This window comes from Scomber scombrus, chromosome 8 (genome assembly GCF_963691925.1).
Source record: "Scomber scombrus chromosome 8, fScoSco1.1, whole genome shotgun sequence".
NCBI classification, from domain to species: domain Eukaryota; kingdom Metazoa; phylum Chordata; class Actinopteri; order Scombriformes; family Scombridae; genus Scomber; species Scomber scombrus.
In genome coordinates this window covers 16,341,314-16,485,492 of record NC_084977.1, presented here as the reverse complement: position 1 = coordinate 16,485,492, position 144,179 = coordinate 16,341,314, and the positions used below count along the sequence as shown (strand labels likewise).

The window sequence follows — 144,179 nt, the reverse complement described above, 5'->3', positions numbered from 1 at the left end:
TACAGGTTGTCCAGAATGCAGCTGCCCGCCTGCTGACTGGAAAGAAACGGCGTGATCATATCAGTCCCGTCCTTGCATCATTGCACTGGTTGCCTGTTCATTTTAGGATCCAGTTCAAGGTTTTATTAATTGTTTTTAAGTGTTTAAATGGTCTGGCACCATCTTATTTAGCAGAGCTTGTGCAGCCTCACAGTACGTCCAGAGCACTTAGGTCGGCAAACCAGCTGCTCCTGGCAGTACCTCGGTCCAGACTTTGTACCCGTGGGGACAGAGCCTTCTCAGTGGCGGCCCCAAAGCTGTGGAACAGCCTACCTATCCAGGTCAGAGCTGCACAGTCTGTTGAGCACTTTAAAACACTGCTGAAAACCCATCTTTTCTCCTTGGCGTTCAGCCACAGCTAGGCGAGAATCCTTGGCTCTTATTTTATTTTATTGTATTTTTATCTTTACTTTTACTCTTTTTTAAATTGAGCTCTTATTATTCCTTTACTGTTTTATTTATTATTATATTTGTGTCTGATTATATTGTATTTTAATAACTGTACAGCACTTTGGTTCAACTGAGGTTGTTTTTAAATGTGCTTTATAAATAAAGTTTGACTTGACTTGACTTGACTTGACTGTATAAAATACAATAATCACCCAATTCAATGAAAGTGATGATTATACTTGCAAAGAATGTAGTATGGAACCATCCATGTAATTATCAGGCAATTATACAAAATAAATACATAATTCTGATATTTAATAACTTTTTGTTTTTATTTAAAAGTTTGATCGAAAGGAAAACGGGAGGGTTGAGATTTTGGTTTTTGGTCAAATCACTTCCCCTTTAAGATTTTGACCAGTCTTTAGTTTTGGATATCAATAATTTAATTTGATCTATTAACTTGTTGGACAGCCAATATATAAGATGAGGCATCTCTAAACGGACTGAATCAAATATTAATTAGACCAAACAATATCTCTTAAAGGAAGGGATTTTGTTTATTTGAAAATCTGCATTCAGGGCACTGCTGTTCCCCAAACTCACTTTTTTAGTAGCGCTATTACCTTTATTTTTGAACGTAAACACCGGATGTAGACCTCTCCCCGCCTGCTTTAAAAGCTCCTCATCAAATCCGCCTGGCTCAGAGTCAGACTATTCCGCCGCCATTTTCGTCTGCTCCTGGTACAGCCAACAAGTCAGCAGTAATTTGTTGGTTAAAGGTATATTTTGCGGACGTTCGACTGTTTATTGTCTTTAATTGTTGGCAAGATAACTACCGCGTTTAGAAGATGTCCAACGAGCAGGTCGAAAACACCACTGAAAAAGCAGGCACACAGCCGCCGCCGCCGCAACAGCAGCAGCAGCAGCAGCAACAACAGCAGCAGCAGCAGTAAGTCCATTCATCCTCCTTCCTTTGTTAGCTTACCTGCTAGCGTTAGTTAGCTTGTTATCCGTGATGACCCTGTTTCATGGGGCTGCCGCACCAGATGGAATTCGTCTACTTAAACTATACATATAACGCATTTATTAATGGCCGCAATATGTTACAGATTGCATTGTGAACGCGGGAATATGCGTTACTGGACTGTTATGTGGCGTGTGATTTGGGGTCCGACTACTTACTGGATAGACCCAGGTTAATCCCAGTCACTTTACGTAACAAAGCAATTTAACGTTATAGGTTCAAGTAGCTGCGTGTTAATGGTAAATAATAAACTGGCCCATGTTTTTTGTTCGTTTGCAAACTTATTTTTGCCAGTAAACTAAATTTAATCAAACAATAAATGACGCTTTACCGCGAGGCCCACTATGTTCAGGAGAGCGGCCTAACCATGCGGCTTTAGTGCAATCGTCTCGCCTTCGCACTGGTGCAGGCTGGGAGTTCATCATTAAATTTCCACCACTTTAACCGTGTTTGAAGTAATATCGTTATGGTCTTAGTAACAATGCTAACTTATGGTTCTCACTGTAAAATACAACAGGTTTCTAGCATGATCACGCTTCCATCAGTACTAAGTTGCAGCAGTGGCCTCATTCAGGCCTTTCTTAAATAGGTAGACACGGTTGATTCAAGACGGCGCAGCCTTTTATGTTTTAATTAAGTTATGTGTAGTAGCAATTATAGCAAATTCAAATCTTTCAATCAGTACCGGCATTTTAGAACACACTTTAAGGAATTAATCATTTAATCAGCCCATGTGAAAAGCTGCTTGAATCAAGGGACGACCCCCCCCCCCCCCGGAAAAACAAATTGTGAATTGTCAATTCATCTCTTTTACACAGGGAGGTGAATGGGAAAGCCAAGCATGAGTCCGCCTCCAGCAGAAAGGAGAGGCCCCAGAAGAGAGGTGGAGGGGGGCGCTATGAACCTTATGGCAACGTGAACAAAAGATACCGTGTCTTTGTCAGCAACATCCCATATGATGTGAAATGGCAAGCCCTCAAAGACTTGATGAAAGAAAAAGGTAAGGTGTCTAGATAAGAGATTGGCACAGTCAGCTTTGGACATGACAAAAAGATGCAGCATTCACAGTCATTTTGTTTGACCCTTGCAACTTTCAAGGGCTTTTGGGAAATTGTTCAGGGACTTATTGTGCACAATGTCGCTTGAGATCTTGTATGGGAGATACATGGAAGTAAAGGTTTAGAAGATGGCCCTCTTATTCGTCTGGTCAACTAACGAGTTGCTGCAGGTTTGCACAAGTCCTGTGAACCTGGATGTTAGACTATATATGAGATTACCAAAATCTTTTGTGGTTTTTGTGAAGTGGATGTTCGCAAATGTGAAAAATCCAATGGCTTGGCATCATGAGCGGCAAAATGAGGTGTTTTCCACCCCAAGAAAGGCATGAAAGAATATACAGTACGCTGCTGTAGTGACATGATATTGCCCAAAAACAAGGAACATCTTGCTCTGCTGCAAAATATACAAGTAAAGGTAAACATCAGCCTTAATGATTTTCATTATCAAAACAAGTTGACAAGAAGTGAAAAGTAATTTGATGCAGCAACTTTGATTTTCAGCAGGGGTTAGCCTTAAGTTCACTCTCCCATGTACAATATGGACTTTAATGCTGCTACTGTGAAAATTGTTGTTTAGTCATGGGGTTTTGAAAAGCTTTAGGTGTATCAGAATCAAAGCATAAAATTGGTATTTGCTTTAAGGTAAAGCATGTGTTAAGGGCACAATCTTCTTTTCAGAAGGAATGCCTGGTACTCGTTTTATGACAACTGACTGTGGAGTTAAATTGCATTTTCTTTTTTAGGTGTGACCTTGACAAGCAAAAGTTTTCTCAGCAGATCTCCACTTTGTGCCAAACAGAGATATGCGTTGGGATTTCTTTGGGGTACAGGTCTACAAAATGAAGCAACTTCTTATGCACTGTCCTTGTCTCTAGAGGTTTTGTCACTGATGTCCATTCGTTGAACAGACACGTGATCCGGAAAGAATGCGTGGCAGTGGTCGACGCTGAATCAAAATTGACATTGTACGTCTCAAATGGGTGCACTCTAAGAACGTTTTTGTAGATAGAGAAGTTTGTCCCCTAACAACTTAACCGTAATTAAGGCTATGGCTAGTTTCCTCTTAGGCTCAGCTGATGGGCGAATGGATTGATGTATTATCCTGAGGTTTAACATGGCAAAGTATGTACAGGTTTGCAATGAAACGGGCTGAGGCATTGAACGGGCTTTGCCGACTTGAAATCATTTGGTCAAATATCTTCAAGTAGAAGGTGGTTTTTAGTGCATTATTTCCAAATGGAAAGGCAGATGGCCATTTAAACAGTTGTTGTCCTCAGTCTATTGTTTTTGGTGCTTCGGGAGAATCCCAACAAGGACAGGGTAAGAAGTCGTTATTTTTTTAAAAAGAGACAAGCTTGCTTTTTGTAGACCTGTACCATATTGTTCTGCTGCTGAGGTGCTGGGGGAAGGCTCAGGACTGGCAGTCTGAGCTCACTGTCACCGGCTGCCCTACTTGTTTCTGCTCTAAACCCCCATTGTTCTCTCGGCTTCTCTCCCCTTGGTGTGTGTCGTCTCTGGAATCTGATTTGTAGTGGGTGAGGTAACGTACGTGGAACACTTAATGGACGCAGAAGGCAAATCGAGGGTAAGTGCAAATACATACAAATAAAACATGAATAATCCTAGACAAACCTGTGTTTGTCAGCTTTGGTTTCTTTTTTTGATTGTTGGGAATTGTTCAGATTCACAAACCTGATGGTGTGTGAGATGGTGACATGCTGGAGGCGTGATCTATTTGGTGTCGCCTGTGGCACTGACTTCAAGTCATTCAGGGGTTGATGCTCTCATAACAGGATTTCAGCTTTCTGTGTAGCCAATCCTGTGGGATTGCAGTAGTTGACAATGTCCCTTTTGGTTGCTGGATTTGCTCCTGAACTAAAGGGATGTAGCCTGCAAGAGGTTGTTACAGGACTGTTAGATGGTTGTTAAATATAACACTGCGCAGGATGTCTTTACTGGAATAGTTACCTCCTATTATCTAATCCTATTTCACTGTGGATTTTGTGCACTTTGGATTTTTGGAAAATATTAAAATTCAGCACATTGCTTTGTGTTAGTGATGTGAGATGTTTATATTGTAATTTTATCGGGAAGCAGAGAGTTGTGGCCAAGGCTTGTAGGCTTGTGATGAACTTTGACTGTGCATGAAATCCTAATTTGTGTTTATTTTTTTCACTAATAAAATCTGACTGTACCCATGGCTTTTACTAATTTAAATTATTTTTCACTCCTATTGGTCTGGCCTGTTCTGTTGTCTTCAATCAACAAAGGGTTGTGCGTAAGTAAAATTAAATGATATATAGCATTATAAAAAAAATCATTTATCTGTCCAAAAGTTTACCAGTGCTTGCCAAAATGTGTTATCAAAAATCTGGGTGTAGTTTTCACTGGTTATGTTCTGTCAGTGTTGTTGAGTTTAGGACTGAAGAGCTAATGAAGAAAGCAGTGGAGAAGGTCAACAAGCACAATCTCAATGGACGACCCCTGAAAGTTAAAGAGGTAAGCTCTAACAAAAATGACAAACTAATTTTGCCCAACACACCAAAATGTTAGTTGTGCCTTATTGAAGTTTCCCTCCTTTTTTTTTTTATTAGGACCCTGATGGTGTCATTGCTCAGAGGGAAATCAACAAGGGGCAAGGGGGCGGAGGCCCTCCCGGGGGCCATGGAGGAATGGGAGGTATGGGTGGAATGGATCGTATGAACATGGATAGGATGGGCCCTGGACCAAATGGCCCTGTTGTCAATATCCCTCCCAGTCTGATGAGCAACCCCAACATCCCCAATGAGATCATCCATGGTCTGCAGGCTGGCAGGATTGGCAGCACTGTCTTTGTTGCTAATGTGAGACTTATATATTTTTTTTCCCCCTATTGTTTTTGTTTTATAAAAGGATCTGGATCGAGGGCTGCAAATGCACAAGAAACTGTAACCAGATGATCACTGGCATTTCCGTTTGATGATCCAGTTATTGCATAAAAATAAGTGAATTTGTATTTGTAAATCAACAAGTTAAATTGATATCTTGTCTTTTGTGGTGTTGCTTGTGCATTAAGTAACTGTTGTTGTTCTCTTGTCTGCAGCTTGACTACAAAGTTGGCTGGAAGAAGCTGAAAGAAGTGTTCGGCATGGCAGGCATGGTGGTTAGGTCTGACATTCTTGAGGACAAGGATGGAAAGAGCAGAGGCATGGGAACAGTAACATTCGATATGCCCCTTGAAGCTGTCCAAGCTGTCTGTATCCTTCTGGGAAAAAAATGTTGGTTTGGAATACTTTCATGCATAGAAAGTTGATTCAGTATAATTGCATCTTTCCAAGATACTTGGTATACTTTCCTTAACAGTTTCACAGCCATGTTCAATGGGCAGCTGTTGTTCAACAGGGTCATGCACGTCAAACTGGTACGTTGCTTAAAACTCGATATACGTCCCCTCAGAGAATAACATTTTATGGTTTTGGGCAGAGTCTGAATACTTCTGTGCCCTTTTTCAGGATGAGAAGTCCTTGCCCAAGGATTTTGGACCACCGGACAGAGCAGCTGCTCTTCCCCGTAAGTGTAAACTTTCATCCATATAAAAACACAAATACACTAAAATAGCACTAATATGTAAGTTCAGGAAAAATTGTTCTGTGTTCACAGCCATATAGTGGTGCTTGCAAGTTTGTGAAGGGTTCACATACTCTTGCCGCACACAGCTATGTAAAATTGGATATTTTCCTCAATAACTAAGTGAATAAGTTTTAGGGTTGTCTCATTTGAGTTCCCCCTTATTTAGTTTTAGGATTAGTTGTGAAAATCTGATCATGATTAAGTCATATTTATACAGAAAGGATTCACAAATTTTCAAGCACCACTGTGCCAGACACCTCTACAAACACATTATCCTATGCCTGTTGAACACCTTGTCCTGAGCTACAAGAGCCACTCTGATTTCTACATTGAACATATTTCTATGGACACAAGTCCTATGGACAACTTTTTAATATTTTACCCCTTTTCTCTGCCCAGGTGGCCTGAGTGGTATTGGTTTGGGGTTGGGGCCTGGTGGCCAGCCCATTGATGCTGCACAACTTAACAGGGGTGGAGCTACCGGTGGCGGAATGGGCAACATGGGCCCCGGAGGTAACTAGCTGCAGTACTTTTTTCTTTTTTTTCTTTTTCTTTTTTTATTAAATTATTATTTCTCCCCCCTCCCTTAACACAATATGCAAATGAAATCAGTGACTAACTTCTCTCATTCATAGGAATGGATGGAATGGGCTTCGGCAGCAACATGGGAGGCCGTATGGGAGGAGGAGGTATAACTTATTTATCAAGTGATTGTGGTTATACAGTATGTGTACTGTATGCCCCCAACACTGCACTCTCATACTTCTACTCAAAACAATTGTATGTTATTGAATTGTATTGTTTTCATTCTATTGTACACTGGTTCATGAGGCAAATGCATTTAAAAATCTTATTGGGAAACATTTGTAGGGACTTCTGTGACCAGCAGCCTAACATTGAGAATGTACAGAACAGTGAAATTTGTACATTGGTGTATTGTTGTGGTTTTGTTTTTTTTAAGCACTGGCATTTCCAAGCACCATTATGAGTTTGATCTTGATCAAATATGATCATGGTTATCATTTTTAAACAAAGTTAGATGATGGTGTATACGTTCCATTTGAGAAACATAGTTTAGGACTAAGATTTATTAAAAGAAACATCTTTTTTTTATTTTTTATTAAAGGATCAGATTTCCATGTGTTCTCAGACATCTCCTTTTTGTTGTAGGAATGGAGAACTTTGGAGGAATGAACAATATGGAACGTTATGGTTCTTCAGGGATGGGCAGAATGAATGGTAAGGAGACATTTTAAGACATGTTAAGCATTCCAAAGCAAGCGTGGAGCACTCACGTTTGGCTGGATGTTTCTAATGGTTTCATCTCTTGCATTGTCAGAGATGGACCGTGGGATTGGTGGTGCTTTTGACAGGGAGTTTGGTCGAAATGAAATGGGCATGTCTCGCAATAATTTTGGAGACTCGTTTGAAAGAGGAATGGGTTAGTATTCTCAGGATTTTGAGTTTTAATGAGTGTTACATCTCACCAAACTGTTGATGTGACACTTTTCTTTTTTTGCCTAATAGGAAACTCTCTGGGTATGGACCGCATGAGTTCCGGAATGGACCGTCTTGGAGCGAGTATGGATCGCATGGCAGGGATGGATCGGATGGGGATGGACCGAATGGACCGCGTGTCTGATCTGGACAGACTGGGTTCTGGGTTTGACCGAATGGGCTCAGGGATGGACCGGCTGGGACCCAGTATGGACAGGCTTGGACCCAGCCTGGAGCGTATGAGTTCCAGCATGGACCGCCTAGGCCCTGCTGGGTTTGACCGATTGGGCCAGTCTGGTTTGGACCGCATGGGTGCTGGTCTGGACTTTAGCTCCCCAATGGGTATGGATCGCATGGGCAACAGTGGGCTTGACAGAATGGCCAGCAGCTTTGACCGCATGGGCTCCGCCGGAGGACTTGAGCGCTTCCCTTCTGGTGGCATCGACCGCATGAGCTCTGGAATGGACCGGATGGGATCCGGAGGTGTTGGTCAGTTTGATCGTTCTGCAGACTTAGATCGTGGATTTGGTGGCAATTCCTTTGGAGGAGCTGGAGCTGGAGGGCCTGGAACTGGAGGAGGCAATGTCAGGAAGGGATGCCAAATTTTTGTCAGAAATGTAAGTGTTTCATATGCAATGTAGTTGGGCTTAATTTGTTTGATCAGTATCAAACAATGCATGATTTCAATACATTTTTAATGGATGGATTTTTGTCTTTCAGCTGCCCTTTGACTTCACCTGGAAGATGCTGAAGGATACCTTCAATACTTGCGGTAAGTGTAATCGGTAATGGTCTCTAAATATAAATTAGAAATGGGTGATGGCTGTTCACGTTTTTTTTAAAAGATGACTTTACTAATGTTTCTCTCTCATGATGATCCTTAGGCATGGTTCAGTATGCTGATATTAAGATGGAGAACGGCAAGTCCAAAGGCTGTGGTGTGGTTCGCTTCGACAACCCTGAAACCGCTGAGCGTGCCTGCCGGACCATGAATGGCTATCGGCTGAATGGAAGAGAGATTGATGTTAGGATTGATAGGAATGCATAAGTTATTTGTCTGTCGCATTTGATATTTCATTTTGTCCCTGATCTAAATTGCCCTACAACATATTCATATTCTCTTCACACGGTTTAGATATTGTTAGATATTTGTTATGGTGAAACTGTTTGTTATTTGTAACAGTGGAATTGTTTTTAGTTTTTACTTTAATTTTACTTTTTTTTTTTTTTTTTTTTTTTTTTTGGAGACAGAATTTTAAATTTGTTGTGCTTCAGCTGTCATGGCCTTTGTTCTATAAGGTTTTGATAAATAAACCTCTAACTGAAATCTTTTGCCTGGTTTTATGTTACTGCACTGCATATCAATATAGTGGACTAGACAGTGAGTGATGGCAATAAGTGTTAATTTAATTGATCATAAAATACACATAATGCTTCACCACAAGGCAGTTATCACATAAACTTGCAAACAATAAAATCCATAGGCTTATTGCTGTTGTAAGTCACTATTCTGGGTATTTTCTAACAATGTCCTCATTGTTTGCTCAAAATGTCTCTGCTTCAAGGAGTTTCAGCTATTTAAAGTGTATTCCATTTGATTTTAGCTGTGTATAGAAAGTTGTTTTTTTTTTTTTTTTCCCCATTTGACTCTTGAGTCTTAAAATAATTCAATCTGATGACCTGCCTCTTGTCACATGGTTTGCAATTAAAGTAAATAAATATATTATGTATTTGATTAAAGTAAGTAAGCCTTTTGATTTAAGCACTTAAAGCTAATCAGTGTAGGGAAATATCAATATTTCGAGGCACATTTTGAGCAAAATGAGATTTGATACATATGAGAAATGTGTAAACTATGCTGCTTTGTAATGATCACATCGGGCGCGCGGCACCCTGCCTCATGCACACGGAGGTCACCACCGGAAGAAGGTCACAGGCACTACATTCAAGATGGCTACCCCGTTGTGTCAGTGTTACCAGGTGAGTTCTCGGGACGTTTTGTATTAATGTCAACATTTAAACACCTGAATAGTAATTTGTGAATTTAAAAGGTGATTTCTGAACTGCCTGGTTAACAGTTTGAGGAATGTAGGACTTTGTAGGAATTTTGACCATGCTGCTTACGTTGCTTTGGCTAGCTAAGTTAAAGCTAGCTGTTTAAATAAGATATGGAGCCGGTGTTTGGACCATGAAGCGCAGGGCGAAATATTTTCCCAAGTAAAATGACACCTTCGGTAGCTACATGTTAGGCTTCTTTTTTTTCTTTTTTTTTAGCATGCGTTGCATTGAACAACTTGTGACTTTTGATCTTAATGAAATCACTTACTTGTAAATGGTCTTCCAACACCATGACATGTCATTCTTATTGCAACAATACGTCATCTTAAAGCAGCTATATTGCAGTGAAATGCCCAGCTGTGAACTGTTCAGTTGTTTCTAGCATACCACCTTTGTGTCTGTTGAATTTTGAGGCTGAGTTTATGTACCTATGTCCAGAAATGTGTAAGAAGAGGCTTGGTTGCGATGCCTTCCTCCTACATGCTGCTGCACAACAGACCAAATGTCTTCAGGATATGGGGGTTCTTCACAAGCTCTTCACAGGTATGAACATTTGACATAAGCTCTGTAACTGCTATGTCTCCCCCTCTCTGGATAATCCAAACCTGTACTTTAGAAGCTAGGTGTCAGTATCATTATCATCACAACTAAACTCACTTTCATTTAGCTCCTCAGCTAACAATTATGTTCATTACTGATTAATCTGTCAGTAATTGTCTCGATTAGTTGCTCAAAAATGTCAATCACCTTTTCCCAAAGGCCAAGCAGATGCACTCAAAGATAATCAGTCTGAAATCATAGATGACTAAAGAAACCACAAAATATCTGCATACTCCCTCGCTTTCTTTCCTTCTTTGTTTCTTGCCTAAATTGTTTGTCTTGCAAGATCTTAGTCCACTGCCAACATTTACTATATACACATACATTTTAAGTTTAATGGAACAGCCCTCAACATGCTTCATTGCTTTAAATCTACCTTACGTGGTGTTTGTGTTTCATACCAACAAGGTGCCTCAGACAGCCCTTCTACAGGTGAGGTATTTATCAGGGGAGAGAGGCAGTGGCAGAAAAGGTTTCTTGGGGGAGTTTCTGGACAACCTGAAGACGGAGCTAAACAAGAACAAGGAAATGAAAGACAACATCAAAAAGTTCCGGGAAGAGGCCAAAAAACTTGAGGAGTCAGAAGCATTGAAACAAGCTCGAAGGAAATATGTTAGTATTTGGCCACACACAAAGGATTTGTGTCTATCAGTGTTTAAAAAAAAAGATAATCAGTTGAGATGCGTTTTTAATACTATAAACCCTTTTGTCTCTTTCCAAGAAAACAATTGAGTCTGAAACAGTGAAGACCTCCGAAGTTCTCAAGAAGAAGTTAGGGAACATCTCAGAGACAGTCAAAGAGGTAATTGTGATTGGTCCCTCACTCAGGTGTAGCCTTTCTTTTGATTATCTTTTCATTGATATGCTGTTAAATTGATCCTTCTACTCTTAAGAGATGTATTTAAGGTGTGTGTGTGTGTGTGTGTGTGTGTGTGTGTGTGTGTGTGTGTGTGTGTGTGTGTGTGTGTGTGTGTGTGTGTGTGTGTGTGTGTGTGTGTGTGTGTGTGTGTGTGTGTGTGTGTGTGTGTGTGTGTGTGTGTGTGTGTGTGTGTGTGTGAGAAAACAGGGGCTAGAGGAGGTAAGTCGTACAGAATTTGGTAAGAAAATCAAGGAGGGAATGGAGGAGGCAGCCAGAACAGCTAAAACCTCAGCAGAGAGCGTCTCAAAGAGTGGAGAGAAGTTTGGGAAGACTGGTGCATTCAAAGCAATATCACAGGTATGGAGTCACTGCACTCACTATGTTTTGAAACACATTTCTGAATTCAAAAATAAAAACCTACAGTCTGTTGTTTCTTCTAAACAAAGTAATGGGTCCTGAAAGTGATACACCTGAATATTGGAATGTATTTGTTGATTTCTTGTCTCTTACCTGTCTGTTTTTAGGGCATGGAGAGTGTAAAGAAAGAGATAGATGACCTGGGCCACACTGGACCATACAGACCTCCGGCCAGACTCAGGAAGAGGAGTGAGTTCTCCTCCAAAGGGGGAGTGGATGACAACAGAGTCTTCGAAGCCAATGAGTACGTGAGTGCCTTTTGCTTTGCCCTGATACTGAGAGAGGCTCGCTTCTCAGGATCAGAGATAGTTAGCCCCTCTCATTTTGCCTCATGCAGTCTAATCAATACAATAAAAACATACAGTAAATAAAAATCTAAGCTGAAAAACTGTTAAAGCAGTGGTCAGGTAACTTGAGACAGACTCATTTCTGGCCCAGGAACCAGGAAATGTGTTGTTGTCTCCCACCCAACACATCACAGTTTGTAGAGATAAGCACAGTTTTGCTGACTGGTCATACTATGTTTGGGAATAGGAGAAACTATTTCTGTATAATACAGTCATGTCCTTTCTGGATTTATATGATTAAATATGATGGTCCGCTTGAGTTTCGCATGTCAACAGTGATACCCTGTTTCCTTCAACCTGCTGTATGAAGCTGTACTGTGTGTTCCTCAGGGAAGCTATGGGTGTGGTGCTCCACAAAGACTCAAAATGGTATCAGCAGTGGAAGGACTTCAAAGACAACAATGTGGTATTCAACAGTAAGGACCAATGGACCTCTTTGTCTTTCCATCTGTCTCTGCGTTCATGGCTATTATCATTTAAAGTTTCATTCATAGATACATGTTTATTTTGTCACTGCAGAAATCCATAAACTTAGATAACCAGCCGTTTTTCAGAGCCTATAAACAATGTAGTCCAAGTTAATTAGCTAAAAACAAAATCTTTAAATTAGTAATTTTGTGTTGAAAAGGGAAAAAGTCATAAATAGACAGGGGAAACCCCCAATTTATTTGCTGAGTGGGGATTAAGGTAAACTACATGGTGGACCTAATAAATGGGAGGAACCCATCTTATTTAGCATGTCCTGGGATGCTGGTATTGATGAAGGCTTTACACAGATGTGGGGAGATAAATAAAGCAATTTTGTCCATGTGACAGTACTGATCAGATGTATTTGTGGAGAACACTTTCAAGCTGGAGGCTCCGCAAGTGAGCATTGGTTAAAAAAATGTAGCTTCGTTATAGCAGTTTAAGCTGTTGAGATGAAGAGCCTGTAAAATCAAGCCCATAGAAATGTACATTTCTGTGCTGATATTGTTGATATTGTGCACATTATTTAGGGAAATTATGTTAATGATTAATAATGTTTGAACAGGTAAAAAAAAAACCCAGACTTCATTGTTACCACAATGTGCAAAGTCAGCTGTGCAGAGTTTGAGGATAATTATGGCAGAATCAGCACTTACTCAACACATAATATATGAATTACGCAAGAGGACCAATGTTTTTTATTAAACATTAGCTATTCTATTTGTATCACAGAAACTAGTTTGTATGTGCTAGTGTTTTTGTATGAGTGGAATTAAGAAATGTGATTTAACTTTTTTTTTTTTATCAGACCATGTATCTGAAATATACAGTATAATGTTTCATCTATCATCCAGCAGCAATGCACAGCAGCTTTTTTGCTGAGCCTCAGTTTTTAGGCGTTTCACATTGGTTAACCAGCAGGCTGTGTGGGAATTATTTCCTCTAATTCTTATGTTCATTGCAGGGTTCTTTGAAATGAAGATGAAGTATGATGAGAGTGACAATGCTATCATCAGAGCATCTCGCGCTGTCACTGACAAAATGACTGACCTCATAGGTGAGAGAGCCCAGGGTCTTATTGTCTGTATTAATCTTACTGAAAGGTGAAGCTACAACAGAGAAGAACCCTGTTGTTATTGTGAGCTTTTCTTTATATATGTGTTTCCTGTCCACATGTTTTTAGGCGGGCTGTTTTCTAAGACTGAGATGTCCGAGGTACTAACAGAGATTTTGAAGGTGGACCCATCCTTTGACAAAGACTCTTTCCTCAAGCAGTGTGAACGAGATATCATCCCCAATATACTGGAGGTATGTTTGAATGCAGACAACTCTGGTATCCATTTGAGAGAGAATTGCACAAACAGACCACGTTTAGACTGAAGGCAGAGTGTGTTCCTGTGTAGAAAAGTTTTAATTTTTTTGTGGTACTGATGAAATGAAAAACAAATGTCTTAAATGTACCCTTTTAAGTATAACTAAGACATTTTTCTGAGTTGGTGTTTGTTCTTTATTGATGCAGGCAATGATCAGAGGGGAGTTGGAAGTACTAAAGGACTGGTGTTATGAAGCGGTATGATCTTTTGAGACTGCTCAAATAGCACTGTAGTACCTTGATTGATGTCTGTCACGAAATGTTGGGTCATAATCGTATCTTCTTTTTCTCCATATCGGGTGTGTAGACATACAGCCAGCTGGCACACCCAATTCAGCAAGCCAAGGCCATGGGACTTCAGTTCCACTCTAAGATCCTGGATATTGACAATATTGATGTAAGTTACTTTGTACTACACTACATAAGATTCATATTTAAGCTTTCCATATTACCACTCTTGTTAAAAACTAGTTTACAGTTAAATACAGGTATGTGGGTAAGTTAGTTTTTAGCCTCATACCAATAGCTTATAATCTAAATTACACTAACTGGTTGCAATAATTTTCACAAACGATCAAATGATTCTGTTCAACCAAGGCATACTAATGTCAGCATTGTCAAATGTCACATCAAAACACAACAAGAAATGCGTGTCAGTGATGATGATCACACATTTTAAACTTTCTGTATTCCTTGTTATTCCTTGCAGTATTTTTTTCTCCAAAATTTAACAGGTTATGGTTAATAAATATACTCTTGAGCCATGATATGGTTATGTTATATTTGAATGCTATTTAAAAATCAAGGTTGTTGGGTCAGTGATGTGTAATATATCCTCTTCTCCAGCTGGCTATGGGGAAGATGATGGACCAGGGTCCCGTGCTGATTATTACCTTTCAGGCTCAGTTAGTCATGGTAATCCGAAACACCAAAGGAGAAGTGGTGGAGGGTGATCCTGTAAGTTACACACATGAACAGACACACATACACCACCAAGAGAACCGCTCTTTAATTTCTTATAACTTGTCAGATTATCAAAGAATCATGAAGCACAACAAATGTAAATGCTATGAAATTTATACTTTGCCATGTTATTCACTTTGGTGCTTGATTCATCACAGAAAATCTATGCAATTATTATTTTGGACATAAAGAATGTCTATGTGTGGCATATTGTCATAAACGCAAATATAGGAGAACAGAGCCACTGTTGAATCTTATTATTATACCCAGGGCCCTAAAAAAGCTTTATTAGTTGTAAATCAGCTGTATTGTCCACTCAGTGCAGGCCAGGGACATCTGTGATTGGTAAAGAGTCAATGTGTCCACTCAGAATTATGCAGTTGGCATCTACCCATGTGTTCAATGTGAAGAGTATTGTCAGTCGATCAATGGAAACTGTTCTTCACTGTTAGACTATAGACTAGCTTGTGTCTCCTATGCCTAGCTTTCTCTTTTACTTAATTTCCCCCTTTCAAGGCTTCTTGGCTTTAGTTTAGACATTAACTGGGCACAGCTAATGTGACCAGTCACTGTGTGGCTGATAAAAATCATTCTCACTCTCTCAGAAAGTCAGTTCTCAATTCAGCTTGCTTCATTGGCATGAAAGCTTCAAAAACAATGTTGCCAAAGCATCAAAATACAATTTGTCCAAATAATTGGACAGAACGAAACCCAATGTGGCTTAGATCAGGCTAACATAGCCACAAAATAGATGCTTGTGTTGGCTGTGCTTAGAATCCTATTTTAAGTGTTTATTTCTCCTCCATGTTTTATCTTGCTTAAGAATAGCAAGTTTTTTCATACAGTATATTTCGGGGCAATTCAATGTGCTCCACATAAATATAAGCAAAAAAGAGCATCCAAGTACATACAGTAAAATAGTAATTAAAAAGAGAGTAATATAATAAGTACATAAAATAGAATAGAAACATAGTGGAAGTAGCCTCGACTGCGTGTTTATTTCATACTCGTATAACATAAGGATCAAACAGTTATGAATAAGTGCACCCATCTCTGTTTTCCCTGCTAGGACAAAGTGCTCAGGATGATGTACGTGTGGGCTCTGTGTCGAGACCAGGAAGAGCTTAACCCATATGCTGCCTGGAGACTACTTGACATCTCTGCCTCTAGCACCGAACAGATCCTCTAAGACTCTTTGATACTCACAAAACACACTCACCCAGAGAGAGAACATACTGTACCCGTACAGGCCCTGGAGCTGGCCAGGAAGAAAGAGGGGGAGCGGAAGGCACACAGAGATGAGGGACAGACAAGTGGGGCATGAGCTCACTTCACTGCAGAAGCATTGAGTTTTTCTAAATGCTAGGTTCTTCACATTCTTTTATTTATTTTTTTTTACACTTGCTTTTGGTTTAGTCCCCATGGTCCTAAATTTTTTCTTATATTTGGTTTTCCTCTGGTTTGCACTAGGGGGCAGTAGACTACCAACAAAACTTATCTACAATACTTTCTGCAAAGCCTTCATGTTTGTCCATTTGTGAAATCTGTATGGTGCAGGACTAACGTAGGAACAGCTCTTTTATCAAAAGCAACAAGCAAATATGTGGAAAACGAGGGTGTAGTTTTGCATCGGTTTCTTCTGAATCACTGATTTTCTCTCTGAGGCACTATTATCTGGTGGTTGGTGGTGTTGTGGCCCATCAATGCTCTCCTTGATCCTTGTTTGTATGGTAATCATCAAATGTAATTGTAAAACTGTGAGAAAATCTATATTTATTATGAAAAATAAAGATGACCCCGTTTTTCACACTAGTAGACATTTTTGAAAATATATTTCTATCAAACTTTTTTTTTTTTTTTTTTTTACCTCTAACCTGCAAATGGTTAAGCTTGCCATCAGATCTTGCGGCTATTATGTGATTTCTTCTAGGGCAGATGCTAATTATTATATAAAATTTTTTAGATTAAATCCTCAACTAGGATTTAAGTGTCTGCTCTATTATTTCCCTAGGGAAAAATGCTATGTGAGTGATTTTCTTACAGTGAAATGTCCAGAGAAGAGTTGGGGTACTCATTTGCTGTGACTGAGTTTTAGCTGCCTATGCACAGCAAACCTGATTGTTGTGAGGTACACACCAAATTATTCGATCAACTTTGATCGCTCTTTTAATCTGGGGGATGCTCGGAAACATAAGAATGTGATTTTTGTGTTTGTGTTGTTTTTTTCATTTTCTGTCACCCAGACCTAATTTGGTTTAAATTAGATTTAACATCACCTTGGTGTGCCTTTAGTCTTTAGACTAGACATCAAAACTAACCCTAACTGCCATCAAGCTGTTCTGTACACTGTTTTCTGATGACATATGCTTTGACCTTCACCACTACATATGTTCAATGTGCATGTCGTTGCCCTACACACCTGAGTCATGCGGATGACAATCAACAACTCAAACCCCCTCCAAATGGTTACCATTCCACCAAATCTCATCAATATGTCCAGGATGATGGAGATAGGAGTTGCTTCTGCACACTCTCTACATGTCTTTAAAAAAAGGACCTCTCCAATGAATGTTTCCATTGGCAAATAATTTAAATACACAATGCAGGGATAATTACAGCTCATTGCTACCTTTCAAACAAGTTGATGTACAAGCCTAATTTTTTGTACAGGTTTTTTTCATGTTTATTGTGTGTTAGCAAACATGCACCTCTTATTTTTGCAAACAATAATTTATAAGTCAGAGAATTTAGATTACAAACAAAGCTGAGTGTTATTGAGCCATTTATTCTTGTCAACAGGGAATTCTTTAGCAACATTTCTTCTCTGTATTTTGCCATTTTCTGCTGTGTAAAATGGCGCCACCTTTATTAAAAAGTATACATTACAATCAACCCTGATAACTGTATTTTTGAACACTTGTTTTGGTCTGTTTTTTTAAATGTTGAAATTGTGAAAAATGGTACACAGGGCTTGATTCCCCTTAGAGAGTCTGCTTTTCATTCAGCCGTTGTGCTTCACTTACAATGTGACTGAAATGATATTGGGTAGGGGGAGCAGATGAAACAGTTCGGTCACACGACGGTAGTTCATTGTCTGTGGCAGCAGTAAGGCAGCTCAGTACAGATGGTGGTATGCAGAGCATCATGTGGCATTGCATGCATTTTGACTGGCCTGCTCGCATATAGCAGGATTGATTACAGTGGCCTTGGTTGAGAAGATGGGGGGTAACTTACAAACAAGCCTTCATGTTATGTCTGCCTGCATATGTACTGGATGTCTGTTGGTACATGTGGACCAGGTCTGTCCTGGATGATGGATCCTCACTGTTGCTGAGCTGTGCTGAGGTTGCAGCTCCCCAATGTAGTGCTCATCGCTCAGGTATCTATTTAGTCACCTTTTGTTTTGTTAAAGAGACAGTATATTGCCTGGGAGTGCAGTTTCTAGTCTCTGCAGGTTGTTTTTGTAACATGGTGTCTTGAACTGCAAATGTAAACTGGCCCCAGTGAAAGCCTGGCAGGTGGAAAATCTATAAAGTTATATGTTGGAAAATGGTTGGTAGTGATGTAAAGTTTATGATAATTGCATAAAAAGTCAAACAAACTATTATGGTCCTTTGAATTATCACCTCAAATAATAGCTAGATTTAACAGTTTTGTGATGTTAATTTAACAGACGTGTCTTTGCTCAGACTCAAACATACACATCACTTTCTAAGAGCAAAGAAGTTAGCAGCCAACCGGAAGGACACACACACACACACACACACACACACACACACACACACACACACACACACACACACACACACACACACACACACACACACACACACACACACACACACACACACACACACACCTATTGTGCTGGGTCAAGGCCAAGGAAATAGGGCAGAAGTGTCACATGGACTCACTTGACGGGTGAGTTCTGACATCCTGCCATGGCTTGGGATCCAGGTTGCCAGCTGCAGCAGGACTAACAAGCTGAGTGAAAACAGTTCAAGAATAAAAAAAAACTTGCTCAAAAAAGGAATCACGTGATAAAACATGATCAATTTGGAAGCAACTTGCAAGTATTAGCAAACATTACTGGAGAAAAAACTGTAAAAGAAATATTACAGCATTGGATCAGATGTCACTGACACTTAATATTCATCTTTATATTACAAATGGAAATTCTCCAACACATGTCAAGTGTTTCTTGCCTGTCAGTCGTCCTTTTATTTAACAACCGCCCCATTTCCTTTCATTCCTGTCATATGTCTGATGCCCCATTAACTATGCTGTCCTTGAGCTCCCCTGGCACCCTGTCTCCTTAAGGATGATTTAACCAGCATTGTCCTTTCTCTAGTCCTCTTTCCATCTAATTATCCGTTTTGATAGATTTGCTGTTAAGGTATAACTACATAGGTTTAACATACTGAATAATTTTCCTGCATCATATTATATCAAATAGTGGAGGCAATATAATACAAGCAAGAATACCTGTTTTCATGTTTCGTGGGGGAGAAGAAAAAAACAATTTTATGCATCAGATGGTTTTAGGTAGGCTTAATGCAACATGACACTGTTATTACTAGATCTGAAGTTGAGCATTGGCTACAACTACTCTCATTCTTGTAGAAAGAGCTTAGAAGAAGGTCACCAGTATTTCAGTGTGTTTGCAGATCTCTGCGTATGCATTTGTGGGTGTTCAATCTGACCCAGATTCACCGGTGCATAAGGGCACTGTGCTAATATGTCAATTCATAAGCACACACACTCACATTAATGCAGGCGGTCAGACAACAGTCACAACAGGAAAGGTCAAGCAGGGTGGCCCGGTGAGAGATGCATTATTGAGGACAGTCGTGACTAGTGTGTGTCTCTGACTGATAGACTGTGCTATAGAGTCTCAGAATGAAGGCCTGTGGGGTTTCATTACTGTAAAAACCTCACTCCTGTCTTCTTTGTGAGGCACATGTGTTTTATTCCATTGTTGTCTCCCTATGTATTTCTTTATTCAGCTCTGTGTGTCTGTCCCCAAAGCAGTAGCAATATTGTAGTGCCAAGGCAGTCTACTAACTACAAGAGGATCACAGAACAGTTGTGTCTGGTTGTGGGCTTCTAACACTTTCACAGTCACATTTTCCATCCCTCATAGTCCACACTCTCCTCTGTTAGAGCATTAAACATTGTGAATGGTTAGATGCATGTAAACTACTTTTACACTTATTACACTATTAAGTGTTGGTACACTTAAAAAGCAAGAAATAATGTTTTGTAATCTATGTAACTATACAAATAATTTTGGTTTTAAGTGCCAACCAAGATTTCACCTTCCACCCCAATATGATGGCGTGCAATGTAATTATCATTGTAAACAGTTTTCATTGCAACTACTGCCTGCTGAAGACATAGCCCCTATAAACTGTTAACAGGGAGGTTGGTGGGTTATCCTAAGTAACAAGGGCACTTATTGTGGAAGAGTGTTTCTGTAGAATTTAACAAAATGTTCTGCCACCCCTACACCCAAAATGCAGTCACCTCTATTTTGCTGGGGTGGAAGCAGATATTGGAGTGAAAAATACATTCGAAACCATCTGCATAGCTATACAAATACTGAGAAAATGTGTTTTTTTTCTCTAGTTTGGCTGAACCAACCCTAGTACCAGTTTAATTCTCTACAGCACGTAGTGATAAAACGTGTGATAAGAACAGTACCTTATTATTTTTTATGTTTCCCCCAAAATTGCAATTCCTTTGATTTTTCTGAACATAATAAGACAAAAAAGGTGGAGTAGCTTACATACCTTTGACCACCAACAGTTCCATAATAGATCTTATAGGCTTTTGTTTGGGGATATTGCCACACATTAAAAATACATTTTTCTTTCAAAGGTTATCCTCTTCATCTTTTCATAAAGCTTCTCTTGTTATTGCAACCTTAACCGTGTCCAGGATCTAATATTGAGGAGCTTTGTGTCTTCCTATGAAAGTCAGTGGTCAATATGTCCTTATCTCATTTTTATATATCGCTCCAGTCCCATAAGATCAGACAGCGATATCAAATACAGAGTGAGAGCCAACTTTGGACATGTGTCCTTCATGTGTGATGAAAAAATGACTGTACCTTTAATAAAAATGAGAGGGATGGAGATAGAGAACAGGAGTGGCAATGAGAAAGAGAGACAGAAAGGGAGATGGGATAAAAGACCTGACAGGCAGATAGACAGACAGTACTGGTTTGGCATTGTAAATGAGAATTCATGGAGTAATAAGCTGTGAGAGTGCTCTGACCAGCTCCCTGCTTCTCCCAATCATGCACGTCCAGAGACTAGCAGGACGTGATGGACGTGCTGGTACTTGCAGACCCAACATTATAGCAGAAACATGGGATGACGGCTCTTACTGTACGACTGTGTTAGACATAGGTCTATGTGTATGCATACATTGGCTGATAATACTAAGGCTGGATCACTCTCAGTGTAGGCACAGACGGATCACCCCAGGTCATGAAACAGACTCCTCATACTCACATCTTCTCTTGAATTCTCTGAATGCACATTTTCCTTTCTGTCATATTTTCTCTGTCACTTTCAGTTACATTTTTAAATTGAATCAAAAGCACAGCTTTACTGGGATGGCAAGTAAAACCACAGCATTTGAAAAACATTAACTGAACATAACCAGATGAATAAATCTATCAAATATCAAATCTATCAAATATAGCAAAAATAATAATATATTCTCAATTCAAGCCTCAGTTTGCTCTTTGACAAGGGACTGTAGAAAGCAAATGGAGCTTAGCCTCCGTTCAATAAGTAAAACTACTACTTGGCTCTTATCCCGTCATTTATTTTGCCAGTTCACTTATTTAAAATGCAAGTCTTACGAGCTAATCACTAAATTAGTGCTGCCTGCTGCTACTGAAGCTGATGCCAACACCATCGGAACTACATCCAGATAAAGAGTAATGATGGGAGGCTATATTTTGAACGATTAGGGGGTTTATCACTAGGCATTGACCTCAGATGAAAACCTAATAAAAAACCTAAGGCTATCTTGCTAAATCATCAAAAATATTGTATATCACTGTAAACATTCATTAAAGGTTCTGCTCAAATGGATTCAACTGTTCCATACTTTGAATGTCATCCCTGTATGCAATTTTTTCAAGTAAGGTCTTCTACTTTTCACAGTAGACAGGTTTCCCATCCAGTAAAACCCAAATCTTTTATTTTGATCATTTTTTATGCTTTTCAATCTTGTGCATTAGTGATTTTCCAACTATTTCAATTCCATTATCACCCCTCTCTGCCTCACCCTCTTTCTCTAAATCTAATCCCCTGTCCACCCGAGACACCATCGGCAAGCCCACTCTAATTGCAGTGAGCAAATTCTTTATAAGAATGGTGATTCTGCTGAGAGGAGGGAAAACAATGGGAGCAAATGCTGTTTCTATTGATCAGCCATTGTCTCTGTCCTCCCCCCAGCCGGCTGTGTTTACTGTTCCTGTTCAGAGGTCTGATATGTCATAAGATTTAGTCGTCCCGGGTGCCCATATGAGCCTCTGCGGGAAGAATTTCGGCAGACGAGCAAATGGAAGCATGGCTGTAAATACAGGCTGCTCTCCTAACCAGACGCACACAGCTTCATAAGTTTACTGGGAAATCGTCAAACAAGGCCATTAAAGTTAGGCCCACGCAGTGTAGACAACACAGAGGGCAGTCTGAACAAATGTATCACCGTCTACAAAAGCTGGAGAATGAGCAGCTTGCATATAAGAGGGCAATACCAGATTATGTCATAAGATTGTGGTGACATGTAGTGGCAAAGGACAGATCAACAAGTAGAGAGAAGAAGAAAAGAGAGGAGGTATGTTAGAGTTCATCGTAATAAAATGACTCATTTTCAATGAGTGAACTATGACTCATATGTGTTTCCCTTCGTGTCTTCCTCTTTTTCATGGCTTCTGTGGGTAGATGCTGTGACAGATCGCCTCACCTACAGTGACAGCTAATCTATAGGAATAAATCAAGATGAGGCTAAGATAGATAGATCTGTATTGTCATTGCAAGTATACAATGAAACTCTGTTTGAGCAGTCCAACTGCAGCATAAAAATAGGATATGAAATATATATACATAACACTAGTACACACACGCACAAGCCCAAACACATTTCACCCATACCCATACCCATGACCACATACACATTCATACCTATGCCCATAAAAACTTGACTAAGGCCAAAGGTCAGCTGGGGTGGGTTTCAGGTACTGCCCTGCTAGTCTGTTCACTGCTCTCCACAACCCATCGATAACTTTAATGATCACTGAGGCCCAGTTAGATTAACTTTCCACACTCTTACCATGATCTATCAGTCACAGGGCGAAACGAACATTAGTTTGTCAAATGTTTGCATTAGCATAAGAGAAATGAAAGGCTGCTTGTCATTAAAAAAAGAGGATCTGTCCCCAGAGAACTCAAAGGTCAGTCCAGGACACAGGGCCCTAATCCATAGGCGTGAGGTTAGGAGTAGTAGTAGACAACTGTGTAGCCCATATATGTATCTCGCCGTCTGTGTGTGTGTGTGTGTGTGTGTGTGTGTGTGTGTGTGTGTGTGTGTGTGTGCGTGCGTGCGTGTGTGTGATTGTGTGTGTGTGTGCATTACTGTGCGCACTCTGTGGTTGGATTACTCTTCTCTCTCCATCAGCGTGACAGGTAGATGAGGTTGCGAATAAAGAGTTCCATCCTCTCATCAATAGTTATCAAGGTCAGAGAGACAGACAGGTAAGGTGATTTATCACTGGAGGCAGAAGGTGGAGCATCAAAGAGGGAAAGTGGGGAAAAGTGAGGGCATTTTAGCAATGAGGTATAAACAGCCTGAAGAGGGACAGTAAAGATCAAACGGTGCAAAGTAACCTAAGGAAGACTTATACATCTCATGATGCACTGGGAGATGTTAGAGAAGACAAAACACTTTGGTTTATGGTAGATTTGTGCATAATGTTTTTGATGTTCATCATACAGAGAGAGAGAGGTTACATGTTTGGATGATTTCGAATCCCCTAATCAAGTATGTTCAATGTGTCCACCTTGCACAAATTATCAGCAATAATTAAAAAGCGCAAAGTGTCATTAAAGATGAGTGATATTAGATTATGTGAGGATTTGGGACTTGGATGACCTGTGATAAGTCATGGTTCAGCACTGCTAATTGCCCCAAAGGTTTTTTTTTTTCATATAGCTTTCTTTATTGCCTGACTGTTTGTAATTAACTTTAATTACACAATTAACTGATTGAAGATGTCCAGTCGGCCTGCAAAACCTCACAACATAAGTCACATAAATATACTGCAACTTGTATGTTCCTCCGCTCTCTGTGTTTCCTTGCTATCCCCTGCCAAATTACACAAGAGTCAGGCTGACACACTTCATCCACCACGCTGTTCTCATGAGAATCCTCCACAGGCTAATCATGCTTCAAAGAATAATTGCAGTCATTTAAAGCAATGCGTGGATGGTATTTGATAATATGAGTTCATTTTCCCAACAGACTCCTATCTCCCAGTGATCATCCACACCCTACTTTTTTGCCAGTGGCAAGGACTCTATGAGGTCTGCTGATTGATAGTTTATGTTCATACAACTGTCAGACAGAACTGTGTCTATTTGTAACACTTTTTGTCACACAGACCACTGCTGCTTTGAATATCTTTAAGCAACAGAATTTAACTTAGAGATATAAATATGCACATTTGAACTCACACATTACATTACATTGTTCAACAAGTCCTTGCTGGCTTCTGAAAATGCAGGACCAGTTTAATTTGTTGTATTTATCTTTTTCTTATTCCCTTTCTCATTTAAATTCTATGTCCTGCTTGTTCTCTTTTTCTCCCACTCTCTTTTAAACCTCAAATGCATAATTTTTTTCTCTTCATTCATCCATCTACCCACCCATCCATCCATCCAAAAGGCCAATCAGGAGACTAGAGAGATGTTTACTAAGGAGCAGCTCGTGGCTCCATAAAAGGCGGGACACAGAGTCGGGCCTGGAGTGACAGATTATACCAGGCCTGCCTGGTGGAATAAATAGAGGCATTAGCAGCTCTACAGCTGGCCTGTGCTACTGCTGAGGCTTACTGGCCTATGAAATGTGCAGCATGGCAGTGTCCTAGGCCTCGCCACAGTGTGATGAATGGCTTATATTCCTCTGTAAAGCATATTAAAGTCAGATCGCATGATGGATAGCAGGGAGAAGACAGCAGGAAAGGAGGAAAGGAAGTTAAAAGAAGGGGAGGTGGATTGAGGAAGTGGGGGAGAGGGCTTTGATAAAATATGTAAAGGGAGGAAATTAAACCCCAGACAAAAATATCAAAACTGCCCCCACCCCCACCCCACCCCCATCTCTCTCTCTCCTCTACCTTCCATTTGTAGTGACTGATGAAGAGAACGGAGGCAACTCTGAATTTTTAATGAGTCCCCTTTAGGGTCCAGCACAACACCCGGTCTTTGTATGCCTCTCAGCAGAAAGGTTCTTGTGCACTTGCTTCACTTCACACAGTCCAGGTGTGCTCCCTAAAGGCAATATTCCGATTTTACCTGTGACCCATAAATCTCTGAATGACTGCCTCTAATTCACATCTTTACACAGATAACAATGAAGAGTTTAGGGCCTACTGAAATCTATTCAAACTACTATCACTAACAAAGCTGTATAGGTAAAGATCAGTTTTTAGGCAACCTTTGCCTATTTTTGAAATTCCTTCAACACAACTGAAGATAAATTGTGTTATGTCACACTCAAGCCTCTGTGGAATACAATGCATTATGGACATTTCAGGTCAGGATTTTGACTGCCTCCACACCATCCTGCCTTTTTGAAACTTGCTGCAAATGCATACAAACTACAAAGTGTCATGACTGAACACACTATATCTATACAACCATTGTGAGCCTTAAAACCAATCAACATTAGAATATCAGTATATTCTTGGGACCATGTCAAAAAAGTGTTCATGCAGCGTTCCGTTGGATATTTTGAGTATCCCACTTTTGTTTGTTTGTTTTTTGTGCAACTTCTCTGCCATTTGTCATGTTGGCTTACCACACCATCTCATGTCATTCCATTCCCTGCCACTTCCTCTCCACCTAGCAGTTGTCCTTGGTTACTTGTTATCCTTAATCATCAATCACCTATGATCAGCAGCCATATTTTACATTATCTCATATTTTGTATTACTTTCTTGAACAATTTTTGGACCTGCTCTCCCTCATCAATTGCTTATTGGTTGCTGAACTTGTTTCTTAATCAAGACCAAGTAACCTGCCTGTCTACCTTACATACTCTGTCCTGCTTTTGAAGTGTACTCACCCCTCACCAGATTCATTACAGTATTAGAGTCACCTGAGCTGCATGTCTTTAGACAGTGGGAGTAAAACCAGATAAATGCAAACACGGCTAATCACAGAGCCACTGGGCCTCTTTCAGTTCAAAGATCATCTATATGATGGTAAAACTTCTTCCAAATACAGATTAGTTTAGAACTTCAGACTTTTTTTTACAATCACTTTGGAGCTAGTAGAGGCGCGTGGGATTAATGCTACGGCCTTTTATTTTCCCATATTGCTGTAAATCACTTGATGACATGTCACATTGGCACAAAATACCACTGGGTAACAGCCAGACCTTTTCAATGCTAAGTATGCTTTCCTCATTCTGTGTGAATGACACTGTTTACTCCTGATATGAATTGCAGCAGGTACAGGTGAGTAAGACTATAATTATGGAGATAGATACTTTGAAATTTTGTTGTAAAGTTTTTTAAAACATAAGTACTGCAAAACTGTCTGGAAATAAAATAAGAACCATATGACAAAAATAATTTAGGGTAAAATACAATTCCTAATTTATTAATGATATTAAAGAAACACAAATTGATCAAAGCTGGAAATTCCATAATTACCATTACCCCCTAAAATTCATTAATCTTTTTATTTTTTCATTATTAATGTTTTCAACTCTAACATTACATCATTTTGGAAAATGGTCATGATTACGTGGAAATTTCCATTTTCATTAGTTAGCTGTCATCATAGGCTCAGTCCAATAATTGCTTTTCATTGTGCTGATGTGCTGTCGTGCTGTCAGCATGATGAGTGGACAAGTTTCATGTAGGCTGGAAACACGGCTCTGGCGGTGATGGGATACTGAGGCTGACTTACACATGTGATTTCCTCTTAGTAGGTGGGGAATCCTGCACTCCACGCCAGCATCAGTGGGGATCCATCATCCAATTGGCAGATGGGCTCAACAACTCAATGAATCAATCCCTTAGCTGATCAAAACCTGATATCTTCATTGGCATATGAGTAACTCAATTGTGGCATTTTACCTTCAATATTTCAAGCTCCTTCATGGATCAGAGGAGACTGATCCCTGACCTTGTGTATTTAATCACAGGTAGAGAGATGGTATTGACTTATTGGCTTTGAAGTGAAGCAGTGAAGAATTGAACAGGCCACATCAACTCAGATGTACCAAGTGTGTTCACATATGAAAATACAGAGAATTTTGAAAAGAGTCATGAGTCATAAGTATGCGTGTGTGTTTGTGTAACACCCTAGACCAGCATATCTTGTGAAAAATGCAAATAACAAATTTGAAAGTGATGCACTAATTAATCATCAGCGATGCTAATCGTGTGGAGAGAATTTGAAACGGTGCATCATCAGTCAACTGGCTCCATCAGACTCTGTTATCTGAACCAAGTGTCCTCTCATTTTAATTTAATTCAGCCCCCCCCCTCCCGCATTCCCTCCGTCTCTCACTTGTTGTCTCGCTCTCTTGTTCTCCTAGAGGGAAAATTACACTGTGAGTAGCGGTACGAAATGTTTTTGGCAGCCTGGTCTGACAAACTCCCCCAATCACTGTCTACTTCTTCATCGTGATCAGACCTTTACAGCTTTACACTTAATTTCCGAAGCTGATATCAAACAGTCATCAATCATTTTGCTTTAAGCTTTGGAATAATAAATGTTTACTGGTTGAGAACAAGAATCACATCAAGCAGTTTTCTAACTCAACACAGGGATTGTTTACTACTGTTGATCATCCATGCATAATTAAAGCTCTTATGAATAACTTTGCATTTAACACATTCTCCTTCAGGACAGAAAATAAATCCTCAGACTGCTCTTACCAAGGTCAGGGGTTGAGCTAATGCCTAATTAAAAACTCATTTTCCCATCATGCAGTGATGGGTGAATCGGGATTGATGGACAGCCTCAAGGTATTGAGCTACAGTGCTTGGGCTTTAAAACTGAAAAAATGGACAACCACAACAACTTTATGTGGTACAAAAAAATCACAACCTCAGTAAAGCAACACACACATACACAGTTGTGTTTCCATCACTTCAGAGGACTGGATTATTACCCTATCTTTAATCTGAACTTTACCATAACTTCAAACCAAGTCTTCACCCTAAAATTCATTATATACATTATGAGGATTTGCTCTCTGTCCCCAAATGGGAGACAAGTCCCCACATATGACTTTGTAAACAGAAGTCCCCACAAAATGAGGAAAACCTTTTCACACACACACACACCACATTACATATCATCTTAACTGGTGTGTTTTTGTGCCAACTCCTCCAGGACACTTCCTTGAAGCACAGACAAAGCGGATACCCCTCAGTCTTCATCAAAAAGCCCTTAAATGGACCCCACTCACACATGCACACACGCACGCACGCACGAACGCACGCACACACACACACACACACACACACACACACACACACACACACACACACACACACACACACACACACACACACACACACAGCATGCTAAAACCTTAGCGCTGACTGGCCAGTAATTAAACAAAAATAGAATATCACGTGTGTGTGTGTGTGTGTGTGTGTTTGTGTGTGTGTGTGTGTGTGTGTGTGTGTGTGTGTGTGTGTGTGTGTATGTGTGTGTGTGTGTGTGTGTGTGTTTGTGTGTGTGTGTGTGTGTGTGTGTGTGTGTGTGTGTGTATGTGTGTGTGTGTGTGTGTGTGTGTGTGTGTGTGTGTGTGTGTGTGTGTGTGTGTGTGTGTGTGTGTGTGTGTGAGTGTGAGCGTGTGTGGGTGGGAGCATGTATGAGCTTGCATGGTGGTGACACAGGGACAGTCCTGGGTGAAGTTGTGAAACTGTATGATGAATGAATGTTGCACCATAACCAGGACTGAGAGGGGACGATTAAACCTTTTTCACCAACCACCTCCCCTACAGCCTCTGCAAAACCACCAAGGGAGACGTGGCCTCTGCTCTCACCAGCTCCGACAGCAGAGGACCACAAAGACACACATATACACACACATTTCAAAAAAAAGTTTCAGCTGTTGGACCTTGCTGATTTCAACATGAAACATTTACAAATAACATGAAATCCACTATTCTGCAAATGACACATGGATAGTTACAGCTAATTAACTGTCTAATACCTGCCTATGCGTGTTGGCAAATTGTGCTGATCCAGCTCTATGTTTCAGCAGCTTTCATGCTGACTTTAACTTATATTTGTGTACTTAACTGATGTTCCTATACAGCATCTTGTAACTGATTAACATGATGCGGCTAAATAACCTGCCCAGCAGCACTTTAGTGGAGTACTACACGTGGTTGTTAATGGACACTAGTATAGGAGACCAAACCTGCGTCCTTTTAGTTACAGGACAGTTTCTATACACTCAATTTAGCAAGGTTTCCCTGTGCTACTCAATCACTACTACTACTGTACTGTAAAGTGCACACACACACACACACACACACACACACACACACACACACACACACACACACACACACACACACACACACACACACACACACACACACACACACACACACACACATACACGCACACACACATGCACACACTGAACACCACAGGAGAACTGACATGGCTCTGAAGGTCATTGGCTACAAAACAGCTCTGATTCCCAGATGTTTTAATGACTTTCAGACACCCAGTTCACTTTTCACTTTAACTTTGAAAACAGCTTCCACTGGTTTTTTTGCATATTATTGCGATAATCCATGTGCTGGTGTTCAACATGGGAGGGATTACTGCCATGAGGGACCACTGGCTTTAGGGAGGAGGAGAGAAAAAAAATCATGCTTGGCATGAAAACACTCCTCAAACATACTTTGTCATCTAAGCCTCCGAGTTGACTTAGAAACATGTCTATATATGATGTAATGCCTAATCCTAATTTCCGCTGTAATTCTAAACACGATGTGATTGTATATTTATTTTTGTGAGATGGAGGGTCAAAATGCTTGAATTATTCTCCTGCTGTCAATCAAAATTATGTCCCACACTGCTCTGATGTTAGTCTGTCAGCACAACACACGTCCCTTTTATAACAGATTTTACATTTTTCCACAAAAACTGGTACATGTGCAAATTTAATTATGTTTTTCTTGTAGATATTTACAGAGAAGTCATATCAGAGACATTGGTTGAAGTTTATTTAACATCTCTCACTGTAACATTTTATACCACACAAATGGCTGACGTTATGACAAACTATCATACTGCTGCTAAGAAAACATCTTAGAAACAGTCAGATGAACATTTTGAGAGTATGTGAGCAATTACAGTATATCCTCCAAAGCGAGAAAAAAAAGGTTTATTTGCATTAGAACAAACACTGGAACATATTTGGAGGAAGTAAATGGCGTCTAGTTGGTGTTGTGTTGGCACAAAAGGTTAATGAGGTGCGTGTTCGCTCAGAGGAGAGGAGACAACAATGCCCTTTACGGAAGCGTTGCATGCCCGAGGGGCCACCATAATGACACCCCTCAGATCTCATTATCAGGCTTATTGATTGGTCATGGCCACCTGCCCCTCCACCCACACACACTACTCAGACACACACACACACACCCACAATCACGGATGCAAAACCAGAAAAAATATATTTTTCACTTGTATAGAGGAAACAAATTTATACACATATCGCTTTCAGGTTAACAAGCTGGGAGATTCTAGTCAAAATGCCAGATACTGCCTCTCTCCATTCACAGCCTCCTACACAAACACACAGATTTTATCAAACACACCTTGGAAAGTGACACACTCCACATCCGTAATGTACTTGCGCACACCCACACAGCCACTCCACTGGGGATGGACACGCAGACACACACTTATACACACTTTAAAATACATGGACATTTTCAGTCCCTAATGTGAAGCTGCCATTTTGTTCCAAGAGAAAATTGCTTTAATTAAAATTAGCACAGTGATAATAAATGTACGTCCAGCTGAGTTGTAAAAGGTTTGAACACTCCACTGTGTCAGCCCACACACTCTCACCATCATGAGATGAATCAGCTGGGAAAATCTGACATTGTTCAGTAGCATGTATAGCCTTCCTGCATTTCACTGGTGTCTGCTCAAAAATGTATGACATTATATAGGGGTAATGCACAGTATGTTGGAGAAGTTGAGGTCATTAAACCTCAGTTTGGGCTGAATTGCTCATAACATAACACACTGCCACATTCTGCCTTTCGAGTCATAGGTGCGGTGGTTTGGTAATAGTTAGGTAGGAGGAGAAGAGGCGTTAATCTGCTCTGAACAAATGTTTCCAAAATGGAGCATCAAGTAAGCTCTTATTTCCTGGCAATAAATAGTTCAAGGAAGCAGGTTGGCAAAATCCCCCCATCAATTACATAACTACAGTGGAGGCTAGACTCTGAGGACTAGAAGAACTACAGCAATAAATCTAATTAGGGTCTCTCCACACACAGGACCTGCCTGCCACTGCTTTCTTGCTCTTGTCTGCTGCAACACTCAAGCCCTGACCCACTATACCTGGGACTGGCAGCAGTAGCACCTGGTAGTGGGATGGAGGAATGGCAGCAGTACAGATTGCACAGATGCCACTGTTTCTCCCACGTGAGAAACCTCAGACTGGAAGAATGGGAATGGATAGAGCAGGCTGGGCTGATGGGGAGGCTTTAAAAGGTGGAGGCGGAAAGGGATGAGGTGCATGGAAAGAAGAGCTGGACTGGACTGTATGGTGGCAGTGGCAACTGAGAAGACGAGGAGTACTGCTTACAGACTTTCAGGGGTGTGTATGTGTGTATCTGCTCTTAACCAGAATGGTTCATAATGGAAGAATGAGTTCAGAGACTTGCTGGAGGCATCCTCATATTTGACTGACCTGCCTTGGCAATGCTTAGCACCACTAAATCATGTTGCTATCTAAATTGAATAACCAATGTGTGTGAAGCGTTCGCCCTTTGATTTTTTTACAACTCTTTCATGTGTGTAAAATGTATGTAGCTGTGGGCTTCAGCCTGTTCTTACATCTTAATTTAAGAAATCCAAGAAAAGTTTTCTATTTGTTAAACTGCAAATAGAGCAACAATTCAAAGGTGTGCCACGCTGTTTGGATTGGTGCCACCATGGAGGGACTTTGAAGGAAGCAGCAGATGGGGAGGTGGTGAAACAAGCCACTGTCAAAAAGAAAAGAAAAGTGGAATGGTCATCTGTATGAAGTATGCATAAATATAACATTTAACATTTTATCCAGACAAAAGACCTTTGTTTTCCCCACAGCACAGGCATGAATAATGCCTGCAGTTTTTTTAATTGTACACTGGTCTTGCGCCCCGGTGGTCGAGTGGTTAGAGCGTCCTAGATCGAATCCAGACATGGACCAATGCTGCAGGTCATTCCCTTCTCTCTCTCTCTCTCTTCCTCTTTCCTGTTGGCCTCTCTGCCATTCATTGTCTAAATAAAGGCATAAAAGCCCCAAATAAATCTTTAATAATACATTTAATTACATAAAACATTTTACACTGGTCTGGGCTGACATGCGCATTTTTCAAAATACAATTCTAAATAGGTCTATTAAATGTCAGTTAATAGTACACAGACGTCCACTGTTAATGGTGTCTGTAAGGCACAATGGTGAGTTTAAAGCCAGGACAGCATTCAAAAGCTGTAATATTCCTACAGGAAGTTAACTGAGGAGAGGCAGATAAATATTTGTTCAATATCCTTCAAAATGTACTAAATGGCTCCTGAAATGGTTTCCCTTTGGTACAAAATGCAGGTATGTTTTTATGAATATAGGCAGTTGCGTTGTGTATGAATTATGTATGTTTTGTGGTGTCGGGGCTACCTTTGTGATTGGCTGTGCGCTCTGGGGAGGCCGGAGTGGGTGGGGAGCTTTAAGTGTCTCTGCCTGCTTCCATCGTGTCTGCTCACATAGCGACGCTCAGCAGCAGCAGAGGAGGAGGAGGAGTAGGCGAGCCGAGCGCATCATAAAGTTTGAGGCTGAAGCTGTTCGGGCACAGCGGACACACGGGCAACCTTATGTGGCATCAGGTTTGTGGTGATATTTTCAAACAGACTGCTTGTAGTTCTTGCATTTAAAAAACAAATCTGTAGCCTACAATTAAAGCAAGATAAATCCGTATCGGACATCATCTGTAAGAAATTGCGATGCGTAATACTGTGGACTATGACTTGGCATGTATTTGAGTGTTGTAAAATATGCTGTATTGGTGAGTTTAAAACTTCGTCGCCAATTCTAACATGTATGTAAGCTTACTTTTTGTGAAACTTTTTCAGTTATCCTCGCTACAGATGTATGTATCTGCGGGTCAGTCTACTGTCAGGTTAATGCCAAACCACTATCCAGTTACTACCCAGTTGCTTACTGGGTTCATGACAAACCACTATTAGCCAAACACAAGAGTCCTGCTGCCAAAGAGCAGCAATAAATTCCTCTGTTGTTTTGGACTCTAAAGATGGGGGGTTAATGAGTCGAACTTAAAAGTCCAAATAGACAAAATGCCAGGGCATCATCTTTGCATTTTTACCAAAACAATAAACAATGTGACATAAAACTGACTTAATTGATATAACTATATTTTATCTGTTGCAAATCTTGTAGAAATGTTGATTTTTGTCTCCATTTAAGGAGGCAGCATCAGATTTAAGCAGAGAATAACACGACATGTCAAGGTTATTGAAATGTATTTTACCAAACCTGATTGCTTTGATTGATTTGAAACCACAAAACCACTGAGTTACCACACCATGGCCCAATGTGCCATGAAATTACTATGACAATGCTTCTGTGGCAAGACAGAGTTCGTCTCTCCTTTTAGCTCCAAGCAAGGCACCTTCCAGAGATGTGGATTGTATTATCATGCTGAGATAGGCTATTTTTTCTTTTCATCTGAACCCTCCATAGGTCATTAGGACAGGACAGATGCATCCTAAACAACTAGCAGTATGCAAGTGAATTTAATATAGATCTGTCACTCAGAGTGAGGATCTCATTTTTCCTTCATAATGTGTTTTGAATTTCATTTGCTCTTTCAGGTTTGCAACTTATGATAATAGGAAAGACTATACCACTGTGTGGTGGGTGTATTATACTGTGTTCTGATAGACTCCTATCAGGGTCCTGTCAGATATTGTGTAATATGATCCATTTCCTGGCTGGGGAGGTGTGGGCTTTGGCCCATCCTACACCACATTACTCTCACAGGCTATCTGAAATCTGTGCCAGGCGTTGGATGCACCACAGCGTTCCTGGCTTCTTCCATCCGTATTGTCTCATGTTACAGTGACAACTGCTGAATAATTTACCATGTCTTGTTAACAGTAATGAGTAATGTGAGTTTTGGTATCTGGAGTCTGATAGAAGTCGTTGATCCGTGGGTGGAGGTCCAGTGCCTTTCTAAGACCAGTGTGAGCCTGCAGATTAAAATGTAAGGGAAACCCCAGTTGTAGAGCTGGACAATGCTCTAATCTTAAATTAAATGTAATAAGAATACAGTTATTACAGTATTATACTGAAGGCAAAGTTTCAGGGGGGTTGCCTACATTTTTGAAATGTTGGTGTCTTACTGTAATACACCATAACAAGCAGTGACCCTTTGATGGTCACTGTCTCATTACAAATGAACAATGCAACATTGTTCAAACCTTCAGAACCTTATTCTTAACTAAACTAAAGTTCCCAAAGATACCAAATATGTCAGGTTGAATTTTGGTGTCTTAAATGGTGCTCAAACATTTTAAATATTTATATTTGAGGGATTTATCTTGGGTTTTATTTATTCACTCTGTGTAAACATCAAAAGCTTTAATAAAGAATTGAAACAAGCAGGTGTATTTGTGACACTGTCAGAGAGTGGTGAAACAATAGATGGAAACTATGTGTAATGGGGTTATGAGAATGACAACATACAGTAGTCCAGTGATTTCCAACTGGGTGTCTGTACCCCATAAAGAACTTCTGTTGTTTTCAGGGGTTATGGGGAGAGAGTGTAGCGTAGTTCAACTAATTTGAAAAAATTGAATTAGTGATTTAATTTTTTTTTAAACAGATGGTGATACAATAGTTAAATAAAAGTGTAAATTCATAAACTGTTGAAATAGATCACTTAAAGTAATGTAGAAATGGTTGGAATGTCTCTGAATGTGTCTCTGGATGTGGTTGTAGTACAAATGCAAACTTGTATGAAAATATTTGTAACATCCACTAATATATCCACTTTTATATGATTAATAGTTAGATTACATCCAGTTTGGAATTCAAACAAACACATTTGGAACATAAGTGGTGATGTTGATGAAGGGGTACTTGAGTTCATCGGACTGGGCTGTGTGGATACATCTTACAAAAAAGCTTGTGAACCACTGCAGTAGTCTGTAGCTGCTTTGTTTTATTGACCATTCTCAGTTTATCATTTCTGATACATACACAGCATGCTATGGTAATGTTGATTTGCAGGAAGCGGTCTGTGTCATCATGTAATGACCTGTAATAAGAGGAGGGATGGAGAGGAAAGAGAAAACCCAGGTGGGTTTACCCACAAAGCCCTCCTAATGCCCCGCCAGGATATACAGTATTACATGGAGCACATTAGTGAATCAGGTTCTCCACTACACAGCTGTCTGACTGTGTCACTGCCAATCTCTGTTATTAGCTTCAATAGCTTATGTAATTTATTCTCTATTTCTCACCAAGGTGGTAGGTTTATTACATTGTTCAGGCCTTGTTTGAAAGCAGCCTGGTGATGACGAATTTTTGCTGCATTATTCTGATAGCCACAATTTAAATTTCGAGTTATAGTACGGTTCAGTTCTGAAATTACTTTTTCAAGTGGAGCCATAGAACAAATATAGCACTAGAGAAATCACCTGAACAATTTATGACATTACACTATATTGCTCTTGAAATAATAGCAATATCACACTGAGTGTGATTCAATTTTAGCTGTATATAATGTGGAAACATAGCACATAGAGTCATAAACAACCTATTTCTATAAAGAACCACCACAAGCTCACATGAACACAAAACCTGACTACCAGCAGGAAAATGATTCGTGTCTCAGTACAGAGGAGACGTTTCAGAGTCATCACAGGTCTTCAACCTTGACAGGTAAGAACGAGGCGATCCTCCAAGATGTAGCAGTTTTGATTTCCTTGGTAACATTGCCCATTCAATATTCATCTACCCCATAATCTATAGCCCTATGATAGGTGACACAGGGCCCGGGAATTATTGTCTCTCTGCTCCATCTCATTTCAGATATAGACTCCACAGTAGCTCCCAGCACAGGTCTATTAACTCTGGAAATACAAGAAGAAAGAAAGGCCAATTCACTTATTGGAATGAAATCTGCTGATGGACCATGAAGTAAAATGTGTAGATAAGCTCTTCTTTCTTCTACCCTAAATGTATTTGGCTTAGCCTTTTTTGGCCTGCAGGGCTTAAGGACCCACATTCCCTCTTTGCCCTACTGTAAGCTCAGTAATCAAATCAGCTGAACAGACTACCTTCACTCTAGCAAGGTGATATGTCCGTGTCTTTGTGGGGACTTTTCTGCGGTGTTTAATCTGTGCTTATGAGTCCAACTGGTGGCTTCTTTTGTCAGTGGGGATCAGAGCAGGCAGCAGCACCCTGCTGAGCAAAGTTATTTCAGCCTCACTGTTAGAATCAGCATTTTATCCTTGTCCATTGTTGAGTATTTAAAGCTCCTCTTTTTCTAAAAGGTGTACTAGATTTATTGCACCCATTGCATTGGAACCTGATATTGTACTCTCAGACTCATGGGTGTGGGCCATCTGTTAAAAGTATTTTTTGCAACGCTTACTGAAAACCATTGTTTTACATCCTGGCTCATGGTTGCTCTGACTTCCCAGGTCATTTCCTTTTACCATTTGCAACAAAGTTTCAGACTTTTTTTAATGCTGACTCTCAGCCCTGCCACCTTGTTTCTGAGCAAGTGTTGTGTGGGCAGGGCATGTAATATATATGGCCTTCATTGAGGGCCAGTTGACTGGCTGGCACAAGCTCTGTTCGGTCCCAGCAGACTTGACAGAATGGCTGCCTGATGGAAGGAAAGTGCTGTCTTCTGACTTTAAGAGTGCTGACATCTTCATATTGCACACCCCACCCCACGGACACACACGTCCCGCTTCCCCCCTCTATGAATCTCATCTTTTTTTTCTTTCTCCCCCTTCTTCATCTTCATCCCACTTCCAGATGTATCTGATTGATGCCATTCAACCTCCTGTGCTCCCCGGGTAGCCGCAGACGTCTGCTCTGTTTGAAAGCAGACGTGAATCATCGAGATTACTATTCTACTCTCCACCTTTCCTCCCTGCTTCTGTCCATTCTCTCGCCCGGTCTCTGTTTCCCTTATACCAGTCTTCTCTTACCTCATCTTTTATCTCAACACCTCTCACCTCACCACCAGATCTTTCCCGGTGGTGTGTTTCACTGTTAGCCACTGTGATTGTTGCCTCGACAGCAGCAGGGGGTCTTTCAAGGTGAACTATAAGATTGGCCATGTCAGCTGCTCTCTGGCTCATATACTGTCTCTCTATCCTCTCTATTGCCTGAATTAATATGGAATTGTCACTTAGATAAAACTTTCCCTAATCTTTTTTTCTTTTCTTTTTTAAACTTTTTCTTATTTGCTATACTTATCACTTTCTCATTCACATATATCCACTCTCTGTTGACCAGCTTCCTCTTAATCCTCATCATTGTGTGAGTATTTCATGTGTATGATTTGTAAATTAAATATAGGGTCTAGGTGTATATAATTGGAATGACTTTTATTCACCCTGACTGGTGGGACAGAGGGATTTTGAAAGAAAGTAATAGGGGGTGGTAGAGGGTGAGCATTGTGAGGGACTGATGGGAATAATGGTTGGGTATGACAGAGTTGATTGAGATGGTGGTGAACAGGAGAGAAAGGGGTGCCTGAGGAGAGAAAGGTGGTTTCTTTTGCTTTCTGTCAGCATACCAGCATCAGTAAGGTAGATGGCTGCAAATGACAAATGTGTTTCAGGGCTCTTTTGCCTTTGTGGCAGCCCCAGAGTCACTTCATAACAGGAAAAAAAATCAGATTTAGAGCTTTGAGAGTCATAACTTTAACATTTAGTCTTTGTTTTTACATTTTTATAGCTGTTCATATTTCCTGTGAATTAGCCACTTTATTGAGTAGGGCAGAGCAGACCCAGTAAGAAGTAGACGTGATATTATAAAGTTTCAAATAAGGGTCTTTTAAGCTAAGAAAATCTTTAAACACATGGCTTGTATGTAATATTTTGTGAGTCTGTTAAATACATTTGTTTGAAAAGGTTTTTTGAATGTATAGAAAATATTTGTGCTAATGAGAGAAATCTGCAGATTTATAGAAATTATGATAAAACACAAATGTCAAAGCAGTTAAAAGTCAGTGAAAATCAACACTCAGTGATTTCAGTATTGCAACTATGTTTTAGTTGTTTGTGTTTTAGCAATGATTTTATGTGCATCAGAAAGCATACAATATGGCTTGTTTGTCAAACACCCCAAAGAATGTAGTTTGTAATGACATTTCCCAAAATATTCACTTTTAAACCCTGAGTACACTCATTTTGGCCCATCTGGAGATCTTTGTCTGCTGGTGTCATGCATTGAAGGAGATTCGTTTTCTGTACCTATAATTTTTACTCAGTATTTCTGACCACTGAGAGAAATGTTTTTACAAGTTTTAATAGTTCTTATCAGCAGCAGGACCTCCATAATCTATTCCCATTCCTCAACTGAGATACATGTTGGACTCCCAAACAAAATTCCCCCAGTGGGAGTCACTCCGGTGCTTCAGGATGTCAGGGAGAGTGACACAATCATCCAGGGGAGAGGATGGAGCAGATTGGAGATTAAATAGGGGAACACTTCCCCCCTCCTCCCTGATGTCTGGAGATCTGATCCAGCTTGGCGTTTTTTCGGAGAATCGTGCAGTCCCCCATGCAGCAGATGACCCTGTCAGGGGAGACTCTCTGCTCAGCAGCTGTTTTTAAATCAGGCTTATTTAGGCTAAACAGGAAGTGTACAAAATGAATACTGATCTAGAATCTTGAATACTTTGAATATTGATGCAGGAGTGACCTTGAAAACCCCTAAATATACTGATAGAGAAAATAGACTGTATGTTCATCTGGGCTGGTGATAAAATGATAGATTGTAGGCAGCTTCGAAGATGGAATTGCTCGCTGCTGTTGAGAATCACAAAGGGCTTGTTCTTTTGCTTTGCTCCTTCATCTGTATACAACTCCATTTATCTTTCTTTCCATATCTCCATCCCTTGTTCATTTTTCCTGGTTCACCATAATATAAGTTTCTGTGTGAGCTGGTGTGAAAGGTTTCCTACAGCGGTGGGGCACTTTTTCTATTTACAAATGCCTTGCAGCAAGATGAGGAGTGAACAGTGGAAAAGTACACGTGTTTATGATAATGGACGGGGTCCTGGAGCATGCATTAATACAAAATGTATTGCCCTCTCTGTTGTGTACCTTTTGGTTTTAAAAAGGTCAGCAGTCTTGAGTGCCTTCTACTCTCAGAGCACTGCCTTCTCATTTGCATGTACGTTCAGTGAAAGAACAGGGCGCTCTCTGTGTGTGTATGTTTCTGTCTCACACACACAAATACACTCCTTTTTGTACTTGTCTAAGTGTGTACACAGAGGTGAATGGCTGGCTGTGTTGGAACACCAGAATATTTAATTGCACGACTTCATCACCATTACTGTAGCTACTGACTGTCTGCCAGCCTAATTATGGCGGGGGCCGTCTGAGGAGCTGGCTGGTCGTGAGCTAAGCTGTTAGTGTAAAGTGTAAAGAGAAATTACTCCATGGATACTTTGTCCCTCTCAGATGCTAAAAATACCTGTAAGACAGTAATGTTTTGGTGTGTAAATGTCGTTGTGTGTGCATGCATATGAACACATGTGTGAGTGTGTGTGAATTCTTTCTGCAGAACATATATTTAAAGAAATAGCTGAGGTTCTGTGACACACAGGTTAAGCTACACATGTTGAAATTAGATAAGGTCAGTGTTTGGGGAAATGTTTTTTTGTTGTACACAGCTCAAGGTGACCTGGTTCCCATCGTCCTCATTAGCAGCAGACACACTGTGGGTGTCAGCTCCACGAGGTGACAAATGAACCCAGCCAAACACGACGAATCACAACACAATGAAGAAATGTATCAATGAGGCTTAATGGTGGATGTTATCAATACATTTTCACAGGGGCCTCCAACCATTTGAAAACGTGACTGTGAGTGCGGTCATCTGTGGTCATCTGGATGATGTATGTATTTACCTTTAAAGTGATATAAAAAGGGGATACCCACCTGAGCTTGTGGAATTCATGCAGTTCGCCTTTGCCCTTTCTTCAGGTCCACTTTATCTTTATAAGCAGCAAATTGGAAAGGTTTAATTCAATTCCCAGCAGGCTGCGGCTGAGACTGGGAACATTTACCGTCTCTCTCTCTCTCTCTCTCTCTCTCTCTCTCTCTCTCTCTCTCTCTCTCTCTCTCTCTCTCTCTCTCTCTCTCTCTCTCTCTCTCTCTCTCTCTCTCTCTCTCTCTCTCTCTCTCTCTCTCTCTCTCTCTCTCGTTTCTCTTTGTTTCTAAAGTCTAATTACTTTCAGAGAATGGCTTTACTCAGGCCATAAATAAGGACAAATCAAGGCTGTCTCTGCACTGAAAACCTTTTGGGGGGACATAGAGAGAGAGCCAAACAACTAGCAAAACAGGCAGAGGGATGTAGACAATGTCAGATGTCTTTGGAAATTATCTGAAATATCCACTGAATTTTTATATAAAAACATGCTTCTAAATAGCAACACAGGGCTTCAATCCCACCTAGATTAAATGTAGCACTGCACATCTGCTAATTCTGCCAAAATAAAACTTGTCAGATTTGATCAGTACTGGAAAATGTATAATGAATTGGAACTTCTATCAGCCAAAATACAAAATCTTAAATTCTTTACTAGTTCAAGCATTTGCCTCTCACCATCATTTAAGAGCACCACGAGAGAGCTCTCAACCATGTACTGAAGCTGCATCGTAAGTGAGCCGATCGTAGGCTTTTGTGTATGTACGTGTTAGTGTGTGTGAGAGAGAGATCATGGGAGGTGGACAAAGGAGGGAAAAGTTGAGACCCTGGTCACCTGAGAGGCAACTAAATTATGTTCAGCTCTTTTCGTTTCATTTACCCTGATGAGTTTTGTCAATGTTAGCTTGCCTATGCCTCTGTGATGTGAAGTGATGACAGTGAGGCTGTGTATGTGTGTGTGTGTGTGTGTGTGTGTGTGTGTGTGTGTGTGTGTGTGTCTGTATCTATATACTGTGTGTACATATATGCAGTTGTATTTGTAAGTGTTTAGCTTAAGTGAGCTTTAGTATGACGGCCTCTAAGTCAGTATGTGTCCATGCCATTGTGCATGCTGTATGTTTTTGAATGTGAATAACTTATTAGAGTGTGTGTGTGTGTGTGTGTGTGTGTGTGTGTGTGTGTGTGTGTGTGTGTGTGTGCGTGCATGTGTAAGTGGGGTCCATTTAAGGGATTTTTGATGAAGACTGAGGGGTATCCGCTTCGCTTCCCTTCATCTCAGGGGTCTCGTCTGTGCTTCGAGGAAGTGTCCTGGAGGAGAAATGGAGTGGGTGAGAACTAGTGAGCGAGACGAGACAACGACAGAATGTGCATGTCTGTGTGTGTGTGTGTGTGTGTGTGTGTGTATGTGCGTGCGTGTGAGAATGATGGAGGGTGATGGTGGGAGCAAGACTTAACGAGGAGGAAAATAAGCTGAGCAATCTCTGTCTGTCCTCCCTTTACCTCCCAATGACTTATTCACACACACGCGCACGCACATACACACACACACGCACACACCCTGGGAGGCCATGAGCGAAGTATCTGACCAGTAACTATGCAAAGGCAGGAAATACAGTATCTTTGAAATTCTCATTTTTTTCAACACTAATAGCTGTTCATGACTCTGGTTCATTGCTTGCCTTAATCAATACACTATATGTAGCAATACTACTACAGCCGTTATTGTATATTATGATAAATTCCGCTATTTCACAGGGAGCTAATGCTTTCTCTCTCTCATCTTTAAGTCCATACCCCTCTCTTTCATTCTATTTATCATCCTCTCTCTCTGTGACGAGTTAGTGAGAGATAATGGAGAAACGCTGCCACTAAATAATTACAGCTCGGATAGGATCAGATGAGAAGGTTATGTTTGCACCTTTTAGCCGCTCCTCCCACATTCAAATGGAAATAATCCTACTGTGTGGGTTTTTTGTCACTAATGTAATTTTTTTCATTTCTGATCCCACTTGGGCTTGTTTCTCCAATGTGTGTGTGTGCATGTATGAATGAGTAGTTGATGGTCTCACAGCAGAATAACATTGTTTGTCTGCTTACCCGTGTGCAGTGACCATCTGTTCTGGGTAGGACCTGCTTTCACATCTCAGAGCTTCTTGAGTCCCAATTAAAACATCTGTAGCATCGAAAGTTTACATCAAATTCTATGTTAATAAATTGAAAGTTGATTAATAGATAAGTTGATCAACAGAAAATTAATCATTTATTTTGATAATTGAGTAATTGTTTTTTGTTTTTTTGGTTTTTTTTAAGCAACATTTTCTGGTTTCGGCTTCTCTAATGTGATTTATTTCTTTTTGTTGTCATAAATGGCAGTGACGGTGATGATAGTGGTATTTGGGTTTTGGAGTGTTGGTCAAAAAAACAAGATATTAGAGAATGTTACCTTTGACATTTTTCTACAATTGAGGAACCAATTGGCAATTTGATCACTAATAAAAATAAAAGTTTGTTGCAGGCCTAGGTTATTTACTCTCCTTATCTAAATCGCAGCTTTGCTTATTTTTACGTCCCTTCCTCCACCCCTATTTCACCCACACTTATACTTCTGAGGGCTATGTGGCCGTTTACAGATGTGTATTTGTTGACATCTCTGACATTTTGTTACATCTCTCAGGCCAATGCAAGTGACACCATTACCATTCTTATTGGTCCATTAGTCTGGTGAACTCATAAGTTCACCAACTTAATTAAGTACAGGTGTTACTAACATCACTTACAATGGCTCTGTTCTATTCCTCTCACTAAGCCAGGGCAGTGAGCCAGCATGAACAACACCAAGACCCTGAATCAACTAAATTCATCCACCATTAATTTGTATTATTTACATCTGTGTGTCTCCTCCTAACTCTAGCCCTGTGAAACCACCTAGGTCAACTTCAATCTGACCAAAAGTCTATTAGCCTAATTAGCCAGACCTGTGTGAGTGTGCAGGGTCTTTAACCACATTTTATTTAGTCAAATGTTTTTGATTGTTGCTTGTGTTAACCCATACCCCATACTGATAAACTGAGAAGTTTGGCACTTTTTGTTAAATGAGAAAAAAGTTCTGTAGAAAACTTAGGTATTGTATTGGTAGCAGTATCAACAATGGTGCATCAATATCCTGTCCTGGATCTTGGAGTCTGTTTGCTTGAGCACTGAGCTGACTCTTCCATTTCAGATCAGTTCTGCACAGGCCTTGATTACCTTGAACAAAGGATCGTGATAAGGTACCTGCTGAAAAACAAATACACCTAATGAGCTTAAAAATCTGGTCTAAGTAACAAGTTTGGTGACAAAACCATCAACATCAAAGGCTCACATCAGTTGATAACATTTGAAAGCATTTCTGATCTGGACCTGCAGATGTGTAATAGTCAGTCATAATAGTGTCCTTGAAAAGAGATTCAAGGTTTTGGAACTATTTTTGGATTTTGCAGTTGACTTCAGTGGGAGGCAGTGACAAATTGGAACACGCACACGCACACACACAGCAGGTCTGTTTGTACACACACAGAAGTGCACATTCTTTCACAATGTGTGTGAGTGCCACCTCCCAGGTGTGTCATCCTGCTGCCAGCCCCCTGGAGACACTGGCTGATGAAGTAGCAGATAGAAAAACCTTTGATTTGAAAGCAACACAGACTGAGAGGGTGAGAGGGACAGAGAGTGTATGTAGAAGGCATTTTGCCATGGTCATGCAGAGGAGAGTCAGTGATAGCAGTTAGTGCCAGCAAACCTCTCCCGTCTGTACTGCTGCACGTTCACCACATGAAGATGTCTGCTCTATCCATCCCTATTTACCTTCTCTATCAATCTTCATAATTTTCCTCGTCATCTTCCACTGTTTTCTGTCCATTTTCCATTCCTATTTTATCTTCATACATTTAGTCACTTGTCTGTTCCTCTCTCCTTAGAACAATAAAAAAAGTCACTATATTTTATTTACTATAAATTCAAATCTTATTTAATCTTTACACCTCTGTACATTCTCCCACTTATTATTAATGTTTCTTCCTATTCTCCCTGTCTCTCGAGGCATCCTCTTACTTTTGGGCTGGGGTGGAGGGGGTTAAAGGGTGTGTGTGTGCAAGGTGGGGGCCCCACCTTACACACACACACACACACACGCACACACACACAGTGCTCTCCATATCTGTCATGTTTGTCTAGTCAACACTCTATTCAGAGGTAAAAATGGTTTGTGTATCTCGTTTCCTCAATGATTTGAAACCTGGTCTGCCACAGGAGATGTGATTTTAGATTATTAATGAGGCTCCATGACACTTTGTCTTTCCTTCCATCATGTGAGCGAATGAATGATGGGGGTCAGCAAGTTAACAAATGGTGCTCTGTAACAGTGCACTGACAAACGAGGCTGATGTAATGCCCTATCAGTGTTTATAATCATGCATTCACTACTGCTAATGTGGTCGTAATGACACCATAATCAGCTTACTAATTGAGTGTCATTACAGGGGATCCTGGTGCTGTGTTCTCTCCACAGACGGCTAATGTCACTGTCACTGTTACTTATTGAGTAGAGGGTCATAATAATCACACCTTATGATGAAAGGAGGAAGTACTGACTTCTCCTTATGGTCCATATTAGAGTGTATCCTTGTGCAGTTCCTGTAGTTTTATTTTATGGGATTTGACTGCATACTTGAAAATATATTATAAATTAAATCTTCTCATTACAGATTTATCAGTCAGATCTCAGGATGCATTTCTAACCAGGTGCTTCTCTTTCTTTCAGGTGGGGAGTTAATTGGATTGCTCAGTTTAACCAGGAATATCTACTGACACAAAGTTTGCTAACACCCCGCTGTCATGTCTTCTGAGGACTATTGGAACAGCTTCATAGACTGAACACTGAACTGGATGAAGTCACTTTTCATTTATGACTGACGTCTTGCCATGTCTGACTCACCCTCCCCGAACTTTCTAAACTCATTTCTACCTCTTGTTGCTTCACTGCTTGTCAAGAGAGGCAGTTTTTGAAGAGATCATCCCGAAGGAAATGCAACCTCCAACTAACCAGATGAAGGGAGAACTTTGTATTTAACAGGCAACATCAGCAAAAGTGAAATGCTATCTTATATTCAGGGCCATCGATCCACTCACCTCCTAATCTAATTAGTCACACAGAAAGAAACACGCATGAACACGGCCAGGCAAAAGCATACACACAAACACATCGTTGGTGTTGCTGGTCCTTGCAGCTAAAACAGCTTTACCCAAGTGGGTGTTGAAACTCCATCTGCACACTATTAACTCCCATTAAGAACACCGACCTTGGCTGTGATCAGACTTGCGTTTGCATTAGCAGGAGGTGGTGTCACATCCTGTCCGATCTGATTGAGAGTGAAAATAAGAGCTGATGTTGGCAGAGTGACCCTGATATATATCCTAAAAATATTACCGCCTGAGGGTGGTCACTCAAATAGGAAGGAACAGGTCCATGCGTGCACGAATGCATGTGCGTCTGTCCCATTGTCAGATCATATTAGGGCCAGGGCTGTCTGGGTCATGTCACTTTGACTGACCTATATAAGTCCTGCTGTGATCAGAATACACACACATACACACAAGATACACAAGAATTACAGAACTGAAAATTGCTCTGCAGTGCTCCTACTTGTTACTTACCTGCTACCTAACTTCCTGTTTAGGCCTCATGTCCCTCACCCAACAAATAGGGTCTACAATATAAAGCTTTAAAGACTCTTTCCTATTACATTCCGCAATCAAATCCCACATCTCCAGTTTGGCCTTCTCTTCTGCTCATGAACACCTTCCCTTCCTTCTCCGCACCTCCTCCCAGCACACCAACTATCCAGTCAGTGTGTAAGCCCTGCCTACGGGCCCCGTGGAGGATGAACAATGTGCCCACACTTGACTACGAGTTGCTGCTGTCCCCAGCCAGCTCCTCCCTCCCCGGCAGCCCTGGTGGTGGCAGCAGCAGCCCCCCTCTGGCCTTGGTTGGGGTGGACAATGAGCAGCGCACCGCCTTAGCCTTCGTAGGCCTCCTTATGCTCTTCCTAGTCTTCCTGCTGGTCAGGTGCTTCAGGATCCTGCTGGACCCCTACAGTCGCATGCCTGCATCATCCTGGACTGACCACAAGGAGGGGTTGGAGAGGGGTCAGTTTGATTATGCACTGGTGTAGGGTAACATGTCAAAAAGGTGTGGAAAGTGGGATGTTTCATTGCACAGACATGATTTTTCTCATTTAGATGTGGGGTTTGACAGTAACAATGCATAATATTGTGAATGCACTTAAGGAGGTATTTTTTTCTGGTGTTGGCATAAGCCTGGTTTCATATCACTGTATTTCAGCCTGTGTAGTGGTGTAAATATGAGACTGCACAACCCGATGTTACCGTGTTACCACAAGTCTGGTTCAACAAGAGGCACACTGGAATTGCTGCAAGCCAAACACTCATCCAGACCCAGATGTTGGACCATGAAGGACAGAAATCATTAGCTGCACAGCTGCCTTAACATGACCACTGTACCAGTCTAACATGCCACCATGTCTCACAATATCTCTTTAGGCCTTGTCAGTATTAGACTACAGTTTAATTTTGGGAACACCACCTTCAATCACAATATCTGTTTATAACCTCAAAGCTAGTTTTTGAAATGAGAGCACTAAAACACAGGAAGAACTGGTGGAATTTACGCTTAAGCAGATGCCCCTTTAATGAATGAAGGTCCATTATAAAGCATCAAGGTTTAATGTGCTGATCAAGGAGCACAAATCTTCACATTTTTTTGTTGACTCTAATTTCAGACACTGATCCTCAAGCAGCACTGCAGTTTCAGATGCTTTTTAAGGACCAGCAGTTAGTCTCCATGAAATCTGTGTATGTTTTGTGTGTTAGTGTCTATAACTAAGAAGCCATATTGAAACTATATATGTATATATATATAAAAATATCTCTTATTACTGCAAGTAGGGTTTATGTTAATTGGTTGTTTCCTTTGCTTTAGTCAGCCTGCCAATTGTGGTGATGAAGCAAACAGCAACCTTTAGGCAAAAGAAGGCTTTATTTTTCTATTCCTGACTCAAGTTTGGGAGTCTCTTTTTTGCTATCTTTCTGTCCTTCCTCTTACTGTTTCAATCTTTAGACTGTGGATTTTTTAGGTAGCCAAGCAGCTACGTCTTAGATGAAGGCAAAGCAGGTAGCTTTGCTTTTTCCTGTTTTGTAATTACATATTTTTCTGACTATCCGCTTTGTTTTTGATACACTGGGTTGAATCAGTGAAAATAAAAAGGATTCTTTAATTACTCTTCCTGATTTCCACTGATAGCTGGACCATGTGGAGGGTTCAAGTTGGAAAGAAAAATAAAACAATTACGACTTATTAGTCATCTTGTGTCAGTATTGTTAGTCATTGACACACAAGCCTAAAAGAAAAATGCAGGACACAAGACTTAAAAATATAACCCACAATACTTTATTGCCATTTATGTCACTGGACAAAAGTTTACAATACTATGGGGATCAATCTAATTTTACAGATTGACATTTGGGGTCATAATCTTTGGTTTTTGTCTTTACACAACGATTCACAATGATGATGATCATTCAGGATATTAAAAGATGTTCTATGACGGTTGATTGATTGATTGATCCTAGCTAATCGTGTGGTGTGACAGGATGATTGTCATTTCAGCTTTCAGTCAGACTCTTTTAATGAACATTCAAACTGAAACTTCAGGCTCCTTGTTTTCTGAGTTATATGGCACATGATATTTCAATGCAAGCAGATGATGACGACAGTATTCAAGTTTGACACTGAAGCTGAGATACAGTAAGCACACGCAACACACTGCCTTTAAAAAAACAAAACATAGTGGCAAATAAAAGAAAAATTACAAACTGACAATAAAGATACAAAGTATACAAAGGTTCCCAGGTTAGAAAAATGGTTATGTATTATAAACATTGACTAGGCTGTGTTACAGTGCAGCAACCTTGAATGTTCAGAGAAAATTATTGTCATTTAGCACCATAGATCCCAGCTGGAGATGGTCAAGTTTGCATCAATGTTTATAGCATTGTACAGTGTAAGCTTCCCTAAGTTGAAATAACGGACGGCGGGAATGTTTATGATGTTTTGATTTCTTTCACTAATGGCTGATTTGACTGGTGGAACAGTGGTTTCAAACGAGCAATACAGTCAGTGAAAACAATGCTTTTTTGATTTAGTATCTTTTTTGGGTTTTTTTTCTCAACAAAACAAAGTCAACAGCACTAAAGACCTTCAATCTTGGGTTTACTTTGAGTATTTGTTTTGGCAGCCTTGACATAAAAAACATCTACATTTCACTTAAAAATATACAATTTAATTTTCAAGAAGCAAGTTTGATAATATTGTTTTTTTTAGCACTGAGACAATACAAAAGACAACAACAACAAACAAAAAAAGTCACTTTTGCAATCCAGATTCAAGACTGCACTTTCTTTGTACAGCGTAAGAGATGGTATTATCTAGCACCTTTTTCTCTTTGAGAAAAAAAAAAATCATGAGAAATGAAAGATGACCTGACAGATATTTGGTATTTTTGTGAGGTTTCGTGTTCACCTGTGTGTGGCTTTACACTGTAAAGTACTACCTTTAGTTACAGCTTAGTTATTGTTAACATGTCATGTACCTTTGAGATTGCACTCAGCTGTGCGTCTTTGTGTTGTAAACGAGGTTCATACCTCAGACTTCAAGCTCACAGTAAAGTAAAAGAAGTCAGATAAAGTCAGCTTACTCTTACTGTTTGGTACAGCCTCCCAATGCCAGTTGTTGGTTATATATCTGTTCTCCTAAAGCATTTGTCTTCAGCAGTGCGAGTAAAAATGCAGAACCAGGAGAAGCTTAAAGCCTCTTACAGCCAACATGAGAAAAAGGCTTTGGACTGAATGAAAAACTGGCTCTCAGGTCCAAAATCAGTGGACCTGAAATCTTAATCCCTAAAGGATAAATACATGTGTGACCTGATCTATCTTCTTTAAAGTCTACTAACTACTAACGGCTGTATTCCCTGGTCATGATGGATGCTGAGGGACTACAGCACCCTCTTCTGTTTTTAAGTCAGCATCACAGCATGGGGTCCACACTTGGTGAGAAGTACTGAGGTAAGCAACATGACAGCACACACACGCAAACACGCCAATTCCTGCTTGCCGCTGCCCGCAAGCAGGACGGAAGATAGTTGCATCAGAGCAGAACATAGCTTGCTGTTTCTCGTCTGAATATTGGTTGGCATCCAGCTATAAAACAGACGACTATGGACTAAAGAACCTGAAATGCTGTGTAAATGCTGCAGTCCTTCGTGTTAACATTTCTCAAACAGCACAAATATATTAAATGACACTACAATACTGAGAGGGGCAGACGTGACATACCTTGTTCCCCAGTGTTGTGATTTTTTCAGATCACAGAGAGGTGACAGAGTCCTTAGACCACCATGACAGCACCTGACCCCTTGTGTGTAACTTTCATAAAACTTCTTTACAATACTAAAGAAAATTATGGTTTCTGAATTATAATTCAAAGATCACCGTACATGCATAAAGACAGTTTTGGCCACTCTCAGCACTTTCCTTTTTCTAATAAAACCCCTATTGTGTGTAATTTCTTGTTTTGCTTTTCTTCAAAAGTGCTTCATGGACTTGTGTGCCAACTGTCTGCTTGATTTTGACAAATTGTATATTAGGAAGCTGTGGTCAAAGCACTAGGCACCTCTCTGCCATCTCCTCCGATGGATCTCACAATGGAGAGATGAGTGCTGGGTCGGGTAGGAGAAGACAGGCGCAAGAGGACTTGTAGTCAGGGTAAAAAAACAAACAAAACATGAACATAGAATACCATAAACAGTAACAAAGTGGTGGTAGAGTTGGGCTGATTGACTCAGTCTTTCATAGCCCTTGATAACCCCCTTGTTGGTGGGGATGGTCCTGCTGGGGTGCTGGAGAGGAGGTTATTGGATAAAAGGGCAGGTTAAAACTCAAGGGTCAGAGGCTTTAGGAATCAGTCCAGGGCAGGGTTGTGAGCCCACTCAGAGCTCAGTGCAGGTGGATGTGGAGCTTGATGCGCAGGGCATCTCCTATTTCCCCTTGTAGGTAGTCATTGTCATGCTTCTCCTCCAGCTGCTGTCGTTTTCGGGGCCCGAACAGTGGCAGGCTGGCGATATCCAGCCGGTAGGATCCCGGTGGAGGCGGCTTCTTGCCAAGCCGGAGCACACTCTTTCCATCGCGGCGTTCCAGTAGGCGGAAGTGTTCATTAGTGTTGCCGTGGGTGATGACATAGCGTACATGGTTCTCCAGGGGCTGCAGGGCCGGCAGAAGCTCTAGTACAGGCTCCTTGTTGAGTAGTGAGGCCAGAGAAAGGTTCATGGGGATGGAAGTGTGGGTGTCCAAGCTGGCCATACTCACTGCTGGTTCCTAAATAAAGGACAAGGACATAAGGAAAGAGAGGTGAACCAGCAGACACTATACACATAGATATCAACTAGTTTTTTTTTTGTTTTTGTTTTTTTACATCTTAACACACCAGATTTCCCCTAATTATCAAAAGTGAACCAGTCTTGACCCTGAAACTGATCTTGGAACTGAGACAAGCATTAAGAAGCAGTTTTTTTTTTACACATGTACCTGGTTGAGGTCATTTTCATCAGCATTGCGTCTGTGTCGTCCTTTCTTTCCTCCTCCTCCATTGATCTTACACTCATAACAGGCCTCAGGAGACAGACTATCATCATCATCACCACCATCACCACCACCAAACTGACCCGGGAAACCTGAGCCTGTTATGCAATGACTGGACACAAACAAAGGACAGGTCAGTGTGGTAAGTTAGTAGAAAGCAAGTTTCCCCCAGAAAAATATATCCATAGATTTTCTTAATGTTATCCTTTTCTCACTTGATACACGCCAGTTTCTGAAATTAATCTCTAAATTGTGTCCCCTCACCCTTGTCCCGCTCTGTAGAAACCTCCAGGACAGCCACACAGGTAGCCTCCGTCCGTGTTGGAGCAGCCATAAATACAGGGGTTGCTGCCCATGCCACACTCATTCACATCTTGGCAGCCACCAGCACCCTGCTCAAAGTCAAAGCCAGAGGGACACACACACTTGTAGCTGCCCAGTGTATTGTAGCAGGAGGCAGAGCCACACATTGATCCACCCTGACACTCATTCTCATCTGCAGGGAAAAGAAAAGAAGGTTGACAGACAGAGCACAAGTAGGGGAGTGTGTTAAGAGATGGTTACTAACATTTGTTTTGCATGTAGCATTACTGCTACATCTTGTATATATGGTTACTGGTATTTATAAAAAGTCAACATTATTCCAATATTGTTATATGATGAAAAAATGATCTATAATACACAATTATTTCATCTCATTTAAATGACTTCTTAAATTTAATTAGCTTGATATTTAATGACTATTATTATATCTTCACATACAAATTATTTATCATTATGATGGTGCTATTTTATAGTAATAAGGAAGCTTCCTCAATCAATTGGTACTTTGAGGAGGAAACATGATCATAGCTTTGCTTGGATTCATTTCTACCGTACTTCTGTTTACACTACATATTAATATACTGTTTTGCTGCAGTTTTAAAATAATTTGAAATGACACATGCCCTTAATGAACTTTGCAGGCCCTCTGTACTTCCACCAATGGTGCCTTTGTGTTCATTACTGTCATGATGAGAAACCCACACACTCTCAGCCACTGTAACTCACCCACACACTGGTTCCACTGGTAGTGCTGCACGTAGCCCTGAGGACAGCCACAGCGGAAACCTCCCATCATGTTCTGACAGCCGTGCTGGCAGCGGTGGTTACTGCTACACTCATCTACATCTAAGAAAAGTGAACATACGGACAGCTCAATTTCTTATTCTCAGCACATTTACATTCCATTTTACAGTCTGACACCTTGTGCAACCAGTTTTCTGCTGCTTTCAATCACTGCAGTCAAAAAAACCTCAGTGTTTCCATGTTTTCATGTTTTTGGAATTTGAAAGGACCCCCAAGTGAGAGATTGGACTCTCTTAACATATCAAACCAAATTTAAAAGGATCTGCTTACCCTCACACTCGATTCCTGTGGTGTCCAAAGAGAAACCCTTAGAGCATTCACAGTTGAAGCTACCAGGTGTGTTGATACAAGAGGCCTGTGAACCACACGCAGTGGTCTGACCTGTGCATTCATTGTTATCTGCAAAGAGAGAAGAGACATATCACTAAGAATACATTTTTATTAAAACTACCTTTTTGTTCTGTTTTGTAAGAGAAACGTGAGAACTTTTAGACACATATCATCTTTAATTCTCCTTGAATTTCCTCAGTCTACCTCAGTTAATATAACATGTATTTGGGTGCACTGGTCTTCTCCTGTCGTGTACTCACCAATGCAGGCAGTCTGGTGTTGGGTGAAGCCAGGAGGGCACTTGCAGGTGAAGCCTCCGATGGTGTTGACACAGAGGAACTGGCAGTTATGCTGCTTTGTTGAACACTCATCCAAATCTTAAAAGGAGAAAATAAAGACCATTAAAAGCAAATTATATACAGGAAGAAATCTTCAAACCCTTATAGCTTATTTATACAAATTATATGAGAGGAATGTTTAATTTGTAACATACAAATGAAATATTGATACTTATGATTACACTCATCCATTTAGTGTCGTAGTAAAAAGAACCCAGACTGCGGTTGTGTTGATTACTAAAATAGCTACCTATTAAAAAGATCATTAAGAAGCACCTCATGGTGTTTATGGAGTAATTACCCAGTCCACTTACCTTTGCAGGTCTTCCCATCTGGCTGCAAGCTGTATCCTCTGGGGCAGGAGCAGAGGTAGCTGCCCTCTGTGTTTTTACACAGGAAGTTACAGGGCTTGGGAGACAGAGCGCACTCATCCATATCTGGAATATGCATTCAGGGAAACAATAAGATTTGTGAGCAGGATGATGCAGCAAATGTCTGATACCAGTATTATCAATACACCACTAAATTCTGTAGGCAGTAGTCAGTGTCCCAAAAACCTTTAAAACCAAACTGAATGATAATACAGAAATAGAAGCAGAGAGAGAGAGATCAGCCATACCAACACAGGAGGTTGCAGTGAAGTCTGTTTTGTATCCAACATTACAGTGGCAGCGGAAGGATCCAATGGTGTTGATGCACTGACCATTGCGACACAAATCTGGCATCACCTGGCACTCGTTGATGTCTGGAAGTACAGAAACATTCTATGACGGTGTGTGTTCTCATTTTCCACCCAACTCTGCTTCTCTGAACAGCATAACAGCACAACATAGTATCATTACTGAGCTTCTCACCTCTACCGTCTGTGGTGTAGCCAGGTCCAAGTGGGCACATCTTCTTGTACTGTATGGTGCCAGGCAATGGGCAGAGCTCACACTGGGACCCCCAGCCTCGGCCCGTGTTGCAGCAGCACTCTGATTTGGTCACACTGTTCCTGTTGGTGGACGACTGCTGGCACATAGTCTGCAGAACCTCGATGTAACAGAAACCCTTTCGGTTGTCTGAAGGGGATGTTTAGAGTTGAAGAGAGAAACAAATTCTTATTTATTTATTTTGGAAATTAAGATGAAATTCGACCTGTGGACATTGAGTTTTTCAGCTAAATTCAGTATCAGCACAACTTCAGTTATGACATCTTCACCTATGCAGTGGGTAACAACATATTGTTCAGCAGGAGTTGTCTTACCAATACATTCAGTTCCAGTGGAGCTCGACTCAAAGCCATCGTTACACTCGCAGCGGTAGCTTCCCACTGTATTAACACAGCGGCCATTCTTACAGATGCCAGGTTTGCTGCGGCATTCGTTCAGGTCTGACGGAGTACAGAGCAAAGGATGAGAGAAGAAGAGAGTTAAGAGGCAGGTAAATCCAGTAACAACAGCATATAATGTGTGAGGACTGAATTGAACCTCGTACATTAACTGAAACTATTTTACTCACCCATACATCCCTCTCCATCTGGTCGGCGCTGCATGCCAGGGGGGCAGATACACATAAAGGTACCAATCAGGTTCTTACAAGTCATACCCTTGGAGTCACAGTCATCCAGACCCTCCGAACACTCGTCTTGATCTGTCAGGGGACAATGAGAGACAGTCAGCTGGTACAACTACAACAGCCAGCTAGAATAAGAACTATTAAAGCCTGTTTCGGTGGTGTCACTATGGTACAGAAAAAAGGTGAGAAAAAGAGAGATGACAACATAAAAGTGACATTTTGCAAACAGGAAAACTGCTGTGCTTCCTCACCTCTACACATGCGTTGGTCATCTCGCAGCACGTAGCCAGCAGGGCACATACACTCATAGGAGCCGAACGTGTTGACACAACGGAAGGCACACAGCAAAGGATTCTGGGAGCACTCGTTGATGTCTGCAGTCAAGAAAAGAGACAGGGTGATTTCATTTAATTTCAAATGATGCAGAAAACAAGTGTACCTGTGCAAATGTGTATGAGTGTTACTGTGTAAATGACTGACCTTCACAGGTCATCATGGATCCAGGTTCAAAGCCCTCCTGGCACGAACATTCAAAACCTCCCACCACATTGGTGCAGGTTCCATTTCCACATGGGTTTCCGATGGAACACTCATCAGTGTCTGGAGAAGGCAGAGAGTGGGGGATTGATAGAGGAGGAAATTAAATCAATGACACATTTATATCATAGATGTAAAAGCAGTCATTAGCTGCTTAGATAACGGCACAACAATAGATTGGACTGTTAAGCTGAAAAAAGCAGGACTCTGGTGCTACATTAGGAAAATAACATCAGACCCAGGTGATAATCTTAAGACATCAATGTTTTTTTCAAATCTTCTATGAATCCAGGGCTAGAATACCTGATATATGACATCAGTTGGTAATAACTGACATAATCTATCTTACCAACACAGTTAACTCCAGTGTAATCCAGGTTGTATCCAAAGGGGCATTCACAGCGGAATGAACCGTCTGTGTTGATGCAGATACCATTCTGGCAAATGCCTGGGTTATCCAGACACTCATTCATATCTACAGAAAGAGGGAGAAAAGTAGTATGTTTTTTAACATATGCACGCTTTTCCTTTAGACTCAGGGGACTCCATCTACGTTGTAACACTAACCTTCACGAGCATTATCTGGTCCAGGCAGGGCTCCATGGCCATACGGACACAGAGTGTCAAAAGCAGCTGGAGACACAAAAGGTCAAGCTCATTATTTTACAAATGTCATCATGTGCATGTGTATGCCTTAATTGCAACTGTGTGTATGCTTGTGTTACACACCCTCATTCTCTCGTGGGCACAGCTCACAGGGAAGCCCCCAGCCCTCTCCGGGCATTTTGCTGCAGCAGCACTTAGCCTTGGTGGTGTTGAAGGCTTTGGGGACGGAACATTTTCCTGCATCAAACTTGGTGAAACAGAAACTCTCTCTGGTATCTGTCATAAGAAAAAAAATTAAATTAAAATGTTAAAATGTGAGTGGACAGAAACTGATCTGTTACCCTAAAACGAATTAAGACAGGAACCTCCTTTATCACCTCAGTGAAGGGAATAAAGTGTTTCACATCACAACATTCATTGGAAAAAAAACTCACACGACTGCTCATGAACACCGTTTGCTGTGCCCTAATGTTAACTAACAGATTCTCTCACCATAGCAGCGCCGTTTGTTATCAGAGAGAACGAAGCCTGTCTGGCAGGAGCATTGGAAGCTTCCAGGGGTGTTGGTGCAGGTGCCATACTGGCAGATGTTAGGTTCCACCTCACACTCGTTGATATCTGGGAAGGGAGTGTAAAAGAGGTAGAAGGATATTGAGAAGATTTGAGTCTCAGAACAGTGTGCATGCGTCCGAGATTACGTGAGTGTTTGGCCAGATGGCTCAGGCAGACACCCTGATATTTAAGTGTAGGTGTTTATCAGGACTCTGGCTACTTGAACAAGCTAGTTTGAGTCTGTGGGGAGCCTTCAGTCTGAAGTGTCTCTATCCCTGTGTGTGTGTGTGTGTGTGTGTGTGTGTGTGTGTGTGTGTGTGTGTGTGTGTGTGTGTGTGTGTGTGTGTGTGTGTGTGTGTGTGTGTGTGTGTGTGTGTGTGTGTGTGTGTCTTACCTATGCACTGGTCATTTTGCACCTCATAGCCAGGGGGGCAGATACATCTAAAGGATCCATCAAGATTCTGACAAGTTCCTGGAGAGCAAGTGCCGGGCAGACTCACACACTCATTGATATCTGTGACAAATTGGACAATGTAAAAATTAGGCACAGTATGTTTATGTATCTACGAAAGCCTATACACAAATAGCCCATTCAGCTCAATCAACCCCTGTACACCTACCAACACAGTTCTTCCCATCAGGCGTATTCTCATAACCCTCATGACAGAGACACTGGAAGGAACCAAGTCCGTTGATGCACTGTCCGTTCCTGCACACTTGGCCCTGGAGGGCGCTGCACTCATCTATGTCTGTGAGGTAAACATTGAGAGGATTATGACTTTCAAGACATTCCTCTGATTTTTATCAACAAACACCTCCACCACCAGCAAAAGATTTGGCATGTGCAGAAGTTAATGTTTTTCCAGGCAGATAGATATCATCTAATGTCTGATATATTTTCCTATCAAACCAAAGAACAGTCAAAATACTTTAAATTTTATCTTCAAGCTTAATTTTATGTCTGAACAAATGAAATACTGCTACAGAAAAAGGTAATCTGTTTTTATTTGGAATTTATAGGTGTAATCATTTACACTATGAGCACACTATGAGCACACTATCTGAACCTGTGTCAAGACTTTGACCTTTAAATTAAAGCACTTTTGTAGAGCATACCCATGCAGTCATTGTTGTGTGTGAGCTCGAAGCCGGGGAAGCAGAGACAGTTGTAGGATCCCACTGTGTTTTTACAGGTACCGTTACCACATGGCTGTCTGTCACACTCGTCAATATCTGAAATACAGACAGAGAGGGAGAAAGAGAGAGAGAGAGAGAGAGAGCAACATTTCAAAAACTGAAAGAGTCATGCAGCAGGACAGTGGTATAGTCTGACACAATTTGTTATGGGAAGATACAGTGCTATCACAGAAATGTAAAAAAAAAAGTGTATTACATGGCTGCTATTGACTTACTTTACAATACTCTGCAGGATTGCATGTAACAAAGTGTTGTGTATATAAGTTAAGTTTTAGATCGTCTCCCTCACCCATGCACATGGTCTGGTCAGCAGTGGCCTTGAAGCCGTTGTGGCAGAGACAGCGGTAACTTCCCTGCGTGTCAATACACTCTCCATGGCTGCACACATTAGGAATCTCCTGGCACTCATTACGGTCTGAGAGAGAGAGAGAGAGAGAGAGAGAGAGAGGAGAGAGAGAGAGAGAGAGAGAGAGAGAGAGAGAGAGAGTGAGAGAGAGAGAGAGAGAGAGAGAGAGAGAGAGCAGATTAATCTATCATAGAGCAGCATCTGATTTCTGATTTATTAAATATTTATTGAAATTTGTTGATTATTTTTTCAAAATACAAAAAATGCCCATAATAATTTTTCAAACCTCATGGTTTTCAACTGTCATAAACCACAGGATTTAGAATACTACAAAATAGACAAAATCATCAAATTCTGCTTTTAACTTTTAACTTAACTCTTCTTTACTACTTAGTTATTTGGTTAGTGATTCATTTTCTGTTGATCCACTAGTAGACCAATCATTTCCACATTAATATTATATACTTATTGAATGAGCTCCACTTTATATGAAGCCCATTCATAAAGTAGTGTTTAGTCTAAAGGTGGTGTAAAACACGTCAGCAGCTTTCCCACTGTCGAGTGAAAATACATTTGAAAGATTTTCCCTCAACAAGGGATGCCACTGTGTTACATTTTGCTCACATCAGCAACACAATCACTTTATCTGACCCCAGCAAGATCTGTCAGACAGGCTGGACTCACCCACACAGGCCCCACTGGGGGACAGTTTGAAGCCTGGCGAGCACTCGCAGCGGTAGCTGCCTGGAATGTTGATACAGTTGGCGTTGCGCTGGCACAGGTTGTCCCCACTGTTACACTCATCAATGTCTGAGCGGGAAGAAAAAAGAGAGAAACAGCGGTCATCAATCACAAGCTCTATAACTGTCGGGACAGAGCAGGCTGTCAGCTTGTGGACAACAGGAGAAAAAGCACAACAGCGCCATTTTGGCTCCAGTACAGTTCAGACAGTCCTGGCAGATTGTGGATGATTGAAGGTCCTGGCAGGTGCTCCCATTCAGAGCCACTATACCTGTCTTTACAAGGACGTAATTCACGTGGGAAAACAGCATTAACTCCACTGAGTGGACTGCCTGTAAAAGTGGCTTTTGGGTAGTGAGTCAGTTTAACTGTTTTTGTATGTGTGTGTGTCTCTGTGTGCACATTTGCTGGCAGTGAGTACTGCACTTGATACTGTATAAGACTTATGTAAGTATGCAATGATTCAGCAGCATGGTCAAAAGAGGAGATAAAGTAGTGACAGGGGTAACAGGTGTGTATTGTGTGTAAGAGAAAAGGTCAGAGAAGGACAGGAAACAGAAAAAGTGAAAAGAGCAGGAAGTCAATGTTACACCAACATGAACAGATTGTCTCATGTGTGTTTACAAAGTGTCTTAAATTCACAGATAGATATTTTCACTTACTATGTCAGACACAGAATGAAGAACAGTTTTACCTTCACAAATGAGCAGTATGTTGTTGTAGCTGAAGCCCATCGGACATTCACAACGGAAGCTCCCGATCTGATTGATGCACACTCCGCTAGCACAGATACCAGGAATCTCTCTGCACTCATCAATATCTGAACAGAGCGACACCAGAAGACGTTATAATCTAAGGTGTGAAGTTTTAAAATCGATGAATCAGGTTTTGAAGGCGTGTACTCTGGCTGACTGCCAGTTTCAACCTTGTTATGACCTTACCAATTGGCTTGCCAGTGTGGATGTCAATAATGAAGCCAGGAGCCTGGTTCCCACACAGTAATTGGTACTCAGCTGAAACAGAAAGGACAGGACTGACTCAATTACAATAATAAAATGTGTTCTTGCAGTTTCAGTGTATGTCGATTTGGAGAGGTATAGTTGCTTTGTGTGAGGGTTTTTTTTGGGTTGTTTTTTTTTTACACTTACAGGTAGCAGGAGTAGGACAGGCCTCGCACGGCTTGTTCCAGGCTTTTCCAACATTATAGGCACAGCAGCACATCTTTTTGGTCATGTTGAAGGAGAGCTCATTCTCACATGTGTCATTGAAGTTACGGTAACACACACTTTTCCTCATGTCTGCATTGCCAGAATGACAGAAAGACATTCAGTATAGATCAAAAAGCTAAGCTAACATGCACAAATGTTTTTAGAAATGACTGTGAAAGTAAAATGGGAGGTACCACACACCCATGCAATTGTTTCCTCCATTGACCTGCATGTATTCAGGGGGACAAACACAGGTATAGTTGCCCAGAGTGTTATAGCAGGTACCCGGCCCACAGATTCCAATGTGGGTTGTGCATTCATCGATATCTGCAGGTAAAGATAAAATGACAATTTTATTTTTTTTAATTAAGTAGGGGCATAGTGATAATACAGCTTGAGGTTTGTCAATTCAAGTCACTCAGTGTTAATCTTTTTTCAGTCCTTACCCTCACAGATGCGAGTCTCCTCATTGAGATAGTAACCTCCTGGACATTCACACTGGAAACTGCCAAAGGTGTTCACACAGTTTCCACCCTGGCAGAGACCTGGCAGCTCCTGGCACTCGTCGATATCTAAAGAAACAAATAGTTAGATCCATATCACTATGTAGTAATTTTATCTTAGATAATATTTTTTTAAAAATGATAAAAATATGGGTTTTGGTGCAACAGAGTCCAATTGCAGCTGCTATTGTGAATTCAATAAAACAGAGAAAAGTGGATGGTTTACCTTCCAGGATGACAGTAATAGGGTTGGGTCTGAATCCCTCTCCTCCTGGACAGAGAGTCTTATATTCCGCTATAGACAAGACAAAAACAAAACTTGACTGTGAAATAATCAGCTATCAGCAATAATAATTGCTAAGACAAAAGTTTTCAAGAAAAATCTGTCTATTTTAACTATAGTGTGTAGATGAGCATTTTACAATAAATTAAAAAAAATAATAACTTTGTCAAGGCTATGTGACATACTGGAGTTGGGGGCAGGGCAAAGTTCACAGGGGTTTCCCCAGGCCCCTCCTAGGGAGCAGCAACAGGAAGCTCTGGTCACGCCCACTCCGATCTCTGCACTGCAGGAGATTCCTCCATCGCCACGAGCAAGGATATCAAGGAAGCAGTTGCCAACACGGGTATCTGAGAGAGACAAATATTCACTCATCAATGCATGAAGTTTTTTATGCAATAGGATGGTGTGACTGTGAGTCCACAAATGCAGTATACTTTGGATTGCATACAATCTGCATCTTCTGTATCCTGTAACCATGTTCGATTTAAACTTTACTCATGTAATGCATTGAATTATTAAGTGATTAGTGAAGCAGGAACCACTAAGGGCTCGACTTTCTACAGTTTATGTACTGCATGACTGATGCACAACCAGCTATAGACTATACTTGATAATATCTTTACGATTTTGTGAATGTTCAAATTGTTTATTCTCTTTCTGATTAATCAGATTTATTCTCTGGTTCATTCATGGACGACATGAATCATGGTCTTCTTCATATTTGTAAACAGTTTGACTCATGTCGGCCTCTCAGTGTTACTCACCCACGCAGCCCACTCCGGTGGGGTTGAGCTCAAAGTCAGGTGGGCAGTTACACAGGTAGCTCCCCGGAGTGTTCACACACAGTCCGTTGATGCAGTTCACAGGGTCTGCACACTCATTGATGTCTGCAGTAAACAGTGACACATAGAAGCTCAGCTACACACACAGACACATCCTAAACTGCATGAACCCATTACTTATAAGCTGCTCTAAGAGAAGAAGTTTAACATACTTTTTCTGCTTTTTGTTATTCGAAATATTTTATTATGCCATAATCTGAGCCAGGGTGCGAATAAATGATAGTAGATCACATAATGTTTTGCGTAGAAGTTGCTCAGATATGATTTCTATTACTCTAATTTAAAGAAATACTAACTGCAATACAGTATTTGTGTTGGTCAAATAATTTCTGCACGGAAATAGGAAGCATGAATGTAGGCTATTATTGTAAAGGAAACTCAGCCAGGCTATTCCAGTCTGTTCCGCCTCTAAAATAAGAGATTTTAGAGATTCATTACAAAAGTGCTACACTGACCAGTGCAGTTTCCTCCGCTGCGGTCCAGTTCGTAACCATCATCACACACACAGCGGAACATCCCTGGAAGGTTCTGGCATGTGCCAAACACACAGATATTCTGGAAATTACACTCATCGATGTCTGTGGGAAAGACGACAAGAGAGGGGGAAAATGTTGGTTACGCTAACGGTCTGAAAAAAAAAGATAAATACAAGAGAATAAAATGTGACAGAATGAGTGTGGCACCTTGACAAGCCTTGCTGTCTTCAGTAGGAGTGAAGCCCATTTCACACTCGCAACGGTAGCCGCCCGGAGCATTCAGACACTGGCCATTTTCACACAAGTTCACATTGTCTGCACACTCATCCATATCTGAAACAGGAAAGACCAGTGTGTTATTAAACTCTTTGCATGAAGCTCACTGCACACACAGTAGCTAGTGTTCAATCATGATGTATTCAGAAAGCTTCAGCAGTCTTACCAGAGCAGGAAAAGCCGTCTCCATTAAAGCCATCTTTGCATGTGCACCTGTAGGATCCTGGTGTGTTAACACAGTCTGCGTTCGGATTGCAGTTGTGGTCCTCGGCAGAGCACTCATCCTGATCTAGAGGTGGAAACACAAAAAAATGTGAGAAAATTCCTGGCACGTCTCAGTCAAGCCGGTCAAAAGTAAACTTTTGGCCCATCTGGTCTACAAATCACATCACAGTCAAGATACTCTGGACACATACTCACCCACACACTTGATGCCATCCCCAATCCAACCATCTCGACAGCGACATTTAAAGCTTCCAGGCACGTTGATACAGGCAGCATGCATGTCACAGTTGTGAGCCCCGATCTCACACTCATCAATATCTGGAGAGATATTAGGATCAGTTAGCCAATAAACAGATGTTAATACTGTGTTTTTCAAACCAGTTATTTCTCTTAGAACACTGAACAAAATAAAAACACAAGAATATAAACAATATTGTAGCTCCACTGCAGTTTGTTTGAGTTTAATGGCACGCAAAGAGATGTGAAAATGTTGCTTTTTGCTTAGCAGAGAGTTTTTAACTCTATCAGTAGTGACACCGGTGACTGGGTTTCCAGGTACAGTGTGCCATGAATGAATTATTACTTTGAAAAACGTCAACCTGGAAATACTGTATGCATGAATAAACTGTTGTTACACAGAGGCCCAGACCTCTCTGAAATTGATGTTTGTTTGTATGTGTGTGTGTGTGTGTGTGTGTGTGTGTGTGTGTGTGTGTGTGTGTGTGTGTGTGTGTGTGTGTGTGTGTGTGTGTACCTGTGCAGCCCGTGGATCCCTTCTTGACAAAGTATCCCAGCTGACAGTGGCAGATGAAGGACCCTTTGGTGTTCTCACAGTCACCATGGAGACAGATGTTTGGGTTCAAATCACACTCGTTGACATCTGGGTGGACAGGAATGGATAGACAAACAAGCACATGTGAATATTTTTGCCAAAGAGAGTAGATTGACAGAAAATGAGGCGGACAGCTCAGAGACTGAGATTTGAAGAAAGACAAGAATATATAGAGAATAGAAGTATGAAAGGAGAAGGATGGCAGTATGTTTTTTTCCTCTCACCAATACAGGTCCTCATATCCATAGAAGCCATGAAACCATCGTAACAGAGACAACGATACTCCCCAGGAATATTGGTACACTGGCCTCCATCACAGATGTCTGGAGTCTCCTCACACTCATCAATATCTAACAAAGCAGCAGAAATAGTTGTGATTGCATTTGTTCATATATTTAATGCAATGTTTTTGTAAAAGTATAACATCATACATATCATTACCTGCACAGGTCCTGAGGTCAGGCATGAGAGCATAGCCCTCACTACAGCTGCACTCGTAGCTGCCCTCTGAGTTGGTGCAGTGGGTTTCACAGCCTCCATTCATAATGGTGCACTCATCAATATCTACAAAGAGAGGTCATAATTACAGTTTAGCCACATGTGACATTTACAGAATGGATGTAAGCCAAAAACACAAAAGGGCCAATAATCAATAGTTTGCTGTCTTGAATGTATGCAAATATGTTTGGGATAAACATTGCTGCTTCACTCACCAACGCAGCCCTGACGGTCTGGTGTGGCCTGGTAACCAGTGTCACATGAGCACTGGTAGGTTCCCGGCATGTTGACACATTGGCCGTTCTTGCACAAGTTGTCACTCAGCTGGCACTCATTCACATCTGAAAGAATCAGCAAGAAAGTACAGATAATTAAACATTAAATACAATGTAGGGTAGTGTACCTCAGGGAAAAATGAAAAATTACACACATTCCTTGGCTTAAAAGTATCTTTATAAATACTTATCAGGATTTTGATACTGTATTGCCAAGATGTTGAGCCAAATGTCAACTGTTTATGGAAGAGAAAAGATCTGACTGAAGATACGAGTGTACTCGCTTTTTAGATTAGATTTGGTTGTGCGGAGACTGATTTACCGCGCCCTGTGAATATTTGTGTGAATGCTTATGTCTGATGTATGACGCACCTTCACAGGCAGATCCATCTGTGCTGAGTGAGTGTCCGGTGGGACATTCACACTCATAACTCCCTTCTGTGTTCAAACAGGTTCCTCCACGACACAGCAGAGGATTTCTCTCACACTCATCAATGTCTGTTGGCAGAAAGGAAGAGAAAAGTGGAGGAAAAAATAAATGAAAAGGTTAAAAAAAAGTAAAAGAAAAAAAAAATTCCCAAATTGGGCTGAAGTGATTTCACATTGCACTATATTATTTCTGTATTTCTGTGTACAAGCTTACCCATGCAGTTCTTCATCATCATGAAACCGCTCTCATAGCCCTCAAAGCATTCACACTCAAAGCTGCCAGGTGTGTTGACACAGGAACCATGACCACACAAGTCCGGAGAGATGCGGCACTCATCAATGTCTAAAACAAAGACATAACATAAAGAAAGCTCAATGACTTTGTAAATTCTCAAATATCATTCTAAGTTTTTGGTAATAGACATATCCCATGAATTAAATTAAATTAATTTATTTTACTGCTCCTCCGCTTTAGCTTAATCCCCCACTTTCTGTCCTTACCTGTGCAATTCCTTTCCTCAGCGTTCAAAGCGAAGCCGCTGTTGCAGCGACACTTGAAACTGCCAATGGTGTTGCGGCAAGTTCCGTAAGTACACAGACCCTGGAAAACCTTACACTCATTCACATCTGGGGAAAAATATAGACAATAAAAAATCATGTCACACAGATACTGAAATACTCAAAAGTCACCAAAATCTAACTATCAACACTATGATCTAATAATTACATTTTCTGTAAATAGTGAAATCAAATGACCAGCCTTCCACTCATGCACTGCATACACCTTAACTCAATCTGGATCACAATAATTCTGTAGCTGAGAGGCCAGAACGAGGCACTACCACCAACAAAAGACAAACACTTATGATAAAAAGTCAACACGTCCATGTTCATTTAGTATCAGTGACAATCTTGGTACCTTTATAGAAAGGCCTGCCGGTCAAGATATCTCCTCTGTTGGCAAAGCCAGGCCCTCTGGGACAGATGGATCTGTACTCAGGTGAGCCTGCTTTGGGACACTCCTCACAGTCGATACCCCATGCAGAACCCACTGAACAGCAGCACATGTCCACACGGTATCTCCCTGGCAGGGGCTCGCCACACTCATCCTCGTGCCACTTCATGTAACACTGCTCACTACGCATATCTAAGGTTGGCAAATTGAAAGTTGGTCATAAAATCAAAGACAAAAAAAAAAAATCTTTATTTTTAAGATCATTGTGCTGTTCAATGTTGGATGTTTTTATTGTGCTGTTCTCTTACCAACACATGTGCGTCCAGTGCTGTCCAAAGTGAGTCCTTCGGCACACTCACAACGGAAAGAGCCCTGGGAGTTCACACAGCGGCCGTTTGTACACACTCCAGGGAACACCTCACACTCATTAATGTCTGCAGGGAGCAGGACATATTAAGAACCACAATTATAAGGTGAAACACACACAAAAAATCACACACACACACAATATCCCTCTTCAATTAAATCTACAGAATGAACATTAAAGGCACATTACAAGAACAAAAAGATAAAATGACTTCATTGGTGCTGATATTGGATGATAGGAGCCTTGCTGGTGTGCCACTGCTTGTCAAGCTGTCAAATATTCTTACCTTCACAGACAAGGCCCTTCATACGAGCAAATCCTCGAGAGCAGGCTGTGTCTAGAAGTCATGAAAAGATTGAGAGTAGAGTATGTATGTTAGTTAATATTTTAAAGTGAACCAGTTTAAATGTCCACAACATGGTGACACTTTCTTCTTGACCAAAGCTACCAAAAAAAGAATGTGAAAAAAATCTGCAATAATGTTTTATTTGTTTATTTATTCTCTAGCTCATGGATTCCTTATTCATTGGTAATGTTCTTAATTTAAATAACTGTATGTTTATTTACATCTTTTTACATAATTTTCCCTTGAATTGAATCACAGTGAGTAATTTGGATGCATTGTACTTCTTCCCTGAAAGAATTTCCTTCTGAGATTAATTTGATTAAACACTGAATGCTGCTTCACAAAATATATGCAGCTTAGATTGAGAACATCATCCGCCTTAAAAAATCCTCCCATGTTATATGAATGTATCTGTGTTTGTGAACTGACCAATCTCGCAGGGATCACATGGGCTGCCCCAGGCGGCTCCCAGTGTGGAACAGCACTCAGACTTCAGTGTGGCTCCGTTGATGTTTACCTCGCAGCGGTTGTCTTGTATGGTCAGCCAACAAGTACTTTTCATGCTATCTGTGGAGGCAAAGCAACAGCAGAAGAGACTTTACTCATGCTATTTGCTAGTTGAGTACAAGACTGCACCACAGCATCACTCGTGGTCAAAATCTCTGCAGGGTATCTTTAACTATGGCAACACAACATACCACAAAAAACAAACATCTAATGTCACCTTCAACTCTTTTTGCTGGCATAAAACTTTTGTCTGTGGGCCCAGGCTGTGCTGATTAAAACCCATGCATTATCACATTTAATCCTATGCTACTGCATTTCTAATGAACTGGGAAAGTGTACAGTGTACAGTCATAACAGTGTCACCCTTTCTCTAAAACCACAAGGCCACCCAAACACAATACCACAATTTGTATTCCCTTTCTTTCCCTGCTGAGTGATCGGCTCTAAAACGTAAAACAAAAATGGACCAAACCAGAGCAATTTGTAGACCTCTGACAGAGCCAGCTCATGCAATATGTATGTCAATTTATTTAATGACTCATTCTCCCTTCGAGTTACAATAACATCTGTATTCTGTATTAGAATGTAGTTTTCTCAGACTGATTTCCCATAAGAAACAAACTTCCAAACAAGAGGATTTTTTCTCCTCAGCAGAGAATCTTACATACCACATGTCATTTTGAATCTCCAGTGAAGTAAGGCAATATGCATGTGAATCAAGGCTATGCATGCAAGTGTTTATCTAATATATCATCGGTGTGTGCCATTTTGCTCAACATCCGAGGATGATAATGTCTTTGGATGGCTCCTTGAAACATGAACCACCTCAGTAGTGCAAAGTAAACTTTGATTTAAATTATTTGACAAAAAGACTCTTGTACTACTTACTTCCCATTGATACTTGTGTCTTAGCATGTGTAATCATTATCTCACACAAGCTGTTTCTAGGACTGTGCGGTTCTGCTCAAATTTGCTTCAGGCATTTGGAAGGATGGATGTCTTACCCACGCAAATGGTGTTGGTGGAGTCCAGCTTGCTGCCGTGGGTGCACTCACAGTTGAAGGAACCAGCCACGTTGCGACACGCTCCATTGATACACGGGCTAGACTCGCACTCATTGATATCTGAAACATGTGCAAACACACAACAGAGGTCAGAGCTGAGAGGTTAATTCAGATGGATCATCATTTGGCAGCCATTTGCAAACATAATGTGTGTGTCTTCTTTCCATGAGCTGCATGTTTACTGGAAACTAAATGCAACACATCTGGTAACAATGTCATCTCATAATAACCTTGACTGTTGATAAAAAACAACTGGATGGGAAGCAGCACAAGCAAAGAGAGAGAGAGAGAGAGAGAGAGAGAGAGAGAGAGAGAGAGAGAGAGAGGGAGTGTTCACCTTCACATGTCTCTGAGTCGGGTTTGAAGACATAGCCTTTGGGGCAGGAGCAAGTGTAGGAGCCAGGAGTATTTCTGCACAGACCGTTATCACAGAGCAGACGGTTCACCAGACACTCATTGACATCTGAGGGGCAGTGAAAGAGAATACAATACATGCTGTAACAATTTAGAAAAAAGGCAAGAGTAATGTAGAGTTTCTGAAGTTTACACTTCGATGGCTAAACGAGCAAAGCACCAGTATTCTCCTTTAAGAAGATACATAACTATTTCTATTTTTACAATGTTTTTTCTATTTGTATTACTTCTAAACAATAGAAATCAGCCTTGCAGAATGTGTTGCTATTTGGTCTGGTATGACCAGTAGCTAATGTTTGCTAGTGATGGAAAACGTATATATGGCTATATGATAAAAGAGTCATAGGAGGCACTCTGAGACTTTGAGAAATATTTGTCATTAAAAATATGAACACAATCCACTCTGCACTGTGACTCACCGACACAGTTTTTGCCACTGGTGTCAGACTCGTAGCCAATGTTACAGATGCAGCGGTAACTTCCTCTCAGGTTCTCACATATGCCATTTTGACAAATGTCTGGATCCAGGGCACACTCATTGATGTCTAGGAGAAAGACAGATATTAACAATTAATAGTATAAGTGCTTCTCAGCAATACATTAACAACATTTGTACTCATTAAAAAAAAATACTAACCTCTGCCATCAGCTGTAATGCCAATACCACTGCTGCACACAGCCTGGAACTCAGCTGAAAGACAAGAGAAAGAAAACGTAATTAATGAGATGGATTTTCACTTTTCTCTTTACTGTAGCTAACAAAATAAAATGTAATGAAAATCTAAGAGTTGCAATTATCAGTATGAAGCTAATCAAGGATGCTACCTGAATTTCTGGAGGGGCAGGGGTGGCAAGGCTCTCCAAAGCCATGTTCAGGATTGGCACAGCAGCACTCTGACTTGGTCACTGCACCAGGGAATGGCCGAGAGCATGTGCCCATCTTTATAGCACCATAACAGGTGGTCCTCATGTGTGTGTCCACACACACTCTCCCATCGACATCAATAGCCAGGCCTGGTGGGCACTCGCACCGAAAGGAGCCTTCAGAGTTGATGCAGCGTCCATTCATACAAATGCCAGGTGTCTGACATTCATCAATGTCTGATGAAGAGATGGCAGAACATTCACATAGGTCAGTATCAGTTTATTTGATAAGGCAGATAAGTTCATAGAGCCTCTAATAAAAAATTTAAATATTTTTTACTACAAAAAAAAAATCTCATTGTGGTCTTATCTTACAAAAACCCATATGCTTAACACACACTAGATACAAGTAGGCAAATTAACATTTTTACTGATCTCACAGGTAACTCGTGAGAAAAAGTCAATCTGTGATTTTTATTTTATATTTGATATTTTTCTTTTTCTATGTAAATCATCACACATAAGACATACAAAATCACAGTGCTTGATGAGGAATTGGGTCATGGAGAGTTAGCATTATCTAAAATAGATATTTGTGAAGTGCAGCTGTGGTGTCTGTGCTCTGGTGTGACTGCAATTGAATGACAACCACTCTTCAAGCTTCCAGAAAAAATCTCTATGACTAAATATAAATTAATATATCAATCTATTTTTATGCATTGAGCATAAAAGCCCCCTTGGGTAACTTCAAAAAGTCTGACTTAAGAAACAAAACTGTGGACAAATGGGTTAAAAATGGGATCTGCAGGATTTTAAAGAAAGCACATCTGTCATCACTGTTTTGAAGCAGCCTACTTGACTCGAGCCCAAGACTTGAGACCTGCATTTGTACTTTATATATCTTACATACCGGTGCAGTAGCGTCCATTGGCTGCTAAGGCAAAGCCAGGTTTGCAGATACACTTAAAGCTGCCGTCCTCATTGATACACATGCCATTGAGACACATATTGGTGGTCGCGCATTCATCATGATCTGGAAGGGGAACGAGAAGAGGTATTGAGATCAAGTTTTTTAAGATCAATGTTTAAGTGTAGTTCAAGTGATTGTTTTGTCTCCTTACCAATGCAATTTTTTCCGTCAGGAGTGAGCTCAAAGCCAGCATTGCAGATACACTGAAAGCTTCCCTCAGTGTTGACACAGCGACCGTTGCGGCACATCACTCCATTCACAATACACTCATCAATATCTAAACATAGAAGTGCAAGCAGAGGAGGAGAAGAGGGAAAATGAATTTGGCTGGGTGCGATGCCTTTTAAACAAATCATACTAAACTGTGTATCAAAAGTTTAGTGGAATGGCTTTGAAATACTTTTGTGTGCACTGAATTATTGTTTCGGAAACATATTAGGGAAATTATTACAGTAATATGAATTTTAAGGCACAGTCAGACGTACCAATGCAGGCTTGTTTGGTAGAGGTTCCTTGGTAGCCCTCATGGCACTTGCAATGGTATGATCCAGCTGTGTTGACACAGTCTCCATTGATGCATGGATTGCTCACACACTCATCCACATCTGGAGAGGAAAAATAAAGCAAACAACAAACATTATCTATTCTGTGCATCTATGACGGAATGAACATAAATACTAATTTACATTTGTTTCCAGTAAGCATGAAACTACATCACTTATGTTAAGTTCCTTAAATTGGCAGAAGATGGCAGTGCAGTGCATGGAATTAACTGTGGCACTTTCACATGGTCATGTGTCTGCCTACATGGATCAGGGAGGTTAGTGAGAACTGAATAACACTGCATGTATACGTGTATACAGTATACAATATTCAGTGTGTATGAGCATGTTTCTTACCGATACACTCCCCACGAACATCCTGTTTGTAGCCCATGTTGCACTCACAACGATAGCTTGAGATTGTGGGAATGCAACGTCCATTTAGGCACAAGTTGGTGAAATGTTTGCACACATCAATGGAGTCGTTCACGGAAACAGTGCCTGAGAACACACAAAGAGACACATAAACAAAACAAAACAAAAATACAACATAGAAACAAGGCTTCCTAAGATCTCTGAGCTAAAAGCCTCAAGTTTCCAAATCAAGAAGTGAAACTTTTTATCTATTGCCATTTAACAGACTTATTTACACCCATAAAATGACTCACCTATGTTTTGGTGGGTAGAAAGTCCCCCTCCATTGCCTCCAAAGCTCCCTCCGTTACCTCCAAAGCCTCCGTTGCCACCAGCACCTCCGTTACCATTACCATTAGGTAGACTGGGAAACTTGTATCCATAGTTGAACCCATTGCCATTGTTATTGGGGAACTGTCCGTTGGGGTAGCCATGAGGGAAACCATGTCCCTGGGGAACACCCACAATACACAGACGCCTGAATTCATCTGAAAGATGAAGTGAGATCACAGGGAACAAGTCAGTGGATGCACAGCACTGTCAGGTATGTTTTATTTGCTACTTGTTAGATGAAACAGATGAAAATCATTTTTGTGGGTTTGTGTTTGAACAATACTGCTTGTATGGCTTATTAAGTCAAACTCAAAAGAACTTTGGCTCAGCCTGACCACTCAAAGTGTTATAATGTATGTATTTGAAATGTGCTAACGGTTTCTTGGAAAAGCAGATTTCACAAAGGCCAATGCACTTTGAATTACATTTTTATGTTCTTTTGTTGAAGTTATGATATTGACTGTCTAGCTTTAATCTATTTTTGGCATTGCCCGTGAAAGAGGCAGAACATCCTGCAACAGATCAGTGATGGATCATAGTCTCACGCAAGGAGAGTTTTCCATTTATGCTGTCATGGCTTTATTTATGGCCTGTCTTCATGCCAAGTTACAGACAATCAGCCAGAGAAACTGTAATTTTTCAGTGGAGGAGGAAAAGGTAATTGATGATCTGTCCTAATTTCAAAACCATGACTTTGTTTGGAATCAGCTAACATAGATTTTGCCCAGAACATGTGTGGCTGTCAACAATGAAACATTTGCATGCGTCTTCTGTGTGTTTTGATTTTGTGTACTCACCAGACCCTCTGACAGGGCACATCTCAGGAATCTGTCCCAGAGCCCAGCAGCGGCCTGTGTCACAGCAGCACTGCATCTTGGTGTATTGTCCAGTCAGCTCTGCAGCACAGCGGCCATTAGCCAGAGCAGAGAAACAGGTGCCCACACGTTGATCTGAAGCAGGGGGGTGAGACATAAAGACAGAGTGAGACAAGTGAACAGACAGCAATAAACGTTTATGCTCAAAAGGTCATCATAAAGTCAATTTAAAAATGGATGATGATAAAAAAAATGGCACAATATCATCATTAAATATGTAAACTAAAATGATAACACTGTTCATTTTCTGTTCAAGTACTGAGCTTAAATGTAACTTTGATGTGTTTTTTGACTCTTTAAATCTTTCTTTTACTAAATTTTTAGAAAGAAAGATCAATCACTTAATGTCACTACATTCATGTGACAGCTTTTTGTATGCTGTAGAATAAGATATTTCAAACAAAACATAAATTATGTATATAAAAGAGTTTACACTTACACACAGTATTGTATACACAGTGGGATAGTTAGACACATAAAATCTCTGCAATGCCAATAATTTAACACTTAAAAAAAGACAATGAGTTGTTTTAGATTTGATACTGCTACAAGTTTTCCCTCAATAAAAATCTTAACAAGCAACTTAACAGTAGATGAAAGTCCAGTTTTTGGTGACCTCCAGTAGTTTAACTTTTCATTTGGCTGCAGTAATGTAGGAATGTACTCCGGGGTGTGTCAGCCCAATGTGACCTCACTTCAGTCTAAAAGAGTACACCTCACTTCACCTCACCTCATCAGGGATACTGGGTGTGTTCTGACGTGCAGCAGATTCACAAATTGCAACCAAAAGAGGGCATCAAGTAAATGTAGGACTTCAGGTAATAACTGAAGTACTTTTCTACCACTGACACTGTATTCAAAGTGAGAAAAGGTTAGAGGTAACAGCTCTGTTTAAAACAGCAGTGCTGTAAGTCAAGGGGCTGTCCTGTCCTCAACTATGGTGGCTGTTGAGGAAGCTTCTTTATGGCCTGGCAGTGGGAAAGGTTGCCAAAGGTTTTGACTAACTTCAGGCATCTGAGGGGCCTCCAAAAGGGGGTCTTATTTGTTACAGTTAGCCAGGTCAGGATCAATGGGTCAGGAGAGGGGGCTGAGGTTCAAAGAGCGTGTGTAAGGAGTAAATGGAAAGGGATACAGAGACTTTCTGGGTATTTAAGGAAAATACCCTGAGAAGGAAAAAAAACTGAGTAAGCCAGAGAGAATACATGTGTATTATTTTAGAAAGCGGACAACATATGTGGAAGAGAATTTTAAGTGCATCTGCAGAAAGAAATGGGGGGCGAAAAATCAAAAGCGCCGAGATGGGGGGGACCAGTCGATTAACTCACTAATGAGCCAGCAGTCTGGAATTAATCAGTTCCATGTGGAGCAATTCTTGCCAATTAGATAGAACATGGGGGCTGTGCTGTGTCTGGGAACATATACAGCACACCACACACACATATCCACATGCACTTACACACACAGTCATACACTCTCATACTTATCCACAGACTCACAGACAACACATGAACAAATACACATATATGCATGTAAAAAATACACACATAGACATACACAAACATGTGCAAAAACACACCAGTGCAACCCTGAAAAAAAATCCCATTGCAATGACCGAGTTGGAGGCACGGTGGAGGAGAGGGAAAGGAGGGAGAGTGGGGGTTTGCTCATGAGGATGATGATGACTTAAATTGGATCCAGACCTCGGTTTGCTTGCTAGTAGTGCTACACAATCATATGCTTTCATTTGGTGAGGTGTTTTTACAGACTGACTGACTGGACAGGTCTTCTTCTTTTTCTTTTTTTTAAGCTTCCACTGTGTGACAGGGCATTAGGCTCTGATTACTGTCAGGCCACAAACAGCTCCCACTGGCCTACTTCATCATGATACAGTAGGCCTGCATGCCATACACTCCACATAAAAAACAACTGGCTCTCCTTTATTCACTTTATGTTTGGACCACAGAAAATTTAAGGAGATCAGACAGAATGGGAAATGTAATCAAAGCGGGTCAGTCACATGAAGAGAAAACAAGACGAGTGTAGTTTTTCTATCTCTCTGTTCAGGCAGCCTTGTGACTTTGGATCACTGGCTTGTAATAAACAAAGATGATTTGGGTCTGACCCGGTGTAGTCTGGTTCTGTTTGGGTTTACTTATCTGTGCCTCTGTCTCCTCCCAATCTAGTCTTATCCATTTTGGATGTAGTACAGAGGAAGGATATATGGGGGTTGTATTTGGCACCTGTTTTATTTGCTTTCTGTTTTTTTTTCTTTTTCTCTTCAGCTGGCTGAAGAGTAGAAGAGCAACTGGAATCCACAACTAAAATATGTTATGTGCAGGATCCAGATGTCAGAGGATGGGATAAAAAAAATAGAGGCAAGAGGAAACAATAACATTGATACGGAAAGAGTTAAAAGAAAAAACAGCCAGAGGAGACAGAACAAGAGAAAAGGTCCAAACAGAGATGGAAGTGCACAGTAACAGAGTAAACAGGGATTTTCTACTTTAAATGAGTGAACTGTTATCTGAGGGAATAGAGAAATACAGAGAGAGAGAGAGAGAGAGAGAGAGAGAGAGAGAGACAGAGACAGAGACAGAGACAGAGACAGAGACAGAGACAGAGACAGAGACAGAGACAGAGACAGAGACAGAGACAGAGACAGAGACAGAGACAGAGACAGAGACAGAGACAGAGAACAGAGACAGAGACAGAGAGGGTGATATATCACCGCAGGGCAAAGAAGAAGAAAAGGATGACAGTGAAGAGGGAGAAAAAAGAAAAGAATGGACACACATAAAGACAGACAGATGGAGAACTTGGGTTCAGGTGATTTGATGACTTCTCTGACACACATGCACACAGACACACACAGACAGACACACACAGACAGACAGACAGACAGACAGACAGACAGACAGACAGACAGACAGACAGACAGACAGACAGACAGACAGACAGACAGACAGACAGACAGACAGACAGACAGACAGACAGACAGACAGACAGACACACACACACACACACACACACACACACACACACACACACACACACACACACACACACACACACACACACACACACACACACACACACACACAGACATACCAGTACAGACACACCAGTCTGCCAACAAGTAGTATTTATGATGATCCTGACCATCATTCTCTTGACTCTCCCTCGCTCCACCTCTAGTTTAGAAAAACATAACCTAAATATTTCTAATAGTTTGCACCCTCTATCACTTCCTCATCCTATTTTTCCTCTTCTCCATCAGTTTGTTGTAGTCTCAACCATTTAAAATGTTCATTTTCAACTCACTTGTTTGGTCAAATCTCCTACTCTTCCTCTTGCTCATAGTCGGTATGCATACTACATGGCCAAAAGTATGGACATGGACATCCCTGTGCATTTCTTGCCTTATTTTTCATGGTTTGAGATACAGCAGACCCTTTATTTTCAATTCAGGGAAATGTTATTGCCAGAATACGGTGTTATCTTGGACAATAGTGTTTCAAACTGTGGAAATGCCCTTTTCTGTTTCAACATTACAATGCCTCTGTCTATAAAGTGTGGCCCATATAGAAATGTTCTTCTGAGTTTGGTGTTGAAGAACTTGACTGGCCTGCACAGAGCACTGACCTCAACCTCATCCAACATTTAGATGACTTGAATCACTGACTGGCAGCCAGGCCTTATCAAACATAATATCAATAATGGTCTTAAGGCTGCATGGGAGCAAATCCCTGCAGCCACATTACAATAATCTTGTGAAATCTTCCTAGAAGAGTGGAGGCAGTTTAGGAGCATATTAATGCTCTAGGATTTGGAATGAAATGTTTTACAATCACATATGGGTATCCATCTTGCTGAGGTTAGTGATACCATCTTTTGTTTTCCTCTTCTTCCTCTATTTCTTTCCTCTACATTTACCCTTAAACAACACCATATGCCTGTAACCTTGAAGCTAAATAAACTCCCACATGACAGGCAAGCTCACACACTACCTGTGAGATCAGCCCCCACCCTGTTTTTGTATGTGCTTGTATGGGCACACGTGTTTGTCCATTTTTCTCTTTTTGGTATTTTCAACCCATTTCCTCTCATCCGTCATAAAAATCAACAATGTAGGAGTGCATTATTATCCACAGATGATTGTGTGAAAGCTAGATAATTACTTAAACATGGAGAATAAAATATTTATAATGCAAAATAAAACTGAGAAAACATGTATTTTCAATTACAATTCAATTGCAGCAGGATCATTTACTGGACAAGAATTAGGTTGGTCTTCTGATGCCGATAGGGTGAAACAGACAGACCCTGAGCTGTCTGTTTAGGAGTAAATATTGAAATAATATGTTAACACCTGGTTGTGTTTCATTGTGGTTGCCATGAGGGGTGAGGATTGCAGGAATACATTAACACCTGGTGGTGTTTCATGGGATATGTCAGTGAGGTATGCATCGTATGTGTCAATGAGTGTGTGTGAATGAGCCAGAGGGGCACCAGCATTAGAGTAGATTAATGCTGTCAAGGCCAAACAGCGCGTGCAAGTGTGTTTGTCTGCACATGGTGATCCACTTACAGGAAGCTGTAAAGGACAGAGGGAAGTTACTGGCCATATGTGAGGCTTTTAGCCACCTAGGCGGTGAGGAAATGCACAAATGTCATGTATACGTGTGTGAGACTGGTGTGAGACTCACCCACACATCGGGAGCCATCTGTGCTGGAGATGTAGCCTCGTGGACAGGTGCAGACGTAGCTACCAGCAGTGTTGGTGCATTCTCCTCCATCACACACACCAGGAATAGTGCTGCATTCATCAATATCTGAAACATACACAGTTACCAGTTATCATAAATACCACAGTCTATCACATCATAGGGCACATCTGTTGAGTATGCTTTACACAAGCTCAGAAAATTGTTTACAACATTCAAACATTTTGTGTTTGGAAGGATGCAGTTGCACATCACAGTTAAAGTTTACTGCGCTGGAACAACAGATTCTCCCTAAGGGAAAATGAAGCAAAGCAAGTGGACCCAAAGTCTACCAAAGTTGAATTACTTCACTTCCAGGCTAAAACTCAAGCTTGTGAGCCATGGCATGTAAATGACATGAGTAATCCGATAATACAAACATTAAACCCTTGAAAAAAATCCCATATTGGACTAGAGTCCAATGTAGGAATGAAGGCACACCCTTGTGAAAATTGTTCAAATTTATCACACAAGTCCAATCCAATTACATATAAAACAATAGCTAAAGAGTAAACAATTAGAGCTATCGAGTAGGGACAGGTTTGACCAAAGTACATCTTAGCAAAAACTATGAAGTGCCAAAAGCTGGTATCAAACGCCTGGTCAGTTTTTTTGTCTTCTTAATATATTCTTTAATGTAATACTGATTTATATCATAATGTAGACTAAGCCAAAGCTCTTCTACTGCTTGCTTTTGTTTAGGCAACATCTAACACTTGAAAAGTTTGAAAAGACATCTGTCATTTTTGAAAAAGGTTTTTGTAGATAAAAACATGTTTATATTCCTCAATATAAGGTATAGAAAGAAGAATTGTGGTGAAACTTTTTATCACACACAGATGAGTGATTCACTCATACTGACATACTACTAACATATGGACGGCCAGGCAGCTACTTCCAAAAGAAAGGAAGAGTTTTTAAAGCACTGAATAAGCTTTTTGAATGAGAGGAAAAACTATTTCCAGATGCTTTTAACTCAGCACCTCTAGAATATCTATCACCTGGATGTTTGAGAATCTTCATATTGTCACTTAGATGAATCTGACCTTTGTACAGTCCATGGTTTGACTCAGAAACGCCTACAATCTCTGAGAGTACCTGCTTGGCAGGTCCCACCTCAGTGTGGTACTCTTTATGGCAACATTAAGTTGTATTATTCAGTGAGAGAGGGGCCTCATTGCTCCATGATGGGGGAACCCAAAGTGAAGTTCCAGAAGGGTATTGAGTTTTTATGATGTGTCACGCTTATTTATACGCATACGTAATTACTGCACCACTGCGGGGCATAATTACAGCATAAGTGCAGACACGGTGCGTGCAGTACTGTGTGTGTGTGTGTGTGTGTGCGTGTGCGTGTGCATGTGCCTTATACACTTATATGGAAAAGTGAAGGGTGTGTTAGTGTTTGTCTTTCTAGGAGTGAAGAGCATGTAACTTATATCCATGTGTGCCTTGCTGTGTGTATGTCTGCGTGGATGTGTGTTGTAGCGCCCACTGTGGGAAGCTGAGGAGGCTGTTCTTCCCCTGCTGACTCCTGTCTGACAGCAGTGGCAGAAGGCCTAGGTGAGGCTGTAAAAACCCAGCCAAATAAACCTTATGTCAGCAGGGCCAAAGCACGCCAGACATTACGCTCCACACAGACACAGCGCTGTGGGACTGACTGTGTGTGTGGAGGGAAATGTGTGTCACCTGGATAAATGTCTACAACCATGCCATCAAATCTGTTTGTGTGTGTGTGTGTGTGTGTGTGTGTGTGTGTGTGTGTGTGTGTGTGTGTGTGTGTGTGTGTGTGTGTGTGTGTGTGTGTGTGTGTGTGTCTTTGTGTAAACATTTCTGACACTCTTTAATATGTGAAAAGCTTTAGAAAGTGTATGTGTGTCATTTTTACGCTGTTTCATCTCATCTAAACTCTGAAGTGTGAAACTGTCTGTGTGTGTATTTGCACAGGGTGGGAATCTGTGACAGGGAGGGCCGTGTGTGTAATGAGAAAGTCTCCCAGATGCCCCAAGTGTTTCTTTGTTCAGCCCGAACAGCTGGTTTTGAGCCAGACAACTGTATTTATGGAAGGAAAATGGAATGAGAAGCAGAAAAAAAGCAGAAATAAGAGGAGGAGGGGGGGAAAGGAGAGACTGTTAGGTACAGTCTGAACTAAAATGGCCATAAAACCAGGTGCCTTGTTGTGACACCCATGACATCTTAACTGCACTTTATCTTTACTGCTCCAAAACCTTACTAATTTTTACCATAAAAGCTTTCAATGAGGCTGTTTGTACATTAACGAGAAAGCTACTTAAAAAAAAAACCTTCCCAAAGGACCTGTGCTGATTGCTAGAGAGATTTCAAAAAACGTAGGGCTTCCTGTAGATCCGTGACTTAAGGTGCACGTCACAACAGTTCTTTTGTTTTTACAAGTTTTGCAAACACTGAACCCTTTCTCCTCTCTGCATGGGTCAAGTGTAGAAACTGCATCATTAATCCTCAGTGCTAAATCAACACCAGAGTAGACATGAAATCCCATTTGCTAAATGCAAATACCTGAAACTAAAAATGAGCAACAGAGAATATCTTAAGGTGTTTTCTTATATCAAACTTTTTAATTGCAAAATGTTGTAAGTTCATTGCAGGTTATTATCATTGTGCATTGAGTACCTCTGAATTTTTGGATGATGGTGAGACAAAATTAGCATTCTGAAATTTTGTCATCTTGGGTTTTGGGAAATACTAAGGAGCATTTTTCACATTTTACAGACTGTATAGATTCATCAACAATGATAATCATTAGTTGCAGTTGTAGTGCCATTTTGACTGTGACCACCTCTGCAGAAGATAAGAAGACTAATACTATTTTCAAAGATGCATCAGCAGGCACGTGTGACAGTATATAATTTAAGGTACAAATCTCTCATCCTGAAGTAACCCTCCAGGTGTCTGTGAAGCAGCTGTTGTATTTCTCTCTCTTGTCACTCAGCACATAATAATCAGTAGGCAGTTCTATTCACTAAAGCAAACCAATGTAATCAGAAAAATTTAGTGGCCAGGGAATGAAGGTTGCAGGACTCTGTAAATGATTGTCAATGCCTTGTTAATTAAAACTGTGTTGTGTGTGTTGCGTTTTGTTAAGACCACAAACAATCTTGCACACATTTTTATAGCTTCTGAAGCCCCTCATCCTGAGCTCTTGATGCAGTTCTACTTTGTATCAGTGTGGTTGAGATGAGTGTAGTCTAATTTCTCAGCCCTCTGGGCGTTTTGTGGCACCAGATGGAATGTGGCTACAACATCCACACAACCACACCCAAATCTCTGCGAGCAGAGCTCAGCATCTCTGGAAGTGCTTGTTCTCTCTTTACTGTAAGTCCTGTCTTTGCCATTTACCTAAACCCACAACTGAAACTTGGATTCTAGTGTTGTCATCCTCCCCATTTCCTCCTCCACTCACTCACACATTAATCACTTCTTGTGTATGTCATGGTAATTGCTTCTCATGAACCTGAGGGTGATGACTTTAGTTTCCAACGAATACAGTTGTTTGTTCTGTGTCTGGTACAGCTTTTAGAAATTCTAAAAGTTAATAAATGGAGAATTTAGATAATTTAAACACTGATACACTACAACTGTCAGGCTAGCCTTGGTCTCGCTCAGTACAATTGATGTCATCTGGCTGTAACAGTTTAAGAGCTTTCTGTAATCCTCCCAAAAGACTGAGAATACATCGGCTTGAGTCCAAGAGACACAACCCCTGCCTGGCTAACTATCAGACTGTTTAGCCTGGGCATTGTTTAAATTCCTTCCAATCAACACACTGTAATGTGAATCCACTCTGCTCTGTGTGTGTGCATGTGCAGACGACTTTAACTGTGAACATGTCGTCACTTTTTAAACTCCCATAGAGATTTGTCAACTGATCCAACCAAACCCCTAGTTTGCCATAAAGTGCATGGCCCATGACTGTCTCATCATTTATTCAACAAATTATCATTTAAGATCCACAGAATTGTCTTTACTTGGCAGCACATTCACATACTCTGGTACATGGACGTCTTGTAAAGTTGATTACCTTTAATAAACTTTGTATTGTTTCATCAAATGTAGGGATTGGTCGGCTACGTGTAGACAGAAAATTAAGAAGAAACATCTTCAAAGCCTTCACAGCCTCGAATATGCTAACATTAGCTTACTTTTAAAAATAAATAAAAATGCATTATGTGATGGTCTTTGGTTGCTAATCAGGCTGTGAAATCTTAAGATAAAACTTTCAGGGCCATTCGTTATGGGTTTTTAGTATTTCATTAACTAAAAAAAGAATTCCTTATTAGTAAATATAATTTGTTACAGTCTTAACATTTGTAAATTACAGGTCAGCCTGAAAAAATGTATGACAGTTGCATTTGCATAATAATAAACACATTTCTTCAATGGAGTTGTCATTTCTCTGTTTAAGCTTATGTGTAAGAGCAGCAGCAATGGATCCAGCAGGAAATCAGTGTCTTGATGGAGGACACGTCAGCAGGGCAGATCAATTAGGACTTGCACCTGTCTGTTTATGACCGTAATGCCATTCGTCCTCATTATAAGAGCTTCTTGTTTAGCTGTTGAGCATTTCCTTGCTTTCTCAACTTTTCAAACCTGACTCACCTTCACATTTGTGGCTGGTTTCACTCTGACGGTGGCCAGCGGGACATTTACACTCGTAGGATCCCACAGTGTTGATGCAGTTACCTCCGGCGCAAAGACCTGGCACTGCCTGGCACTCATCAACATCTAAGAGAAAAAAGGAAAGAGATAGAAAATGGTCAGAAGAGGAAAGGGAGATGTAACATCCTGTGTTTGTAATACACCAAAAAAAACTACAAAACTGCAGACATATAAAAATGCAAGGTTTGAATCAGTTCAATGTGGTTCAAAGCTTTTTGGAACACCCTTTCTGGTGCTAAAAGACTGTTTTCATTGTCTTATTCAACTGTTTTCCAAAAAAAATAATGCTTAAATGAATGTTTGGCACAGGCTACGATGTCTTAGACTACTTGCAGAAAGACCTACTCCAGCTCTTGTTCGAACAGGAAATGACTTTTTAAATGTATGTTTTTCCCGGCATTGAGTATGAGTCATGTGAGTCACTTTTACCAGTATTGGGGATATTTTAGTGGGTGGGTTTCTGGAGAAATCAGTGTTAAGACTACCAGGCACCACTGATACTGTCTGCGCTGAGACACCCACACATGTACTCACAAAACGGTTTTGTATTCACCTCAGAAAACAAAATCCGGGCATTATGAATGTGCAGCTGTGCTCTCAAGAAATCAAAAATGTCATAAATCTACACACTCACACACAGAACTGCATTAACAGCCTGTTTCTAATCATCTGAATACATTCAGTCTCTGCTTCATTTTAAGACAGACTGAAAATACGGTCCAGCGTCAAGGAACTCTTTATGCCAAAGGCTGAGAGTGAGAGAAATAAAGCACCAACCGGCCAACATCCTGATGTGGAGCCTGGAGTGCAATCCTTACATTTGGATTCATGGTCATGTGTGCTTTGTACTGCTGCCAGTGAGACGTTGCTTTAGGCTTGGAGGCGATAAGGTGTCTTTGGTTTGTATGTGCATGTTTGTGTGTGTGTGTGTGTGTGTGTGTGTGAGAGAGAGAGAGAGAGAGAGAGAGAGAGAGAGAGAGAGAGAGAGAGAGAGAGAGAGAGAGAGAGAGAGAGAGAGAGCTCAGAGGCAGAAAGGGGGAAACAGAGATTCAGAGAGTGAAAAAAGTACAGACAGGCAGTGAAAAAGAGAGTCCGAGAGGAGATACAGTATGTGAGTCACAGACAGATGAGTGATTCACTCACACTGACATACTACTAACATATGAACAGCCTGGCAGCTACGTCCAAAAGAAAGGAAGTTGTGAAGTTGTGGAGCTAAATGCAAAGTAGTTCCTGATCCCAGATGTATTACCTTTTTGAATTATACTCATAAATAATATATACGGACTTGTACCTATAGCTGGATGGATTAAATGGAGATAAGCAATCAAAGCTCTTCACACGTTGAAAAAATTATATACATTACATGGAACAAGAGAGAGGACAAAAAGATGCTGAAAGATAAAAAAGGTAAAGGAGGTAAAAGACAATAAAATATGTAAATATTAATAAATACAAATGAAAAGAAGCAATAAACCAAAAGATGACATAACATAAAAGGAAGTGTATAAAAATGTGTTTTAAGAAAAGAGGGACCCTAATGGCAAAAGAATGATCACCTTTAAATTAAAGCCTGAACTTTGGAATGGCCAGAAGGGCTCCATCCAAAGCTGAGATCTGGCTCATATGTGGTCAACATTTCTGTTATGTAGCCTGGGGCCAGACCCAGATGTGCTTTAAAAGTGATCAGTAAAATCTTAAAATCCATTCTAAATAGAACACAGAGCCAATGGAGAGAAGCCAGGATTTGGATGTTGTGATGTTGTCTGTTAAAACCAGGAAGAAGCTGAGCTGCTGCATTTTGAACTAGTTGCAGGTGGGAGGTAAAAGAAAAGAAAAAATGGTGAAATGTCCCTATTAGCATGTAAAACATGATATGTGTGGGTGATTTGTTGCTTAATATCCTTGGCTCTATTTATAAAACTATCACACATCTCTTGCGAGGTTTCAGTAAAATGGCAGGGGGAGGTAGGGGTTGATGACTGAGTCTATTACTTTGGATAAGGTTATGGGGTTAGATTGACTTGCTAAAATTAAATTAGAGGAGAGGGATGCTTTTGCTTCTTTAACTACCCTTTGATAATTCTTCATTGTGTCTTTCCAGATCTCATAAAATACACACAAATCAGCCCCCCCCCATTGTTGTTCCTTTCTCCTACAGTCTCCCTTTAATTTAAGTGTGGATTGTTTAGCCAGGGCTGCAATGTTCAATTTGACATTTTGTCTTTGTAGGGGGCGACAGAGTCCAGGACAGTCTGAAAAGTGTGATTAAAAAGGGAGACTAGCTCATCTGTGTTAAAATGTTGATCAAAGGCAGCTAAAGGATCAGCAGTAAAAAGCTCAGAAAATCTGCTAGCAGACATTGAGTTAAAAACATGGCATCAGACAGGTGCATTGTGACTAATAGGTAGTTGGAATAACACCACACTGAAAAAAACTGCTTTGTGATCAGACACACATATCCTTAGTCCCAATTATGCAGGAGCACTTGATGAAAAGGTTAACATGATTTTGAACAAGTCTGTCTGCACCTCCTCCATAACTAAAGCCACAAAGATTTCTTGCATGTGCAATTTCATGCTAACAAGAGTAACAGCATTGCACTGCATCACTTGATCTGCATAAACACAACTGAGCCAAACCACCTATTTTGGCACAAGTAGGGTTATTTGGTGCAATGAATGGTTGAGCCACTACTTAAAATAGTTATAAAGTTTAAGGCCACGCCTGTCCTTGTGTATATGACCAAGAGACTTGTACCGAACTTTGAGATTGTGCTGTAAAGTAAAAGCCAATTGAGTCTGGAAATATGGATATAGGCCCACAATGTGTAACTTTCTATTACACACACTTGAGTTTGCAAAAATCCCCCAAATCCCACAAGAAAATAATGAACTTAATGTCCTCAAAAGTAGCCATGGCTCTGATACTGTTGAAGTGTAGCCAGGTGCTTTTGAGCATACAATCCTTCAGACAAAAACACAGTCTCCCTCTGTGATGATTTCAGCTAGACATCAACCATCACAATCTGCCCAGGGTGGTGCTGGGTGTGTCCGTGTGAGAGGGGCTCAATGGAGGCAAGAAAGGGTCTAGCTGAGCTCATTTAACAGGGGACATGACCTCCACATGTGTCATATATTGATGCAGCCTTATTGCATAGTCTGGTCAGGGCCATAAGTTATTAGAGAGGCATGCAGAGAGAGAGTCTGGTCTAGTCTGAGGGGGTTCTGGGACATCGGCATCAGGAATGTTGATGAAGGAAGGTGAATCTCAGTTCATATTTCCCTCATTCTCTCTCTTTCTTATAATGCTCATATCTCACTTTTTTTATCTATTTAGTCTGAGATAGTTGATTTTGTTTCTGTGTATATGCTTTATCTGTTAAATTATGATCAGCTTTACATTATCAGTAACACTGATGCTTTAAGCATCTGGAAAAAGACAGAAAATACTTTCTAATAGCTGTTTCAATAAGTCTTGAAAAATTACTTGTACATTAATATTCTGTAACAGGATGCACTGTGAATGTTTTGTTAACCCAAGGTTCACAATTAGAAACTTGATAACTGGGTTGTGCTGATACTTACTGACATACTGATAAATACATTCTGGGAAACCAAAACGTATTCACTGTTTACAGTGTTTGCAGGGATGGAGATGCAGGTACACATCTTCTGCTAAGCAAGACCTTAACAGGAAAATACAAGCACAAATCCAGCCTACTGTGTACATGTAAACACCCCTCAGTGTTGTTATCACTAGTTCGAGGATGTTGTAGGCAGGAATTGCAGCTGAGATGATGATAGATAAAGTAATGGTTACAGTGTTTGTGTGGATGTCACTGTGTGTTTGTGTGTGTTATTACTGTGTGCGTGTCCTCTTTCGTCACGCACACAGGTGTGCCTGTGCTCCTTTGTTACTGTTAAAAAGAAGTTAGAAAGATCCACCGAGTGTGTGTACAGGCAAGACAGAGAGAGAGGGCCAGAATGAAAGTTCTGTATATGTTCCCATCTGACCTTGACAGGCACCAGTGCGAATGTTGGGGATGAAGCCTCGTCTGCAGGGGTGTGGCTGGGCTGGGCACTGCTCGCAGGGGTGGCCCCATGCTCGTCCAATGGTAGCGCAGCAAAGGGTCTTGGTGCAGACGATTCCACTGAGCTGGCCCTGACACATCTGGTTGTTCACCTGCGTGAAACATGGCCCAGTCCTGTAGTCTGTGTAGAGAAAAGCAAAAATCCTTTGTTAGTTACAGGCTGTTTTAACATTTGATTGATTAAACGATAAAACAATGATTCATTTCCTTGAACACATCTGGCACAACTTTAAATGAAACCAGAAACCAGTAAGTAGATGAGCAATGTCGTCTTATTTAACTAAGTGAGTCAGTGATCTTTGGCACAGCATTAGAAGATGATTTTAGAGACATGACTCACTGGACTTTTAAACACTTCCTCAGTTTCACTGTTTTCAGTGTTTAGTCTTTGGATCAACAATCGGCTTACAATGAAAAGCATTTACAAGTAGCAGGTTTTACCAGGACATGAGACAAACAATATGAGCGTTGGTAGCTGCACAACTTACCCTGTCAGTGCACGTGATTTAAAGCAATAACCTATTAAATCTGCTCAGATTAAACTGCAGAACACATCTATATTGTTCCTTTCAGCAGGAACTTAGCAATAGGATTGGAATGACCGCTACGCATTTAGTCTCAGTGATAATAGGTTAATAAGTTGGATTGAGATACTGAAGCACATTCCAGTGCTTTAACTAAGCTCTGAACAGTGGTTGTTTCTGTTTCCAAAGATGTGACAGTATCACCAGTTAATGGCAGCATAGTTGTCAGTAACAATCATCCCATGACAATCATTGGCTTGAATTTTAATGCATCTGCATGTCATCTTTAGGACAATGCACTTTTGTCTGACTTTGCATATACAAAGCAACAACAACTTCCTCACACAACACATGCTGCTAATAATACAAAAGTAACACAAATGCCTCCTGGAAGCCAGACAGATGTGTAAAACTCCGCCCCTCTCTCTCTCTATCTCTATCAGATGAAGAGGAACTTTCTTCATGCCTTTATCTCCTACTGCAATGTGATCTACACAAGGATCCCTGGCAGGAGCATCCAGTGGTTCCAGTACATTCAGGATTCTGCCAGGATCCCCATGAGAGGCTTCCCATCTCCTTCAGGACTGACTACAAAGTAGTCCTGCTACTCATATACAAATTCACATCAACCTCATACTGGTTCCTAGCAAAAATCCATATCCATATCCATTCTGGATATCAAAAATGTAACTGTGGATATCTGAAACTGAAAGCCCAATACACATGAATGGCAAAGCTGATGTCATTCATCCCAGGAAGAATGATGTTGTGGATATCTGAAATTACAATTGTGGATGGGAAAAATGTCACTGTGAATATCTGAAATGTTCATTTTGACCAGGAAGAATTGAATTACGGATATCTGCAATACATATCCAGTGTAGCTATTAAATAGCTACACTGGATACACTGATACACTGGATACACTACTACACTGCTTATGGCAAACCGCTTGCCATAAGCCCCCAGTACTAAGCTCCACACCCTGGGGGGACGGAGCCTTCTGCTCTGCTGCACCACGCTTATGGAACAGCCTATCAATTTGAGGGCAGCATAGACGCTAGACTCCTTTTAAAGAGGCCTAAAAAACCTTTCTATTCAGGAAGACTTTTTCATATTGACTCTTATTTCTATTTTTCTTTATGTTGTGTGTTCTGTGTTAATAATAGTGTAGCATTTTGAGTTTCACTATGAATGAAAAGAGTGGTACAAACTGATGAGGATAGTGACAACAGTGAAGATAAATAAAGTAAATACACATACAGTGCGCACACACACACACACACATACACACACACACACACACATTCAAACAGATGTTGTATCCTTATGAGAACAAAATATCCTTGATCATCTGACCTCCTCGCACTGCTGTTTTCCAGTGAAAATTGGCATAATCTTGTTAATGCACTTCACAAATCAGACACAATGACCTCATGCTGAAACCATTTCAGCAATATGATGTTCGTTCTTTCAATCACATACAGCCTAATGATGGCTTCCCTTCTGGGAGAAAGCCTTATTAAGCTCACTACATGGCGCCAAAGTTAATATAGCATTCATTTTAAAAGTAGATTGTTAGATTTTTGCAGTGCAGATGAAAGAAAAGCTGCATGGTTGGCTAGCCAATGCTGTGACAGTGAGTTGTAGAGAAGGAGAAAGGTCTGAAGGACAAAATGAGATGGAAAGATAGGGATCAGTGGTGGTGTTTGGTGGGAGTCCTTCCCCAGACTTATTGCCCTTATTGGTTCCTTGTGCTACATAAAAGGGGATCACAGAGAATGGGGCAAAGAGTAGGAGGCGCAGAAAGAAAGAAAAAGAAAAGAAAGTAGGTCAAACTGAGCATGCAGAGTGCAGGTTGGGGCTCACGCCAGTTCTCCTTCTCATCCATCTGTCTTTATTTCTCTTTGCCCACTTTGGGACTTCCTGCCTGTCTGTCCTCCACTCTCTCCTTGCCTGCCTATCAGCCATTTGATCTTGCATCTTCATGAGGACTGTTTGGCCGAGTGGAGCTGTCTCCTTATAAGCCAAATATGTCTATTCATATTCTAAGCTCAAATACAACAAATTACACATATACACATCTGTACAGTGTACACAATACAGAAAGTAATCCCTTCCATCCTCTTTAAAGAATAAGTCTGTTGGTGTAGTATATTTTTCTGAAGTTTTTCTCATTGTTAGCAAATCCCACAAAAAGGACCAAAGATAACACAGTGTCAGTCCATCTCTAAATATTTTCTAACCTCACTACCTTGTCTGTTGCACTCAGCACCAAGCCCATTTATTCCCAGAGTAAAATGTTTTTAAAACAGGTCACAACTTTATAGTTTCAATTTTTAAATGAGCTAAATCCCTAAAATTGCTGGCCACTGTTTTTAGCTAACATTAGTACAGCAGGAGTAAATAGTGCATTTGATGGGGACTATTATCAGCTATGGATTAATACAGTCGATGTTTGGTGTGCTAGTGTAGTAGTTTAATACTTTTGGGACAGTAATGGAGATCTATGACACAGAGGAATAAGCTATGTCTATATTTCCACACTTATTCTTTAAACTAGACTATTATAATGACACTACCTATACTAGACTATTATGCATATTTCTAGTCTAATTCTGGAACATGTTGACTGACAAAATAGACTCAAATGGGGAAAAAAATTAGAAAAAAAGAGTGAAGAAGAAAATGGAAAAAATAAGAGGGAAAACAATAGAACAAAAAATTCATGGCGTTTCCTGTCTCAAGTCTTAGCTTTTAAGAAAAAAAGTCCAACAAAGTTCCATCTAAGAGGAGACTGGACTCTCCCATACTCTAATCATCCCAGCAGCAGTGTATGCGTGCGTGCTTGATTAAGTATATATGCATACATATGCTTTCTCAACACTGCAACACTCTTCCCTCTTGTGCACATACAGTATATACAAGAATGCATACTTGTCTGTCTACATACAAATGCCTAAAGGAAAAAAACAGCATCTGTCTGAGCTTCAGCACTGAGCCAAACAAAAGACTGGAGCTTTCTTTAAAAGTACAAAATAACAAACAGCGCCTGTTTCCCAATCAATGTGAGTCAACGTTTGTACTCCATATGTTCAGGTTTTTGTTTTTCTTGTGCATAAGTTTGATTGTGGAGGGACAAGAGATAAATTTCATGCATGTAGGTTTCGGTCCATAGGTTAACATATGTGTCAGAGCATGACAGTGTTCACATCTGGATGTTTATGTATGTACGTATGTATGTATGTAAATTCAGAGGACACGTGTGAGCATGGGCACGAGCAGTTTAAGACAAGTGAGCAATCCAACATCCTGACGTGGTCCAGCAGACAACGGAAGCAATTTTGTCTCATTAGTTTCCCAATGGCTGAATAGATCAAAAACACTCACCAGATCGTCTCCTCTATCCTCTCTCCACTACTAAATCCACAGTACCCTCTCTCTCTCATCCAGACATCTCTGGTTTCATTCACAACCTCTTTTCTGTGACATCCAGCAAACATAACAATGAATGAGGTTCTTTTCCTCTGATAATGAGAACATGTCCTCTTTGTGCTAGATTTAATGGATTCTCCTCATTCTTACAAGTTTACAACTCTTTTATTTTATAAACATCAGAACTTCTAATAAAAGTTTCCAGGAACCATTGCCATTTGTAACCAAGCCCAAGTTTGCTCAAAGCTGCCGATGCACTTGTGACCTTTCACCTAGATCAGTCCACACAAATTAGCCATCCAGTCATATCAGGCAATGTTAATGGGATCTGACCCTTTCACATATAAATTATACCTTTGTAGTCAAGCCAACCACACACAGGAATCTGATATTGCAGAAAAACTTGATCAATCATCAGAGCCTGTTACTCTTTGCTCTGACGAAAGTCAGATTAAAGGAAGATAAAATACTGTAAAGGCTGAGGTGAGAAAATATTCAACTCTGTCTGAAACGTGGAGCTTTCTGGGAAAACAGTTTCCCATCAACCTTGTCCAGCTGTGGGGTTGGGAAGATGGGACCAGAGCATTGACCTGAGTGGTAGTAGGAAAAATAATGGGAAGAGAATTTGCACGGGACAAGAGGAAAAATCCCATCTCAGACTCATTAATAACAGCTGAAGTATTTATAAAACTCCCAGGAGAGCAGGTCTGGGAAGATAAGAAATGTGAAATATGAGTTGATTACATGGAAATGAAGCCATTATCATTTATACATACTTTCCTGTGACAAGGGGCCAACAAGTCAAATGAATAAAGAGAAGAAATATGTATATACACTAGCCTCTGTGTGTGAATGTGTGTGTAAGCATGTGTTTTCAAACCGGATGTCCTATCTAGACTTTATACAGCTGGAAGATTTACTCTATGCCTAAACGTAATGCTGTTACACACCTGTTGAGACTCTAATTATCCTCTGTGCGTGTTAGTGGGAGTGTGGATCGGGTATTTCTCATGGTTTGGTGACTCACTTCCCTTATGGGGACAAAAGAAAGTTTGTCAATGTAAATCGTTAATTTTAAAGGTGAAGACTTGGTTTAAAGTTCAGGCAAATTTAGGGAATTTAGAATTAGGGTACGGCTACGGATATGGGTTAGGCATGGCATGTGCTGGTCATGTTCAGGGTAAGTCTCTGAAGTCTCTGAAGTGATGGAAACAATACTTTGAGTGTGTGTGTGTGTGTGTGTGTGTGTGTGTGTGTGTGTGTGTGTGTGTGTGTGTGTGTGTGTGTGTGTGTGTGTGTGTGTGTGTGTGTGTGTGTGTGTGTGTATGTGTGTGTGCGTGTGTGTGTATGTGTGCGTGTGCGTGTGCGTTCATATAATGTTTGTGTGTGCAGACTGAGCATATGTCTGGTGGGTCTTGTGGAATTTCTGATTGTATCTCATTGTTTGTGTCCATGTGTCCCTCTGCTGATGTGGATATAAATAAATGATTCAAATGTGTGGGCCTGTTGGTTTATGCATGTGTGTGTGTGTGTGTGTGTGTGTGTGTGTGTGTGTGTGTGTGTGTGTGTGTGTGTGTGTGTGTGTGTGTGTGTGTGTGTGTGTGTGTGTGTGTGTGTGTGTGTCTACATGTGTTTGGGGGGTTTATCTTCATTACGGCCAACCATAGCAGGTTCTGTTGGCCTTATCAAAGCCATTATCAACAGGCTTGAAATCTCCCTTTTCCTTTAACCCTAATCATTCCTCGAGGAGTCTGCTCCTTTCATTTCTTTCCACACCAAAAGCAGTAACCCAAACGTGACTAAATGTTTAACACAGCACAAACACACACATTGCACACATGCACACATGCAGGGGGATAACAACTGTGGGAGAATGGCAATGGGAAAGATAAGCCCTCAGCAATCTACTAAGATCTGAAAGTCTGAAGCCTCCCGCTAACTGCTATGTATGAGAGTAACTACACAGAACACACAAGACTACATGGAAAAAACTGCATAAAATATATACGTATATATATGTACACTTGTTGAAATTATGATGTCATATCTTGTGACATCAAGCCGCTCCGCTGTCATTGTCTCTACATCTCTCACCCATTGTACTGTAAAAGCTATCTTGACTTGTACAGCTATTTTCGTCTGTTTTGAGAAACTTCCCGTCACAATACTGTCCAGCAGTGGAACAATAATGCAGACTCTATTGAATGCAGACACAGCCAGGCAAAAACACAGTCGGGCAAGTGGGCTCCAGGCTCCATCAACAACTACCACTCATGGGACATGTTACTTATTCAGTGAAGGGGAAGTCTTTGTAGTGCTTTTTTAAACTCCAGCGTGAGTTAATCAGCCCATTTTCATCAGAGCGAAATCAAAGACGCCCTTCATCACTCTCCCATGAGGCTAGTCAAGTATTGATTTTGAACAAACCAGAGCCTCTAAATTTGGCTTGGACACTGCAGAGCAATTTCCTCCACTTTTTGTTTATGAGATGGATCATCAAAATTTAGTGCCCCCATGAAATGCTGACCCTAAAAACAGCATGTAAAATGTGATGTTCTTAATTACACTTAATACATAATATGATGATTTAATTCAGAACATACAATCAACATAGCATCTGGATTAAACACATTGTTCATTATGTTAGCAGTCCAGCAAGTGAGACACATTTCAAGACAAAACACAGTGTTGCTGGGTTTTAAAACCCTGTCGGCCAGTTTCTAACTTGCAATTGATATTTGCTCCTTTGTGAGGTTCATTGTGTGTCTTGCAGCAGAAATTTCTGCATATGGAAAACACACATATGGGGTCTACATTATGAGGCAATGTCCTGCTGCATTAGTAATTTATAGACCCGCTGTAGATCAAATTTAGCAAGGCTCCAAACTGGCTGACTCAATACTAAATTGTCATTGGGAATATTTTCCACAGAGTGACCTGTGCCTGCCCCTGAGACCCACCCTCCACTAGCACAGCCATCCTGTCCCGCCATGTTCTGTCCACTCTTATCCAGAGTCAATAGAGCAGAAATAGCACAACTTCCTACAATTCCAGCAAAATGCTCTTGACGTCAATGCCTGCTGGGGGGCAAAATTTCTCCACGGAGATTACTGATTTATTTGGGCTGGACTGGGCTGCAGGATGGGAACAGGACTGACCACAGAGGCTGTATAGATTCACTGAGACAGACTGGACTGAGCAGTGTTGGAGCAGAGGTTTAACTAGCCAAAGCTCTGTGGACACACATTAGCACCACTCCTTGTTACTGTACATGCATGTTCAGTGTTGCATATACAGTGAGTGCAGTATATATGCATGCACATACACAACAGAAACAAGCATGACACACATACAGCTGTTGCACAATGCAAAAGTAATCATAGTATGGATGGTGAAAATGTTCCTTACTCTACTACAGTAATGCTAACTCTGACTAAAGTCAGTAAACCTCAGGCACGTGCACACACACTCCAGACATACGCTAACACACACTGGGGTTTCCCATGACTCCGTCCCACATACCCAGTTCACTCATATTGGTTGACTTTCACCGCCTTCATAATCACACTTCATCGTCTTCTCACTGAATCACAAAGTGAATCTACTGACTCATGGCCTCACTCACACAAATTCTCAAACCACAATACAAAACAGAGCTGTAACAGCACCAAAGGTTACGCAAGTGGCCCTTCATCCATTTTAAGGCCAAACCCAATATTTTAAAAATGTACTCGTCATGCATCCAAATTATTGAATATCTCAGAGAATATTAAGCTTTTTTGGAGGGTAGCATGTTGTAAACAATTCTACTGAACATTTTTTTGTCAAATTGAGGGGAAATTACTATTTACCAAGATACAGAAAAAGATTAAGCAACTAAAGCAGCTGAATAAAAAAAATAAAGAATTGTTGACGTTGAATTTTTATATCCATTACATGCTGGTCAATTTCACATCTAGTCACGGCTATGAGTCTCAATTAATCATGCAGTTAATGTTTAAAGTTTAGTCCATCCCCCTTCTCTCTCTAAGGGATATTTGGCACTAAAACACACACACAAATAAAGCGTTTCCCTTGTGACTACCCACAGGTCCAGCAGTCTCCCCCTATCCTCCAGCAAAGTGTTTGTATTTGCCTCCACCAGGCTTTGTGTACACAGCTGGGGAGTCATTTTCATTTTCACCCTGGCCCTGCCTTCTTCCTCCCCTCCATCTTTCTCTTTCTCCCTCTCTCCCTCTGCTTCCCTACCTTGCTCCACTCCTCATCAGGAAATGTCCATGACCACTACACAAAGAAAGTCTATTCTGTCAGTCCTGTGGGGATGAGGGGGGAGGGGGAGCATTTATTGCCAGATGTCTTTAAAGCTCCCTCTGACAGACTCAACCCCCTAAATGTTGTATTTTCCAAGAAAACGAGACCCTGGAGTTTCATGGAGAAATGAGATAAGGGATGATGGCTAGAAAAGTTATAGAATTTGATGAAGTTGTAGCCAAAGTTATAGGGAGGAAAACAGGAGAGCAGCACAGAAGAACACTGGAGAAACAAAGATGAGGAAGAATGGGAGGCAGGGTAAGTGCATAGGTAGGAATAAGAAATGCGGAAGAAATGCGGAGATGAATGAGATAGTAAAATTACAGCCCATGCACTTTCCTCTTCCTCAATGCAGGTCACAGCAGGAGGGGAGGAAAAGAGGCAGAAGGTAAAGGTCAACGAAAGGTAATGTAGAGGGTCTATACGTTTAAGATTATTCTCCTACTCTGAAAGGTGAATTGAGGTGAGCAGAAATTAAGTGCAGCCATCAAATCATACTTTTTTTTCATCTGTCAGGAGACTGCACCCCCCACTCCCAACACCCTGCCATCACTTCCCACCACACACATACCAGAGGCTTCTGTTCAAGGCTCAGGAGACGAACACCCACTGCCTGTCTGAGCTAACTGTATGAAGTCATCAGCGTTAGAGGAGCCTGAAAGCTCACCAAGCACTGAACTAATGAATTAAAAAAGCAAGTCTGGGATGATAGGAACACCAATCATGACCACATGGCAACATCAATGCCTTCCTGGTTCAATATTTCCCTCAACACTTGTGTATGCGTGGGCAGGGAATGCATTGATAAAAAAAAAGGCAGGATCCCACCATGGTCTGCCACTCCTCCAAAACCTTTGAGTGCAAAACGTGATTAAGGCTATTTTGTAGTCTGTAAACAATCAGATTCCATTCAAAGAAGACTTTAAGAAAATCTGAGCTATTTTCATACAGTGGTAGTGTCCATTATCATGCAAGATGACTCAGGGGTCATCTTGCATTGCTGTGTGCTTCACCTGTCTTTTTGTTCACCCTGCAGGTGGATCATAAGGTAACCTGGAACACCTGGGAGCCTCTTGTTTAAGCCTAGTTGCAGTGCTTCTCTCTGTCTGCCACATGTTAACTGCTGCAGCTCTCTTTCTCCTGCAGACACCCATTTGTTTGGTTTAGTTTGCTATTTTAAGTTATTTTTATGCCTTTGTTTTTCACCTTACAAGACACACACATCTTAAACTCATGCACACCATACACTACTGATGTTACTGATATCCACAACCCATGCTTTACCTCTAGTTGTTTATTCAGGATTTAATAAGATATATTTTGTTTAAACGTTATCATGGTGTGCTCGTTGTTGTGGCAGGGTCATAACAAATTTGGTGGATTGTCAATTTAGATGGTTTTGTTAAAAGGTTTGGTTGTACATTGGGTAGCAATTGGGTGCATTGCACAGTTTATTAGGTGATTTGGTCCAGCTGCAGGCTGGTTTTGGCTGTGTACTTTGTTTACCAAAGCAGATCTGATAAGTCTCTGGTTTCTGGGGGTTTTTTTGTTTTGTTTTTTTGGAGATGGGTTTTTTCCCCCTCTGGAAGCATTAGTTTCTGATCTGGTGTGGGATCGTTGTGTACCATTTAGAAAGTATGTTTTACTGTCCTGATTCACTAGAGACAGTGTTTTCCCCGTTTGGCCCTTTTTGGGGGGTTTCTTTGTTTGGTTTTCTTGTTTTGTTTTGGTTTGGGGTTTTTTTGTAAAGTGGTGAAATGTGGTTGATATCATTTGTTTTCAGACAGCTGTCTCTGGGGCACATGCATGATTTTGTGGGTTTGCCTGCTTGCAGGTCGCTTTACAAGTCAGCTGGTTTTCAGTGCTTCAATACCTGCCGCAAGCCACATGAAGATTAGGGGAGAGTTTTTAGTAAGGTTTTTGGTTAGGCAGTTAGGGGGAAAGTGATTGTTTGGAAGTAAATCAATATCAGTAGTTTGTAATTATGGCTTCTTTGTCTGGGTTTCTTGATTTGCCTATGGTGACATTTGTAAATGGCTGTACAAAAGGAGCAGCTAGTGCAAATAGCTGACCATCATGGCATTTTTGTTGTAGGGAAAAAGTGTAAGGATGATATTAGAAATTAGATTTGTTATCTTTGTTTGAGTTACATTGAAGAAAAGTGAGTTGTGTCCGGTTGTGGCGGAGTCAGTGCCCCTGCCAATATATGTGTCAGCTGCTGGTTTGATTTCGGGCAAAGGAAAGAGTTGTAAGCTATGCAGTTTGAGCAAGAAAAGTTATGGTTAAATGTGGACATGAACTAAAAGGAGGACAGTGAGAATCAGCTTGAGTTGGTGAAACTGGAGAACCAACTTGCGTTTTAGAAGCAATTTGAGTTTTAGAAAATTCAGCAAAAAAAATAATTTAAATTAATCAGAGTGGGCAAACTTTCTTCCATGGGGTTAAGCATGAAGGATACTGCTTCTAATGGCTCTGAACCAGGTGCTGTTAATGTGGTGGCTCACTTGCGTATGGTACTAAAATGCAATGAGCTACACCCTGATCACCCTTTTTACTCTTTTTGAATGTGTTTCAGATGCAAAAAATTGGCCAGATTCAGACAGCGTACTGGTGCTTCAGTGCATTGTCATCTGGAAAGCTCAGGAGGCGTATCCAGCTTAATGTGCTGGGGATGAGTTGGATTGTGATACGGTGAAATCAGCTGTATTAAAAGCGTGCAAGTTGCTCCCTGAAACATATCCCCAGAAATTCAGGAATAGAATAAAGGGCGATAAGCAGCTGCGAAAGTTGACATTCTTTGTGAGCTGATTGTGCTAGAACAGTTAAGAAATGCTATCCCTCAATGCTTTGGTTAAGGGTTAGGGCCAACCTTAATAAGCACCATTAGCCATCACCACTCCATTCTGCTCTATAGTTTTGGAAACAAGACCAGCATGTGTGGAGAAGTGCTGGTTCAAGTTTTAAGTCATTCATCACTGAGGCTGTGGTGTCATTGGTTGGTATTGATAAAATAAGGTGGCACAGGTGCTAACCACTCACTGTGGAGTCAGTGCTTTTTCACAGCTACAGAAATAGGGTATTTTGTACAGATGAAGGGTATGGCGCTTGATTAAATTCCTGCGCTGTGCCATTATATTGTGCTGGATTGTAAGTTGGTTCCTCGACAGGAACAATGCCCTGTTGCCACTTAATGATGTGGTGATTTTGGGCAACGGCCTGGCTGGCAGGGGCTGTGGGGGCCAATGTGCCGCCATCTCCTGTGGTTAATTCCAAGCCGCAAGCATCTGGGAAGCTGGATGAGAGAAGTCTGGAATTGCCAGGGGTTTTTCCAGTTTGTGCCATGACGCATGTACAGAGCCGTAAAGTCCCGACTCCTGACCCACCTGTTTGGGGTGCAGTAAAGGTATGGTGCCGGCACACCATATGGTTTAACTGACTGATCTTCCTCCATCTGTTTTGGCTGAAGAATTGGGTGAAGAGTCAGAAGGCTGATCCATCTATGTCTGCTTTGTAGGATGAGGCTTAGCCAGTTGAAAAATAAACAGACGTTGTTCATGGTTACTTTGTTCAGAGAAACCTACTGGTGACAAAGTGGGTTCCCTGTGATGGTGACTTTGTTGGTGAAGCAATTTAGTAAATTCGGAGACGTTGTTTTGAAATGTCTTGGGATCAGAACGTGTCTGTCAACTTACAGGGAAGCCAAACCAGAACATTAAGCCTGGTGCCAGTTCAAGCATTTGGTAAGCCTTCAAACCATTTGATCATAGACTGTGTGGGCCCTCTCCCTCACTGTGAGGCTGAAAGCATATATTTGTTGACTGTGGTGTGTCAGAGCACAAGGTATCCTGCTGCTTTTTGTACAATAACTATAAAGTCTGTAGTGAAGATGCAAACCCTGTTCATTTATATTTTGGCATTCTTTAAGTTGTACAGAGAAGTCAAGGTTTTAATTTCACTTCTTGCATGTTTTAAGAGCAGAACACACATACCAAGGACAGAGTCAAGGTGTGTTGGAGCAGATTCACCAGATGCTGTAATCTCTGTTGATTGCCTACTGTATATAGATGGACTGAGACTGGAAAGATGGTTGGCCATGGTGGGTAATATAGGAGAGCATGGGTTCAGCCCAGACGGCCTCTTGTTTGGTCACACTGTGCACATACCATTTGCAGTTTTACAAGCAGATTGGAAAGAGGCTGACCTGCCTATAAATCTTTAAGATTATTTGTATGGGTTTAGGAAGCGCCTTTACGCAGCAGGTGAGTTAGTAAAATAAGTGAGAAATTGGCAAATGTACAATCAAAAATAAGAGAACTTCATGATCACAGAGCATCGTAACTTTAGTCCTGGAGATCAGGTTTTTCAGATTTAGGTTTCTTTAATTTGGGGTCTCTGTTTCAGGTAAAACATTTGTGGGTCCTTACTCTATTGTGAATGAACTGTCTCAACAGAATTATGTCACTGCAACTCCTGACTGAAGAAAAGCTACTCATCTGTGTCATATAAATTTGTTGAAGCCATATTACTCCTGTGCTGTGACTGAGGCTACTGAACTGCATGTAGGGGCTTCTGGGAAAAGCCTGATTCTTCTTCGCTGTTGCACATGGAGAACTTAAAGATCAAGTGGTTCCTGCAAGGTTTGTAAGTAAACTTGATTTGTTGAAAGGGTATTGGCAGGTCCGATTTTGTGCACAAGCATGTGAAATCTCAGCTTTCATTACTCTGTCTGGGCTGTATGAGTATATAGTCATGAGTTTCGGGCTTAGGAATGCGCTGGCAACGTTCCAATGTCTAAACATGGTTGTCTCAGGGTTGGAGGGGTGCATGGTCTGTTTGGACGGCGATTAACAGTGACAGGGCTCTGTTTGATCACTTGGCTGAGACGCATCTCACTGTCAATCAGGCATGTATGAGTTTGCCAAGACGACAGTGACGTATCTTGGCAGAGTGGTCGAGCAGGGTCAGGTGCGTCCTGTGTGTGAAAAAGTGCGGGCAGTGGAGGAATTAGCTTCTCCCGACCACTAAGAAAGATCTGATCTGCTTTCTGGGCCTTGGTGGCTATTACTGTGGTTTTTGCAGGAACTTTTCCACCATGGTTGCACCGTTAACTGACCTGCTTAAAAGTATGGCCAAATTTGTGTGTCATGGGGAATTTCAGAATTTCAAAACCATGTTGCTGTGTTCAGCCCCGGTTCTGGCTGTACGACATCTGGATTATCCTTTCAAGCACCACGTAGACCAGCAATGTGGGTTATGGCGTAGTTTTGTTGCAGGAAGGTGAGGATGGCATTGATAGATCTGTTTGCAACTCAAGGAAATTCAATACCTATCAGCTTAACTACACTGTGATCAAGAGGGAGGCTGTCACTCTGATTTAGGCCTTACAATATATTGAGATTTACACTGGCACAGGGGGTAGGCCAGTGGTGGTTTATACAGACCACAAGCCCTTGACCTTCTTGAACTCGTTGTGTTGTCCTAACGAGAGGCTGACGCACTGGTCTCTGTTGCTCCAGGGTCCTGTTCCATAAAGCAGGATTACCAAATAGGCCAGGCTTATTTCGTTAGTCTGGCTCCTTTTTCAGCAGATCCGGTTCCATAAAGCAATCCCAGCATAGCTCAAGCTCAGTTACCACGGCAACTTATGCTGGCAAACTAACCTGGTCCCGATCAGGCTAAATGGCCGTCCACACTGAGAACAATAACTATGACGATAACTATAAATGTAGTTTTAAATGTTGTTCTAATTTGAGCGGATGGTGGAGTCCATGCCACAACTACAATGTTAACAACAGAGGAGAATGATATCGTTGGAAATCACTTTCAGAGCGATTTGATGAACGATAAAAACGCTGACTGTCAATTAAAATTCTTATTTATTTATTTTAATGCGACTTTGCTCCTCTCTCACCACGGTCTGACGCGCTGTAAATGAAGCAGGATGACAGAGGTGATTTCTTTAGATAGGTGTTTATTATTACAAAGATTCTGGAACTTTGTTCTCTATTATAATGTAAAAAAAACAAAGTTAGCAGATCTTTGTAAGCGTATCTGTGCTCATACTGTGTGTCACTGCTGCAGCGGTGCACTTTTACACACTGAACTTTAACATCTGCTGCGGGTCAGTTTGGTCTGTAAATACTGAAACATCACAGCAACTAGTGTCTGAAATACTTCTTATCAAAACATTGAATCAGCACCCACCTCTGAACTCTTCTGCTTTTCTTTTTATGTCTCCGTACAACATACTACAGCAGTAACAGCTCATCAATAATTAGCTGCAGACACAGCTGGAGCGCGCAGTGCGTGCTTGACACCGCTGTTTACAGGACATTATCGTTCTCAGTGTGGACGCCCACATCGTCAGGCTTAGCTTGAGTTGCTGCTTAGCCATGACACTGACCTGAAAGAAAAAATTATGTACTATATATATACTAATATGTAAAGGCCAGGATATAAAAATGAATATATAGTGGGAGAAATAAATATTGAACGCGTAAACATTTTTTTCAGTAAATATATTTCCAATGAGGATACCAGACTTACCAGACTTTGGTATTAACTCAAGAAATCCACACATATAAAGAAATCAAAACATTAAAGCCCATAAATAAAGTTATGTGTAATAAAGTGGAATGACACAGGAAAAAAGTATTTAACACACTAAGAAAAAGCAGTACACCAAGGCAAGGAACCAGCTGAAATCTGTAAGTAGTTAGACAGCAATTCTACCTCTCTCTGTGCAAGTTAATATTAGCTGGGTTAGTACATATTGATGAGCTATAAAAAGGTTTCTTTGTTACCAAGGTGAAACTTCTCACGATGGGTAAAAGCAAAGAGTTTCCCCAAGACCTTCGCAGCAGGTACAACTGATCAAGAGAAAACAATAGGCAATGCACTCCACCGCCATGGCCTCTATGCGTGCTCACCCTGTAAGACTCCATTACTGAGGAAAAGGCATGTTGAAGCTCATTTAACCATCACACACTGTTCATATTCAGACCATCCAGAGTATCCCTTCATAATTAATCTCTGCCAAATTTCTGCAAACAAATTATTCATGAATATGTCATCATCAGTCACAAGCTTTCAGAGAGCTGAGAGAGTTTATAATCCATTTTTATACACTTAGTGAACATTAATTGTATTAAATGTGAAAAATGTAGCAGTATTTTTTTTTAATGTTTTAAAAAATATGGGCCAAAAACTGCATTTGTGTTTATTCTGGGTCATTTGGAGGAGTCATCAAATGTCAGGATACATTTTAAAAAGTTTTAAGGGTGTGTTTACAGCTTTCAAATGTAAAACTGGGTCAATTTTAACCCTGAACAGTATGTAAGGGTTAAAGCAACATTTGGACAAGCCTATGAAATACTGGGAACATCACATCACAGCATCTTGAAGCTTTCATTACAAACAAAGGATTCGCCACTAAGTATTTATAAAATTTCAGTTAGCGTGTTCAATACTTTTTTCTTGTGTCATTCCACTTTATTGCACATAACTTTATTTATGGACTTTAATGTTTTGATTTCTTTATATCTGTGGATTTTCTTGAGTTAATACCAAAGTCTGGTGAAAATGTTCATGTGAATATCCTCTTTGGAAATATATATATATATTATTATATATTTACTGAAATAAATGTTGACACGTTCAATACTTATTTCTCCCACTGTATACACACACATAACCCACATATGTGTTCATGATATTTCACATTGAGACATTGAGGCATATGCTTAGTGAATCTAAATTACCCTGACAGAATAATAGCCTCATAAATATTGAACAGATATTGGTTACTGATTAGTACATTTAAAATAATGTCTAAAAAGTAAATGAATGGCGTGCACACGCAATTTGCCCGGATACTTTAGTCTGTCTTGAATTAGTCTGATCATGCGAACGTGGATCTGCCTTTATGGAACCGCTTTAGCCGGATCTCATTTGTTAGGCTCATTCAAGTCAGGTGTTCGACAATAAGCCCAGCTTTTCTGAGCATGCTTTATGGAACGGACCCCAGGTATACTGGTTGGATATCAGACATAGATAATATTTTAGCAGATGCTTTGGCCCTTACCACAGTGCATTAATTTAGTCCAAATGTAGGGTTTCAGTCAGTGCCTGGTTCTGCTCTGTGCTTAATTTGCTTCCTGGATCCAGTTTCTGAGGTGTGTGGAGGGTGATGAGGCAGTGCGGGTAATGTAGAGATTTCCTGGTATGGGTAGATGTCGCTCACTATTGCATTATTGTGTACATTTCAAAATAATGTTTGTAGTGATCCTGTTCGAACCCTGTCTTGGGGGGCAGGGGATAAGTCATCTTGAATTGCTGTGTGTCTGTCTGTCTTTTTGTTACTTTAAGTTACTTAAGCTTAGCTGCAGTGCATCTCTCTCTCTGTCTACCACTCCTCCACGCAGCAGCTGCTGAAGCTCTCTCTGCCTTTCCCCTTCAGGTATCTGTTTTTTTGGTTTAGTATGCTATTTGAAGATATTCCTTTGCCTTTGTTTCGCAGTTTACAACAAACACAAAAATCTTATACTCGTGCACACCATACACCACTGACGTTACTGATATCCACATCCCATGCTTTTCCTTTAGTTCTTTAATTTGATTTAATTTGTGGCCTAAGAGCCGGGTCATAACATAACATTTTAAATACCAAGTTATTTACTGAGTTTCAAACAGGACAAGGGACACAGTCACACAGGTTGTAAAAACAACCACATTTTAGCCAAATTTAGCAATTATCATATAGACCACAGATTTTGAGGTGAAACGAAAAGTGACTTTCCCACAAAGGTATGGCAAAATAGCTGAGTTTAGTCACCTGACGCTTTATATTTCCCTATGACCCTTTATATAAACCCTTTTAAGTTGTCTCTGTATCCTCAAATCTCGTCTGTGAAATTGGTGAGTATAACATTGTTTTAACTGATAAGACAAATTATTGCCATACTTATCTAAATAAAAACATTGTAATTTCCCTGTACATTGTTGCTGCACCCTCCAGTTTCCCTACTAAAGTACCAAACACCAACAAGCCTTTCATATCAATACAAACTGAGCTGAAAAAACACAGCAAAACATACTGCATTAACATAAGAAAAAGGATGAGCTCTCACCTCTCTCGCACTGCGGGCCAGTGAAACCATAGACGCAGGCACATCTGTTGGGTCCAATGCAGCGCCCACCGTTCTGGCAACCATTCTCACACACAGCTACAGGAGACAAACAGAAAGTCATTCACACAAAATTACACACTTCACTGAGCACACAAATCACATTTGCATTCTTTCTTTTTCCCTCTCATAAACAGACATCTTTCATTAAGCCTCAAATGACTTCACCTTCCAGTCACATGAATCATAAACACATACACACATTAGTTTTTTGTTTTTTATTGCAAACATATGTGAGGAATTCTGCTGGTGATATTAATCGTTTGACAATAGCATCAACTCTCTTCACTAAATTAACCCTGATCCAAACTTTAAACAACTATAGTACCACTCTTTTTAAACAGTCCGACCTCACAGTATTTGGGCTAGAAATGGAAAAATATATGACATGACAGATTAAAGGGATGTTGGTATGTTCCAGTGCATTGTGTTTCTTATTATACATGCAAGCTGAACCAATAATGACCCCTGTGCCATTATTGGTCCTTAAAACTACAGTGTACTATAGCAGTCCACACACACATTCAAACCCAGGTGTGCTGACTCAGCAGCAACTTGCACTTACGCTGTCCACAGTGGTTGCCTGTGTAGCCCTTCGTGCAGGAGCAAGAGTCCTCTGCGCAGGAGCCTCCATTCATACACCTGACGTTACAGGACTGAACTGTAGAGGAGGGAAACAAAAGAGACAGAAATAAGGGTGATGGCCTTCACGTCCCATGTTACATCAAAAAACCCAAGCTCTTACATTACAGCAAAATAAATAAAATGATGAAAGTTAACGTTAATAATAGCTTTAAATAAATCACTCCTTCATTGGAAAGGTTTAGTTTTAATCGATAGACTGGTAGCTTCATTATGCTATTACCCAATCTACAAGCACTTAAAGAGTTGTTTCCAAACTGAACGTTTAATAAGTATGGTCACTTTAACACATTAAAAGGGTTTTTCCACTTCAATTGACTTTGCACAACGCTGGTGTTTCTTTGGAAGCTTTAGATCAACAGACAAGGTTCAAAGGCCCTCTGGCCCCGAAACCAAAGCTAATCAAGCAGACTGGGGGTAGGCAATAAGTCGAGCCAGCTGTATGCTACAGTCAGTCAGGAATTTGCTGAAAAGCAGAGAGAAGCTGGGTGAGGGGACTGAGAAAGAGGGAGAAATAGAATTTAGGCACAATTGAAAAAAATCTAACATAACAGGATGTACAGAGGGGCAAATGTAAGAGGGAGCGAGGGAACAACGTTGAATAGCGAGACCATTGGTGGTAGTATAGTTATTAACATATGAAGCGAGACTCTCCTGGCTGGCAGATTGCTATGCCAGAGTGTGAGATCTTCAATCTGACAGTTTCAAACATGTTGCCGCAGCTTTCATGAGGAAAACTAATTGGTGTTCCTGGCAGGCAGGCAGGCAGTTCTCAGCTGAGGCAGCCTTTTATCAAACACAAGAGTGGAGAAGACACCTACAGCGCTGGATCTCGGTAGACTGTATTCTCTTACTGTTTCCTTGCATCCTCATTTTACTTTCATTCAGGCTCAAGAGGATATTTTATTGTCCTTTAGTCTCCCTGTGCTTTTATTTTTCTTCCTTCCTCCTCTTCTCCCTTTTCCCTCTGCGCCTTGCATGCTCTTCTTTCTATATCTTAATCGCAAGGTCAACATTAATTTCCTCTTTCTCTTTATCTCCCTTCTCTCTCTCCCACTCTCTCTATCTCTCTCTCTCTCTCTCTCTCTCTCTCTCTCTCTCTCCCTTTGTCTCTCTCTCTCTCTTTCTCTCTCTCTCTCTCTCTCTCTCTCTCTCTCTCTCTCCTTCTCTCTCTCTCTCTCTCTCTCTCTCTCTCTCTCTCTCTCTCTCTCTCTCTATCTGTCTGTTTATGTCTCTTTCTTTCTTCAACTTTTCTGGCATGCAGCACTGAGCAGTAGAGGGGAAATGACTGAGCTTCCCTGTAGCTGACTTTGTCAAATGAGACTTTGAGTTTGCACACTTGCCAACAGGAGGCCTTCAGCCACTTTAATCCACCCATTCATTTCTGACTGTACCCAAACACACTAAATATGACTTGTGTTTGTCATGATGAGTGAATACACTCTTAGGTAGCTTTTCATTGTGATCATACATGCCTCTCTTACATACATACATGCCTCATTCAGTTACATGAGTCAAATAGCATGGATCTTGGATGGAGACTTTGCTTAGTTTCAGTAAATGTAAGACATAATTCTAATTCAACAATTCTTTCATTCTTTCCATATATTTAATACCTCTGAAGTCGAGGAGGAGTTCCAGTTAACTTTCTTATGTGCAACACTTGGCTGACTGTATGTACAGATCTGGCAGAATCTACTTTTTGTCTGGATTGTATCTGGTGATGAATTAAAGCAAATAGTTTTGGGACTCAGGAGAAGGCTGGGTTTCTAGGTTAGTGTACTAGTGTACTGTCTCTCTTTTTCTCTCCTTTCCTCTCCTTTCCTCTCATTCAGTCTCACGAGAGATGGGTCAGGTCTTCCTCTCAGGTTTCAACCTCAGCTTGGAAACATGAATAATGATCGCAGTGAGTGATTACTGTTTTCCCTCCTGTGGAACAAACCGTGGAGGAAATCGCTCCAGTGTGTTGCACCTCAGACTCCCCTAAAGCTGAGGGCAACTTGGGTAAACTACTCCATCTTTCAGTTCCCCCCACCCCACAAAAAATGTTTCTAAATAGGTCAAGGAAGTATGGGGAAAGACTTTGGCTACGACTAGTGGGACAGGAGATTCAGCAGTAAGCGCTTCTGTCAGTTCCCTTCATATTGACTGAACTCTCTGCCCTCAGCAATAGAGGAAGATGGGACAGGCGCTGACGAGATGGATTGGTATGCGGGTACCGGTCACAGAGTCAGTTACTGTCATGTTTTCTTTGTCACAGGAACTAGATAGGAGAGGGAAGAGGAGGAGGAGGAGAAGGAAGCAAACAAGCACATTTGGAGACAGAAGGAGATTATCTCACTGGCTAACTTCGCCTCTCGCTTCCCCCTCCTCATGGCACTTCATTCCAAGCAGGTGGAGAAAGATGGTTTGCCCCAATGAGCCGTGCCTGGAAAGCTGCACGTGCAGAGCATAGACTGTATGGTGCAGGGCAACAGGGTTGGGGGATATGCGTGTGTGTGTGTGTGAGTCTCTTGACTCGCAGTCTCAGTCTGAGTCTCTTGAGAAAAGAGGTTGGGTGTAGCTTTGCGGCATCACAATGCACCTCTATATTCTGGTAGTGTCGTTGGTGAGCTGCTCACATCTGGGTGTTTTTTACGAGAGGCTGCGAAACACAGGAAGTCCCAGTTTGTGTGCTGAGTGTATGAGTGTGTGTGTGTAAGCACATGTGTGTCTGATGGAAAACTGAGGAGCTTTATAGTTGTGTTTTGTCCTGATTTACACACACCACAAGGACCAGTGACAAGTCAGACTCAGTTTAAGTATTGATGGGTGATGCAGTGAAATACAAAGCTGCTTGATATGTTGTCAAGTCAGGTTGAGAGTCAAATGCAAAGATTTCTTTCCATTCTGGGAAACTCACAGTCCAGTCGTGTTTTCAGTGGAGCTAACTCTGTAAATCACACCTATTATCACATTTCTGGGTAAATTAGAGCAATTTATTTGCTTATAAACTTCATACAAAAAGATAGGGCATTACTTTGCAGTCGGCAAAGATGAACTTTGTGGTAAGGGCATGGCTTCTAATTAAAATGGACCTTCTCTGCTTTCCCAGGGTTCACGAATGCCCCTTTTCAATAGCCAATGGAGGCCTGTCAGTCAAAAGACAGCTGTTTCTCAGCATTAGGGTGAGAACGTCAGTGGTAATGATTTCATAATTATGGTTATGGGAAGACAAGGTTATAAAGATGACCCTACACGATCCTCAGCACAGCTGCTCTGCTGTTAGTGAGTTTATTACAAGGTGACTTACAGCCTGAACTCTTGTTGTCTGGGAACTGATGTGTAACACCAGGTTTTCAGTAAGAGTTACTCATGCAGTTGCAAAGCCATTTTGGCTTTTGTAAAGATTTTACTTTTCTATTACTTAAAATCGGTTAAAAAAAGTTTTGAAAAAGCCTTTCAGGCTATCCATGGAAACACATGCTTGTATTGTTCACTGGCAAACCAGTGACGATTCCAGGAAGAGTCATTAAAAAGAATCATAGACGACCATCTGTCTGGACACAACAATAATAGCAGACATGTGATTATATGCAGAAAGTTGCAAAATGTGTCGTTGATTTATTTAAACCTCTGCATTCCACAGGCAAGATGCAATAAATAAAGATGCTATCTATAACCCAGTGAACCAGGGTGCTAGAAACAGGCTGTATAATTATGGCAGAGGAAATTGACGTTTCCAAACAGATCTCCATGGAACTGCAATTTGTTTCCAACTGCACTGAATTATCCTGTTAAATGGTGGACTCTCTCCAATGGCAGAATTTGGGAGATAGCACATTTGGGAAGACAAGATCTACAATTAGGAGTGTGCCTAAAGCCTCTGAGACAGATAATGTTGTGTAAACAATTATAAACTTTTTTAATTTGTTAAATACCTACCCCTAACGCAGTGAGAATGGCTCTGTGAGAATTAAAATCCAAATAAATGGGTCTCAGACAATTGGAAACATAGGTTAGAGGGGTTATACCTTCATTTTTAAGATCGATAATTAATAGAGGATGTTGCTAAGTGCTAATAGTAACCTCCATGATTACTTAGGGTCACTCCACAACATTCAGTAAACTGATGAGGTGTAAGTTTATCTCAGGTCATAAAGCTATTTGACCTCTAACTGTCATTAAAGCTGCCTAAGGGGCCAGAGGAAGGTCGTTTGCATTGATACTCAGGGCTCTAACAGACCATTAAAACATATTTCCCATCTATTAATCGTAAACAATAAAGTTGTCTCTGATTAAACCAACCTCAGTGGCTTCCTCTCCAGCCCCTTCACTGCCTGTAAACTTGTAGAAAAGCCAAAATAAATCCCAGCTGAGGAAAGATGAGAATCACAGTGTGGCGATCAGTTCAGTCCATCTCAGCTAACCACTCACTCTAATTTATCACTTCACTTTCTTCCCCTAAATGAACATGACTTCATAGCTCTTGCCAAAGCCCTGCAGGGGATCATTGCGTATCCTCCCATACATTTCAGAGGCTGTTTTTCTGCACCCATGCCCTTCCTCTAAGGGTCGTCTTTACTTATTACACCTCTGGGTGTAATAAGCAAACTGGTGCTCACAAAGTGAGCATCAGTTTGTCTGTCTGTCTGTCTGTCTGTCTGTCTGTCTGTCTGTCTGTCTGTCTGTCTGTCTATCTGTCTGTCTGTCTGTCTGTCTGTCTGTCTGTCTGTCTGTCTGTCTGTCTGTCTGTCTGTCTGTCTGAATGAGTCTCAATGGATATCTGTTTGTCTGTCTGTGTCTGCAGTTATGCATGTGAAAATGTGTGTGTTAGTGGACTTAATGGAATGTGAGCATGTGCAAAGGGTCTGGCAGGGGCCAGGCGTGACTGACGAGCTGACTTTGGCCTACTAAAGCAGTGAAGCTGAACACATTGCATGCTACTTAATACATCGACACATACTTGGCATGCTCCCAAAGTGGTGGTTAAAACAATGTTTTTCAGCATGTCCTACACATATTAACTTCATATTTAAACCCTGTACACACACTGCACTAATCTCACCAAGAAATGATTTCACACACTCTGCATGTGCGGTAAAACACCTCACTCCACTCCACACACACACACACATCCTAAGTGGTTTGTAACTAAGCCCAGCAGACTGAGCTCAAGCAGCCAGACTCTCTGCTTTAATCTTGACAAACCCTGTGACCTGCAGGCTTTAGCGCAGGCCTGGAACTCCGTACACTACTATTACATTGGCTACAGTAAGATTCTGGCTCCCATGAGAGAAGGGTGGGGTCATTAAATTTGGGAAATAGTTTAGCAATTGCAAGAGTAGAAACTGAAACTGCTCAGTGTAACAGGCAATACCATTTTTCAATAGTTTGGGTAAAATCAGGAATAGCAGGGTCACAAAATTGAGTGAAGAAATAATAGGAATACACTATTCCTTGACATACTATTACAACAACAATCTACTGGACTATTTTGCCAATTGTCATGTAGACTAAGCAATCAGATGTTTACCGGCAAAAAGCTCCACTCTGAAGCTAAAGGAAAGCTGTACAACCACGCCACCCTGCTGCCTCAGCAGCCTCAACTTAGTTGAGAAGATTGGTCCCATTCTATATGAAATATAAGACTTCAGCCAGTAGCACAAAGACTGGAAACAATGGGAAACAGCGAGACACATTTTACTGATTATATTAACTCAAACCATGATCTTTCCCTAACCCTAACCAAGTGATTTTTGTGCCTAAACCTAGCCAATGGTGTTAAATGACACACAAAAAGCTTAAAATGCAGAGACGTGATATGCAAAATGTCATTAAAACTGACATGCTATTTAGAGCTGTTTTTTTAGTTACCATTGGACAGAGAAAGGTTATGTAAATACATTTACATAATGGCATAGGTTTTGGGGTGGCAGCTATGGATTATTTTAATTACCAATTAATCTACAAATTATTTTCTCAATTAATTGAGTAAACATAGGTCTATAAAATGTCAGAAAATACTAGAAAAATGCCCATCATAACTTGAGTAAAGCCTAAGGTTATATTATCCGTTTTTTTTTCTTTTTTCTTTTTTTTTTATACCAGAGCCTGAAAACATTAAATGTAATTTCACATAAGACATAAAAGCAACAAATCTATACAATTTTTAAAGCCAGAACTGGGGCATGTTTGGTATTTTTGCTTCAAGATAAAATGGTTACTGATTATTATTCCGTTGACTGACCTATCGACTAATTGTTTCAGGTCTAGTAGGGTTGATGGTTTAATGCTTTGCCCACCTTTCCACATGTAAAAGACAATGAAACCCAAATTGCTCCTGATGTGTGTAGGAAATGGTTGCTTTGGAGAAAATTGTCTGCTAAATTAACGTAATGGATCAAATGCAACTTGATATTGGTGTTTGATAGTGCTGGAGCCACTGTGTGTGTGATGAGTGGGATTGTTACTGACCTCCTGCTCCTGCACCACAGCTGGGAGAGAGTTGACCATTTGAACAGGTACACATGTTGGGTCTGGAGCAGAAGCCATCGCCACATGAATTCCTGCAAATTGCTGAAGAGAGGAAGAGGAGAGTGATAATGACATCAACAGAATTATCCCATGTCTATTTGTTCTTTTTTCACTGGGCTTTGTGGTATCGTATTAAAGAGGATTTAAGGATGAAGGAACTTACGAACAATACACTGGTTCCCTCCTGGCAGAGTTTTCCAGCCTGGACAGCAGTATGAATGGAAGCGAGAGCCACACACATTGGGCCTGACAAAGACAAAGAGAAGAACAAACTCACTACTCGCCCAGACCTCCCAAACATATTTCAGTCAAATCCCTAAACAAATATACATGGTTATGAGTTATTTTCTGAGCTGCCCAAGACTTTCATGGCCTATAAACAAAACAAGCTTTTATACAAAGCCTTCTCAAGTGATGGATGGAGGTATTCTCAGAGAGGGTAGGCGAGGGAAGGAAATGAGAAGAGCCTACAACATGGGGAGTACCATTTTGTTTTCATCCAAGTCTGAGTGTAAACTTGGAAGGACCGGATGTATAAAGTTCTCCTTTCTCCCAAATTCCATGCCTGGCTGCCCTGTTCTCTGGCACATATCCAATGCTGCTCCCCATCACTGCCCACCGCTCGGTCAGCTCTGATTCTTACTGGTGGAGAGCCTACAACAAACTTTGACCCTGTCTGACAGATGTAAGAGTCATCACAGCTTATGGAGCGCTTGATTGGCCTGACAGGTTAGCCACAAAGCTTTTCTCTGAGAAAATGGCTAAACCACATCTAGAGGTGACTGGATCTGCTCACACATGCACAAAGACACACATAAACATGCAATGGGTTGGAGGTCTGCATCTGCCTTACAAGCTAATGGGAAGAACACTTCAGTTTGTATCATCCATGAATAGTTACACACCTACTTAAAACTCTGTCTATTTAAAAATGGACTGAAATTCATAACGTGCATCAATATTTAGCCCAAAAAATGTACCGTAAGGAAGAGTGTGTGTGTGTGTGTGTGTGTGTGTGTGTGTGTGTGTGTGTGTGTGTGTGTGTGTGTGTGTGTGTGTGTGTGTGTGTGTGTGTGTGTGTGTGTGTGTGTGTGTGTGCGTGTGTGTGTGTGCACTTGAGTGAAATTGCTGCATAAAGTTGTTTAACAAGCTGAAAGGATTCCAACTGTGTGGTTGAACTAATGATATCCTTAGTGACCTTTCAAAGCGTATAATGACGGGTATATCTGTGGTCATCTGTGTTGGTGGTTAGTTGTTTGCATTTGCTGATGGCATGACTAAGAATTGAGGGACCGCAGCTTGGTATATTGGGATAAAGCCTGATCCAGATGCTCATGGTAAAGTCATTTGCGACAGGGATCACATCTTTCTAGACAATTTCTGCCCCCAGGACATAATTTATGACTGTTTAAAGTAACACTAGATTACCCAATGTTTTTAGATGCTAACCAAGGGCTAGTACAATTAGACAACAACTCATCAAGCTGTTAAGGCCTTTAGTATACTCAAGGAAAATACTATTACACTTCCATAAAGTTGTGGGACAGATTTTTTTTAAAGTAATGTTCAGCAGAGACTGAGATATTCTGACTTTTAGTTCCTAGTATGAGTCGAGCACAACACTAGATCTTACATTTCCCATAATGCAACTCATTAGCATATTTCATAAGACCTTCACTGTCTGTTAAATACCATCATCTTTTAAACTCCATGTCCTTAATTTATATTGAAGGATTTCTATAAAAAAATTGTCTCAAGTTTAACTCAAGCTGATGTCATCAGGGTTACTGTTTTTTAACTTCATGAAGTTCCCATCACAGCCACAGACACAATTTTACAACTATTTATATATAAAAGCAAACTGCAACAGAAATGTAAAGCTTTTAGTTGGACATCCAGTTGAAACCAGTATATTAGAGGTCCACCACTGAAATCCCAAATTAAGAGGTATCTCTGATTGACTTCTCGTGTTCCTCCTGCGTGAAACAGATGACCTTCCTCTTTTCCTCACCAGACAGTATCCATGGTATCCCCCGGCTGTCACCAGGGAGATGACAGCTGGGGTTTGAATCTCTGATGGATGGAGAGCAGAGCACACCTCCAACCACATTACCAGATGGCACAGGGAACAGAAAGACAGACAAACAGGTGGGCAGGCAGACGAGAGATATTTATGTAGGTAGAATTAGCAGTGACATAAAGAGGGAAGATAAAAATAAAAGTGGAAGGGGAGAAAGGCAGAAGCTTTGGATTCTTTTAGACATTTGCACAAACATGAGGGTTGGTATTAGAGAGAAAGTGTGAAGAGAGAGAGGATTGGGTGGTGGGAAAGGAACAGGGGATCAGTGGGAGGGAAAGCAAAACAAGTTTATGTTGAGAAGAGGAGGAAGCAGGAGGTGCAGTGGGAGCGGAAAACAGATATGGAAACAAGAGAGAGAGCAGCATAAAACCCTTGGTGGGGGTTGAATATCTGGGGCAAACACACCAACAGAACAAGAACTCGAAAAAACTTCATCAATGCATAGAGCGAGACATCAGCATTCCAACACTTAATGAGCAGTGAATCAAACTTTTTTCCTGATCTTTTTCTCCACAAAGCATTTACGATTTTTTCACTGTTACAGACCTGGGGGATGTTAATATATGAAGGATTATATGGGCCTGACCCTGAGGTGTTCTAGTCTGTTATTCTTCCCCCTCTCTCTCTCTCTCTCTCTCTCTCTCTCTCTCTCTCTCTCTCTCTCTCTCTCTCTCTCTCTCTCTCTCTCTCTCTCTCTCTCTCTCTCTCCAGGTCAGTGCCTGGTCTCTCACAGAGAAGAGGCTTTAGAGGACAAACTGAAGTAAAACAGAATGAAAGACAGGCATAAAAAAAATGGAGTTTAAGCCCCAGGGGTTTTCCTCAATATTGAAATGTCCTACTGTTCTCAGGGCACAATCTAAAGGAGATTAACTCTTCTGTGGCCATGTCGCAGCCTTTGAAGTTGCCTCCCGGCCCGTGGATTGCTCATTAACTGCCATTAATTGTAATAAAAGGAAGATGGCTGCCACATCATCTGAAGGGAAATATGAAGAATAAAATAAAAAAATTATACTGTAACCAGAGTTCAAAGTCGAAGGCGGCGGGGTCTCATAGGGATTTTTGGATGTGGAAACGGCCAAATGAGCAAAAATAATCAAATAAGACTACATACAGTATTAAACCTTAGGATGAATTTCGTTCAACTTTTATAAAGCATTGAGCTTTTGGCATTTGTTTAGGTTTTTAGTAAAGAGTTAGAGTTACAAAATTAGAAAGTACCAAATCAACACGTTATGAGGCCATAGCCTGAGGGTCTAACTCCACGTGTAGGAATCCAAAGGGTCAAAAGTTAAGGCAGTCCAGAGCCGCCGGCCTCCACTGACCTACAAGGAAGGGCAGCGCTAGACAGGCATAGAAAATGACTATGGACAGTTTGTTTCCATAAAGACAAAGACCAGAAGTTCACAGTTGCCAGGGCTCCAGGTCAGGTGTCCGTGTATGTGTGTGTCAGTGTGATGGTCATAGGTCAAAGGTCACCTGCCTGATCTCTGACCCCCCCCCCTTGCGGGAAAAGCTCTTATGTATTGATGCCTATAGCAACACCTGGACCTGTTTCTCTCCTATCAGATCTATGAGTGGAGATGATAGAGGAATGTAGCATATAGAAAAAGAACCAAAACCACATGGTGATGAGGGAGACAGTGGTGGAAGAAGTACTCAAAACTAATAACAGTACCACTACAGAAAAACCCTTTAAAGTTCTGCACTTAATTTGCCCATGAGTAAACAAGCAATCAGTTTGTCGGAAAGTCATTATCAAATCAGTCACAATTGGAGCAGTTAAGAAAGCAATGAATGAAAAAATGTATAAAAAGAAAGTAAAGATGAAAAGAAATTGCAATGGCAGATGCAACTTATTATGACACTAAATAATTAAAAGACAGAATAAAAGGAAGAAGAGGTTGTTGGAACAAAAAAAGGACACTTACAAAATCTACAGTACATCACTAAATGCTGTTTTTTGGTAATGTGTGTGTGCTGTGATGAAGAAATTAAGGTCTATAGCACAACAACTTCAATTGTGGTCTACCACACAAACCCCAGAGGAGATATTTGATTATTGATCTGTTTCCATAAAAATTAATGTCATCATCCAAGATCCTTGTTAACCCAGATCATTTGTGGCAAAGCTAATTTTGTTTGTGATTAAATTATGAGTCATATTTCAGTAATAAATAAAATAAATCAAATACAGCTCTGAATGTCTTTAAGTGAGTGTATTTAAGTCTCAAATGTTGGGAGTAAATTGATGGCTAAATGATGGCTTTTCATACTGTTCTACGTTAAACACCACTTTATTTAGAGACCTCGTCTCTATCAGCTGTCCCAAATAATCCTCTTTATTGCTCAGTCTTAGTGTGCGCGTAAGCATGAAATGCAGACAAATAAAAACTTAAAAAGCAACGTAATACACATAAAACAGAAAGGGAAACTGGCAATCGTTCACTCATCCCAAATATAAATTCTTCTGAAACGTTTTGTGGGTCTTTTTTCCCGTCCTTAAAATACTTAGATACTGTAGATCTGAGGTAATAAGGTTTGTCCTGTAACATCCAAGATAGGGAAATTCTTTTACTATCATTCAAATAGGAATATGCCAAGGTAGACTCTCATGGGTCTCCATATAGAGGACCCCATCCAGGCCATTGGGGTGGTATTGACATTATCCTAATTCTCTGCTTTTGGGGCTGACTGTCTGCCAAGTTAACCAGCATCCAAGGCGTCTCTCCTCAGCAGGGCAGGGTAAAGCTGGGCCAAGCTGGGCTAAGTTAATAAAGTGTGTGGCAGCAAAAAAAAAAAAAAAACTTGGCTGGATTCTTCAAGTCTAACATACTACAGATTTTATTAAACTATAAATATTCGACTCTTTTGGTTGGTATAGCATTTGAAAGCATGAAGCAAAAACTTTCTGTCTCTGTCTCACACTTTCCCTGTCTCGTTTTCCCAGCCAGACGGTCAATCACCCATCAAGTAACGGCCACCAGCCAATCAGACAGCCAGCCTAAGGTCCGATCAGATACCGCCGTTGAGAGGACTGATGCCAGGATGCAGTGTACTGTGAGGGCCAATAAATCAGAGTCAGACCCAACGATACCAGAGACAGACCAGGGGATATGGAGCTCTAGCCAGCAAATAAACACTGCACCTCAGCCCAAGGCCAGTATAATGACCATCATTAAACAAACCTCCCCCCGTCTCCCACAAGGAGAATCTGCAAGCCCCATACAGAGTTACTGACAGTCCACTATGATTGGTGCAAGTCTTTGATGAAAGCATTAAGACACGGGCAGGGTTTGCATGTATTATAGTGGGTTGTTGTAAATTTCAACAACTCCCGTGTAAGACTGATTCGGCCTACACTACACAAAGGCTCATCAACAGCCAGAAAGTATTCATTAGAAATGTGACTTCCTTCCACAGGTGGTTCAATGAAACATGCTCACATAGAGAAGATGGATTTTAACCGACTTCAGATGAACTATGATCGTTGTCAGCCAACAACTCAAACAGTAACTGAAAATAAATTCAACACATTAGGCTTATTTGCTTTGGCCAGCTTTCTGCAGCACATAGGAGGTGTTTTATAGTTTTGGGAATAATTCAAATGACGGTTACCAGGCAACACCTAGATATCCAATAAAAAATAATCAAAAAGATGTCAAGCCTTTTGTCAAATAACTCTGGTTTGCGGTACTGATGCTGGCATGAAGCCCAGCATGCAAACAAAGCTTTGCAGACTTAACATAGCCTGAGTTTCAAAGATGCTGTGTAATCTCATCACCTTTTTATTTCAGTACACAAAACTGTCATTGCATGAGCATTTCATTCCTAAAACAATAGTGTTTCCAGAGCTTACCAATTTAGTGGAAAAAGTCTGCAGGCTTTTGTTACTTGTTCTCATGAAACCGCACACCATTCAATGGGAATAATATGCGATTGAGCAAGGTCTGCAGTCTTTCTTTTGGTCACTCTCTGTCTGATAGACAAACTGTGAATGTGAATTATTGTTCTGTTAATGTTTCTAAATCAATGCCAATTGTCTCAGTTGTGGTTCAAGGACTACTTGTGATGTGCCAAAAAGGACAACTCTGCCATAACGGCTAAAAACTGTGCCATATGCATAAAAGTGGAAATGTCAAAGGAATAAACTGTTTGGTTAAATTTTTTTATATAAAACGTCTCCTTTAAAAATATATCTGGCTTTACTATATGAAGAAAGAGGACAATTTCCTTTATTTACAATGGGCCATTGCCTTCTATATTATCCAAAATGAATGACAGGGCACACAAATCCATTTCTATTATGCAGCGAGAACCCTTACTGAATATATTTTCAGAGAAAACACCAGCTTAATGAGCTTTAGCCTACACTGTTACTACGCCACCACTTATCATAGATCACTGAATTTCTGCATGGAGTTTAGATATTTCTCTCTATCTCTCCCATCATCTACCTCAATTTCTTCTTCTTCTCATCTCTAATTTCCTCATGTGTTATCTTTCTTTCATACTTTTCCTGTGCTCCATAATTTCTTCTGCTGCTTTGTCACCTACAGCAGTGAAACAAATGCCCCTTTTCATACCCCCCTCGGGTGATACGAATACCTCATTTCCTGTGGCTTGGCACTGGGGGGAACCGTAAGCTGGGACAGATGGGAGTCTGATTGGAATAACTGATGCAGACACTGAAAACAGGCCCCAACAAAACATCCTTTGTTTTTCAAGAAGTGGCGAAATGTACAGTAAAAACTCTTTGCTACACTGACTAATATCCCCACACCCAGATTCATGTTGTTTAGGTAAAAAAGTTAAAAAGTGAAAGAGTTGGATTGCAGGAGAGGGGAGGGGGACTGGAGGGGAGTTGCAGCTGGTGAGAGGTGATGTGATCTCTGTAGTTAATTTCACCGGATACTCCCCAAATACAGACAGTCAAATAAACAACACCTTTAAAAACATGCACAAGCATACATGTATGTTCATATGTACCCCTCTGTACACACACACACACACACACACACACACACACACACACAATTTTCCCATTTGCCGCCTCAACTTAAAACAACAGGGCCAGCAATCTCCCCACAGCAGTCCTGAACTACTTTCTCCAGCTTAGTTTATACGCTCACAGGAATCTGGGTCATGCTTTTCACTCATCATCCCTATATGAGATGTATAGAAAGCTGCCTTTTCCTCCCTTTCCCATGAAAAAGTCAATTTGCTGTAAGTACACTGGGAGATTTCAGTGTGGCAAGCAGCCTGTTAAGGTCGAACATGTGCTGTTTTCGAGAAAACAATGTGGTAGTATTCAGCAGCATAATTTGGTATAAGGCAAGCTTGGCCTCAGCCCAGAAAGCACAGCAGTTGAAAGAGAGCTGCCAGGAAAGCAGAGAGGGGAAAGTCATTTATATTTTAAACCTTCTCCAGATACATCTACTAAAGTTCTGAATTGTGTATGCAAAACCAAAGTTAATGCAGCTGTACAGTAATGCTACAATACAATATGAACAGAGGTAATACCAAATTGTATAATGTATTGCTGCTCATTTGATATTTTCCATTTAATAGCAGTTTAAAAAACACAGTGGATTCACACACAGAGAGCTCTCATCCTTACCCTCTCAGTGTCTCCTGGCCACGGCGTCGAACCCGTTGCGCCTCTCTCTGGTCCACAGTGCCGGTGAAGCGGTTAGCTTGGTACGGTCCATTCCCAGTTTGACCACACACCACATGGACCGCCGCAGAACACACCGCCACCCATCCCAGCAGCACCTGAGCCAGCTTCCCTGATCCCATTGGTCAGTCTGGCTATCCCTCCAACCAAAGCACCCCTGTATTAGCGCTCACTCTTTCTGACTCTCTGTTCACCGTATGGTCCCAGGCTGAGCACAGGGATCTACACCAGGATCCGGACCAAGTCCTGGTGTGCACTCCAGAATCAGGGCTGGAACGGGTAAGAAAGGATATGAAAGCTCAGAAACACATTAAACACATAGAGGAAACTGAGAATGAGGGTTCAGCTCATTCAAGAGGCCAAATCAAGTATGAGGTGATGCTGCCTAGACCATCCAACAGGACTCCATACACGTCTCCTCTTAAATGGTTTGCAGTGAAATCATTCACTGATTGGATGTTTTTTGTTTGTTTGTTTATTTGTTTGTGTTAATACTTACATTGAGTGAAGAGAAAACATATGAGTTGGGGGGTGAACAAAGAGGAACATGCAAGGAAATGAAAGAGATACTTTAATCCTGACCGCCAGCAATCTGTTTTCAGTATACTGCAGTTCAAAGAAGTCTCATAAGTGGTTTATCACCCCACTGACACCAAATACTGTATGTTCTGACTACAGATAACAGAGGGAAAAGTCATAAACTGATGAGAGAGACATGCTAAATGTCAAAGATAAAGTGCTGGAGAATATTTAATATTTATTGTTTTTACAAGAGATGTTATAAAGGGGAAAGCCATTATAAATTGAAAAATGTCTTAATAGTCCACTTTTAAGCCTCTACATTTTTATACTGCAACACAACTGCAATGAGTTAAGCCTAATGACTATCATCCATCCTACTATTTTCTATACCAGTGGTTCCCAGCCTGCGGTCAGGAACCCCCAAAATGTAGCAAGATAAATCTGGTTAATGTGATGATTAAAAAGATATGTCTCTGTTATATAAATCATCTTTCTTCTTGCTTTTTGTTGAGGGAAAAAACTGCATAGTTATACTTCATCCTGGCCCATAAATCATTAAAATAAGACAAAATATAAAAAGGGGAACCAGTCTGTCACAGTTCAGTCATATGCAACCTGTGATAAGAGGTCATATGTAGACGTTGCTTTGATTTAATGGGTCAAAAGCCAAAAGGATTGGGAATCACTGCCCTAAATCAAAGCTTTCTGCCTAGAGGGAGCCAGAGAGACTGACTAGAAGGACAGGGGTGGAGAGCTAAGTAAGTGTTAAATGGTGATGTAAAGATGATCAATTACCTCAAAATGTTCTCGCTCCTTCACACAATCCACGATCAGAGGGAAAAGTGGGGACATTTAACTGTTAATAACGACCAATTAATAAACCATATAAAGACACAAAATTAAATTACTCCACTTATTCCTGAATATGTGATTTATAGGGCCTGGCTCTCTAAATCAAATTATTTGAGATTTGAGAACCCCATATGTTGCCTATATTGTCTTACAAGCCTGCCCTAACTGCATTAGAGTATATTAAATTGAAAAACATTCAGAGTCCAACTGGATTGGACAGCCGTGAGGTTTATTTTCTCTTCTCCAACTCATTACAGACCACAGGTTTAAGAGTGAACTGTGGGCCTCTGGTGATATATAACCTTAGCAGATCCAGCCCCGCAGCCATGGGTCCAACCATAAATATATTAGGGTGGACAAAGAAGAGGGGAAGAACTATGGCCCTGTGCACATCCCACTGACTCAAATTCATTTTAATGGAAGATGAGAATCATTCCAATTTTCACTTTGATCATGCAGAATATTTACTGAAATGTGTGTCTGCCACTGTGTGAATTGTGCATTTCTGGCACAATAATACTAAAGAGGGCAATTTTCCAATAGTAGTCTATCAATATCATACTCTATTGGTAAGCATATTAACCTTCTTAAGGCCTGAGTAATAAAAAAAAAAAGACTTTCCACTTAAAACACAAACGCAAACACACACGCACACACAAAATTATAGCTGTAGCTGCTTGCAGAGAACTGGATGGAGGCGGGATCAATGTAGAACAAAAGAAATGCCTGATCAATTACAGAGTAGCAGCCAGAGCAGATTTGCTGAGCGCTCCTTCAGTATGCATTATCAATTAATAATTTAATCACTGGAGAAAAATATTTGCTTTAAATGTATCTCTACATGACAAAATATTTATTGTTAACGCACAACACATTTTAGAAGCAACACACATGACAGGAAATCTTGAGGAATGTTCGCCTATTTGATGCAAAATGCAGTGAGATAGATTTACAGTAAATTCACAGATGAGTACCATCTGGCACAGTTAAAGTCCATACAGCAGATATACCTACATGTAAGGAGTCCTGATTTCATATACACCGTAAAAAACACCCATCAAACCTTGTCAAAGTTTGTTGCAAACTGACAAAAAGACATGTATGTTTTTTTCCATAATATTGCAGCAGTCCTGAAACGAGCTCTGCATGTCACCGCAACTTTATGAATGGAGAAAAACGCAACACCAGCTCCTACTCGCTTAAACACGACTTAATCCCAGATGGGGGAATAAGGTAGGTTTAGTGCGCTTTTTTAATTCCACTTTGCTCACCAAGAAAGCTTCTCCAAACTTTTGAACATTTCAACAAGGTAATCAAACTGTAAAACGTGACTAGCCTGTCGGTTTTTTTTCTACTCCTTTTTTCATGCAGTTTCTTAGAAAGCCGGTTTAAACAAAACTCCCAGAGAGGTTCAATTTTGAACATCAAATAAACTTTTTTTTCCAGATTTCAGCATCTTAACTTTGTGATTTGACCCACATCTATTGGGCAGAAATGCATAAGAGATAATCCCCCGTGAAACAACGGACCTATGAAACAATAGTCACTATCAAAGCCATTGATAACTTGATTGTACTGTTGTCAAGAGATCACTAATGCGCACAATACCTTGCAACAGTTGGAGTGCCTTGGCGTCGAGGAGCCCAGAGTCGGAATTTGAGACAGGATATGTGCCCCAGAACGGAATATTGAACTATAGCCTTGTAAGAAAAAGAGTAAAGTTAGGGAATTGCCCTGTTTGTGAGAGGGGAGGGGACAGAGAAAAGGAGAGAGAGAGAGGGGGTAGTAACGGACTGCAGGACAAACCCACATTCCTCAAGACTTCTAGAGTTGTTATAACAGGGGCCAAGCAGCTAAACCTTCACACTATGGCTAACATTGCTTCACTATCATCACTCTGCAAAAAAAAGAAAACCTCACACTTTCAGGCTACCTAGGTGATGTGATAAGACAGCCTCACTAAAGTAAATTATCTTTGATTGTTAAGATTCATTTGCACAAAGGGCTGTGGGAAGTGAGCCAACAATGGCATATCAAGAGGAAAACTAACAAGGTGAAGAGGTCATGATGGGTCATGATCAGAGAAACAAATAAGTTGTAAAAGTATTGAATAGACGGTGATTAGTTGCCACACTTGGAGGTTATTCAGCAGAAAGTATGTTCAAACTCCAAACATCTCATGAAGATTCACATGTAGCCCAGCACACTTTAACAGATCACAGTCAATTCATGAATGAAATTAACAGCAAAGCTAAAAAGCATGTTCCTCTGTCACAGTGTGTCCAATTTACGCTTGCTATTCAAATAGTCCTGTTATTTACTGCTTTGGCCTACTGGGGTTTGTGATTGACACATCCTTGTGCTTTGTTGCCACAAGTGCTGATAGGAAGTTAACATTGAGAGAGTGGCCATCTGGGTGGTATATTAGTGAGGACAGCTGAGCACATCTCACATGTTGCTACCCACTGCGCTGATTTCACCACTCTCGACAGAAACGGTCCAGTGCAGTTCCAGTTGGCGATGTGTTGAATTCAAATGTATTGTTAGAGCTGTGAAAAGTTATTTCAGCATAATTTCCATTAAATGAATGAATACACACTGTACTTTCACCTTAATAGAACTGGTCACCAAATATTCACAGTTACAAAATCAATTAATTCATTTAGTTTGCTATATTCAGTAGATAAGCAACTACAAAATAAGCAATTTTCATGAGCCTGTGTTGGCATCATCCCTTTTGCAGTGAAACCTAAGTATCCATTGGTATTGAATCTGTGCAAATTAGATCAATGACATATCTTATTAGCAAAGTCATTATAGTGCTACCTTTTTGGTACAGATGGGTGACAAATTAAAGAAAAAACCTGAATAAATGAGTTGAGAAACACTGTGAATACAGACACTTCCGAGCCACAGAGGATCACTGAATGGTTCGACTAGCATATTCCCCAGAGCTCAACACAAATGATCAAAAATTGACGAAATATATTTTGGAAGAAGTTTTATCCACCATCAAAAGGGAGTAGACAAGGCATTCTTGAAGACTACCACATTTCAAATTGTCTTAGATGATTCACAAGTTTGGGAGATATACTTACAAGAAAACTGGGCCAGCTATTGGAGCATCATTGGGATAAGAAAATTAAACCTTTGGAGGAAACATAGATTTTTGGAACACCTTGCCTATATCAAAGGTGTGATCAATTGATGTATTTATTGCTGCAATGTATAGTATGGGACTTCATCCGATAATCACCAAACCAAGTAGAATAGCATCCAATTCAGCCACAATTATAGATAATGTATTTACTAATAACCTGGAGGACAATATAATCAGTGGATTACTTATAAACGATATCAGTGACCATCTGCCAGTGTTTGTTATTTTTGACTGTAAACATAAACTGATTAAGAAAGAAAATGCAACAAGACAGAGGAGAGTAAGAACAAAGGATAATATTTAGGCACTGAGATCTGAACTGCTTAGACAGGATTGGAGAAATGTTTTTCAGGGTGATGTAGTTCTCTACAGCTGATTCCCACTGCAAAGGAGCTCTTAGACCACTCTGTCGTTGCAGTTCTCCAAAAAGAGTTTCATGCTCATCCCCAGCAGGAGTTGCTGGCACTGGCATGATGCTGGTAATGTGGTTCAGGGTTTGGGCAGGTGCTGGGAAACCGCAATTGTTCCCATCAAATCTAAGAGCAAGTACAGAAAAGTGTTCACACTGAGCAACACATCAATTAAGTTTCCTGTTAAGTTTTACTTTCATGGTCATTCCAATTATCTCCAGAGTTTCTTACAGGACAAGGATGCAGAGACCCAAAGACAAGCAATGATCTTAGGTTAAACTAAGTATCAAATATTAGAGAAAGCACTACACAAGGGAAGACTTTGAATTTTATTTTTTATAATCAAAATGTTACAAAATATTTTGAAGTACACACATTTTAGAGCACCACATTATTTCAGTTTTTACGTAATTAACATTGTTCAATATGTCAATGTAAAACTGGAGACTGGATGTGTATTTTTACACAACTTAATCCAAAATACTATCAGGAAAACTCTGATACTCACCTTTGAGGTACGTGATACATTGCCTCTGGTTTACCAGAGGGGCACCGGGATTGGTGAACAGGACGAATGGTGTGAGTATTCCAGTACAGCTTGTATTCCTGGGATTCCTGGGAGTCCTTTCTGCAGGACTCCCAGGAAGCAGTATCGTACCAACTTTGTGTGTGCAGGGCTGCCATTGAAGAGATGCCTCTCCCTCAAGTCACTGAACAGATCCATCCAAAATTGGCTCCTTGATAGAAAACAAATTTTATTCATCCAGGTCATCATTCTTCAAGAGGTGTTGATTAATCTACAAGTCCACTTATTATTGACTCATGCCTTTTGGAGATTTCACTACAACATACAAAAACTATAAAAAGCACAGCAATACACATAGGATCTGAGAAATACTATAAATGCATACAGCAAATAAAATAATCCAGGGTCAAGTAAAACATAAATGAATTAAAAGTGACAGAAACCTTTGTTTCCGGAAGTAGGACCACCAGCTTTCAATCCGCTGGTTGGATGTTGAAGTGCCATACATGTGGCTTTTAGCTCCTGCAAACTCGTCTGTATGCTCTGATCTCAGCGTACAGTGAAGGACGGCCATTATTCCATTTTCAGTGCCGCAATCTGTGCGGAGCCGCTTTGGAAAAACTCCATGCTCAACTACACAGTTGATGTAGTTTTGAGCAATTACTGAGGGGTCGTTGTTGGTCTTTCCACAATTCAGCCACATAATTTTTCTGGAGAAGCCATCAATGCAGCCACTTATGGCAATTCCAAAAGGTTTTAATTTATCATACCCATCAACGTGCCAGGTTTCATTTGGTCCCATTGAATGATATGCCCTTCGAACAAATCTACGTCTACAGCGATTCTCTGTTCCACATGGATCCAGCTCTGCCATTAGGCGCATCACATCGTCTCGTCTGACGACAAGAGAGTGTTTCTGTTTCAGAATCTGCCACAACGCTCTATACCCTAAAAGCTGGCCTGATCCCTTTAGCTCCTCAGAAATAGCTGCCTGCACAGTAGCAATTGGAGTATAGTTGATCCTTCTGGTCAGGCCTGCATGTTTTAGTCTTCTTTCTAGATTGCGAAAACTGACTGATATGTTGTGTTTGGTTTTCAGTAAGTCGACTATTATTTCATAACTATGGCCCTCTGTGAAATATTTTTGGATAAGTTCATCCACTGAAGTACTAGCTTCAGGACCTGAGGGGTAGAATGGTGGACACTATATTAGAGGCTAAATGATGAACTGCATAATAAACTTTTTCAATTTTTACAGAGAGGTCAATAAATAAGATTGTTTAGATTATCATGTGTGGGTGACATGGTAGTTGGTGATTAGACTTATTGAGGAATCAAGCTATTCAATGCACTCGTTAAAATTAATTAATTGAAAATGTCTTATTATGTCTATATTAAAGTAGCACAGTGCAAAACATTCAAAATTGTTGCATAGGACTGATTACTTTTACACAAGTATTGTAATTGTCACTAAGGGAATAAATTACTTGATTAAGTAATTTTTTACAGGGATCAGTAGCCTACTAGACTAAGACACTTTCTTAATTTTTCATGTCTTCAAATTCATTGTATTCCACATGCCTCTGTTATGGATTTCACCATATGAAGAGGTATATTCATGACTAACAGACAGTATATTATCTGACAAAACATAGCAATCCATCTTGTTTAAGAACCTCATTAACTGTCAGAAAGAAATGTACCTTCATCTTGAAGACTCCTTAGGAACCTGACATTTCTACAGCATGAGCCACAATATACCAGGACGGATGGAAGGTTCACCCCACAGAATGGACAAAACATGACCTGGTAAATGACAAAGTTAAGTTTAGGATTCAATCTGACATTATGGTCATCTACTTTCTCAAAAGCCCCTGGCCACCCCACACAGCTTAAACTTCACATTCATCCAAATAAATATTGTTACCCACGCCTTAGATTATTGTTAGCATGATTATTAATGATACAAACAACAACAACAACGACGACGACAGTAATAAACTGCCGGAATTATGTAGCCGTGATCTCGTGTTAGCCGAAGCTAACAATACACCGGCATTCTCCAGTTCAACTTCAAACCAGGGGCTACATGGCCTAACCAAATAACACATTAAAAAGTACACGTAGCGACATTAAACACTATCATTTTCACTTACTTTCTAGTTCGTAGCCCGGTTGTTGTGTCTTCTACTTCGCCGTCTTCTTCTCCTCACACCGGTGCATCGGTAAAAACAGTCCCCTCTAATCCACTTCCGTTATGGCTTTTTTATTTGCATCGTTTTTTTATTTGCAGCGTGTTTCTTTTATTTGCAGTAGCGTTTCTTTTTATTTGCTGTAGCGTTTCTTTTTTGCAGCAGCAGCAGCAGCAGCGTTTCTTTTTATTTGCAGCATTTCTTTTATTTGCAGCAGCGTTTCTTTTTATTTGCAGCATTTCTTTTATTTGCAGCAGCGTTTCTTTTTATTTGCAGCGGCGTTTGTTTTTGTTTGCAGCGTTACTTTTATTTGCAGCGTTGGCGGGTCTCGGCCACCGTACATCTCTCTATCCATACTGCAAGCCAGAAAACTGCTGCTACAATTCTGAAAATCTGAGACATGACTGACTACATCTAGAAAAAATCTGATTCACTATGTCAAACAGAGAGGGACTCTTTCAGAAAATCTGGCCACCTGTCTGATTGGAAAAATTATGTAAAACAGTTAATGGTCTAACAGGTTAACTGTCATATGTCAATACTTTATAATTAATGTGATAAGTGATGGGTAACATTCCCTTGTGTGTTACCACTAATGTTTTTTTTCCTTTTCTTTCATACCTGTTGATTTTTCCTGTGCATTTGTTTTTTGTATGTTTGTTCTGTTGTATTGTTATACCGCTTTTACAAATCAATAAACAGATGTTTTTTTTTAAAAAGAAAGAAAGTGAAAAGCAGTTAAAACAGCACTTTTTACTACACTGTGTATATTAACAGTTTCTTATTAACAGTGAGTGAAACACAGTAAATATCTCCCCTGGATTATTACGATGAAGGCCTCTCGCTCTAAAATAAATAAATAAAGAGAAGAAATGGGAAAACACTTTTTAGATTTTTCCTTAAATTTGTCTCCCATCTGTATCCATTGTGACTCCATGACAACTAACACTGGTTTTAGAGGTCATCTCTGCTGCTGCATCACAATTACCTTGGCATGCTTGCTCTAGTACCTATTAAAGCTTAAACCACCAAAAACCCACACTTTCTTTACAAAGGGAACCACATAGTGGTTATATGGAACCACAATATTCAATCAGGGAAAGAAGCGTTTTGCTGCTCAAGTGGTTTTAAGTTAGTGATGACCACCATTAAGCTCACAAAAGATTTCTGAAGATCCACAGCTTATCAAAACGTGGAAAGACCTTGTTTGTCAATGGAAATCTCTTTGAGGAGCAACAAGCGGAGCAGTGTTTACTGTGCACAGGGACACTCAAATCATCTCCCCTGTCTCTTCACACGCACACAGGTTTCAAAAGGGTCATAAATTCTTTTTTTAGACAATGGAGCATTATGTAGACTTGAGGGTTACTATTTATTTCTTTCAACATCCTCTGATAAGCCTAGGAGGGCTAAATGTTCTGTACCAGTTTTCAAAGTTGGGTAATTACAACCACGTGCATAAAGCTTTTAGTCTCTGCAGGACTTTGTCATGATGTAAACTGATCAAACTCAATGCAGGGCAAAGGGATTTCCGCAGAAGAGATGATGTAAAACCTCTTTTTATTATCAGAGGATGTATTTAAATTTTACTTGAAAACATGAACACTTCCACATTGTGGAAGTCATCTCAGCCAATCAAGATATCTTCCACCAGCAGTACCTGCAGAAGGCACACAGCATCATCAAGGACCACACAGTCACCCAGCACACAGACTATTTTCCTTGTTACCGTCTGGCAGACAATAGAGGAGCATGACTGTACACACCACCAGACTCATATTTGTTAACCTGCTTGTCTACACTGACTATTGTTTACTGCACTGTTTACTACACTTCTTATATAAAAAATGCACTATAAACCATAACTGCTGCCCCATATTCAATGTTCAATAATGTTGTATGCACTTGTCACTTGTCTTTACTTTTATACATAAATCCTCATTTTCATATACAGTATGTGGTGTTATATCTTATTTATATCTCATCCCATCGTTTTGACATTTTTATCTCTCATGACTAATGCTCATATTGCCAAGCTGACCTGTTTTCTCATCCAACACATTTCATTGTATCGTTGACCCTGTGTTAACTTCCATATGACTAATAAAGCTGTGCCGAACTGATTGTGTTCATGATAAATGGGTGTTCAGCTTTGTTGCCACATATTTAAACAACAGCAAAACAAGCAGGAAAATTCCCATTAAATCAGATTTTAGCTTTTCTACATTCTTCCTTGGACACAGATACACACACATAAAAACACAACTGAATGCACATTCCTACCACTTCTCACGTCATGCTATTGAATATAGCAATTCCTCCTAATGGTGAACATGCAGCGTGCTGATTGGATCATGCAGCATGATTTGTGGTTTGCGTCAGAAACTCTAAAGGAGTCTAACAGTCTCACCCTGACACCATGAAAGACTGAGATGGATGGGAACAAAGAATAAGACCTTTAAGGAGATTCAAGCCAATTTATGTGTGTGTCCCCCATTTTCTCTCTTTTTCCTCTCTCTCTCTCCCAGCAGTCCCTCCCTCTATACTCTAAACAGAACCACATTTCACCAAGCAGTGATCTGGCTACAGTAAAAATACACCACTGTCTGTGCGTATTGCAATTTCAGAGTCCGGGGAAATAAAAATGTACTACCCCCTACCCCCCAACTTCACTTCTTTCTAATGGCACCGTGCCTCTCTCACTTGTCTCCTATCTCTTTTTTTCTCCAGCACATACATTTGTAAACACGTATGTAAACACACACACAGACACACCATATGTCAACATATGGCTTAATGAACAGGCTGCCTAAACGACTAAAGAGCACTGTGTGTTCTCGTGATGTCATTTTTCCAATCGTGGTCATCACAGTGAAGCAGAGGAGAGACTGGATTCATGTTTAGAAGTTTGGGTCTTGGGCCACTCAACTGTATAAACATGCGACATGAACATACGCAAGCAAGATACAGTTGAACCATCAGTTTTAATAGTGTTATTCCTTTGGAGAAAAATAGTTCTGGTGAGACTTGTAGTGGGCGTTGTGGTGACTACATGGGTTCACGTTGATGAAAGCAAGATATCTGCTGTACATAGAGCAAACTACATTATTATTACATGTGCCAAGCCCAGTTGGAGCAGGAATGTGGGGGCTCAGTCATCGCTGTATATGACAGATGACAAGCTAATACAGAAACCAGATGAGGATTGCATTGTCCCCACATGAACACACAATTACATAGTTTTACAATTACACATACGCACACATACAGTAATGCCATGTGAAGGATTCCATGTGTGTCCATTTCGATGCTCAGTATCATTCCTTGATAGACATGTTATCATGCAATGTGTTTCCCTGTCTTTGCATGCCACTGTGTGCAAACTAAGAGGATCAGTTCTTTTGTCAAACTTTATACTTGTGTACTAGTTGAATTCTTGAAGTGATGCCTGATCTCTTGCAGTGCTGAGGGAAAAGAACCACCAGAGCCTGATGGGGGTTTTCAGACTGTCTTTGGCCCAGCCAGGAGAGGCATCACTGAGCCAAATCACTTCCATGACAGCCTCTCAGCAGGGAGAGATTAATGGCCAGGATTAGTCATACTGTACTGCTGCTCAATGGGGTGAACCGGTGCATATGTGGGTCATCAGAGGCAGGAACGGGGGCAGAGAAGTTTATGTTACAGGATTTAAATTTGTTTCCATAAGAAACTATTACAGCCTAAAGTTTTATGTGGCTATGTATTATATTTCTGGTTGTCCTTAAGGGGGCAACAAACAGGAAATCACATGCATATTACCATAATTCCATTCATGATGTAACATATAAGACAGCAAAAGGTCATTATACATTATGTATGGAGGTTCCAAAAAGAACACAAACATTACGTTTTGGTCTTGAGAAAGGGACATAAAAAACATTTTGACCACTCAATAGTTAACGTGAAATGAATGTGCATTTATGAGGTGTTCAAATGTGCAGTAACTCTAAAATGGCCTGCCTCAGGTCTGATGCAAAATATTCCATATAAACTTTATGGAATTTACATGTCTTTGTGCAGGTGGTGAAGCTGGATACCCACCAGTGAAACAATGCTTCAGTTAGGCTAATGTTAGCGTTGTCATACTACTCAGTTGTCAATAGACTTTATGCATCTTTGCAGTGAATTAACACAATGACAAAAATAATAGATGTATTGATGTGTTTAATCTAGGGGGTTAAATAAGGAGACTGTGGAGGAAAAATAGGGAATTGTTTTGAGGATTTCATTTCATTCTGTGTATGTCAAATGAGGCAATGCTGGGGCTCACTGGAGCTTCAAAGGCTTCAAATAATGGAAGAAAACCAGAAACATCACTGACTGTCAGAGTTCCCATTTTCCACACTGAATTTATTCACTCAGAGTCTCTCTAACTCGTAGTATGTTTTGGCAGAGGTTAACCTTAAGGTCATGGGAGTGCTGAGGTGTGTGTGTTTGTGAGTGTGTGCACTGTTAGTATGTATATGTGCAGTAAGGTGGAGCTGAGGGATTAGAGGTTGGTTTCATAGTGTCATCATGGTTTTAGGGTTTGTGGTCAGAGCCTGTAGGGTCAGGGCGGAGTGTGGCTATGTCTAGAGATGATCCCAGCTGGGAATCCTGTGGTCCACTGGCGGTTTTTCCCTCGGTCGGTGAAAATATTATCGCCACACCACACGCTTAGCATGAAGAGACACACAAACAAACACACGCAATGCCAATTAAATTGATAAACTGCATGATTAGATAGATAGATAAATACATAAACAGACAGACCTCAACATATCCTCACGTGCAGAACTCAAACCCTCCTTCTCAGGCTCCTGCTCCAACTTTCCTCTGTTCAACAACTTATTTCTCTCTCATGCTTTTCCCCCCTCCTACCTCTTCTTCCATCTCTCTTTCCATTATTTGTTTACAAGGCAGGCACTTCTTGCCTCACTTTACCTGCAGCGCTGCTCTGCTTGGCTCTGTAAAGACCTGGCCTTGTGCAGCTGTGCTGCCCTGGTGATGCAGTGGGAGAGGAATGTAGAACTTCAAAGTATAACAAGAGTGGAGACAAAGAATGGCAGTGTTCAACGGAGATGAGAATATGTGATCTCATAAAACAGCACACAAACACATTGGTCCATTTATGCGAGGTTAGGCTACAGAGGATGAGGAGGAGGAGGGAAGACCTGCCTCACATGTCCCCTGCCTACTTTGTGGGAACCAGAGGAGGAAGAGGCGGGTATACACGTGATGTTGTTCCCCAGTGATTGAGCACATTGTAACACTGCACAGCTCGCTTGGCCATGGTTAAGTCACTGTTAAAACATACAGCAGAGAGAGGGATGCAGAGAGGCTCATATGTCTGATATGGCTGAAGTTTGGAAGATGTTGGGTTTAGTGGCCCATGGAGGAAAACTTTCTGGATGAGGGTTTTGAAATTCCATAACCCTTGTAACTGCAAAAGACAGAGGTTGGAGCCCCTCAGAAAAAGAAAGAAATGAAAAGAGAAAAGAGGCAAAAAAGAGAAATGTAGCAAGATTCCAAGAGATCGGAAAGAATCCTCAGACTGCTTGCTAACAGTTTGAGGGGCTAATGGCTTTCAGATGTGTGCGACATCTTTTGTATTTTCAAAGGAGCATAAAACATTCCCTCTCAGAGGAATCCAAACAACGGCTGGAATTCACAGACTGAAAATTCACAACAGCAGTTAGAACTTAACATTTATCTCAAGTTTGCTCATGTAACCAGTATAATGTGTTTTACACCAACACACTGGCCTGTATTGTTTTTTTGTTTTTGTTTTTTAAATCACCTTTAATTTTTTTGATTTCATACTTTTTTCTGATGTTGATGTTTTCTTTTTGGGAACTGGGTGCAAAGGGCTGGGTGGGGGCGGTGTTCTCCTTATTTCCTGTTCAAACCTTGGGGGAGCTGGACTTGGATGGGGTGAGGTCATTTCTCGCTTCAACTGTAAAGTTGACTGCCGGGGGGAGACAGAGGAGGGTTGTAGAGTTTCCCTGTCCACTCTCAGCCACATGCACGTCTGTTATCGAGTTTAACAGACATACTTACAGATAGTAAGGCAGATGCAAGAACAGATATAGCGTGGATATAGGTTGTATTGTTAATGTAAAATAGTCGTAAAAAATGTCTGTCACCTTCAAATCCAAGACCATTTTATGACGATTCACCTGGTCTCATTTAATCCTGAAAGTTAGTCATTTTTAATCACAGATGTAGATGTTTTCAACATAAATACCTGTGTCTTGTCTCCTTACCCATTTTACCTCTCTACCAGGCCTATTCAGTGATGGTTTGAATGCAAAATTTTAAAGTTCATCAGCATGTAGGCTATTGTTCCAAAATGAAATGAGATACATTTTAAATCAATTTAAAGCATTCATATTCAAGAAACAACAATATGTAGTCTGCTTTACCATTATGCTCTTCAGTAACTACATATACTGTATGTTCACCCTTTTTTATTTTAAAGTCCAGCCTCTGTGGTGAATTTGAGGCCACCCATAACGAGGTGTGGTCCTCCAAAATGACTTATGCCACTGAGTTAAAAAGGAAAAGGGTGAAAAATGAAGCCGAGTCCTCGTTCTCCCCCTCTCGTTGGCTCATAGAAGGGGGGGATGGGCAGCAGCACCAGAGGAAATGGTATCTGGATTTTGGAAAAATCTGTCAAGCGGAGCAACTTTGATATGTCTGTCTTCCCCGCCTCTTAAAATGTTTGCACTTTAGCATGCCATAAACTTGTCATCTCCATTCCAGTAGAGCAATAATTTGCCCATTGCTGAAGTACGTATGGGTTCAAATTTACTGTAGTCCCAGGTTTTAATAGACTCAAATGTATGTTAAAATTCAAAAGGTCAAGATTTTTTTTTTGTTTTTTAGTTTAGGAGTATGGTCTTGTGTTCATGTTCAGACACCCTGTCTGTGATGAGATATTGTATTTCACACTGAGACTTTTAGCCAAAGTTTATCCCACATCCTCTACCCCTGAGCACTGGCTTCTCACACGCTAGCCTAAGGTCTGCTATTCCTTGAGGCCTTTCTTGCTCAAGAACATAAACAAACCACCCACCAAATATCCTCAATCTATGACGTTATTTTGTGATGAAATGTTGTAATTAACCTTTTTGTGTAATACACTTTACCCTATTTTCCTTGTTCACTTCTTTAATGACCGATTTCCTACATTTTCCAGAAATCCTTCCGACACTTGGGAGAAAAAACATGGCTAAACTTGTTCAATTCAACTGCAGCTACATGTAAGACCACATAGTAATAATTTTGCAGTAATGATAGTTAGATAAAATTTGCAAGATTTTCCAGTCAAGAAAGTGTGAGTCATGCCTCACTGTCAAAATACAGCATGTCAAGTGGCTGTATTGCATTGGGTGTGGTACTGTAAGAGACCCCAGATCCACTTGTGTGGATTACAACTGTGTCAACAATTTTTCACATAAACTCAGACAGATTTTCCTCAAATGCTTACATAAACACACTGCATCCATATTTCACTGACTGATGATTGAGTGTAAATTCAGCACTTTGGTAACACTGTAACTGCTTATTTCACTAAAACAGTCAATATTCATTATTCCATGCCTATTTCAGTTCCGTTAATCAAATCTTTAGAGCTTAATGGAGACAGTGGAGCATGAGAGAGATATTATCTGATTATTGCTTAATTAAAGACATTCAAGGACATAAGAGACAGACTCTTGCTTGCCTGATTTCATAGGCTGTATATGGCTTATATGCTGTCTTTTTAAAGTGATGAAATCATGTATAAACAGTGAGCAGGAAGTAGACTCTTATGAACATCTCTCTCAGTCATAAATATTAAAGATACCATTGTGTGACTGTGACCAGGCCCCGCTTTTCCATAACAAATTGTTTTTATCTGCTCTGACTCCCTGTTACAGTGTCTTTCTTTCTCCCACTGTACCATCTCTACTTGTTTATCCTAATGGTAAATATTCAAAAAAGAGAGGATTTCAACTGGCTTCAATGCCATTACAAGCGTTTTATTCTTTGTCAGAGTTGTAAATAAAAAGGAACTAATCAAGAAAACTATATAACAAAATAATGCAACATGTGGTACACAGAGAGAATTAGTTTAACTCCCAATTTTGATGCAATTATGTCAGGAAACTATGTGAGAATTAGATCAGCACTATTAAAAGTGCAGCTCAACCTACAAAGTGAAAATATGTGATCCAAGTAGAATTTCAGTCTAAACACATCACCTGTATAGCAAGTGCAGATGAGATTGACCAATTTGCACCATCTGGAGACCGGACGTCTCCCATTACACACACGGTTCGATCTCTGTCAGCTAAGAATAAATGTTTATCCATAAAAGCTAGTCCACCGTCTGCAGAACAGGTGAACATAGCAGTAGAAAATCTGATCATCAAAGCCAAGGGACTGAAAAAAATATGATTCCCTTCAAGCAATCTGAACCACGTTTTTAGCTTTATTCCAACCCACTGAGCCAATTTATAATTTAAAAGGCCTAATAACATGAAAGCCCTGTTTAACCTCACTTTGCCTGACCGCAATAACACTTGCTTGTGAATACATGTGTTTGCACATACAGTAGGCTACATGCATTTGGACAAGTGTGTGTGCTGGTGTTGTCAGTGTGTGGGTTGGAAAAGCCACAAAAACCCTTTTATGAGTGTGAAACTCTAGTAAAGCAGGTGTACTTGGGACAAATGGGAGAACAGGACGTCCAGCTAGCAGCCAGCCTGCTGCCTAGCCTGTTCTGCTGCTGCTGCACTGTGATCATTAGAGGTTTGGATAACAGATGCTAAGATACTTGGAACATCCTCTTAACCTACCTGCCTATCAGCATTCCTTCCATCTTTCATCCATCCTGCCAGTCATTCCTGCTGTTGTCTCAGACTCACCTCTTTTTTAGCCGCAGATGTTTTCATGGGGACCTCGAATCACAGAAGTGAAGACGAAAGCAATCTGTAGTACTGTATTGCCTGTGTTGTGTGTGTGTGTGTGTGTGGAAAAAGACAACCACATAAGAGTGAAAAGAGACTGAAACATGGGAGAAATGGATTAACATAAACTAACAAAGAGAGATAGTTTTTCGAAGAAATTGTCACTTTGTACAGTAATAAAACAGGAAAAACATACACTGTATGTTCAAACAAATCAAGAAAATGCCTCGCTTATCCACATTATGGGAAACTGAAGTCATGTCCCTCTATCAACACAAACAGATCCTGTTGATCCCCGCAACTGTCTGTGACACATTTGTTTAGGGTCAAACATCTATTGCTGTAAGACACGCATATGCTCTGACGCCTATTAAAACTGCGTATCAATGGACCACCCAGGAGTTTTACACAAACCAAAAAAAAGGTGGAGGGGGCGTTTAGTCTAGAAACACAGGGCAGGGCATATGTAGTGACAAGAGGGAGGATCTAAAGAGATTATGAGTCAATTTTCACGCTCTGAACTGCTAATATATACAAATGGTCCCATCACATATGTTTGCATGCAGACACAGACTCAACCCACTCACAACACAAGGCTACATGGTCACTATTATAGTGTTTTTTCTGAAGGTCAGTTTGGGTTGAAAGCATCAGGTGGCCAGCTGTGTTTGCTACATGTTGCTCCATTTCTGTCTGTCTCTTGTTCCCTCCCTCCCTCACATATTTTTTAGCCCATTTATCTAATTTAGTCTGTCTGGGTCAAAGTCATCTTGTTGTTTTGAAGGACAAATGCACAAGCCAAATCTACAGCCATTTTAATTCAAAAGCTATTTTGGTTTTCATGCTGTGAAAAAAAGGCAGTGTGCTGTCAGTTTTACTAATTACTGTGATTATTACTGTCTTAAAAGAACAGTTCAAGATTTTAGGGAACTGAGAGTTGATGAGACAATCAATACCACTCTCATTACTATATGTTAGTTATGAAGTGACACATAACAGCCAATTATCATAGCTTAGCATAAATAGTTGAAACAAGGCAAACGAGTAGGCTTACACTGCACAAAGGTAACAAAATACACCTGCTCCTCTAAAGCTCACTAATTATCATGTTGTATCTGGTACAAAAGCTGAGTGTACAAATGAGAAGTTTTGGGGAGGGTGGTTATGCGGGGGACTATTTCTTGGCCTGCTTCCAATCTGCAAAACTAAGCTCACCATGTTCCTACTGTAGCTTCATATTTAACACACAATACGAGAATAAAAAGAAAGTGAGTTGTGTGAAGTGTGTTTCCCAAAATGTTGAATTGTCCCTTTAAGAATGTTTCAAGACATTTTGTAAAATTGGATCTAAGCTGTGTACAATCTCAACTTAATTTTCTTCTGATATTAAGATTCAGAAGTCTGGTTTCCTTTTTTCAGGCTGACATCGAGAGTAACTCAGTTAACAGCTGGATTTCTTCTGGCAAAACCTGATAATTTGGCTAAGTATGTTAAAGTATGTTTTTTAAATGTGAAAATGTGCATGAAAAAACAGGGGAAGTAACGTTACATTTAGGGAATGCATTACAACATCTCATGTTGGCAATAATAAATTATACATACAGTCAACAACATGAATGAGAATTAAACAATCTGTTTATTTGAGCCGTCTTTGTTTACAAAAATGCGCCAAAGGCTGACAATGAGGTTAGATTATTTTTTTTGGAGTTGATTAACTCAACACACAACACCACAACACGTGTAGATGTATTTCCCGCCTTAATTGATACTTACAGTGATCTGTTTTTTGTGAGTATGAACATTCTCCCTTTCACTCATTCACTCACTCAGTTCAAACCAGAGGTCGCTCACACTCAGTCTCCAACATGTGTTCACTTGGCATTGACAAGTGCGATCCTGCTCAGCTGGGCTGTGGCTGCTTGTCACCCCACTGGAGCTACCACATGGGGCGCTTTGAAGTGTCGAGGGCCCCCCACATGGAGAAAGCAGTATGTAGCTGTATGTGCAGACAGAGCCTGGGGGTGGAGGGGGGATTTGTCAGGATTAAAAGGCGGTGCTGTAGCAGTCCAGCTGTTTGCTCTGCCAACCCAGCACCACTGAAAGACATAGGCTCTGGAAGAGTCAATATTTGTTGCTTTGTGAGTCTGGTTGAGTCAGTAACAGACTCTGTGAACTCAAAGAGCCTGTAAGTTTGCTGAGCCGCCAGGTCATCATTTTTGTGGTTTTTGGGAATTCTTGCTTCTCAGGAGCTGTGAAAAACACTTAATACAGATCCTTAATACAGCGTAAACTTGGCCATCAGTTTCCAGAGACTTCCTGTAATCTTGTTTGGAAGTGAAAAGAGCTGAGATGTGACCATGGAGGTGTGTGTGGTCTCACTGAGGAAGTGTGTGTAAGCCTTTCTATAACGTGGTCTCCAGCATCTGGTACTTGTTGAAGACTGGCGGTTTGATTGTGCTCTGCGTAGTTTGTGCGCCTCCACCGCATCAGTGCAGTGTTTGACTTGATTAGCATATATCTTTCTCTATTTTGCGTCACCAAATAAAATATAGATTCCACATGTGGATCTTGCTCAGAGAATGTAGAGCTATATAGCAGACATTTGTCAATGGTAGGGGGGTTTTGGCTTTCTGACATGATTTGTCAATACAGCAAGAAAACACTAACAGCTCTCAGACTCTTTCCTCATTTTCTATGCCTACACATGTTCACAATGAGCACAAACCAGGCATACTTAAGTGTGTATGTCTTTGTGAATGTTTGGAACACAAAAGGTTGGACTTCCATTGGGTGCACAAATTACAACAGAATTAGGGTTCAGTTTAAAGTTCAATTAGGGTTTGGGACATATTAGGTTATGTTCAGATTAAGGATAACATAGCTATGTTAGTGTGTATGGATGTGTGTGTGTGATCACTGCAATTGGACTAGCCTGAGGAATGCGACTCCCACTGTCAGTTCTCTCTCCAGCCCGTCCATCTTCATTATGGCCATTCCCACATACTGGTCATGTGATTTACAGCTACGGGCCCCAACTCTGGTGATATAGGGCAAATTCCTGACCGGGATCAGTCAAGTTTCATACACACAGCAGGAGTCAGGAGCCTAGAAAAGAGGAGGGATGGAACAAGGAAAGGGTAGACGAGATGAGGAGATAAGAAGCTGGAACTGGTCCAAACAAAGTTACAAGGAAGAATAGTAGTTAGTTAGGATGTAGGACTTGACAGCGGTGTGACAAAAGGAAAGAAAAGGAAAGGAAATACCAGATGCATCTCTAGATCAAACTTGGCATAGCTCTGCTTGCATGTCAAAGGGGTTTAAGGGTTTATCTTAATAAGGGACTGATTAACTGGTGATTTCCAACAACAGTTGGTATGTAGACATTAAGACATTACTCAGGAAGAAGAAAGACTGAAGGAAGGTTAACAAGAGTGAGACAGATTGAGGGAAAAACCAAACCAAGCAAGCGTCATTTCCAAGTCCAGGGGTTTTCTCTGAGAGGTGTGAGGTTTTACAGTGTTTAAAATCTCCAAAGTCTTGTTGACATAAGACCTCAGGAGTTCGCAGGCTAGTTCAGGGAAACAGCCTGCTGAGCATCTATGTTGCTATGAGATGTATAGTGTGGTGGTGATCAGACTGAAATATAACACATGCCATTCGTGTATGCAGTTTGGCTTTTATCCTACATACTTTACAGTAGTTTTTTTTTTACAATGAGAAGTAATATTAGTGCCAACGCCACTCACTAGATAGATTTACAGTTGTACAGACACTACTATAAATCCTAATGAGTGGTGTAGTAAACTGCAGATTAACCATACAAATACATTATCTGTATTACAGTATGTACCATGTGCTCAAGCAGAAAAAAACAATGAACCATGGCCATAGCTGACAGGAAGTCATGGCAGCCCCACCTTCTTACTAACATATATTAGCAAGGCCATGAAAACAATGTAATAGGTTTGTAAAAGCTACAATGCATTCCCGGCTGATGTTGTTGATGCTAGAGGGCAGCTGTGGAGTGACCGTTCCTATCATTGTGAGTGGTCAGCACAGACCCTTGTAAAAACAACACAGTCATTACCTACTCGAACAAAGAGCTGGGCTTGTAACACATGAGATAATGTAAAAGGCGTGGAATGTAATTGCCACTTCAAAAAGCAAAAGGGCAAATAAGTGGGGCAGTGGAGGGGGAGAATCAAAGTAGCAGCTGGTGATAAGCAGTGGATCACAAGAGGCGATATGTCTGGTAAGAATAAGATTGATGATGATGATGGCAATGCTTATTAAGTGATAATGATAAGAGAATGCCAATTGTAATAGCTGTTCACAGCCTGTCATTCAGGTGGCAGACTTGTCAAAACCTTTCCTCTGAGAACTCAAGCAGAGTAGCAATAGGCTACCAAACTTTTCCACTGGCACCCCCAACTCCACCACTGCTCCATCCTCCTCCGCTTCCACCCCCTAATGCCTCGACCCCACCCGGCTTTTCTCTCTATCCTTCTTTTTGTCAGGACATGGGAGGAAGTCAGCCAAATATGATGCACACGGAAAGACCCTAACGCTGGTATGATAATGATAATCATTACTGAAATGATGATGAAAGATGTGTTGCTCTGAGTAATTCAATGATGTCACTGGAAGACAATGAGAAGCTGAGGTCTGAGAGGCAGCTGTGCGCGTCCTGACCTGTATAGCAAAGGGACAAGACTGACGGCAGCTGGGATCAAGGAGGACTCACAAGACAAAACGAAAAGAGCCACAGAGGAGTATGTTAGAGGGGACTATCCACACCTGTGTTTTAAATATTTATCCAGACACTGATGTAATTAGTATGAAGTCTGAAGCCTTGCCAGTTGTTAAAGAATATGATACAGACTGATTGAGTAAAAAGGTAGAGGGTAGCAGGGAAAGCAGAAGAAGTTTTCTGGGGATGAAGGTACATTTTAAAAATAAATACTGACAAAACAAACAAAATGAAACCCAACTGAGAATTGATGCTAAAACGATCAGTGTGTGTAAATCTGACATGGCCAGCAGTGATGGTTTGCATATGAATCAGGAGTCTTAGTTCTCTGGTATTGAGATTTAGTAATCATGTTTCCAAGTATTAATTTATTGCCTTACAACACATGGTTACACAAGAATTCTTGACAGAAAACACTGGCGATAATCTCTATTGTTCTATTTTTTCCTGTTAAAAGACCAAAATCAACAACAAACTAATCTCAATATTTTCTGTGTATCCAAAGCCTGATATTGCTTATTCCTCTGTAATATATACCTCAATTGTTGTTCATAAACTACTGAGACACAATTTTGCTTTTGTTATTCTGAGCCACTGTCACATACAGCTGCACATACTCACTAACATATCAAGTGTGTATTCATCTGCAGCTCAAAATAGCTCCCAACAAATTCATGATTTACTCCTCTTGAGTAGCATTTCTAAAAATTACAGAGGCCAGCCCTTTTAGGAGATTACGTTGCCCAAATTAAAAAATTTAAATTATACATCTGTGATCTGTTTTTAAAGATTTAAGAAAGTGGTAGGGTAGTCAGAAAGAAATGAGAGCCTGACGAATGCAGTGCTGGTTTTGGTCTTTTAGTTGGATTTGACATTAAGAAAAAAATATATATAACAGACTTATCCTTTCAATTAAATGGTTAGCAAGCTAGTCCATCGAAAAAACTGCAGATATAGAGTGAGTGACATCACAACCTACTGATACATTTGTGGATATGTGACAGTGCAGTTTATTTCTAAAATGTTCATGAATAAATAGATCTTGAAATACGCTGATTTTGAGACAAAAAAATTAGGCCAGGACATAGCAGCTGAAGAAATAGGACAGCTTTCATTGCTGAGGAATGCCACGACACAGACCTATACCTGCGAATACCTGTGACCTTTACCCCGAACAAGAGTAGCTGAGCACCAGCTGTACATAATAGTAGGTCATTAGTGAGGTGTACCGTTAACTGAGAAAAGAGGCAATGACTGATTGCAATAATTTGAACTGCTCTGCTTCACCTGGTTTCTCTTTCTAGAAATTTTAGAGCTGATGGTTGAGGATCAGGTACAAGTGAAGTATGAAGGGGAGAGTCAGGGCTCCTCTGCTTTCCTCAGAGAGGTCATTCAGTGTCAAAATATCAAAAATACAAACCTGAGCCAAATTATATTTGTTTGAGCACACATTGATCCTGGGGGAGTGAACTTTGCCACAAGGAAAACAACATGAAATAACAAAATGTTTATAGAATTATATCAGAATTAAATTAACTCTATTGTCCTCTGGGTTGTTAAATTTTTCTGATTATCTTCCTGATGTACTTAAACTCAATCCATATGTGTTCCATGTTGGAAGTGCAAAATATGACTCAGATTTGTTCTTTTCTGTTTGTTTTAATATATTTATATTTCAAAGACATTTTTTTTCAAATCAGTTTCAAATAATACAATTTAGGAAAGCCTTACCAATCGGAATTACCTTCTTTTTTGTGTTTTGTGTGTTTTTCTATGTTCTTGAGGCTTGTTTTACTCAACTTTTCTATTTTACTGCTAATGATTGTTTCAGCGGTTGACATTGTTTCAATTTACTCTGATATAAAGGGCACACCTGCAAATGCAATTAAAATGACCAATTTAACCTTTATAAAGATTTTAATTGAATTAAGCAAAATTAAACATGTACGATGTGTGTCTTTGTTTTTTACCGCTTACATTTCTCTGTTTATAAGAACAATTCCTTCTGAAACTGTCTGTCTCCCATTATTGTTGAAGGATGACGCCAATACTCAGCATTGGTTGGTTTTCTGCAAGGTTATGTCTTATGACCACCAGGCCTCTTAAATACTTCCAGAGTGAAGCCATGAGAGACTGACCCCCAGCCTGACATGGCGGATGACATAGCCTCCATCTGACTTGAAGTTTGTCTGTTAATTAAGGCTGTAAACAGGTGGGTGAGAGAGGCTTTGTAGCTGACTTTATACTTGACAATCAAACTTCCTCACTTGAAGTTTAATGATGTTTACTTCTTCAGGTCCCCTTGAAGGTGGGAAATGTACCTTTCATCACCAAGCACACAAACACACAAACATACGTCTGTACGCAGACACACACAATGTGAGGAACACCCTTGCAGCTAGTTGCTCTATTGGATCAAGTGTTCCTGCTCTTTTGTTGCTTCCACAGCAGAGATTCATTAAACAAAATACTTCCATTATTCTCTTGGCACGCATAACACACCTGAGAATAACTGTTGCTTCATGCATAGTTAGAAAGCAACCACTAAGAGAAACACAAGCAAGAAGACAAAACAAGTAAAGCTATATTATTTTTGCAATAAGTATCCTACAGTATTACATTATGTGTAGTTAGTTTCTGTTTAGTCTTCATAAAAAAAAAACATAATTTTAGTGCAAGAAACTTAACTGAAGCTGAATATGACTCTGACAGTGATCTCTCCATCAAGAGAAAGGATGCTTGTGGAAACATTTTATGTGGCTGAGGAGTTAATACTCTTGGGACTGAGAACGTTTCTAAATATTTTTTAGTATCTAAAACCACAGCTTTTCACTCTGTCAGTCTCTGCCCAAAAGTTAAATTGTTCTGAAGTTCTTACAGATCACCTGACATGGTCTAATTCCCTCATTAAAAGACTTAAACTTACATCTACTTTGTTTCCCACTCTGAAAAAATCCTGAATCTATGAACATGCAAATATTTTTCATTTCTTACCTGCTGGACACAAGATGTCTCTTGCTTCACTGTGAAGTCCATTCTCAGTGTATGTGGCCTGGAGGCTTCAAGTTTTCACAACATACTTGTGTAAGTCACATACTGGTCTACGATTGAGTCCAGACCAATCGTGATGTCACAAATCATGTTATTAGGTACATACTTTAAACTCAGATTTCCTGTGAGCACGGGGAAACGTTCCCCCTTTAGCAGATGAAATGTCAAAACAGTCTTCTAGTGTCAAACTCTGCACATACATCATTCTGCACAGTGAAACTCAAACATCCAAGTAACAATAAGCAAAACATGTTTTTGAGTAAAATATGCACAAATATCCTTCATGTTGACCATTTCAAAGTTTGAATTACATTTTGTGGAAGTATATGGGACTAGATAAATGACAAAGAAATGTCCTCACCCCACCTGGCAAAGATTATTAGACACCTTATGTAGATTGTTTGACTTCTGAACACTGCACAATATCTGGTGCCCTCTGCTGTAAGAAATAGGTATCACTTTTTAGACCAATGCAGGAATGAGGTCAAATCTTGTCCATGAGGGAGATTTCCAATTACCTCAGGAGCAACATTTTTACTGTACACCTCCAGTTATTGTATTAACCTGCTCTCAGATAGAGTGTATGTCAAGATGTGGAGGCCTTGCACTGTTGTCTTTAGAGCTTAGAGCTGCAGAGTAACTGGCTTCACTCTGGGGGTTCACAGGAGAACTGCCGCCAAAAACAACACACAAAAGAAAGAGAAACAACAGCAGAGCACCAGAGGAACACTCAGAGAGAGAAATTAATAGAGGGAATGACAGAAAGAGATGGAGAAACCAGGGAAACTCAGAAAAAGGAATCATGCATGTGAGAGCTTCCCAGCAGTTTTCCACAGGGAGCTGAGAACAGAGGCCCTGTTGTGTGGGCAGCCACAGGGTGCCGACAAAACACCTGGCAGAGAAGAGGAAAAAAGGGGATGACAGCAAGTGTCAGAGCTAAGAGAGACCAGGGGGACATTGGACAAAAGGGGGACTGGGAGAGCTTGTGTGTGTGCTAATAAGGAAAGAAATAGAATAAGAAAAATCAGCATGTGTTCAACCTATAAATATGTGCCTGTGTGTGTCATTAATGGGAATAAGTGAGACCTGAGTGTAGATACAGTACATGTGCACGTGGGCTTGTGTGCACATTGTAATCCTCAGTCAGGGTCCCGTGGGAAAGCTCTGTGTTTCCTGGAGGAACCCCCCCTGGTCCTGGCTGAAATGTGACTGCGCTCCTCAGCAGCTCAGCACGGCTCAGCTCAGCTCAGCCAGACTCACAGCCACCACCGCTGCTGCTGTGAAGCACTGGTTTCCTGTGCACATTCCCCACCTCCCTGACTGTGTTATTTTTGGCCCAGACAGAGGGGTACACAGCTACAAACCAGGGGCCTTGCAGAGGCCTTCACTTTCCCTACTCCTCAAAGCCAGAAGAACCTAGAGAGACATTGCGTGGTGGATCTTCTGGCCGTTGGGTTGTCATGTTTTCAGCCACACTATTATGCTCTATTAATGGCAATGTCGGTCAGTCAGTCTGTCCACCACTTTGGAACAGACTGCAATATCTAAACAGCTGTTGGATGGATTGCCATGAAAATGTGTTCAGACATTCATGCTCCTCAGAAGATCTCTTCTGGCTTGGGGATCTCTTGACTTTTCCTCTAGTGTTGAGGTTGACATTTGTGGTGTTGAATGAAATTTCTCACTTATTTAAATAGATTTTCGCAAAAGTTTTATTTACCATGCATTGTATAACTTTGGTGATTTTCTGACTTCTTATCCATTATCAGGTCAAAACAATGTGTACAATGTGTCCAAAACTCATTTATGACTAACACACTGAACCAAGATGAGCAATTG

The 144,179-nt window shown here is 40.6% G+C and overlaps 5 protein-coding genes across 5 annotated transcripts; 3 read left to right on the top strand and 2 right to left on the bottom strand.

Moving 5' to 3' along the window:
- The first annotated feature begins 1,151 nt into the window (after positions 1-1,151).
- Positions 1,152-8,933, top strand: hnrnpm (heterogeneous nuclear ribonucleoprotein M). Its single transcript, XM_062423972.1, has 16 exons — positions 1,152-1,378; positions 2,272-2,453; positions 4,044-4,096; positions 4,782-4,789; positions 4,917-5,010; positions 5,106-5,354; positions 5,594-5,747; positions 5,862-5,911; positions 6,003-6,060; positions 6,520-6,633; positions 6,756-6,809; positions 7,291-7,359; positions 7,460-7,561; positions 7,648-8,234; positions 8,338-8,389; positions 8,502-8,933. The coding sequence occupies exons 1-16, from the start codon at positions 1,278-1,280 to the stop codon at positions 8,663-8,665; spliced, it is 2,091 nt and encodes a 696-aa protein (XP_062279956.1). The 5' UTR covers positions 1,152-1,277; the 3' UTR covers positions 8,666-8,933.
- Positions 8,934-9,567: 634 nt separating this feature from the next.
- Positions 9,568-16,502, top strand: timm44 (translocase of inner mitochondrial membrane 44 homolog (yeast)). Its single transcript, XM_062424368.1, has 13 exons — positions 9,568-9,597; positions 10,114-10,218; positions 10,684-10,887; positions 10,997-11,077; positions 11,342-11,491; positions 11,659-11,795; positions 12,229-12,314; positions 13,331-13,423; positions 13,550-13,674; positions 13,886-13,936; positions 14,046-14,135; positions 14,585-14,695; positions 15,771-16,502. The coding sequence occupies exons 1-13, from the start codon at positions 9,568-9,570 to the stop codon at positions 15,888-15,890; spliced, it is 1,383 nt and encodes a 460-aa protein (XP_062280352.1). The 3' UTR covers positions 15,891-16,502.
- Positions 16,503-33,060: 16,558 nt separating this feature from the next.
- LOC133984934 (cortexin-1-like) lies at positions 33,061-47,397 on the top strand. Its single transcript, XM_062424452.1, has 2 exons — positions 33,061-33,087; positions 45,204-47,397. The coding sequence occupies exon 2, from the start codon at positions 46,234-46,236 to the stop codon at positions 46,612-46,614; it is 381 nt and encodes a 126-aa protein (XP_062280436.1). The 5' UTR covers positions 33,061-33,087; positions 45,204-46,233; the 3' UTR covers positions 46,615-47,397.
- Positions 47,398-47,886: 489 nt separating this feature from the next.
- Positions 47,887-118,024, bottom strand: fbn2b (fibrillin 2b). Its single transcript, XM_062423929.1, has 64 exons — positions 117,846-118,024; positions 110,312-110,394; positions 110,089-110,190; positions 103,556-103,651; positions 102,934-103,029; positions 85,459-85,656; positions 81,383-81,508; positions 76,691-76,816; positions 71,907-72,059; positions 71,031-71,264; positions 70,720-70,863; positions 70,306-70,425; positions 69,972-70,097; positions 69,761-69,883; positions 68,812-69,087; positions 68,624-68,677; positions 68,406-68,531; positions 67,910-68,035; positions 67,513-67,632; positions 66,431-66,568; positions 65,942-65,992; positions 65,597-65,722; positions 65,253-65,480; positions 64,835-64,960; positions 64,548-64,676; positions 64,277-64,402; positions 63,845-63,970; positions 63,573-63,695; positions 63,356-63,481; positions 63,054-63,179; positions 62,495-62,617; positions 62,241-62,363; positions 62,006-62,131; positions 61,778-61,900; positions 61,245-61,367; positions 60,666-60,827; positions 60,424-60,492; positions 60,141-60,266; positions 59,896-60,021; positions 59,635-59,784; positions 59,428-59,499; positions 59,181-59,306; positions 58,430-58,555; positions 57,689-57,814; positions 57,319-57,435; positions 56,823-56,951; positions 56,597-56,716; positions 56,143-56,268; positions 55,774-55,926; positions 55,612-55,677; positions 55,394-55,519; positions 54,988-55,107; positions 54,759-54,881; positions 54,451-54,582; positions 54,197-54,322; positions 53,805-54,011; positions 53,570-53,695; positions 53,265-53,387; positions 52,873-52,989; positions 52,553-52,681; positions 52,205-52,324; positions 51,419-51,650; positions 51,101-51,266; positions 47,887-50,890 (listed from the first exon to the last, which is right to left on the bottom strand). Exons 1-64 carry the CDS (start codon positions 118,022-118,024, stop codon positions 50,513-50,515), a joined length of 8,670 nt encoding a protein of 2,889 aa, XP_062279913.1. The 3' UTR covers positions 47,887-50,512.
- A 4,267-nt stretch (positions 118,025-122,291) lies between these two features.
- LOC133984980 (uncharacterized) lies at positions 122,292-125,585 on the bottom strand. Its single transcript, XM_062424512.1, has 5 exons — positions 125,529-125,585; positions 125,076-125,178; positions 123,816-124,554; positions 123,355-123,583; positions 122,292-122,972 (listed from the first exon to the last, which is right to left on the bottom strand). The coding sequence occupies exons 2-4, from the start codon at positions 125,173-125,175 to the stop codon at positions 123,385-123,387; spliced, it is 1,038 nt and encodes a 345-aa protein (XP_062280496.1). The 5' UTR covers positions 125,176-125,178; positions 125,529-125,585; the 3' UTR covers positions 122,292-122,972; positions 123,355-123,384.
- Between the last annotated feature and the right edge of the window lie 18,594 nt (positions 125,586-144,179).

Bases quoted from the DNA above. Each gene is read 5' to 3' on its own strand.
- LOC133984934 (XM_062424452.1), top strand. From the start codon at position 46,234: ATGAACACCTTCCCTTCCTTCTCCGCACCTCCTCCCAGCACACCAACT.
- timm44 (XM_062424368.1), top strand. From the start codon at position 9,568: ATGGCTACCCCGTTGTGTCAGTGTTACCAG. The intron at 10,219-10,683 runs GTATGAACATTT...CATACCAACAAG, and splicing joins TCTTCACAAGCTCTTCACAG to GTGCCTCAGACAGCCCTTCT. The intron at 13,675-13,885 runs GTATGTTTGAAT...TTATTGATGCAG, and splicing joins TCATCCCCAATATACTGGAG to GCAATGATCAGAGGGGAGTT.
- hnrnpm (XM_062423972.1), top strand. From the start codon at position 1,278: ATGTCCAACGAGCAGGTCGAAAACACCACTGAAAAAGCAGGCACACAG. The intron at 2,454-4,043 runs GTAAGGTGTCTA...TCTGATTTGTAG, and splicing joins AGACTTGATGAAAGAAAAAG to TGGGTGAGGTAACGTACGTG. The intron at 5,748-5,861 runs GTATCCTTCTGG...ACAGTTTCACAG, and splicing joins TGAAGCTGTCCAAGCTGTCT to CCATGTTCAATGGGCAGCTG.
- LOC133984980 (XM_062424512.1), bottom strand. From the start codon at position 125,175: ATGTTTTGTCCATTCTGTGGGGTGAACCTTCCATCCGTCCTGGTATAT. The intron at 124,555-125,075 runs GTACATTTCTTT...TCTACCCCTCAG, and splicing joins AAGGAGTCTTCAAGATGAAG to GTCCTGAAGCTAGTACTTCA. The intron at 123,584-123,815 runs GTTTCTGTCACT...TTTTCTATCAAG, and splicing joins TCCTACTTCCGGAAACAAAG to GAGCCAATTTTGGATGGATC.
- fbn2b (XM_062423929.1), bottom strand. From the start codon at position 118,024: ATGGGATCAGGGAAGCTGGCTCAGGTGCTGCTGGGATGGGTGGCGGTG. The intron at 110,395-117,845 runs GTAAGGATGAGA...TGTCTTTGTCAG, and splicing joins GGCCAGGAGACACTGAGAGG to GCCCAATGTGTGTGGCTCTC. The intron at 56,717-56,822 runs GTAGGTGTACAG...AATTTGTCACAG, and splicing joins TGATGGGAAGAACTGTGTTG to ATATCAATGAGTGTGTGAGT.